The sequence below is a fragment of the Cervus elaphus genome, chromosome 23, assembly GCF_910594005.1.
Source record: "Cervus elaphus chromosome 23, mCerEla1.1, whole genome shotgun sequence".
NCBI lineage: Eukaryota > Metazoa > Chordata > Mammalia > Artiodactyla > Cervidae > Cervus > Cervus elaphus.
This window is the reverse complement of record NC_057837.1, coordinates 29,328,559-29,471,821: the sequence shown is the minus strand read 5'-3', so window position 1 is coordinate 29,471,821 and position 143,263 is coordinate 29,328,559. Positions and strand designations below refer to the sequence as shown.

At 42.8% G+C, this 143,263-nt stretch overlaps 5 protein-coding genes across 22 annotated transcripts; 3 read left to right on the top strand and 2 right to left on the bottom strand.

Moving 5' to 3' along the window:
• The first annotated feature begins 11,558 nt into the window (after positions 1 to 11,558).
• Positions 11,559 to 18,783, top strand: LOC122681606 (acyl-CoA-binding domain-containing protein 7-like). The gene is made up of 4 exons (XM_043883850.1): positions 11,559 to 11,620; positions 18,159 to 18,276; positions 18,381 to 18,443; positions 18,523 to 18,783. Exons 1-4 carry the CDS (start codon positions 11,609 to 11,611, stop codon positions 18,594 to 18,596), a joined length of 267 nt encoding a protein of 88 aa, XP_043739785.1. The 5' UTR covers positions 11,559 to 11,608; the 3' UTR covers positions 18,597 to 18,783.
• A 2,037-nt stretch (positions 18,784 to 20,820) lies between these two features.
• LOC122681698 (S-acyl fatty acid synthase thioesterase, medium chain-like) lies at positions 20,821 to 60,265 on the bottom strand. 11 transcript variants are annotated; one of them, XM_043884089.1, is made up of 10 exons: positions 60,016 to 60,263; positions 59,491 to 59,771; positions 57,977 to 58,566; positions 45,790 to 45,955; positions 41,504 to 41,634; positions 31,662 to 31,800; positions 29,388 to 29,487; positions 28,323 to 28,423; positions 22,580 to 22,662; positions 20,821 to 21,949 (listed from the first exon to the last, which is right to left on the bottom strand). In XM_043884089.1, exons 4-10 carry the CDS (start codon positions 45,819 to 45,821, stop codon positions 21,810 to 21,812), a joined length of 726 nt encoding a protein of 241 aa, XP_043740024.1. In that variant the 5' UTR covers positions 45,822 to 45,955; positions 57,977 to 58,566; positions 59,491 to 59,771; positions 60,016 to 60,263; the 3' UTR covers positions 20,821 to 21,809. The 11 variants fall into 11 exon arrangements, with proteins under 11 accessions (XP_043740024.1, XP_043740017.1, XP_043740026.1 ...); XM_043884082.1 differs by having other exon boundaries at positions 28,323 to 28,483; positions 60,016 to 60,262; XM_043884091.1 differs by having other exon boundaries at positions 20,821 to 21,915; positions 28,323 to 28,483; positions 60,016 to 60,262.
• A 13,651-nt stretch (positions 60,266 to 73,916) lies between these two features.
• LOC122681597 (acyl-CoA-binding domain-containing protein 7-like) lies at positions 73,917 to 81,111 on the top strand. Its single transcript, XM_043883827.1, has 4 exons — positions 73,917 to 73,951; positions 80,487 to 80,604; positions 80,709 to 80,771; positions 80,851 to 81,111. The coding sequence occupies exons 1-4, from the start codon at positions 73,940 to 73,942 to the stop codon at positions 80,922 to 80,924; spliced, it is 267 nt and encodes an 88-aa protein (XP_043739762.1). The 5' UTR covers positions 73,917 to 73,939; the 3' UTR covers positions 80,925 to 81,111.
• A 2,036-nt stretch (positions 81,112 to 83,147) lies between these two features.
• On the bottom strand, positions 83,148 to 122,494 carry LOC122681693 (S-acyl fatty acid synthase thioesterase, medium chain-like). Of its 8 annotated transcripts, XM_043884067.1 has the most exons (9): positions 122,243 to 122,494; positions 120,315 to 120,660; positions 108,051 to 108,216; positions 103,765 to 103,895; positions 93,986 to 94,124; positions 91,716 to 91,815; positions 90,648 to 90,808; positions 84,907 to 84,989; positions 83,148 to 84,276 (listed from the first exon to the last, which is right to left on the bottom strand). In XM_043884067.1, the coding sequence occupies exons 3-9, from the start codon at positions 108,080 to 108,082 to the stop codon at positions 84,137 to 84,139; spliced, it is 786 nt and encodes a 261-aa protein (XP_043740002.1). In that variant the 5' UTR covers positions 108,083 to 108,216; positions 120,315 to 120,660; positions 122,243 to 122,494; the 3' UTR covers positions 83,148 to 84,136. The 8 variants fall into 8 exon arrangements, with proteins under 8 accessions (XP_043740002.1, XP_043740000.1, XP_043740005.1 ...); XM_043884065.1 differs by lacking the exon at positions 120,315 to 120,660; XM_043884070.1 differs by lacking the exon at positions 120,315 to 120,660 and having other exon boundaries at positions 83,148 to 84,242.
• A 13,507-nt stretch (positions 122,495 to 136,001) lies between these two features.
• On the top strand, positions 136,002 to 142,980 carry LOC122681064 (acyl-CoA-binding domain-containing protein 7-like). The gene is made up of 3 exons (XM_043882792.1): positions 136,002 to 136,153; positions 142,685 to 142,802; positions 142,907 to 142,980. The coding sequence occupies exons 1-3, from the start codon at positions 136,142 to 136,144 to the stop codon at positions 142,978 to 142,980; spliced, it is 204 nt and encodes a 67-aa protein (XP_043738727.1). The 5' UTR covers positions 136,002 to 136,141.
• Positions 142,981 to 143,263: the final 283 nt, after the last annotated feature.

The following is a 143,263-nucleotide window of genomic DNA, read 5'->3' as shown; positions in this document are numbered from 1 at the left end:
AAATATGTGTAAGTTTTTGTCCCTCTAAGGTTTCAGATTTATAGCTTGAGTATCATTTCAGTTTATATTTACTCTATGAAGATTTGCAGCCACTATATACATGTCTCTGGATCAAAACCAGCTAAGGTCAAGATCTTAACCTCATCATCACATGACTCTAAAGCAAACTAATTAACCCTGTCTATGAAGTGATAAAAATAGTACCTGTTGTGAGGATTAGAAGAAATAATCTACTTAAAATGCTTAGCACAGTGCCTGATACATGCAGAGTGCTTCATAAATAGAACTGATGGATCCAGTAGCAACCTGAATTCAGAGATAATAGGTTAATAAAAATTAAGCCTCTATGATTTTAGTGCCTTGTTCTGTTTGAAGACTAAGCAATAAAATTTCCACAAGAATGTTGCTAAAATGAATGCATTTCGAAGGTAATTTCTCTCCCATTTGTATCATACAAACACTGTAACAGAAGTGTTTTTAAAAAAATTTTCCCATGACCCAATAACCTCAAAACTCATTTCCTTTCAGTGTTTCCTTCTAATTTGTTTCACATTTAAGTGTGCACTTACATTATTAAAATAATATAAATTTTATATTCTGATTTTCTTTTCATATAACATTTTTCCCTATATTTCCCAAACATAGTTTTCAAGTTGTCACTTTAACATATATTTAGTATCTTATACCAATCAGTTTACTTTTTAAAAATAGCTGTTCCTCTGTTATTTTACCCTGGGAACTCAATTTGGTCTTTGAATAACAAAGTGTTCTTTTTATATTCATTCTAGAATTGGACTACAGTTAGGTTTATATGCTTGCCATGATATAAGAGCCATTTAAGAGACCTGACAATAAGTTTTGTCATTAACCACAATTTTTTGTTGAAAGAAAGTTACCAGCTGGAAAGTTTGTCAATAGAATGTAGGAGAATTGAGCAGCAGACTCTTCTTTCCCTCTGGGCATCCTCATCTTTGCTCTGTGTATGTGTGCATTGGAGTTCTCCAGAGAAGTAGAAGCAGTGAAGATACAGATGTGAGTTATGGAGCCTGAGAAGTTCCACAGTCTGCTGTCTGCAAGCTGGAAACCTGGAAAGCTAGTGATGTCAATTCAGTCTAAACCCAACGGCCTGATAATCATGGGAGCTGAGTTTAAAAATCTGATTCCAAGGACATGAGAAGGTGAGATGGGATGTCCCAGCTCAATCAGGGTAGCAAGAAACAAGGGGGGCAATTCCTCCTTCCTCTGACTTTTGTTTTATTCAGGCCCTTCATGAATAGCGAAGATTGGCAGGCTGCAGTCCATGGGGTCACAAAAGAGCCAGACATGACTGAGCATGCAGACCCAGTTCGTGGATTGGATGGTGCTCACCTACACTGGGGAGGGGGGATCTTTTGGGTTGGCCAAAAAGTTCATTCAAGTTTTTCCCCATAAGTTGTTATGGAAAACCCCAAAGAAACTTTTTGGCCAACCCAATATTTTACTGAGTCCACTGATTCAACTGCTAATCTTTTCCAGAAGCACCTCCACAGTTCTTGTTGTTCAGTTGCTAAGTTGTGTCCAACTCTTTGTGACTCTATGGACTGCAGGTTTCCCTGTCCTTCACTATCTCCTGGAGTTTGCTCAAATTCATGCCCATTAAATCAGTGATGCTATCTAACCACCTTATCCTCTGCCCTCTTCTTCTCCTTTTGTCTTCAATCTTTCCCAGCATTAGGATCTTTTCCAATGAGTCAACTTTAATACTTTGGCTACCTGATTGAAGGAACCCCCACAGATACACCCAGAAACAATGAAATAATGTTTAATCAGGCCAGTCAAGTTGACACATAAAATTAACCATCACAGTATGATGGTCTCTGTATCATACATAATAATTGTTATATAAACGGTAACGTTATTTTAAAATCAGTGACTAGAATAACTTTTGTGATGAGCTACAAAATCAATGACCTTTTTAGTATGCAGTTAACAAAGCCTCCTACTGAAAGTGGTTAGTCAGTGGTTATTATCTGTCTTCAAAGTCTGGATCTTTTCCAAGACGGGCTCATTGGCTTACACAACATCTCCTCAAAATCCCAAGGACTCTCTGTCCTTCCCCTTTGCCATCCTCTGACTCTTGGCATTGGCCCTCAAGCTTGTCCTCTCAAGCTCACAGTCTAGTGGTGACAGCTCTGATCGTCACAATTCACATAACCACGTGGCAGGAAGCAGAAGTTTCCCTCATGCATTTCTTTCTATCAGAAAGAAAAATCTTCTTAAGAAGCCCTAACAGACTTCATTCTGTTGCTCACTGGACAGTATCAGTCACATGCCCCCACTGAAACCAGTCCCTGGCGGGGGTGAGTGAGTCAAACGAGACTTGCTGAGACCAGTTATGAGTCTTCTCTTGGAGATGGAGCATAATATGGCTCCATAACCAAATGAAAGTAGGATCATTGACAAAAATGAAGGGGGAAATGGCTGCTAGGTGGGGAACCAATACATTAATGTCTCCAGTAGGGAGACATTTTGTTTAGTGGAGTTCAGTTGCAGAATACGTTAATTGGACACTAATACATAAAACACATGCAATTTAACAACCAAATGATCAGGGTGGAAACAAAATGATGAGCCATTATAATTTAATTCAGCCCTATGTATTAGCATTGAAACCAAGCCTAAAAATGACACAAGTTTAACACAAGTTTAAAGAGGAATATTAAACTCACGAGAGGTTGTTGGCAGTGGTACCTGGAGAAGATAAAGCCCTGAGCTAGCCATTACATCTTGTTAACTGGGTAAAAGCTGGAAGGTATTTATGAACCTTGACTTCGAAAACTCTTTTAAAGTAACAGTCATGTCCAACTCTTTGGGACCCCATGGACTGTATAGCCTGCCAGGCTCTTCTGCCCATGGAATTTTCCAGGCAAGAATACTGGAGTGGGTAGCCATTCCCTTCTCCAGGAGATCTTCCCAACCAAGGGATCGAACCCATGTCTCCTGCATTGCAGGCAGATTCTTTACCATCCGAGCCACCAGGGAAGCCCAAAATAATAATAAATGTTAAACCAAACAAAAGTAAAAATGCGTCCTGTCAGACAGTCTTTTTCTGAAGCTAGTTACAGTGAAATCATTCTGGTTAGTTTTTTGCAAGGAGTTTTCAAACATGTTAATTTTAAAATAATGTGAAATGTGATTTTCCTGGCTATGTTTACTTAGTTGTTTACTTTGGGAAGTGGTATTAGTTGTCTGTGGTTTCAGGGAAGTTATATTTATTAAGAGTTTGTTGTAGAAAATTATTTATCTAAAGTTGTGACATAGTCAACTGTACCTAACCTGTGACATAGTCACCTGACATAATCACCAATTCAGTGTCAGGACATCACTGACTTTATAACTTTACTAGTTTAGAAGTAACTTGACCTCATTGATTAGTCAGAAGGTACTAAGAATCCTGTTTTGATTTTCTTCCCATGGACCTGTTTATAATGAATTTGGTAGCACTAATAGACATTTCAAATAAATAACACAAGTATGAGTCTTTTCACTTCCTTCCTTGTGAATATTCATAATCAACAGCTGTTTAGGCCAATCAGACCTTGAGCAAATTCAGCCACTCACACAAAACCAGATATCAGAAATGGAGAACCATATCGTAATTGTTAATGTAATATTTAAAACCACTTAGATTTATGGAAAAAGCTTATATTTCTGATTAGTGACTAGTAAAATAATAAGGTGAATCTCACCATAGAAAATGTAATGAAGTAGGAAAAAAATGAAATGGGTAGAAAATTTTAGTCTATGTGTAAAAGAAAATCTTTGGAAAATGCAGTTTGCTTCATATATAACTTTTGTGTGTGTGTAGCCAATATGAGCTCTTCTAAGCCAAACATTACAACTTTTTAAGCTAGAAATGAAAAAGCCACTGAAAATGAAAAGCCTACAGGATTTAGTTTCTACTAAGGTAAATGTTTATAACTATAACCATTAATCAAAAAACTCTCAGGGGATCCTCAATAATTTATTTAAAAGAATAAAGTGATCTAGAGTCCCCAAAATGAGAAAATGGGCCCGTTTCTTGGTACAGTCTCACAAGAGACCATCATAAAATTTCAGTTCTCTAACTCCCTGGCTGGGCTGCTTTTCGGTTCTTCTAGCTCAAGAAACTGGTTTTCAGTGACCAGAACTCTCACCAACGTTTCTTGTAGACACAGGGTTTTTGGCTGTTACTAATTTTTACTTTCATGTCCCCATTTTTCTTCGTTCTTTTTTCCTTCAGTTTTTAAAAACTCTTTTCTTCATTTTCATCTTTACTTTTTTCTTTTTCTCATGTTTTTTCCTTTTTAAAACTTTGTTTTCTCTTATTTAGATTTGTCAGTATTTGGTTTTGTTTATTGGCACGTCTGGCATTATGTTTTGGTTCCATTATAAAGATCAGTTCGTCAGAGGATGTCGGGAAGTGATTTTCTTTTGAGGTGATTTGGGTCAAGTTCCTGACCAGCTTTCCTCAATTTTAAGTTGACCTTGAGACACCCTGACTCCCAGGTCAGCAGTAAGTCCAACACGCTCCTGGCCTCTCAGACATCTCTGTTGAGGATGACCTCCATATTGACAATCATTAACAGTCAAGACCATCACCATGGGCAACATGACCGAGCTAAAGCTGGCTCAGTACATCCTGACTTAGGAAAGAGGCAGTCATGAAGATCATTGACAAGACTTAGACAAACTCCTCCGGACTCCAGAGACGGTCCCTTGAGTGAGAACCATGAAAGACTTGAGTCCTCCCCAAACAGTTATTTGTAGCGATCCATTCTGCCTTCCTTGAGGAATTACTCAATGGAAGAGACATATTTGAGGACCTGGTGGCTCATGGAAATCCATAAGAAAAAGAGGTTCTGGCAAATTCCATCGGTGATACACTGTCACCAGAAGTGCATTGCTCATAGAGTTAAAGGCAGAGCGCCTGCTTTTGGGTGCTGATATGAAGAAAACTTTGAAGACTATGGCTTTGGCGTTACATTCACCTTTGGCAACAAACTAGATATCTTCACTGGCTGTCCCCCTTTAGGCTACCCTGGAACTCTTCCAAGTCCAAATAAGATAGACCCACAGTAGACGTGTGGAATCTGAGAATCATCCTATATACACTGGTCTGCAAACCCCTTACCTGTTGATGGACGCCTGCCTTCAAGGAGCTGCAGGAATCAGTACTTAATGGAATAGACCATATGCCCTTTCACATGTCCAGGAAATGTGAACTGCTCAAGAAATTTCTCATTCTCAATCCCAGCAAGAAAGGCACTTTAGAGCTCATCAGGAAAGATCCGTGGATAAACAGAGGTCGTGAAGATGAACCAAACCTTGCATGGAGCCACTCTCTTGACTCCCAGGAACCCTGATGGTGGCGTCCAGCGTGACAAAAGGCAGGAAGTCCAAGGCTCACTGATGGCTGGAAGCACAACCAAGTGATGGCCATCTCTCTGCTTCTGAGGTACAAGAGAGCCGAGCAGGAGGGCCACATCATCGCCCCGAAACCCCAGACTTTGGTGGATCTAATCAACAGCAGCCCACCCAGGATCCACCCAAAGTTTCTGCTAACACACAGCAGTGAGGTGTCAGCAAGCTGGCAGCCCCTTCCACTAATTCCCATTCTAACAATACTCAGAGGGACAACACAGAACATAAGCCACCTGAGGAGGACCAAGTGTAGGGCAGAAGGGCAGTGGCAAAGCCAAGGAGGGGAAGAGACCACCTAGCCTCCAGCACAAATCAACGCAGGAATTGCCTGCTTTGGGAGTGAGCAAGCCCCGGCCAGGCCTCTATGCAAAGGGGCAAAGCCAGCCTAACCCTGCCAAGGTCAAGGGCTCTAAGGGCTCTGCACCCTTCCAACACCCCAGTCTCCCTGACAAAGCCACGCCTGCATAGAGATCCCCGCATTATGGCTCACCAAGGCCTCAGGGCCATGCCCCATTGGGAAGCTGGGCTGTGTCCCCAGCCCAGACTCCCAAGGGTGTCCTTTTCTTCCACCCACCCATCAGAAGTAGTGGCAGAGCCACAGAAGGAACCTGCGTCCTCCAGGGTGTGTCCAAAGGAAGCTCCATCCATTGAGGCGACCTCTGAAGGATAAGCCACCCCAGCCTTCCTTCCGAAGGACCAGCAAGGGCTTCTTCACCAGGTTCAAGTTCAAGTTCATACTGAAATTTCTGTGTTTCCGCTTTGTCAGAAGACATCTTGAAAGTGTGAGGCGGATGGGAGACAGTTCCCCCTCATGGAGTGGGAGCACAGGCGGTGAGAAAGAAAAACCGTGGGAAGGCCAGGTGGTGCTCACGACGCTTGAAGACCGCGAACCTCATGGAGCCCAGCGAGAAGGTGCAGGGCTTCAGCCAGGTGCTGGAAGCAAAGGGCGTCAGCGCGAACTGCGCCGGAGGCCTGCGCTGCTGTGAATGCCTGGCGCCGGGGCCAAGAGGACGGGGGTCCAAACGGTCACGCCCGCCTCTCAACGTAGCTTCTTTTCCGTGGCAAGCTGCGCTTCTGCGGATTTGGAAAGCATTGTGTCCACTCGCCCCGCTAAAAAAAAAACATTGCATCTTCTACCTTCAAAAAGTGGCCAGTAGCCTCCAGGGAGACAAGAGGTGGGGCAATCCTTGCCCCCGCAGCTGACTGTTTGCGTCCGGGCCGCCGGGCCGCGCATCTCTGCGGCGTTGGCTCTGCGTTCGTGCTTGTGGGGGAGGGGAGCCAGGGTTGGTAACGTATCAGAACTCCTAACGGGTGCTTCCGGGGAAAATCTCTTGGGCGAATTTTACTGAGCAGGCCTGACTAGTATTAAGCGACCACTGTGAAAAGAGTTTGGGGTTGATCATAAGAGAGCTGGGATGAAACTGAAATGTGCGTGCAGCAGGCGCTCAGATGCTGTTTGGGCTATAGGAGCTCATTCTGGCTGCAGGTTAGAGACTCGATGGATAAGCGGCCAGGTTCTCTTTGTGTTTTGAAAGTGGCCTCTTACTGCAAGGACAGTGAGGGAGACAGCAAGAACAAGGTCAGCTCAACTCATTGATGGCTGAGCAACCTCTCGTTTGTAAATTTTTCCCCCATTCTACTTTATTTCTTCCGGAAGACAAAAACAAGAGGATGCTTCCCCAGCTTGTTGTATGTGCTAGAATTCCCATGCAATGACAAGAGAAATTCAAGAATCTTCTATGGAACTCGACTCATGGATGTTAAAATTTATATAGAAGAGCAAGGTGCCAAGGACAGGCCTTCCTGAAGAAGAACAAAATTGGGAGGCTTTAATAATTAAGACAATGTGATGTAGGTGGGGGGATAAACAAATGCAGAGCCCAAGAAACTATCAATATGTTAAGTCTCATGATTTCTCTTAAACCCACCCTAGTCAGGCTTGCCCCCCAACCCCACCCTCACGACTGCATTAAAACTTCCTATCAGGTCATCAGTGATCTGGACAATGACCTAAATCCAATTACTAATTCTCAGTCTTCATCTAACCTAACATACTTTGGACATGAACTTGGGCAAACTCCAGGAGATGGTGAAGGACTGGGAAGCCTGGCATGCTGCAGTCCATGCTGTTGCAAAGGGTTGGACTTGACTTGGCGACTGAACAACAACAACAACAAAACATACTTTCTCACTCATGATGCTTCCTCAACTCTGCATTCTCTTGGTTTTTCTCTCACCTCAGTGATCACTTCTCTGTCTCCTTCGTGCTCTTCCCCCCAAACATTTAGTGTTGAAATTTCCCATGGCTCACTCTTCAGTTCTGTTTCCATCTCTCCTCCATACACACTGAGTTTCTAGGGCCATCCAAGTTTCAGAAATTGAACCCCTGAGTCTCAGATCTATACACCCAGCCCAGTCGAGACTTGAATATCTAACTGCCCATTTCACATTTCCACTTGGATGTCTGATATCTCAAATGCAGCATGTCCATGGTGGAACTTCTGATGTTTGTTGCTGTTTTTCAGCTTCTAAGTCATGTCTGACTGTTTGCAACCCCATGGACTGCAGCATGCCAAGCCTCTCTGTCCCTCACTATCTCCCGGAGTTTGCCCAAGTTCATGTCTGCTGAACCCAGTGATGCTATCCAACCATCTCATCCTCTGCCACCCTCTTTTCCTATTGCCTTCAATCTTTCCCAGCATCAGGGTCTTTTCCAATGAGTCAGCTCTTTGCATCAGGTGGGGAAAGTATTGGAGCTTCAGCTTTAGCAACAGTCCTTTCAATGAATATTCAGAGTTGATTCTCTTTAGGATTTGACTGGTTTGATCTTGCTGTACAAGGGACTCTCTGATCTTTGCCACCCCATCAGGCCAACTCCACCTATAGTTCTTCCAGTTACTCAAGGCAAACATCTCACAACTGTCCTGACTCCTCTCTTTCTTTCATACCGATACAGAATCTATCAGGGTCTCCTATTGACTTCACCTTCAAAATAAATGCAGAATCTGAACATCTCACTGCCTCCACTGCTGCCACCTGAGTTGGAGACACCCATAAGTTCTCTCCTGGATTATTATTACAATAAGACTCTTGCTTCCAATGTTGTTCTTTGTAGTCATAGTAACAGAAGAGAGTCTTAAAAAAAAAAAAAAAAGATAAAGTAAGTCAGATCATGTCAGTCCTCACTGAGAACCCTTCGGTGGTTCTGTTTGACTCCCCCTTGAAGCCAAATGCTTTCAGGCAAGGTGTTATGTGATTGGGTCCCCATCTCCTATCCTCTGACCTCTTCTTTTGCTCCTCTGCGCCAGCCCCATTGGCACATCACACCTGCCAGGAAGCTCATTTCTGAGTGCCTTTGTACTGGATGCTGTTTTTGCAAGGGAATCTCTTCCCCAGGGATCTTCCAGGCCAGCTCCGTCACCTCCTTCAACTTTTACTCAAATGTTATCTTCCCATGAGGCCCATCCTGATGACATGTTTATAACTGCAAGTCACCTCCCCACTCCATATGCACAAGATTCTCCACCTCTTTGCTCTGCTCTTTTTGAAAACTGCACCTATCAGGGGCTTCCCTGGCAGTCCAGTGTTTGGGACTTCACATCCCAATGCAGGCGGCGCAGTTTCGACCCTTGGTCAGGGAGCTAAGATACCACATGCCTCATGGCTAAAAACCCAGAAAAACATAAGACAGAAGCAATATTGTAACAAATTGAATAAAGATTTTATTTTTTAATATTTATTCTTATTTTTGGCTGTGCTGGGTCTTCACTGCTGCATGAGAGCTTTAGTTGTGGTGAGCAGGGGCTACTCTTGGTTGCAGTGCACAGGTTGCTCATTGCAGTGGCGTCTCTTGTTTCAGCGCACCGGCCCGAGGCACTTAGGTTTCAGAAGTCGCAGCTCACGGGTTCTAAAGTGCAGGCTCGGTAGTGGTGGTGCATGGGCTTAATTACTCTGCAGCACGTGGGATCTAGTTCCTGGACTAGGGCATACCTGTGTCCCCTGCATGGGCAGGCGGATTCTTAACCACTGGACCACTAAGGAAGCCCAATGAAGACTTAAAAAATGTTCCAAATCAAAAAAATCTTTACAAAAGAAAATAGCACCTATCACCTAACATCTTTCAATAGATTGTATAATTTGCTTTTTGTATATGTTTATTATCTGTCATCCCCTGCCAAAATGTAACACAAGGATAGGGATTCTTGTTTGTTTTGCTGACTGATGTTTCTCAAAAGCCTAGAAGGGTGCCTGGCTCATTTGGCACTCAATAACTGTTGGATTAGATGAATGAAAGTGTGAGTGAATAAGGAGGATAGGATGGAACGGAACCAGGAGAGTCACAGAGGTAAAGAGGAATGTTCTATTTCTTAAATTGGTGGTATGCTCATAAATGCGCCCTTTATTTTCTAAAAATACTTATGTATGTATGCATACTGGTTTATAATCAATATTTAACAATAGTAAAAATAAAAATCTTTATTATCCAGCTTGACTGACTCCCTAAAGTTTCCACAAAACTGAGTTTTCATTGTACCTAGTATATGATGATCACTGAACAGAGGACATTGATGTTTCTGTTGTTTCTTTTTGCTCCTTGAGACAGGCCAGTCATGGCTCTGGCAACCAGTAGGAGGATGGCAACTCAAGAGAAGAACATGCTTTGGAAAGAGTGCTTAAAATAACATTCTAGACTTAGAGAATAAAATGGAGCACAGTGTATCGTCCCTCTCTTTTCCTCCTGATTTTTTTATAATGACTATAATATCAAAATGTCTCAACTGCAGATACACACCCATACTGGAGCTCACTGCTCCCAGCTGACACACACTGATAAACAGGACTTTCTCCAGTAGACAGAGCACTTGCTCTTCTTCAGCTGCTATTTCCATTGTGCCTTTTAGTGTGCTTCTCATCGCTGGGAAATTTTGAAAAAAATTCTGCCCAGTACAGAAAAAAGAATTTCTTTTTCTTTTTCTTGTTTTGACCATACCACATGGCTTGTGGAATCTTAGTTCCCCCACCAAGTGTCCAACCTGGCCTTCAGCAGTGAAAGCGCAGAGCCCTAACCACCGGACCACCAGGGAATTCCCCTTTCAGTATATTGTTCTAAAATTTGCTTTTTGTCCTTTATTTGGAAACTCATTGACTTCCCTATGAAAATAGTTTTGAGGAGAAAATAAAAAACCAAGGGATTTACATGAAGATGTAGCAAATAATTTTTAAGTGTAATCTTATGCAAAAACAAGGTAAAATGTTTCTTATGCAAAAACACGATAAACCGTTTTAGGGCCTTGAACTCCTGTATGTTGTTACATTGTTAGACATTTCAAATCAATAGCTTTCTTAAAACAGAGTTTGCCCTTTCTTCCAATCACTTTGCTCCACGAAGACTTGTATGAAATGAACTCCTCAGATGACCAGAAAATGCAGTTCCAGTTCTTTGAAAATTTAATCAGACGTGAATTACAACCCCGTTCTGTGTCTGCAGACTTGGAGTGACACTGGGTTTGTTCCCCTGGAGAATGGGGTCATGTTGAAGAGTCCTGTGTGTGTGTGGTTTTTTTTTTTTTTTTTACCCTAATTGAAATCCAGTTGGGATGATTGCAGAGCGTGTTCAGAATGTAAGTGGCTCTCCTTTTATAATGAGGAGAAGAGGCAAACTACCTCTTCATTCCTGGTGGGCTGTGCCTCAAGACGGGTCGGGAGACAGAGATACCAGATAAACGCTGTCTGCCACCCAAGCTCTTAGAATCATGCAGAGGACAGAGGTATATATGAAAAGGAATCCCAAGTGAGGTCAGTGCCCTGGAGAGACCTCTCAGGATTTCCTGCAAACAACCTCTAGAGAATGAATAGAGCGAGTCAGGGGCAGAGAGGAGCTCATTTAAATTCTCTTCCCTGCGCCTTGCCAGTTGCAACCTCTGGCAGCGCACAACTCTCTGCAGGGCTTAGGCTGGGAGAAGAGCGCGGCCCCGCGGGCCCGGACGGTGTCACTCACCGCCCAGCCCCGCCCTCGCGGGCCAGCGACCAATGGGCATAGGCCGGGCCCGGGAGCGCGACCAATGGGAGCCGGCGGGCGGAGGCGCGCTGCCCTTTAAGGAGTCGCTGGACGCCGGGTCCCGGGAACCCGGCGCTTAGAGACAGGCACCGTCCAGGTTTAGCCGCCATGTCCCTGCAGGTGAGCTGGGTGTGCGCGCGCTGCTGCGGGCGGGGAGGAGCGTACGTCCCGGAGAAAAGCGCTCGAGTGGGGCGTGGGGCCGGCGTGACGCCCCGCCGGGGTCGCGGCGCATCTCTGACCCGGCACTTCGGGCCGCTGCTGCCAGTCCTCTTTGTCCCCGGTAGCTGTCCGCGGGGACCCCCGAGACACGCCCACCCCATCGCCAGCGCCCCCTTATTGCGCGTAATCCGCACCGGTGCATTCTGTTGACGGCGTGCCGGGCTCCCTATGGCAACTCTTGTGAACCCCGGGGACTGGTTAGACGCAAACCAGGCACCCGCCGCGGGAGGGCGGGCGCCAGGCTGCTCCCAGCGGACCCGGCGGGTCCTGCCCAGCCATCTCTTCCCATCCTGGAGAGGGAGGTGTGGGCGGCCTCCCCTTGCTCCTTGGCATGCCTAGGGGCTCTTCCAAGCTAGTGCAGAGATCTGGAAAACCACGATCTTAAATATACTGTTCTTGTGGTCTTTGGAGGGAAAAAAAAGTTTATGTTCAGGGTGGAAATTTGGGGGAAAGGGAAGAAATGTAAAGTAAAAAAGAAAAAGGGGAAAGTGTTAGTTTCTCAGTCCTGTCCGGCTCTTTGTGACCCCGTGGACTGTAACCCGCCGGGCTCTTCTGTCCATGGAATTCTCCAGGCAAGAATACTGGAGTGGGTAGCCATTCTTTTCTCAAGGGGACCTTCCCAACCCAGGTATGAAACCAGGCGGATTCTTTACCAGGGAAGCCCATAATATAAAGTAGAACATCAGACATTCCTTCACCCAAGTGATAACCACATTAGCACTAGGTTACTTTCTCAAGTGTTCGAGAAACATCTATGTGATATGTGAATGTATATGTTTATACACACACTTTGCTTTTTATATAATTTTGCTCTCTCGCTCTCTCTCTTTTTTAATTTGTACTATGAGCTTTCTGTCACCACTAAATATTCTTTAAAAATTTTAAATGTTTGCATTGGGTACATGGCAGGATGCACCCCATGTGACCGTGGTACTCCAGGGTCACTGCTACACTAGGGGCGGGGTCGGGGGGCCTTGCGAAAACAGGAACGGGAGAGGGTGTGAGGAGAGATTTTAAGGCAGTTGTTTTGAAGACCCGTTAGGCACAGGCGCGGGGGAAATCCAGCAGGTCAGCTTTCAGCCAGGGTGCTGAGTACGGGCTCCAGCAGAGTGAGCTCAGCAGGCGTTGAAATTCCTCACCCAAAGCCGCGAGCCCAGCTCTGCAGCAGCACAGGAACATTATCCAACTTTCCCTTTGGCCCAGAGTGCTTGGAATTAAGTGTAAATGACTGTACCTTTAAGTCCCTGTTTCTGGGATTTCCCTGGTGGTCCAGTGGTTAAGACTGTGTGCTTCCACTGCAAGGGGTGTAGGTTCCATCCTTGGTCAGGGAACTAAGATCCTGCATGTGGTGAGGTGTGGCCAAAGATTAAAAGAAAAAAAAAAAAAATCTGTTTCTCACCTATTGCTGGGAGCCGTTATGGGAGGTCCCACCTGTGACGAGGTCATGAAGAAAATCAGGCAGGCAAGGCCGTCTGGGACCCCATCCATGACGAGGTCACGAGGAAAATACCTGACAGGCAAAGCCGTCTAGGATAAGGGACCCTCCAGGTTGGCCTCGGCCTCTACCCTACCCTATATCCTCCTCCCTTTTCTGCTGCTGTTCTTCTTTTTTTTTTTTTTTTTTAATTAATTAATTAATTTATTTTTTCAGTGGGTTTTGTCATACATTGACATGAATCAGCAATAGATTTACACGTATTCCCCATCCCGATCCCCCCTCCCACCTCCCTCTCCACCCGATTCCTCTGGGTCTTCCCAGTGCACCAGGCCCGAGCACTTGTCTCATGCATCCCCCCTGGGCTAGTGACCTGTTTCACCATAGATAATATACATGCTGTTCTTTCGCAACATCCCACCCTCACCTTCTCCCACAGAGTTCAAAAGTCTGTTCTGTACTTCTGTGTCTCTTTTTCTGTTTTGCATAAAGGGTTGTCGTTACCATCTTTCTAAATTCCATATATATGTGTTAGTATGCTGTAATGTTCTTTATCTTTCTGGCTTACTTCACTCTGTATAATGGGCTCCAGTTTCATCCATCTCATTAGAACTGGTTCAAATGAATTCTTTTTAACAGCTGAGTAATATTCCATGGTGTATATGTACCACAGCTTCCTTATGCATTCATCTGCTGATGGGCATCTAGGTTGCTTCCATGTCCTGGCTATTATAAACAGTGCTGCGATGAACATTGGGATGCACGTGTTTCACAATTTGTATGGAAATACAAAAAACCTCGAATAGCCAAAGTAATCTTGAGAAAGAAGAATGGAACTGGAGGAATCAACCTGCCTGACTTCAGACTATACTACAAAGCCACAGTCATCAAGACGTATGGTACTGGCACAAAGACAGAAATATAGATCAATGGAACAGAATAGAAAGCCCAGAGATAAATCCACAAACTTATGGACACCTTATCTTTGACAAAGGAGGCAAGGATATACAATGGAAAAAAGACAACCTCTTTAACAAGTGGTGCTGGGAAAGCTGGTCAACCACCTGTAAAAGAATGAAACTAGAACACTTTCTAACACCATACACAAAAATAAACTCAAAATGGATTAAAGATCTAAATGTAAGACCAGAAACTATAAAACTCCTAGAGGAGAACATAGGCAAAACACTTTCTGACATAAACCACAGCAAGATCCTCTATGACCCACCTCCCAGAATATTGGAAATAAAAGCAAAACTAAACAAATGGGACCTAATGAAACTTAAAAGCTTTTGCTGCTGTTCTTGTTTGCCCTGCTGCAGATTCTTGTGTTGCCTGCCGAGAGCTCTCCTGCTCCTCTTTCACTGAATAAAGACCAACTTAAAACCCTAATTAATAAATCTCCTGGACGCTGGTACGCTATGAAGGGGCCAGGGATGAAGGAAATGCTTCACTTCAAACATTTTGCTGGCATTCTGGCTTGTTTGATAAATGTGTGATCTCATTGCACAAAATGCTCTTGATTGTTCTAAACATCCTAAGCACAGTACACTAACAAAAGAAACTATTAAGCATAGGCCCCTTCACAGGGTGAGAAAAGCTCCACAAATATGATAGCCACAAATGTGCCTAATAGAAAATACTTTAGAGAGAGATTAGCTGGCAACTTCTTGCAGGTAGTTAACTTTTAGACTGAGAGCCTGTTTTGTGCCATGTCTGCTGTTTCTGCAGTCCTTCGCATTTCTGTTCTGTAAAAATGTAATCCTATCTAGTTCCCATAGAGATGACACTTATTAGAAAGAAAATAGATTAATTATAAGAAAAACAGGGTCGGCTACTGAAGTTGCTTAAGTCACACCAGGTGCAAGCCATAAAATGTTAGCAGGCCTGAAGGCCAAATGATAAAAAAGACTCTTGTGAACGAAAAAGTATGTGGGTGACATCCAGTTTCTGTTGAAGGTCAAGTTGCTGTAATGTTTTGAGATGACCTGTGTGTAAACAATATGCACTTCCCCCCAAAAGATGTTGTTAAGGGTATAAAGGGGCCCTGCGAAAATAAACTTTAGACTTAGCCCCGAGCTTTGTCTCACTCTCTCTCTCATTCGCCGACGCCGTTCATCCTGAGGGTTCCCCTGGATCTTGCTGGGGCTAGACCCTGGCAACCTATGATAATTTCAGACCCTCCTAATATCTACTCACTTTTCATTCATGTGTTCAACAAGGAGGTACAGGGCTCAGATGGGCTCCTCCCACCTGCCAGCACTCTGTAAGGCAAGGCTGTTGCTACTGAGATGAATGTTTGTGCCTATCCTCTGTTCTGGATACTTGGGGGGAACAAATACCTTCCCACCAGCCTTGTGCTGAGCCCTAATAAATACTGTTAGGTCTGCCTGGAACCCGCTTCCCTGTCACTGTCCATCCGCTAGGTACTGACCCCACCCCAGGCTCAACTAAGCATCATCTTCTCTGAGAAGGTGCCTTCCACCCTCACAACTGTTCCCTTCTCTGTGGTCCCAGGACACCTACTGCTCCTCTGCTTGAGCAAGTATCACATGATCACTGTGACCCACTCATCTCCCACAGGATGCTGAGCTTTGTGAAAGCTGGCTGCCCTGTTCATCCCTGTCTGCTCTCCCAAGGCCTGGCCCCTCAGAGGTGTTCAATACATATTGAATCAATAGTGTGATACAAGTGGTGAGCTCTGGGCTGGCAGAGTCAACAGAATGAAGTCAAGAATATTTACGGTCTTATTCTTGTTTCATCCTCATGCTTCCCGGCTAAGGTTGATGCCTTTTTTTTTTTTTTTTTTAGCTGAAGCCAAATCTCATGGGAGCTCCATTGCTTACACAGAGTCCCAGGGCAGTGTGTCTCCAAGCTAGAATTAAAACCCAGGATCCTGACATGAGCCCAATGTTTTTCCCGCCACGGCTCATCGTAGCTGGGCTGGGAGAAGGCACACTGAAACTGCCACGTAAAACATGAGTGCATGACGTTGGGGTGCCAGGGAAGGGCATGCTGGAGAGAAAGACTGACACTGGGCCCTGCTCTGGAATGGGTTTTTCTCCTCTGCCTGGGGAGAGAGTAGAGAGGGGACCTCTGAAATTGCCTGGGAAATGGTCAAGGGCTCCACTTTTGGATAGAGAGGGTCCAAGACTTTCATGAGCTTGTTAGATGGTTCCATACCCCTCAAAACATGAAGCACAGTCTTCCAAAAACTCCTTCCTGGAAGGCAGGGACTTAGCAGGTTTCTGAGAAGCCTTAGAATTCGTATCAAGGCTTAGCTTGCCAAAAGGACTTGAGTTGCTGTCATTGGAAGATGGCACGAGACTTCACAGCAAATAGAACATCTGAGATGCCTGCCAACCCTGAAGGGAAGGATCCCTATACCTCCTGGACAGTCTTGCCCTGTCCTGCCCTTAGGAAGCTGAGGGAAGTAATGTAGCATTTTAACTTTGCCCTTGTTATAGACACAATATGTGCATGCACATTATGGGAAATTTGGAGAGTATAGATGGTATTTAAAAAAAAAACAAACAGGAAACTTACCAATAGAGGCCATTAGTATTGACACATTTTAGTATATTTGGATGTCTCTTCAAGATACTGATTTCATTTCCTTTGGATAAATACTCCAAAGTGGGATTGTGAGATCACATGGTAGTTCTTTTTTAAATTTTTGAAGAAGCTTCATACTGTTTTCCACAGTGGCTGCACCAATTTACATTCCCACCAACAGTGTATGGGGTGCCCTTTTCGCCAAATCCTCATCAACACTGGTTATTTCTTGCCTTTTTGATCATAGCCATTCTTACAGATATGAGGAGATATGTCATTGTTGTTTTGATTTGCATTTTCCTGATGCTTAATGATGTGGAACATTGTTTCAGATCACTATGTATCTTCTGTGGAAAAATCTCCTGACTCTTTTTAAATCAGATTGTTTTGTTTTGCTTTTTTTTTTTTTTTTTTGCTGTTCAGTCATACGAGTTCTGTATATATTTTGGATATTAGCCCCTTATCAGATAAACAGTTTGCAAATATTTTGTCCCATTCAGTAGGTTGCCTTTTCATTTTGTTGATGGTTTCCTTTGCTGTGCAGAAGTTTTTTGTTTGCTATAGTGTCCTGTGTTTATTTTTGTTTTAACTAGTTTTACTTTTGGTGTCACATCCAAAAATCATTGCTAAGAATGATGTCAAGGAACTTACTTTCTATCTCTTTTTCTAGTAGTTTACAGTTTTAAATCTTATGTTCAAATCTTTCATTCGAGTTGATTTTTGTATGTGGTGTAAGATGGGGTCCAGTCTCATTTTTTTGCTCGTGTATTCAGTTTTCCCAGAATTGTTGACTGAAGACACTGTCCTTTCTGCAGTGTATATTCTTGGCTCCTTTGTCATAAATGAATTGACCATATATGCATGGGTTTATTTCTGGGCTCTTGACTCTGTTCCATGGATCTTTGTGTCCGTTTTTATGTCGGTACCATACTGTTTTGCTTACCATAGCTTGTAATATCATTTGAAATAAGGAATTGTGATGCCGCCAGCTTTGTTCTTCTTTCTCAAGATTGCTTTAGCTTTTATGGTTCTATACACATTTTGGGATTGCTTTTTCTCTTTCGGTGAAAAATGCCATTGGAATTTTGATAATGAAGTGCATTGAATTTGTTGATGACTTTGGGTAAGATGAACATTTTACTATTAATGTTTTCTATTGAAGAACAGGGACTATCTTTCCATTTATTTATGTATTCTTCAGTTTTTAAACATTTAGATAAACATTTTAAATATTAAGAATTTTATTTTGTTCTCTGTATCAAATATGTAGGTGCATTGTCCGTGTAACAGGTAAGGACCAAAGGAAGTATCCACAAATTAAAATAAGGATAATCCTGGTGGAACCAGAGCAGTAATAGTTCATTTCTGATTGAAAGCTTCCTGTCCTCTTTAAGTTCTCCTGAAGCAGATAAACCTGCCTAAAGTTAGCAAATGCACTTTTTGTTTTAGGCTGATTTTGACAAGGCGGCCAAAGACGTGAAGAAGCTGAAAACCAGGCCAGATGATGAGGAACTAAAAGAGATCTATGGACTGTACAAACAGTCTGTAACTGGAGACATAGATATTGGTATTGTGCTGTCATATTAAAAAATAACAGTACACTTCGTTGAACAGTATAGAAGCATAGAATAACAAGTAACTCTGTGAATGTATCTTTCCTTCTTTTGGCAGAGTGTCCAACACTGTTAGATCTAAAAGGAAAGGCTAAGTGGGAAGCCTGGAACCTTCAAAAAGGTAGTTTTTAAGTGTTACACGAACCTTCTTAATTTCCACGTACATCGGTCGGTGAGTCAACCTGTTTGTATCTTTCTAGGATTATCAAAGGAAGATGCCATGAGTGCCTATATTTCTAAAGCAAGAGAGCTAATAGAAAAATACGGAATCTAGAATTCAGCCCATGAGAGAATTTTCCTTTTGAAGCCTTCATAATGGTATCGTGACCTAATACTTAGGGGAGAAATGCACTGTAACTCTTGATGGATCATCAGTATTTTTGCTAGTAACATGACTTGTCATTCTGAATTAGAGGTATGCTGAAACTACATGTTTAATAAAATTTTACTTGCTAAAACCAGGCAATTTTAAAGAGTTATTTTTAAAGTGTTGCTCTTGTAGTCTGTATACAAAAACATTAGTTTTTAGTGTAGTGTGTGTGTGTACACAAAAAGCTTGTTCTTTTGGCTTCTCTGTTTTTTCTGCAGTGAAGTGGTCTTACTGGTATAATCAGCACAGTTTATTAAGAACTAATCACAAGGGTCAATTCATTTCTCTGTGTAGCTTTGGGATTCACACCAATGCAGAGCCTCGGCAATACAGACACATCTGGCTCCAGGCTCCCTTCAGTGACTGATTTATAGGTAACCCGAGGCAAGTTACTGAAGCTTTGGCTAAAGCGCATCTGTAGGGTAAGGGGAAAATGTCGATCTCAGAGGTTAAGAATTGAATGAGGTACCTGTATTTATCCTACCTTCATTTTAAAGTGTATACTGTATAAAAGATGAGAGCAAGCAACAAAATTTTTAAAAATAAACTTATGAGTCTATCTCAAGCTCTTCAAAGAAAGAGGAAAAGCTGTCATGGGCTATCAGCTATTCAAGTTTCTATGCTTAGGACAAATAAAAACATCAGGCTGAAATGTAGTAGCTGGTGATGACAGACTGTACAGTATGCCTCTAAAGTCCAGTTTTATCAGAGTGAAAATGAAGAATCTGGAATGTCTATTGGACCAGTTTGCAGTCTCACTTTGGTGTCCACAGGCTCTCTGAAAGAAGGTGGCCTCATTTTCAGAGTCCTAACATCCATTTGAGATTCTACAGGCTAGAAGTCTTCCCAGAGAGAGTGCCTCTGTCCCCTGCTGAAGGGTGTAGGTTTGGTGTTGTGTGAGCACTGGGAGAGATTGATTTCATGTGACTTAAGAAAAAAATTTTTGGATTGACTAGATGAGTTTTCAGGGAATTATGTTGGGTGAAAAAAAAAAGCCAGTCCCAAAAGGTTATATATTGTATGATCCTGTTTATGTAACATTCTTGAAATGGCAAAATTGCAAACCTTGAGGACTGAATAGTGATTGCCAAGGAGGAGGGGAATGAGGGAGGATGTTAAAAGGCCAGCAGGAGGGATCCAGTGGTGATGGGATGTTCTGTATCAATGTCATCCCCTGGTTGGGCAGTGACACTAGAATTTCGCATGATGTTGCAAAAATTTTGCATGATGTTGGGGAAGCTGGGGAGCTCTGTGTCATTTCTTAGAACCCCATGTGAATCTACAGTTCTCGCAAAATAAAAAGTTTAATGAAAAACAAATCTAGCTTGATTTCTAATCTGGAAAACTTGGGAAAGTTAAAGGTGATTCTCCTCTCTACTAAGTGTTGCCTAAAGACAGAAGTCTTCCACGATGAAGTTGACACCCTCTTCCAGTGGAGGGCTCAGAAACTCTTTGAGCTGTTCCTGCGTGGACCTCACCTCCACCCCAAAAGGCTGGCATCGGCCGCATCATGAGATTCCTATTTGTGGACTGTAGTAACTACAGGTTGTTCAAATGAATAATCACAAATCTAGATTCCTTTAGCACCAATCCTTCTAGAACAGAGCCCTGTATCCTACCCAAGAGTAAAGCACAGTTCAGTGCACACTAAACGGTGAACATAGTTTCTCGAGGTTACCTTTAACTCAAATGTATTACATGAATTTTAACTCAAAACCCTCCCCCCTGACAATGAATTTTATATTATTTTCACTTTGTTAAAAAGAAACAATGGGGACTTCCCTGGTGGTCCAGTAGCTAAAGCTCGGAGGTCCCAATGCAGGGGCCCAGGTTTGATCCCTGGTCAGGGAACTAGATCCCACATGCTGCAACTTAGAGTTCACATTCTGCAACTAAGACCCACTACAGCCAAGTAAATAAATATTAAAAAGAATGATATAGTCTAAAAAGTCCCTCTTGTGTGTATTTCCCTTAATCTTACTCACTAAGACTCTCTATATACTATTTTTAAACCAACAAAAACACGACCCCATATTATGTGATCCCAAACACATCCGTGCTTTAGAAGGTGACATTTTAGCGTGTCAAGCTGTGTTAAGCTTTGGAAGCCGTAAGGAAGAGACACTGGTTGCATGCAGTAGGGGCTTTATTGTGAAGAACCAAGGGAGATAACAAATCAAGGTGCCAGTTAAACAGCCAGGATTCCAAGAGACAAACACGGTTTGGGCCTCGGCAGAGATGGCAGGACCCACGTAGCCCTGGGGATATGGTGCCTCTCCATCCCGGGCAGTAGGCATCTGTGAATCCTACCAGTGGTGGTCTGCCGTTGCTCTGACTCAGATCATTCTCCTACTTAATTTTTTCCCTTTTCTTTCCTGTATGTTTCCAACTGGTGTGCTTGCTTTCTCTGTCTGGTTCAGATGATCACACATGAAGCTGAGGCAGCCTGCTGGGTCTGGCATTTGTGCCTGACCCTCTGTACACCGAGGACTAGACTCCGGACAGTCACCCTGAGTCCCAGTTGGTCATTGCCTGAAGAGCAGCGGGAACACACACAGACAGCAAGCAGTCCAGGTCGGAGGAACCCCTTAGAAGAGAACCTAAGAGGGCTACGGGCATTCCGGGGACTTGCCAGGACAGGCAGCAATGATTATTCAGGGCTGTCTTATTTTAACATTTCCTCATTGATTGGGGCAACCCTATATTTCAAAAGATGAGATCAGGCTTTGGGCCCCAGTGTGTTAATGAAACAGTCATTTCATTTCAAGCACTTCCCCTGTCTGTGATTTTCACTGTCAGAATAACCGAAAGGAAGAAACGAATCATTGACCAAGCAGGAACTTCATTGACAAACCTTCCACAGATGAGACCCAAATGCGATTCTAATACAAAGAAGAAAGACCCTCCCGAAAGTATTCTTGACCCATTCATCTTGCATCCCCCAGATATGTAAATGCTCTGTGGGGAAATACATTTGTAGATAACACATCACCCTGACAGCAGCAAATTGATCATTTTCCAATCTCTGAAACAAACTCCTAAGCTACTCTGAAACACCGAAGAAGAGTATCACATGATCAATGGGACTGTTTTAAGACCAAGAAGGGGAGGTATCTGTCAAGAGGCAAGCGCTGATATTTCTAGAGACTTGGTTATGTATTTCTTGATGAAGCTTGTGTTGGAAGGTTCCAGAAGATAGAAGTGGTGTCCTGGAAGCACAAAACTTTCAAAATTTCCACTGGTTACATCTTTCCAGGCTGAAAAAACAGAATTGTATTTAATAACAAATGATGCCACCACCCGCAGATTTACTTCCAGGTGTTACTTTTCTAAGAGCTGACACTGGTGGTAGAGTTACTCCCATGGTTTCATGTTCTGTGCATCCTGAATTTCTAATTTCTCAGAGACCTCTCAGTATACAGTGGTATTACCTGCCTTCTCTCATTTTACACAGAACTGACATCTCTCCATTTACACTAGATAAAACTGGGACCAGTTTTCTACTCCATGCAACTGCCAGTTGAGAGGTTTTTTGTTGTTGTTTTTAACTAATACTTTTGTATTAGTGAAATACTAATACTAATACTTTTAACTAATACTTTTGTTTGGCGTTTGTGCCCTGTACTGACCAGACCATTTTTATACAAGTGAATTTTTTCAAAAAGACACTTACTTGAAGTATGGCAATAGTTTAAGGATAAAAAAAGAAGCATGGATATTACACATCCCCTTGTAGTGTATGAAAAAAGGTGCATGGCTGGATTTATGTACTAGTACAGGACATTTTTAAAAAAATCAGATCTGTGCTGCAAGGCCTGCCAGCAACTCTGGCATGGAAATCATCAGATATCTCAATAAAACACCTCAAGCCATCAAAATCATTTCACCTTCCATATCCGCTGGTATATCTTCAGATCCAGAAAAGCATGTTATGTCACAAGAAAGACGAGTCTTAGAGTGTGTGTTACAGCTGCAAATATAAAGATGCCGGTTTGTAACATTTCGTAATAGACACCCCCTAGAATCTTTTCCTATTAATAACCTCATTTAAATCAAACAAGTCCTCACTTCCTTCCCTTTTGCTGTTTACAGCAATACAAACATTTTATTTTATTTTATTTTTATCCATGGCACTTTTACGTGTCAGCACCTGAGAGTCACTGTGGTCCAGGTTATTTTCTAAGATCTTCTGGCTTCTGGAACAGCCAGGTGCAGGCAGGTGGCACCTGGGCACCCAGTCCAACTCAAAATGGGGCTGGTTATATAGTATCTTCAACTGTCATTCCCCTGAAATGGCCACCTCTCTATCCCCCAGGCCTCCGTTGTTCGGCAGAGGGTTGCTGTGCGCAGAACAGATGCAGATTTATGGACAGAGGGCCCCTGAGTTGATTCTGCCGATTCTCAGTTTCATCAAAACAGCAGGAAACCATTTGCTGAGAGCTGGTGCTGGGGCTGTGTTAGTCCCTTAGGGACACTTGGGTAAGCACAGCCCCTTTCCTCCTGCCACTTAGAGACTGGCTGGGGAGACAGACATTAATGAAGTCGCCAGACGATTGAACAGATTGAACAGATGGGTCACCAAGTTCAGGGTGATCTGTGAACACGTGACAAGTGGGGGTGGAGTGACATCAAGCAGGGACTCCCTGGAACATGGGGTTAGACTTGAGATCTGAGTAGATAGGAAAAACTCAGCAACAGGCAGAGATGGCAGGGAAAGAGGGGCCAGGCGAGCACAAACCAGGTGGCTTTTGTTCCATGAGTGAATAGAGAATTGGGACAAATTGCGGTAGAAGAAGCAAGCAAGAGGACTTCCCTGTGGTCCAGTGGTTAGGACTCTAAACTTCCAATGCAAGGGGTGCAGGTTCAATCCTGGGTCAGGGAACTAGGATCCCACAGGCAACGTGGTGTGACCAAAAACCAGAATAATAAGCAAGCGAGGGTCACGTGTAGGTCTCCTGAAGGGATCTGGTCATCCTAAGAGAGTCAGGAAGCCACCAAGAGGATTTAGGGCAAGGCATATCATGACCAGACTTGACAGTCATCCCTTTTGGTACAATGTGTAGAACAGACTGAAGGGGACAAAGGGTTGTCTCTTTCAATAGTCCGGGCAAGAATTCCCACTTCTGCCTGGAATGTAGAAAACCAGGAGTGCCCCTCGCAGCCTAACAAGGAAAAATGCCTGACAAACTGCAAAACCATAAATTCTTGAACTCATCAGGAAGCTGAGTTTGCAAGGCAAACCAGATAGCGAACTCCAGGGAAGGCTGGGCCCCTCTAAGGAGAGGTGGGTCACACGGACTGTCTCATGTGGGCAGAGCACAGGATGAAGGGGTGTCTGCTGTCCATGTGGGTGAGAAGGAACCAGCTACAAATGCTCAAGTGCTGGGGACCAAGCGTGGGGTGATGTGTCAGAGGCAGTTCACACTGACTCACAGGCTCCTGTCCATGGCCCCCCACGAGGGGTTCACGAGAAAGAATAGGAACAGGCAGGAGGTCAGAAATAGCCCTCTCTGCTGGGCAGGTGGACAGCAGGAAATTGGATGCGACCATGAGATGGACACTAACCCCGCCCCCAGTCAAGTCCTCCCCTCCTACTAAGCAGAAATCTCAGTTGCTGGAGGAGGAGCATCAAACACCCCCTCCACGCCCCCCGCCCAGGGCACATGGGAAGATCCATGGATGTAGGGAATGGAAGCATTAACCCTCTACCCTGGGGGAAGGAATGGGAAGGGTCTTGGGCCCCCTGTGCTGTGCTTAGTCACTCAGTTGTGTCCAACTGCTTGCAACCCCATGGACTGTAGCCCACCAGGCTCCTCTGTCCATGGGGATTCTCCAGGCAAGAATACTGGAGTATGTTGCCATGTCCTCCTCCAGGGGGTCTTCCCAACCCAGGGGTCAAACCCAGTTCTCCCACAGGAAGACAGATTCTTTACCATCTGAGCCACCAGGGAAGCTCAAGAATACTGGAGAGGGTAGTCTATCCCTTCTTCAAGGGATCTTCGTGACCCAAGAATCAAACCAGGGTCTCCTGCATTGCAGGTGGATCCTTTACCAGCTGAGCTGCCAGGCCCCCAGTTCTATACAAAAGCCAAGGGAAAGTCTTCTACTTCTGGGGAGGGAATGGAAACTTCCACCTAATACCCACCAGACCCACCCACAAGGCCTAGACACAGAGGACCTGGCTAAGACTGAAGCTGAAGATTGGCTCGGATATCCAAGAGCTCCCCGTGTTACCCCAGATGCTAGCATCACACATAGGGGGCCAAACAACAGCTGTCAGTGGGGGAGAGCCTAAAGAGAGACAGAAAAATTGAGAAAAATCCTCCAGTCTAGTCTCCACAGTAAGCACACAGTAACTTGGGAGAACCATTGCCCTGAAATGTAACCATAGTAGCAACAAAACCGAAACTCAGCTCCTCTCCAGTCTGGACTGACCCAACTCCCCACATTCAGGGCCTGCCAGAGGAGATGTGCTCAAATCATAAAGTATATTTATGTCAGTTCCATGCATGATATCCTTCAATAGAATATCTGTTTTATGCATGATACCTAGCTTTCAATAAAAAAAAAATTATCAGACACAAAAAGCAATATATAACCTCCATTGTTAAGAGGCAAAGTAATTAAAAGAATAAGACTTCCCAGGTGGCTCAGTGGTAAATTACCAGCCTGCCAAAGCAGGAGACATAAAAGACTCCGGTTCAATCCGTGGATGGTGAAGATCCCTTGGAGGAGGGCATGGCAACCCACTCCAGTATTCTTGCTTGGAGAACCCCATGGACAGAGGAGCCTGGCGGACTACAGTCCATAGGGTTGCAAAGAGTCGGACACGACTGAAGTGACTTAGCACACATGCACAAGGCTCAAATAAGACCCAGATGTTGGAATTGTCAGAGAAGGGCTTGACAGTCGCTATGATGGAGATGCCAAAGGATTTCATGGAAAAAATGGACATATGTGAACAAATGGGGAAGTTCATTAAAGAGGTGAAGACTGCAAGAAAGAGTCCAAAAGAAATTCTAGAAATAAGCAGTAGCAGCAACAGGGCATTCCTTTGACAAGCTATTCAGTAGATTTGATAACGGCTGAGCGAAGAATCAGTCAACATGAAGATGGTTAATGGAAATTATCGAAACTGAAACGAAAAGAAAAAAAAGTTTTAAAAAACGGAGAACATCTGAGAGCCCTGGGACGATGACAGCCAGCCTGACCTGTGTGTCGTCAGGGTCCCAGAGGGAGAAGACGACTGTGCATTCGTCCGAGTAGGACAGGAGGGCAGCTTGAGTGAAGTGAAGCTGCAAAGCCTTCCCTCCTGCCTCGGATTTTCCTTTTGACCTCCAGGCTTTGAGCCTTGGGGGTGGGTGATGGGCAAGGAGAGGGTGGAGAGACATTTCAGGTCTGATTTCATGTATATTGGGAAAAGCTGAGTGCTGCGGAGAGCTGGAGAGAGGAGAGCAGACCGAGGAAGGGGAAGGAGCGGAAGCAGAAAGGGGAGAATCCAGAACAAGCTTAGGACATTTGAGATTTGGAGAGAGGAAGTGAATCCTTATAAGTAGCTCCTGAGGTTTGATTTGCTGGGGAGAGGGTGAGACTATTAAAAAACTTTTTTTTTTTTTTAATTCTGCAAGTGGAATATCCTTGTGAGTGACTTTTATTTTCAGTCTGGGGGAGGTTTCTTTTGAGAGCTCTTGAGAGTTTAGCTAAACTGCTTTATAATATTGGTGCCTCAGCATCCATGCTGTGTGGCCAGGCAGCTTGTGAGAGTCTGGACCTGACCCTCGGCCTTCCTGGAGCACGTGCAGAGTCACAAACACAGGTGAGTTCCTGTTGTGACCCTCCCCCAGCGGCCTAGGTGACAGCTGCTCCGGGCCCCCCAGAGCCTTCCCTTGTATACCTTTTAGGTAAACCTCCCATGAAGTTGACCAAAACCTGCTCTTTGGGGTTCAAGTTGACCAATCCGGACTTAGCCCGGGAATTCCAAAGCCCTCCACCCACGCCTAAGGGCATGTCCATCAGGTCCGGCCACCTCTCTGCCTGCAGTCGGCCTTGACCTCCCCGTGTGGCCCCACGAGGTGCGCCGTGGACCTCCTCCATGACCCGTGAGTCATGAACTTCTCTATTTCAATTTCTCTCAGGGTCTGTGGTTGAACCTCGGCTCCCTTTCCAACACTCAGGGTTCTTCTTAACAAATGTTAATTCCCCAAAGTCACCAGAGCCTCTGGTAGTGAATTGTTGGGTTGGATTTTTAAAAATTGAGGGTGGTTTGTCAGGTGCCATATCCACGCCGTCTCCTAAACACGCCCTCCTGGCCTCCTCACCTACCACACCTTGAGGGGTTTACTCTCAGCATCCCTTCCTCTGAGAGGCGGGACCCTGGATCCAGATCTCACAGCCGCTAGGCCAGGGGTCTGGATCCTGGTGAACAGCCTCAACAGAAGGATGTTTGTGCGAGGCTTAATTAAAAAGCAGCTTTTGCCTACGCTATTTCACTGAATGTCCACAGTGCTTTGAATCACGTTTCCTTTGGTGGAAGTAGGGGATGTCGGACTTGGACTGGTGTTTCTTGGATTCTGACTCCATGCTAAGCCAGGAACACAGACAGCACAGCCCTGTGGGGACCACATTTGCTCAGACAGTTGGGGTAGAGATGGAGAGAGATGACAGACCAGGGCAGCTAGTGCCCCTAGTGGTGGAGTAGAGGTGGGCGTCGGCGTGAACGCAGAGATGTGAGAAAAATGAACCGGATTGTCTCTGTTCCCAAGGTGCTTCAAGTCTGCGCCCCTTTTTCTTTTTTTAAAGCTATTTGTATAAACTTCTGCTCACAGGCACTGCCTGTGGAGGCTCTAGGTTCAGCTCCAGGCTTTGTGGCAGAAAGAAAGGGAGCACAGACCCGTGTGTCCGGCTCCTCCCCAAAGCAGACAAGAGCCAGACGGAACTGAAGAAACGCACGATGGGATACCATAGTGACTGAGGGCCAAACGCTGGCCCCACAGGACCTGCTGTGGGGACGTTAGAAAAGGAAGAGCCTTACGGTTTCAGTTTATTAGGGCCAGTATCTGGAACATTAGGACTTCAGTCCTATTAGAAGAATCAAACGTCAATGAGACCTCTCAGGAGACAGGAATAGTCAGGTGTCATGGAACCAAATGAGTTCTGGAACAAAATTCCCCCAAGAAGCAAACCACTCCCTTGTCTTGGATCACCTCCACATATTTAATAAGTAGGGATCCCCTTCTGCTGTTCCCCTAAGAAGATGAGCATCCTTTGACATTAGTAATTTATGCAACAAATTTTTTTTTATGTGATAAAGCATACTGGATTGGTCAAAAAGTTCATTTGGGGATTCTGTAAGATCTTATGGAAAAACTCGAACAAACTTTTGGCCAACCCAACACACATTGAACCACATTTTTTAAAAAAGATAAAGATGCCCTGTTCATCCTTGATTAATGTAATTTCCATGCCCAGGCTCCATTTTAAGGCAGCAAAAATATCACAGGTGGGCCTCAAAAGAAAACAAGTCAAACTCTGCCTTCCTGGATAAGCATCCTCAGAGAACGGCCAACCTGCATCTTCCATAGATAATTTAAAAAAAAAAAGAAAGAAAGAAAACATGCCTCAATGACTTACATGACATCTTTCAAAATGTGAAGATCTGCTAACACTTTGGTAAAGGATTCTTGACTCTGTTCCTCATCACCAACAAAATCGTCACGAATGCCTCCCATTTCCTTCAGTAAAAAGGCAATTTGTTCGACACACATATCATCTTTGAGGAAAGGAAGTCGGGCCTTTGACATGAAACAGTAAAAACATTACTCTGACATTTCATTTAAAGCACCTGTTCAGACCCTGAATGCTCTCTACTCTCCCTTTCGGTGATTTTGAGAGTTCTCTGATGAGGGCTTTCCTGGTGGTCCAGGGGTTAAGAATCTGCCTTGTGGGGAGTGCAAGATGGTGGAAACATAGGTGTACATGGAGTACATCTCTCTCCACGGATACATCAGGAATACACCTTCAGACACAGGAGTGCTCACAGAACATCACCTGATGGCAGACAGGAGTACCTGACCACCGGAAAAGAATCTGCCTTGGTGGTGCAGGGCACACTGGTTCAATCCCTGGTCCAGGAAGATCCCACATGCCGTGGACCAACTCAGCCTGTGTGACACGACTCCTGAGCCCATGTGCGACACCTACTGAAGCCTGTGTGCCCTGGAGCTCCGTTCCACAACAAAAGAAGCCACCGCAGTGAGAAGCCTGCACCATAACTAGAGAAGAGCCCTGGCTCTCTGCAACTTAGAGGAAGCTGTGCACAGCAATGAGGACCCAGCACAGCCAAAAATAAACATTTTTTATTAAAAAAAAAAAGAATGATCCAGTTAGTCTGCTGAAAGTTAAATTCTCTGCTGACTCAGAATGGAGGAAAATACACTTAGAATCAATAGTTTTCATCGGAGATGCCTGGGCCAGTGCAGGCACTGACCAGGAAACAGTTAAAGTGCATTTCAGAGCAAAGATGAGAAGACGACAGTGAAAGAGATTTGTGAGTGTTTCATTAACCAATAGTATCTTTTATTCATCACCATGTCTACTGGTGATCAAAACTCATCAGAAAGGAAAACAATGACTTGATTTCCCCACTGCACTTCCATCCTTCCCACCACCCTCCCTAAGGAAAATGAAATTACTTACATGAGGAGGGCTTGCACTTGACACAAATAAATGTTCTGGTTCTAGATTATATTTTTCTTTCAGATGTAGTGCAGTAAAAAAAGCAATATAAGATCCCATACTACATTTGGGGAAGAAAAACATGACAATAACTATTCAATGAAATTCATAATACATCAGAAGTCCACAAGAACTCATAAACACAGCAATGATCATGAAACAGACCGAAGGAGAGCTTACATTAGTTGAATAATAGCTAACTTATTTGTAAATGGTAGGTTTTCAATGATTTGCAGCAACATCAGCAGTGTTTCAAGACATCCTAGATAATTCAGACTAAGATGGAATACTGATTTCCACCATGTCTTGAAATTAATTTAAATTTCCTTTCCTCCCTGAAAGATAGATGTCACTATGTATTTAATATTTATCAGCAGTTTTCAAGGTATAGTCTGGGGACTTCCAGGAGTTCCTGTCACCTTTTCAGGTGGTCTGTGAGGTTAAAGCCATTTTTAGAATATTGTTAAAATGTTTCCCTTTTAAACTCTCATTTTCTTTTTTTAGGAGAGCATAGTTGAGTTTTCCATACACCACGTGTGTCATGGGTTATCAGCACAGTTGGAATGCAAAAGAGAGAATCTTAGCTGCCTTCTAATAAGCCAGACATGTGTGCCAGAGTGTACCAAATGTGTGCCAAAGTGTAAAATAGTGCCACTCTTCTCACAGTGCTTTTTTGGGAAAATACAGTCTTGCATAAAGTATGTATTCTTTATAGCAGCATATAAGGGGATTATTAATGTTAAGTATCTTGAAAGTTTCATAGTTTTATTTTCTAATATGGTAAATATTGATGGATAAACCACACATAAAATCTCGTTGATCCCCTCAGTGCTTCCAGAAGTATTGGGTTGGCCAAAAGGTTTGTCTGGGTTTCTCCATACCATGTTACAGAAACACCTGAACGAACCTTTTGGTCAACCCAGCATTAAAGCAATGCCAGGAGTAAAAAGTTTGTGAACTGCTGTAGACATTACGTAGTTATATTTTGTAGACAGTATTGATCAAGAACATTTTTTGCAACTATCTTCAAGCAATGAACAAAGGAAACTCAGTTCCATGGTCATTGCCGCTGGAGTGTAAGCTGAAGGTGATTTGGAAATTTCTATCAAGTGCTCTATCAATGTGTATGTCATTAACCTAAATTCTGGACATGTGGTCCTTAAGAAATTTATAAGAAATGTATACTAAATTTTCTACAAAAATGTCACCAAAGTGCTTTTATAACAGAAAAAAAGATAGAAATAATTCTTCTCTTAAAAGGAATTGACAAAATCATCTTGCAGCGATTACAGATCTCCATAGCAATAGTTTAAGTGGGGGGAAAAATTAGGAAGAAATATAAAATAGGATCCCAACACGCAAAAATACTATGGAGCCACATCAAAATTCTGAAGGATTATCTGGGATAATGGATACTTTGATTTTTCTTTTTTTTTTTTTTTTTGCTCAATCGTATCTGTAAATATATATAATACAGGAGCCAAAATGTACTGAGTCCTTACCATAATTAATACCAAGTAATTTATGGTTATTATTCATTTAATCCTCAGAAATGGAGCCATTATCATTCCGGCTTCCCAGAGGAAGAAACTTAATTCAGAAACCCAAGGAAGTTGCCAAAGGTCAAACTGAGTAAGAGGCAGACAGAATTCTGATATTTATGATTTAACCTTAAAATCCTACAGATTAGCTTAAGAAATACATACTCTTTATATCCTTTTTAATTTTAAAAATAAATGGGATACACGTTGCTGCTAGAGACTTGATTTTACAAATCTTAATGCTTTCTGCCTAAAAGGGAAAAAAAGTCAGATGATTGTACAGACTGGCCAATTGTAAGAGCCGTGGCTGGTCAGAGTTACCCAACATGCTGGGGCTATTTTCAAAAGAGAAGATACCAAGAGAAGCCTAGGATCTACACACTCCTGAAGGAGAGGTTTCCATTCATTTCAGCACTAGGCCTTTCCATCTTTTCGGTCCCTACTAGGACTTCTTTCAGTCTGACTTTCTCATTTGAGAAGAGCTCTAACCATACTGAATCCATCATTCTTTCAAGCAGTGGTGAAACATCAAAACCAAACTAAAACAAAGGCACACATCCCAGAAGACACAGAGGACAACGTTAACCATGCATCTGTGGTGGAAAAAAGTCCCCCAAATGTTTTTCAAAACAGAGGTTTAAAAACAACAACAATAAAAAAAAAAAAAAAAAAAAACAAAACGGAGGTTAAATACCTGTGGCCAAAAAATGCAAAATTTTCACCCTGGATGATCGGCAGTAGGGCACAGGCAATTTCATCAACCACCTGATGCATGTCACTTGCAAAAGGTTCGTCAAGCCGACTTTCTCTCCCAGCAAGCCGTATGGCATGCACTGGAAGTAAAGGAAGACGGTTAATGTGTGCAGATGGTGGGAGGGTTGCTGTGATACTGTGAAAGGGCTTAAGTTAATATGGTGGGAAGAGTTTCAAAGATGTGAATAATATTAGTCAAATGTAAGGAGAGAAAAATTTTAGAATTTGCTGATTAAATAACACAAGCTATAGCAGACTACATATCTGAAAAATACTCTCCAACATTTAGAATTTTTTAAAAAACGTTTAGAAACACTGGATGAATCACATGCATGCAGAGTTTGGCTCACACTAAGGTAAATGGTATAACTAGAAAAGAGAAAAAATAAGAGGGAATTAAAAATTCCAGTCAGGAGCCCATTACACAGAGTGAAGTAAGCCAGAAAGATAAACACCAATACAGTATACTAATGCATATATATGGAATTTAGAAAGATGGTAACAATAACCCTATATGCAAAACAGAAAAAGAGACACAGGTGTATAGAACAGACTTTTGGACTCTATGGGAGAAGGCGAGGGTGGGATGATCTGAGAGAATAGCATCGAAACATGTATATTATCAAGTGTGAAACAGATCGCCAGTCCAGGTTGGATGCATGAGACAAGTGCTCGGGGCTGGTGCACTGGGATGACCCAGAGGGATGGGATGGGGAGGGGGGGGGGGGGGGGGGGGTCAGGATGGGGAACACATGTAAATCCATGGCTGATTCATGTCAATGTATGGCAAAAACCACTACAATATTGTAAAGTAATTAGCCTCCAACTAATAAAAATAAATGAAAAAAAAAACTGGAAAAAATAAAAATAAAAAAAATAAAAATTCCAGTCATGAGCCTATGCTAACAGAATGATTGTCTATGGCTTCTTGTTGTTCAGTCGCTTAGTTGTGTCTAACTCTTTGCGACCCTACGGACTGCTGCACACCAGGCTTCCCTGTCCTTCATCTCCCGGAGCTTGCTCAAACTCGTGTCCATCGAGTTGGTCATGCCATCCAACCATCTCATCCTCTGTCATCCCCTTCTCTTCCTGCCTTCAATCTTCCCCAGCATCAGGGTCTTTTCCAATGAATCAGTTCTTTGCATCAGGTGGCCAAAGTACTGGAGTTTCAGCTTCAGCATCAGTCCTTCCAATGAATATTCAGAACTGATTTCCTTTAGGATTGATTGGTTGGATCTCCTTGCAGAACAAGGGACTCTCAAGAATCTTCTCCAGTACCACAGTTCAAAAGCATCAATTCTTCAGAGCTCAGCTTTCTTTATGGTCCAACTCTCATATCCATACATGACTACTGGAAAAACCATAGCTTTGAAGAGACCGACCTTTGTCAGCAAAGTAATGTCTCTGCTTTTTAATATGCTGTCTAGGTTGGTCATAGCTTTTCTTCCAAGAAGCAAGCCTCTTTTAATTTCATGACTGCAATCACCATCTGCAGTGATTTTGGAGACCAGGAAAATAAAGTCTGTCACTGTTTCCATTGTTTTCCCATCTATTTGCCATGATGTGATGGGACTGGATGCCATGATCTTTGTTTTTTGAATGTTGAGTTTTACACCAGCTCTTTCACTCTCCTCTTTCACTTTCATCAAGAGGTTCTTGATGAGGTTCCTCTTCACTTTCTGCCATAATGGTGGTGTCATCTGCATATCTGAGTTTACTGATATTTCTCGCAGCAATCTTGATTCCAGATTGTGCTTTGTCCAGCCCGGCATTTCACGTGATGTACTCTGCATATAAGTTAAATAAGCAGGGTGGCAATATACAGCCTTGATGTACTCCTTTCCCAATTTGGAACCAGTCCATTGTTCCATGTCTGTTTCTAACTGTTGTGTCTTGACCTGCATACAGGTTTCTCAGGAGGCAGGTAAGATGGTCTGGTATTCGCATGTCTTAAGAGTTTTCCACAATTTGTTGTTATCCACACAGTCAAAGGCTTTAGCATAGTCAACGAAGCAGATGTTTTCCTGGAATTCTCTTGCTTTTTCTTTGATCCAACGGGTGTTGGCAATTTGGTCTCTGCCTTTTCTAAATCCAGCTTGAACATCTGGAAGTTCTCGGTTCATGTGCTGTTGAAGCCTAGTTTGGAGAATTTCGAGCATTATTTTGCTAGCGTGTGAAATGAGTGCAATTGTGCGTAGTTTGAACATTCTTTGGCATTCCCTTTGTTTTGGATTGGAATGAAAACTGACCTTTTCCAGTCCTGAAGCCACTGCTGAGTTTTCCAAATTTGCTGGCATACTGAGTATAGCACTTTAACATCATCATCTTTTAGGATTTGAAACAGCTCAGTAGGAACTCCATCAGCTACACTAGCTTTGTTTGTAGTGATGCTTCCTAAGGCCCACTTGACTTTGCATTCCAGGATGTCCAGGACTCTAGGTGAGTGATCACACCATTGTGGCTTGTATCAGGAATATAAGACACCAAGTTTCCAGGGTGGCTGAGAAGGACAAGGCATTGAAGTGCCTTAAATTTATGAGAAAGGCAAATAGACCAATGGCACAGAATAGAGAGCTTAGAGATAGACGACATACGTGTGGGAACTTACTTTTTGACTGTGTTGACATTTAAAATCAGTGGGAAGGAAAGTGTAGGTCTCTGAATAACCAAGTCAGCTGATTATTAACCTAGCTCTTACATGATATAGAAAAGTCAATTCTAGCTTGAATATGACAAAATGATTCATATCAATGTATGACAAAACCCACTGGGAAAAAAAAAATTGATAGAAGAAAATATTGGCAAATAACTTGGTGACTGACAGTTAGGGTATACTTTTTACAGTAAGCCGTAAGAAGTGCAAACTTTAAGAGAGATAAACTTGACTATATTAAAATTTAAGACTTCCATGGATCAAAAGACAACATGTGAAGAAAGAAATGGCATAGACTGGGAAAGACATTTTAACCTCCACTACCTAAAAAATTAGGGTCATAAATATGTAAAGAATTTCTAGACATCAATAAAAAGAAGAGAATCAATTGGAAAAGTAAGCATAAGAATCTGATGAGAAACTCACAGGAAATGAAGCATAAATAGAAATATGAGTTTGAGCAAAATCCAGGAGATTGTGAAGGACAGGGAAGGGTGGCCTGCTGCAGGAGTCCATGGGGTGGCAAGGAGTCGGACACAACTGAGAGACTGAGCAACAGCAAGAATATATACATAAGAAAAACGCCCAGGCGCATCTATAGCAAGGATTGCTCCGTTTAAAATCAGAGGAATTTATCTTGTAATTGGAAGTTGTACCTTTTGACCACCTTCACCCCTTTCTTCCAATCACTTCTGTTCTCTGAATTTGTTCTTTTAGATTCCACATATAAGTGATACCATATGGTATTTGTCTTTCTCTGTCTGACTTATTTCACTTAGTACAATGCCCTTAAGATCCATCCATGATGTTGCAAATGGCAGGATTTCCTTCTTTTCAGCTCAGTATTAACTATTATTTCATTATCTGTCTATCTAGATATCACGTTTTCTATATCATTCATCCATCAGTGGACACTTAGGTTGCTTCCATGTCTTGGCTATTGTAAGTAATGCTCTAATGAACATGGGACGTGTAGCTATCTCTTTGAGATAACCAGTTTTGTTTCTTTCAATATATACCCAGAAGTGGAATTGCTGGATCACATGGTAGTTCTATTTTTAATTTTTTGAGGAACTTCCATACTGTTTGCCAGAGTAACTTCACTAATTCATATTCCTACCAACAGTGCTCAAGGGTTCCCTTTTCCCCGTGTCCTCATCAATGCTTTTGTCATTTTGGGAACCAGCATTTTAACAGGTGTGAGGTGATACCTTGTGGTTTTGATTTGCATTTCCCTGATGATGAGTGATGTTGAGCATCTTTTCATGTACCTGTTGGCCATGTAAGTTGTCTTTCAGAAAACATCTATTCAGTTCCTCTGTTTATTCAATTTTAAAATCATTGTTTTTTGGTATTGAGTTGTATGAGTTCCTTGTATGTTTTAGCTATTAACTCCTTCTTAGGGGTTTTATTTGCAAATATTTTCTCCCATTTGGTAGGTTGCTTTTTCATTTTGCTGATTCTTTTGTGGTGCAGAAGCTTTTTAGTTTGGAGTCATCTTGTTTATTTATCTTACTTTTGTGTTTGGGCTGTAGGTGTCATCTCTGAAAAATCGTAACCAAGATTAATGTCAAGGAGCTTTTTCTTTGTTTCCTTCTAGGAGATTTATAATTTCAGGTCTTATGTTTGAGTCTTTAATTCTTTTTGAGTTAATTTTTTGAGTGAGTGATGAGAGTGGTCTAGTTTCATTCTTCTGTGAATATCCAGCTTTCCCTGCACCATTTATTGAAGAGACTGTCTTTTCTGTGGGCTTTCCTGGTGGCTCAGCTGGTAAAGAATCCACCTGCAATGCAGGAGACCTGGGTTCGATCCCTGCGTTGGGAAGACCCCCTGGAGGAGGGCATGGCAGCCCACTCCAGTATTCTGGCTGGGAGAATTCCATGGACTGTACAGTCCTTGGGGTTGCAAAGCATCCAACAAAACTGAGCGACTTTCACATCGCTCTCGTCAAATGTTTGCTGACTATGTATTTGGGAGGTTATCTCTGGACTTTCAATCCTATTGCATTTGCCTGTGTGTCTGTTTTTATGCCAAAGGATACTATTTTGATTACTATGAGTACATTCTAGGGATATAATGTACAACATGGTGACTATAGTTAACAATATTGTACTGCATATTTGAAAATTGCTAAGAGAATAGATCCAAAAAATTATCACAGGAAAGATAACTGAAACTATTTAAGAGGATAGATGTTAACTAAACGTACATGATGATCATTTCACAATACATACATGTCAAGCTATGTGGTTCAGCTTAAACTTATTCACCATGTGCAGGCATGTGTGTGTGTGTGAGTGCGCTCAGTCACTCAGTCATGATGACTCTTTCAACCCCATGGACTGTAGCCCGCCAGGCTCCACTGTCCATGGAATTTTTTAGGCAAGAGTATTGGAGCGAGTTGCCATTTCCTCCTCCAAGGGATCTTCCCAATCCAGGGATTGAACCTGCGTCTCTTGCGTTTCCTGCCTTAGCAGATGGATTCTTTACCACTGTGCCACCTAGGAAGCCCCAAGCTTCTTCAGTCATTTACATCTCAATAACATTGGAAATAATAGAACAAAATCAGAATAATTTCATGCACAGATTGGCAAAAAATTTAAAGTCTTGGCAATAACAGTGTTGTCAAGGGTATAAAGGGATTCGAATTTTCATGTGCTGCTTTGGCAGTATAAATCTTTGCAGTTCCTTTGGAGGACAGTTTGAAGTAGAGACATTCCTATTCCAATACCCAGAAATTCCACCTTTAAGTATAGACTTTTACCCATGCATGCATGAACACATACAGTTGCCCCTTGAACAACAAGAGTTTGAACTGGGAGAGTCCACTTATATGCAGATTTTTTTTCAATAGTAAGTATACAGTACTACAAGAAATGCAGCTGGTTAATTCCACAGATGCTGAACCCTGAAAACAGAGGGCCAACTACTCATTATACATGGATTCTCAACTGTGTAGAGGTTCAGCATCCCTAACCCCTGCACTATTTAAAGGTCAACTGTATATGAGACTGCTCACAGAAGTTATTACACATAGCAGAAAAAGACCTTAATACCTACAAAGAGAAGACTAGACACATATAGTCACACAGTGGAATAATATATACTAGTTAAAAGTCAGTGAAGTAGAGAGTCACATATTCAAGGGATGAATCTCAGAAAAACAGAGGGGAAAAAAGCAAGCTTCAGAGGAACATTTACAGTATGTTACATTTATATAAAGTCAGAAAAATATGTGAAATATCTATCTTAGACTGTCAACTGTTGATTGAAAACCTCATACGAAATTACCTTCAATAATTTGTAAAATATATTTATATATTAGTAACAGGGCTCTCTTCTTCTAGTGCATGGGTTTTGGGGAGACCTCCATGGCAGAGTGTTGGTACCTGGAAATGGAGAGAAAGGGGCTTGGAAAGCATGAGGGAGCAGAGTTGTAGTGGCTGAGAAAGGCACCTTGGAAAGGGAGGAACATCCCTTGGAGGCCTGATGGCAAAAATAAAGAAGGAAGTGACTGAAGATAAGAGCCCCACAGATGCCAGGTAGCATCAAAGAATCAGAAGAATGAACCCCCCCCAACTCCACAGTGTCCTTTATTTATAAACTGCACTTCACTTATAGTGACAGAAGAGGGCACCCTTGAACTAATAAACAGAGTAAGCAACTAATTGCCTCGGGCTACCCCCTGCTGACGGAGAAGGCAATGGCACCCCACTCCAGTACTCTTGCCTGGAGAATCCCATGGACGGAGGAGCCTGGTAGGCTGCAGTCCATGGGGTCGCGAAGAGTCGGACACGACTGAGAGACTTCACTTTCACTTTTCACTTTCGTGCATTGGAGAAGGAAATGGCAACCCACTCCAGTGTTTTTGCCTGGAGAATCCCAGGGACGGGGGAGCCTGGTGGGCTGCCGTCTATGGGGTTGCACAGACAGAAGCGACTTAGCAGCAGCAGCAGCACCCCCTGCTGAATGACCTGGGTGGTTTTTCGTTTTTTCATACAGGATTTTTTTTTTTTTTTTTTTTTTAAATTTCTGGGGTAGTTTAAACTCATACATGGTTCAATATTCAAGAGGTACAAAAAGGCTTGCAATGCAAGAATCTCTCCAAATCTTGCTCTTAGCCACCTAGTTATCCAGCTGCTGCTGCTAAGGGCAATCAAAGGTATCAATTATTAATATAAGCCTTGAAAGGTATTTTATGCATATGTTAAATGTAAGTTCATTTCCTTCCTCATCCCCTCCTTACAAAAATGTAGTGTATGAGTCCCACTGTTTAAGAACATGAGTTTATTCCTCAAAACATCTCAAAGTTCCAGAATGACCTGTTTTTGTGGGTCAGGAAAATCCAACATACTTCATCATGAGTAGAAGCATAACACACAAAACAAAGTAAGAGTCAAACTTTTTCAGCTAATGATTGAAGATGCTTTTTAAAAAGCTCACAAAGCAAAGCAAACAATACAAAACTCTAATATAAATTCAAATGAGAAATTGCAGACATGAAAAAACACTATAACTCAGAAATTGAAAATCCTGAACAGAAATAGTCAGACAGTTGCACAAAGGGGTGACAGAATACTGGAAAGAAATTGATTAAAGGGACAAAAATTATTTTTAAAATGACTGAATGTTGTCTGCGAGGTAATAGATGCAATGTATTTAAATGGATATGGAGGACAGGAATAAAAGAGCTGGGAATAAGAAAACAAAGAAAAAAGGAAAGGAGCCCAAAAGAAGGTGACAATCACAAAAGTCAGAAAGTGTTCCAACACAGGAACAAATGGTGACTCTCAAGAAAGGTAAACAAACTAAAATACTGGTAAAGAACTAATATTTGAAATTATAATCCATGTAAATGTCCCTGAAATATAATGACATGAAACTGTGTGTTGAAGATAATTGAGGAAACTGGGTGAGGCATAGTTGAGAACAACTTTGCAACTTTTCCATAAATCTAAACCATTTTAAAAAATAGTTGTATTTTTAAAAGATTAACAGAGATCTTAATCAAAAGTAAAAATAAAATCTGAAGCAAATATTTCAAAAAGTAGTATTGAAAAGGCAGTAGTAATTGATACTTGATGGTTTCTTAGACTACGCTATTGAACCAACTTTCCAGGATCTAGGACCTAGAGAGTGTCATCTCTAGTGAGGATAACGCTTACTTACTTGAGACACTTCACTCAGAGATTGTCGTCTTCCCTGGTAGGGGAGATGACAATCTCTGAGTGAAGTCAGACACAGGAAGACAAATATATGGTATTGCTTATATGTGAAATCTAAAAAACTATAAATGAACTTATTTACAAAACAGATGTGGAGTCACAGATGGAAAAAATAAACTTACCAAGGGATAAGAGGGCTATAAACTGGGAGACTGGGGTTGACATGTATACACTACTAAATATAAAATAAATAACTAATAAAAAAAAAAATAAGTAACTAATAAGAACCTGCTGTATAGCACGGAGACCTCTACTCAATACTCTGTAATAGCCTATATGTGAAAAGAGTCTATAAAAAAAGAAAAGAGTCCATATAGGTATAACTGAGTCCCTTTGCTACACACCTGAAACTAACACAGCATTGTAAATCAACTATAATCCAATAAAAAAAATTTTTTAATGTCTTACAGCAGAAAAATCCTCTCATTGAACAGGTAGGGAAGCTGAATAACACGCACGCACAGTACCTGTTTGAAGGCATCATTGAACTGCTGGGGCAACCTGGACCTCCCTGAAGAGAGGAAAACTCTGGAGAAGTGAAGTGCAATTTCTCCAGCCTCTTTCCTGCTGTAGAGATATGTCAATTACCTGGTACAGGTTGCAAGTTCTAGACTGCAGGTGGAGGTCTACTTTTTCTTTTTAAGTTTCTGTTAGAATATAATTGCTTTACTTTTAAGAGGCCAAGAAGTCAGCAGCACTGTATATATTCCCACAGGGCTAGAGAGGGAACAGTTGGAAAAGTGCAAGTCGCTCAGTCGTGTCTGACTCTTTGCAAGCCCATGGACTATATGATCCATGGAATTCTCCAGGCCAGAATACTGGAGTGGGTAGCCTTTCCCTTCTCCAGGGGATCTTCCCAACCCAGCGATTGAACCCAGGTCTCCTGCATTGCAGGTGGATTCTCTACCAGCTGAGCCAAAAGCTGGAAAACAGTGCTGTAACGTCAGCCAAGAATTAGATGCTGTGACCTCAGATATAAGGGACTTCCGTGGTGGGTTAGACTATAAACCATCTATTGCAAGGTAGGAGATCTGGGTCTGATCCCTGGGTGAGGAAGATCCCCTGGAGAAGAAAACGGCAACCCACTCCAGTATTCTCACCTAAAGAATCTCATAAACAGAGGAACCTGGCAGACTACAGTCCATGGGGGTCCCAAAGAGTTGGACACAACTGAGCGACTTACAGTTTCAGAGAGGTAAGAGGTACAGTGTTTTGTCCCTCAAGGCTTTTGACTTATCTTAAGCTACCCATGTCCGGGAATAAGAAAATATAATCAGAAAATGACTTAAAAGAAGAGTGGTGTTTAATTCACTTTCATGCTGCTGTGAGAAAAAAAATTCAAGTTCACAGTCCACCAATAAGAAAGTACCTGGGACAGGGGCTTTCCAGGTGGCTCAGTGGTAAAGAATCCACTTGCCAATGCATGAGACGCGGGTTCGATCTCTGGGTCAGGAAGATCTTTTGGAGAAGGAAATAGCAATCTATTTCAGTATTCTTGCCTGGGTAATCCCATGGACAGAGGCTGATGGGCTGCAGTCCATGGAATCGCAAAAGAGTCAGACATGACTTAGAGACTAAACAACAACAACAATAAAAAAGGAAAGAAAGAAAATTCCTAAGACAGACAGGGTAATAGACAGAGAGACAAGGGGCGTAAAAAAGTTGAACAGAGTCTGAACAGAATCTCAGTGACCTATTGGCCTTAACAAATGGTATAACATGTTTAATTCGGTAACAGAAGATAGCAGAATTTCTTACTCTGGAAGTAGAAAAATGACAAAATTGCTCTTATTGAAGAGCAATCTTGAGTGTCTATTAATATTAACTATCCCCCAGTAAGGAAATCTGTATTGTTTGTATGTGCATGTTATCTGACCGTGCAAATTGCTGTAAAAGTTCACATACCTTCCACGGAATTAGGAATATCTTGGCCCCATTTGGCAAAGAAATTGGAGCCACCTCCTCCCCAAGGAAAGCAAACCAGCCTAAAAAGTGCATTACGATTCTGGTATAAGCAGTTCACAACTTTTTCATTCCTAGGGAGAAAATTCAAATATTTAACATGATGTAAAGTAAGTCCACCTGTCCTAACTGATTTAGGTGTGTTTTAACAGAAATTTTTATTCATTATAAGGAGACTGTATTCATATATAAAGGGATCACCTTTTTTTTTTCCCAACAAGAACAGCCAAAAAAATTTTTCGTGGATTCATTTTTAACAGTTAGTATATATAAACTTTGATAGATGTAAGTGAAATAGTCAAGTATCTATATGTAATATTTAGGAAATACATTTCACATGCACATTTAAAAGGGATAGACATGCTAATTTAGAAATCACCTTTTTCCCAATTCAGGGAATACTTGTATCTACACAGTTTTATCTCAATGTCTTCATGATTTCAGGTCATCTGTAAGTTTTCCAAAGCATGTAATTTTCACTCCCTTCTGAGTGTTAATTAAATACACCTTTTTGTATCTGCATATAATCATTGGAAATTTCACCACAGTGTCCAACTATCCTTCCACCTAGTATTCCAGATAATTGCTTTTTAAAAAATTCAATATATATATATTCAATATAAATATATGTACAAAACATTCAATATATATACGTTTGCATCATCCATAATTTAAACACTTCCTGTAAAGTCTTCACGTTGATCATTAAATTATTTACAAAGTTATATAGTCTTGCCAAATGTGAGATAATCAACCCTACTATCATGATTAAATCTCTCTTGCCTCTCTCTTTTTTAAGTTCCCATTTAGTCAGTTGATCTCTGTGCTGTGTTGTGCTTAGTCACTCAGTCATGTCTGACTCTTTGTGACCCCATGGACTGTCACCCTCCAAGCTCCTCTGTCCATGGGGATTTTCCAGGCAAGAATACTGGAGTGGGTTGCCATGCCCTCCTCCAGGGGATCTTCCCAACTCAGGGACTGAACCCAGGTCTCCTGCATTGCAGGTGGGTTCTTTACCAGCTGAGCCACCAGAGAAGCCCAAGAATACTGGAGTGGGCAGCCTATCCCTCCTCCAGGGGATCTTCCCAACCCAGGAATTGAACCAGGGTCTCCTGCATTGCAGGTGGATTCTTTACCAGCTGAACTACCAGGGACGCACCCCCAGTTGATCTCTACAAGCATCCAAAACTAACAATGATTGAGATTTTGTCAGGTTTACATGTATTCCTTAAAGAGGATTTTGGTTTTCATGATAAAAATAATAGAACGCTACTAATTATGAGAAACTTTACACAAACTTAAGCATAAGTTAAAACCTTTCTTGGGGGGAAGAATAACTTATGGAGAAAAACTCCTTGGCTTGTATTAGGGCATTTATGTTAATAATAGCTAATTTAAAGAGAAAAAAGGGCATTTTTTTTTAAAGGTTTTTTAATGTGGGCCATTTTTAAAGTCTTGATTGAACTTGTTACAGTATGTTTTTTATGTTTTGGTTTTTTGGCAGCCATGGGACATGTGGGATCTTAGCTCCCTGACCAGGGATCAGGCCCACTGCACTGGAAGGCAGTGTCTTAACTACTGGATGGTCAGGGAAGTCCCCTCAAAGGGGTAATTTTAATGTTTTCTTTTGAAGAGGGACATTTTGTACTTGAGGCTACATTCCTTCTAACTAAAGGAGATCAATCCTGAGTGTTCACTGGAAGGACTGATGTTGAAGCTGAAACTCCAATACTTTGGCCACCTGATGCGAAGAGCTGGCTCATTTGAAAAGACCCTGATGCTGGGCAAGTTTGAGGGCAGGAGGAGAAGGGGATGACAGAGGATGAGATGGTTGGATGGCATCATCGACTCGATGGACATGGGTTTGGGTGGACTCCGGGAGTTGGTGATGGACAGGGAGGCCTGGTGTGCTGCAGTTCATGGGATCGCAAAGAGTCGGACACGACTGAGCGACTGAACTGAACTGAAATGATTATCAGCAAACTCACTGACCATGGATCAGCCCTAAATAAGAGCTTCATAGCTATCAACCATTTACTGGAAAAACACTAGAGTCATTTTTTAAAGGAGTACAAAACCTTCCATAGTGCCTTCCACAGTTTGGTAAAAACTGCATAGCTAATGGGTGAGTTTTCTGAATCTTATTTCTGGAAGCTATTGAAGAGTCTAGAAAAATGACTTGAATTCAACATTACTTTAAAACAAGTCCATATTTTTTAAAGCCAAGGAGCCCTACTTCAGTCTATTTCAATGACTTGCATTCTCATGAACAAAAATATCAGAATAAGTATAGCCTTGCCATACCTGAAGACTATGTAATCAGCAGAAGTAGTTCTGCTGATTACAGGAGTTCTATAAGGAAAACAATACAAAGCCATAAACACAAAATTAGGTTTAGACACTTTGATCATTGCTGTTTTTTTTAGTTGCTAAGTCATTTCCAACTCTGCAACCCCGTGGGCTATAGCCCTCCAGACTCCTCTGTCCATGGGATTTCTCAGGCAAGAATACTGGGTTACCATTTCCTTCTCCTGGAGATCTTCCCCACCCAGGGATCAAACCTGTGTCTCCTGTGTTGGCAGTCAGATTCTTTACCACTGAGCCACCAGCGAAACCGTTTGATCATTAGTTTCAAGATAAAACCACCTTTCTTTGCCTTGGGAGTGGGGGTAGGAGCTGCTCTTCACTTATTTAGAGCCGGGCCAGTGTCGCAGTGGGTCCTCAGAACCCACATTGATGGGGTGCCTACCCTCCACAGCAAACCCACGGTGAAGATCTCACAAGAAGGTAGTGCCTGGGAGGGTATTGCTCATTGCTGTGAAGCCTGGACAGTTAGCAGAACATTCTCATTCTTGGGCTCTTGCCTGTCCTCTGCCTCCGTCCAATCTCCTGTGTCTCCTGAGAAAAACAGACGCAGACCAAGAAAAGCTAACCTTCCCAAGCCAATCCTCTGGGTGGAAGCCTTCTGCCTGCACTTGCCTTCTCTTTGTCTTCCCCTTCTTCAGTTTTGGTTTCGGTTAAATCATAAAATTCTAAGACTTTAGAGTTGAGAGGTATTAGAGCAATCATTTAACCCACTATCAACAGCCTGATAGCTCAGTTGGTAAAGAATCCACCTGCAATACAGGAGACCCAGGTTTGATTCCTGAGTGGGGAAGACCTGCTGGAGAAGGGATAGGCTCACTCCAGTATTCTTGGGCTTCCCTTGTAGCTCAGCTGGTAAAGAATCCTCTCACAATGTGAGAGACCTGGGTTCGATCGCTGGGTTGGGAAGATCCCCTAGAGATGGGGAAGGCTACCCACTCCAGTATTCTGGCCTAGAGAATTCCATGGACTGTGTAGTCCATGGGGTCACAAAGAGTCAGACACGACTGAGCGACTTTCACTTTCAACAGCCTAGTGACTAAGGCTGTGGAAACAAAGAGATCTGAATTCAAACCCGTTGATATGACATTAGGAAAATGACCTGAGTGACTGAAAATCTCAATGTCCTCATCTATAAAATGAGGACAATCATAGCGTCTTCCTTACACTTTGATTAAATGTCTCAAAAATACTCAGCATGGTTTTAGGAACCCACAAAACAAAAATGAATGTTTTCTATTAATCCTGGTTTGACAGTTGGAGAAATTGAGGTCAAGAGATGTTAGGTTACTCGCCCAGGGTCACCCGGCCAGTGACAAGTCAGGAATTAGAACACAAGTCCTGTTTATCCTAAGAGCTATTTCCCCACTTTATCCTTCTTCTTGTTTTCTCAGCATCAACAAGCAACAAGTGGACCCATAAGTGGCAGGGAGTGGATAGCATACCTGGGAGGCTTCAGATGACAGAGCCAGGGACACAGACGTCTACTCTACTTCTGGATGTAAATGGAATCTTACTTTCACATTTGTAGCCAAGTCATGGATTTACAGTTTCACATTAAGCTCACCACCAAGTCAGTACCATTTTACACAGTGAGTAGTTGGTACCATTTACTATACCTTACAGGACTTCCCTAGCGGTCCAGTGGTTAAGACTCTGCACTTCCAGTGCAGGGTTCGGTCCCTTGTTGGGGAAACTAGGATCCCACATGGTGTGGCAAAAACACAAATACCTTGCACTAGGGAGAATGGCCATCAAATGAGGTCTCTCTGAGAAGCCCCTTCCCATGTAAAAGGGCAACCTCCAGAGGCAGAGTATTAGAGCACCTGGGATTGGAAAAACCCAGACTGCACACAGTGACATACCTGATTGTCTCAGCTTTGTCTCTGCTCTCCATTTGTTGAGGAAATGGTACAAAATTGCTGCTCTCAGGAACTTTCTGGCCAGTGCCAAATTCAATACCTCTTTGGATATAAAACCTCTGATCAGCCTCGAGCACACTTTGAAATCTGTTGATTATTGCTCCAAGCCCTATTTGAAAAAAAGAAAAAAAAGAGGAGAAGAAATGGATTAGAAGCAACATGACAGATGTTATGTTGGAGTCGCCTGCCTCAGCTCACATTCAATCATCAGTAAGTGTTTCCATTAGCTGAACCCCTGGCTAGGACAGAGAAAGACAAAGATGCAACATTTCTAAAACTCCAGCTAGTAAATGCCCTGCAGCCAAATCAAACCAAGAACACTCAATACTGACTAGAAAATTGGGGTCTGAGGAGAGGTTTGAGTTTAAAATATTGGTGTCTTCATTTTCTAGATATTTACAAAATTTTAAAACTTAAGGAAGAATTAGGAGGTCTTAGAAAAACTTTACTGCTAATACCAAACTTCTGGGACGTCCCTGCTAGCTCAGTGGCTAAGAAACCACTTCCAAAGCAGGGGACATGGGTTCAACCCCTGGTCTGGAAAGATTCTATCTGCCATGGAGCATCTAAGCCCATGCCCCACAACTACTGAGCCCGTGTGCTCCCCAACAAGAGAGGCCACTGCAACAAGAAGCCCATGCACCGCAACAAAGAGTAGCCCCCACTCACTGCAACTAAAAAAATCGCACACACAGCAATGAAGACCAGTGCAACCAAAAATAAACAAATAAATAAAAAATGAAATATCAAACTTCCAACTCTGCAAGCTACAAATATTCAGAAAAGAAAGGAAGAATAATTACCCCCCCGAGTGGACTTTATCCTTTTACTTCCTAGAAGCTCCTTGAATCATGTCAAGGCCCTGGATCACTCAGCTGTGAGCCTCAGGAGTGTTCCCCGGAGACCAGGCTGATCTCTCAGTGTGCTGACTTCTTATAGTGCAGTGCAGAGCACCTGGAGGAACTGAAAGACCTGCTTAACTAGGGGAAGAGAGTTCCTGGAGGCGGGGATCAGCTTGTCACTCAGGTTGTTTTCTTAGTAAGAATGGCCTGGAGAAATTACAAATTCTCAAAAAACACCCCACCTGTATGATTCATTAGGATTCCACTGACTCCTTAAGTAAGGACATAAAATGCCAGAAGAGACGGCTTTGTCTACCAAGAAAAATTGGCAATCAGAGGTTGGATGCATATTTTTTGTGTTTATGACTGAAGGCTGTTACTGAGGGCTACAGAACGGCAGTAAAATGAGGCTAAATTCCACCAGCTGTTTTTAATAGAAATAAGTAAAACCTATTCTTCTTTCTGATATCATCTTATTTTTGACTTGGCACATTATAGGCAGGAGAAGTGTTTACTTTTACTTAATAGGTCTTCCCTGGTGGTCCAGTGGTTGAGAATTTGCCTACAAATACAGGGGACATGGGTTCAGTCTCTGGTCCAGGAAGATCCCACATGCCACAGAGCAGCTAAGCCTGTGTGCCGCCGGTGCCAAAGCCTGCACACGCTAGAGTCTGCTCCACAACAACAGAAACCACCACAACAAGAAGCCCATGCACCACAACTAGAGAGTAGCCTGCGCACAGCAACAAAGACCCATCGTAATCAAAAATAAATACAAATTAAAAATTTACTCAATAGACTTTTTTTTGACATGTCAATTGAGTAAATGTCAATTTACTCAGTTGACATTTTACTTCAATAGATATCACTGAAGTCCTGGGTCATTTCTCAACATTTGGAGTTATCCTCAGATAAAAGTGATAGTGACTCTGTCCTCAAGAAAAAAACAATAGAAGTGTCTATTTGATTGAAATCCTGGAGGAGAGAAGAGAGGGATGAGGTAGGGACAATATTCAGGAGACAGTGGCTTAGATTTTCCCACAACTGATACATTATACCAGTCCAAAGAGTAAAGATGCCCAGCACATTCTGAGCAGAATAGACTAAAAAGAAAAAAATGTATGTAATGATGAAACTGGAAAACAAAGACAAAGGGCAAATATTAAAAGCCCAGAGGATGAGGGGATGGACTATAATCTGGAAGGAACAGCAGAGTGGAAAGCTAGCACTAATCTCTTCAAGTGCTAAAAGAAAAATTGCTAAATTGGGATTTTCAGAACAACTCTCAAGGCAGGGAAAATCAGAAGAATCAGACTTGAAAGAGATCAAAACCTGGAGCAGAAGGATGTAAAACTCACCTCCCCCCAAGTCTACACAATGTTGGAAAGATGGTCTCTGCAATAAATGGTGCTGGGAAAACTGGACAGCTACATGTAAAAAAATGACACTAGATCATTCTTTAACTCCATACACAAAACTATGCTCAAAATGGATTCAAGGCCTAAATGTGAGACTGAACACTATAAAACTCCTGGAGGAAAACATAGGAAAAACACTCTGACATAAAGTGTAGCAACATCTTTTTTGACTCGTCTTCCAGAATAATGGAAATAAAAACAAAAATAAACAAATAGGGTCTACTTAAAAGCTTTTGCACAGCAAAGCAAACAATAAACAAAATGGAAAAACAACCAACAGATTGGGAGAAAGTATTTGCAAATGATGCAACCAATAAGGGATTAGTCTCCAAAATTTGCAAACAGCTCATGACACTTAACAGCCTCAAAAGAAATAACCTACTCAAAAAATGAGGAGAAAGCATAAATAGAAGACATTTCTCCAGAGAAGATATACAGATGGCCAATAGCACATGAAAAGACATTCAAGATCACTAAGTATTAGAGAAATGCAAATCAAAACTACAATGAGATATCACCTCACACCAGACAGAATGGCTATCATCAAAAAAGCCACAATCAATCAATGCTAGAGAGGGTATGGAGAAAAGGGCACCTCCTACACTGTTGAAAATTGCTAGTTTTCAGTTTAGCAAGTTGCATAGCATGGCCAAAAAAAAAAAAAAAACCCAAATAAACAACAACATCAAAATCCAGATGCGGGAAAATTCCTATTGAAAGCTAACTGGAAAATAGCAGAAGGACTCCTGTAACAATCAAGGCTGTAAGAAAGATACACACATATTTGGGTAAAACAGGAAGAAAAACATTGGGTCAGGACCTGTGTCCCTTGAAGGGGGCTAAGAGGAGAAAGGGGATTGGACGTGTGGACGCTGCCCCAGGGAGTGAGCAGGTCAAGGCTCAGACTGAGCATCCCTGTCCTGGGGTCCTATGTGGAGAGACAAGCCCCCTTGCCTGGTTGGAGAATCTCTGGCACAGGTAAAAAGGCTGGAGCAGCCCGGACACCACTTAGGAATGCACAGGTGCTGGCTGGCCCCCAGGTAGGATGGGGAGAGGTCTTCCCCGACCACCTTGCTGTGTTCCCCAGCCTGCATGGAGCAAATGTAACAACACTCATATCAGGCAAAATAGACTAAAACAAAATCTATAACAAAAGGCAAAGGCATTATAAGTAAATCAATACAAGAAGAGGATATTACACACATAATACAGGAGCACCTAGCATATAAAGCAAATACTGAGACATAAAGGGAGAAATTAACAATAGTACAGTAATAGTAGTGTATTATTAGTATATTATTATTATAATAATGTAATAGTAGTGTATTATTAGTATATTATTATTATAATAATACAATAGTAGTAGCATATTAGTAGTATAGTATTATTATAATAATGCATTAATACCCTCTGACATCAATGAACAGATCGTCCAGATAGAAAATCAGGCAATAGTGGTCTTAAGTGACGCAGTACAGCAGTTGGACTTAATCTATAGGATATTGCATCCAAAATCAGCAGAAACATATTCTTCTCTTTTCTTCCCTAAAACTTTATTTATTTATTTTTGGCTGTGTGGGCTTTCTTTAGTTGTGGTGAGCAGGGGCAACTTTCTAGTTGCAGAATGTAGGCTTCAGTAGTTGCAGCATCCAGGCTCTAGGACAAAGGTTCAATAGTTGCAGTGCGTGGGCTTAAGTTTCACTACAACAAATGAGATCTTCCTAGATTTTGGATTGTACCCATGTTTCCTGCATTGGCAGGCAGATTCCTTATGACTGAGCCTCCAGGCAAGTCCTCAGCATCACTAATTACTGCTGCTACTGCTGCTAAGTTGCTTCAATTGTGTCCGACTCTTTGCAACCCCATAGACGGCAGTCCACCAGGCTCCTCTGTCCCTGGGATTCTCCAGGCAAGAATACTTGGAGTGGGTTGCCATTTCCTTCTCCAATGCACACATACATGCTAAGTCGCTTCAGTCATGTCCAACTCTCTGCAACCCCATGGACAGCAGCCCACCAGGCTCCTTTGTCTAGAGACATGCAAATCAAAACAACAATGCAATATCACCTCACACCTGTTAGTATGGCTGTCATCAAAAAGTCTACAAATAATAAATGTCAGTGAGGATGTGGAGAAAAGGGATCCCTTGTACACTGTTGGTGGAAATATAAATTGGTGCAACCGCCGTGGAAAACAGTAGAGGTTTGTCCACAGAGCTACCATATGATCCAGTATATATATATCTAGAAAAATGAAAACACTAATTTGAAAAGCTGCATCTAACCCAGTGTTTATAGCAGTACTATTTCCAGTATCCAAGACATGGAGGCAAGCTAAGTGCCCATCAACTGAGGAATGGATAAAGAAGGTATGATATAGAGATAGATGGGCTTCCCTGGTGCCTCAGACGGTAAAGAATCTGCCTGCAATGCAGGAGCCCTGGGTTTGATTCCTGGGTTGGAAAGATCCCCTGAAAAAGGGGATCTCTACTCCAGTATTCTTGCCTGGAGAATTCCATGGACAGAGGATCCTGGCAGGCTACAGTCCACGGGGTTGCAAAGAGTTGGACATGACTGAGCAAATAACACTTTGACTTCATATATATAGATATCACAATGGAATATTACTTAGCCATAAAGAGGAATGAAATTCATGTTGCAATTTGCAGCAACACAAATAGACCTAAAGATTATAAAATAAGTTAGACAGAAAAAGACAAATACTGTATGATACCACTTATATATGGACTCTGAAAAATAATACAAATGAGAGTATATTCAAAACAGAAACAGATACATACGTATAGAAAAAACTTGGGGTTACCAAAGGGGAGAGGAAAGGGGGAGGAACAAATTAAGGATCTAGTGGTAAGAGATACAGACAACTAAGTATAAAGTAGAAAGCAACAAGGATATATTGTAAAGCACAGGGGATTATAGCCATGGTCTTGTACTAAAAATGGAGTATACTCTGCAAAAATACTGAATCACTCAACTATACACATGAAAATAATATAATATTGTAAATCAACTATACTTCAGGAAGCAGAAGCAGGGCAAAATAAAGACATTTTCAAGTGTCTTTTCTAAGTTTGCCACCCAGAAGACATTCTCTAAATTAAATTTTAAAGGAAATATATACTTTGGGCAGAAAGTAAGTGACTGCAGATGGGAGATTTTGAGATGCAAAAAGAAATTTAAAAAGACAATGGTAAATAAGTGAGCCAATGTAAATAAACATTAATTGCATAAAGCAGTACCTGTAATTTCTAGTTGGCCTTAAAATATATATGGAATTAAAATATTGAACAAAATAATGTATATGTCAAGAGCAAGTAAAGGAATTTCTTTTTTTTTCCTTTGAGGTTTTATTAAGTTTAGACTGATAAGTATGCATGTTTTAATTTCTAAGGCAAGTTTCTTGAAAGAACAGAAACATACCATATGCCACCCAAACTGGAAGAGAGGACTGTTTAGTGAATCAAAAAGAGAAAAGTAAGGAAAAACATAGAAAACACAATAAACACAGGTAAACATAGAAAACACAGGTAAAACAAACAGAAAACACAATACAAGATAGCAGATTAAACCCCAAATATCACTGCCTGTGCTTTTTAAAATATTTTCATTTGTTTGTTTGACTATGCCAGCTTTTAGTTGTGGCACACAGGATCTTTAGTTGTGGCATGCGAACTCTTAGTTGAGGCACGTGGGATCTGGTTCCACGATCAAACCCGGGTACCCTGCACCGGGGGCGAGAAGTCTTAGCCATTAAACCACCAGGGAAATCCCAGTTTTATATTACATATTAATGGGCTAAATTCTCTAAGTATGACACAAAATTGTCAGGTTGAATTAAAAAGTAATCCAGCTATAATGCTGGGTATATAAGATGTATCTAGGAAGATATCATTCTTAAGATTTAAAAATAATTTCAAATGTAAAACAGTCAATGCCAGGCTCTGGCACAGAGGAAGCATGTTCTGAAATGTTTTGGCTACCAGCTAGGCAATGGAAAAGAAGGCCTGCGGAATGGCGTGTGAGAGAACAAGGCGGAAAGAGCAACAGGTGCCTGAGCCCCGGAGGTGAGCTGGTGCACGGTAACTGAGAAATCAAAAGGATTTGTGCACGGATGGAAGGCGGAGCCTGGATGTAAGTAGGAGGCAGATTGTGGACAGCTTTGTGAGCAAGCAATCTGAAGAATTTGGGGCTTGGTCTTAAGACAAAGAGAAGATGACCTGCGTCATCTTTCAGGGTGATGGCTCTGATGACAAGGTCACGGCGAAGAGCATGTTAGGAGGCTGTTGTAATAATTCAGGAGAGGAAGGATGATGCCTTGGGCTAACATTCTGACATTAAGAAACACTCACAGAACAATTGTGAAGGGCCAGGCATCACTCACACTTTTAACGCGCTGTCTTTTATTGTGGTTGCTAATTTATTAATGTGGCCGTGCTGGGTCTCGGTTACAGCACATGGGGTTTTTGTTGTTGTTGTTATTTTATTTATTTAACTTAGGCTGTGTTGGGTCTTCACTGCTGCGAGGGCTTTCTCTAGTTGTGGTGAGCAGGGGCTACTCTCTAGTTGTGGTGCACAGGCTTCTCATTGTGCTGGCTTCCCTAGGTGCAGAGCACAGGCACGGACTCTAGGTGTGTGGGCTCAGTAGTCGCAGCTACCTGGGTCTAGAGCACAGGCTCAGTAGTTGTGGCACATGGGATGAGTTGCTCTGTGGCAAGTGGGACTTTCCTGGATCAGGTATCGAACCTGTGTCTCCTGCATTGGCAGGCAGAGTCTTTACCACTGAGCCACCAGGTAAGCCCAGCACACAGGATCTTAACTGCAGTTTGCAGGATCTAGATCCCTGACTGGGGATTGAACCTGGGCCCCCTGCATCGGAAGCTCAAAGTCTTAGCTACCAGACCACCAGGGACATCCTGTGTTAAGTCTTTTAACTTTTACAGTTATGTGAACATTCTTCCCCCACATGATGAAGGTATTATTATTATTTTTCTATTATAAAATTGTATTTGTGTATAAGTTTTTATATATGTCTCTACACACACACACACACACACACACACACACATGCATATTGTGGCTGCACTGAGTGGCTTGTGGAATCTTAGTTCCCCAACCAGGGATTTTACCCACACCCTCGAAGTAGAAGCACAGAGTCCAAACCCACTGGACCACCAGGGAATTCTGAAGGTATTATTATTACCTACATTTTAATTTAAAGAAACTAAGGCACAGAGAGGTGCAGTGACTAAAAGACATATGTTGGCAAGCAGTAGACCCAGCTAGTCTGGCTTGAGAAGCTCTTAAACCCCAGTGCCCACCTCTACTGTGCGTTATGTGCCACGACAGCCTCCTTCCCTGGCATCTGTGGGATCTGGTGCTTTATTAGGCATGGTGAGTGTGGAAGAGCTACAAACAGTGTGACTCCCAGCTTTCTGACTTAACCAATGGATGGGGTATGTGGCGGTGCCGTCAGGTCTTGAGATGGAAAACAGGAGAAATGGTCTGTGGGGAAAGGCGAGGTGTTTAGTATCAGATTATTAAGGTTAAGTGTTAGTTGCTCAGTCGTGTCTGACTCTTTGTGACCCCATGGAGTGTGGCTCACCAGGCTCCTCTGTCCATGGGATTCTCCAGGCAAGAATACTGGAGTGGGTTGCCCTGCCCTCCTCCAGAGATCTTCCTTGCCTAGAGTTCAAACCCAGGTCCTACATTATCATTCCCAAGGTGGACTCCAGTATTCTTGCCTGGGCAGTCCCAGGGCCAGAGGAGCCTGGCAGGCTACAGTCCACGGGGTATCAAAGACTCCGAATGGACTCAACAGCAACATCTGTGAGGCACCCATGGAGGGATTTCCAGAGAGTATTCGACCACAGGGACTTGAATCTCAGGGGTGTGTCTGGGTGTACCTTAAATTCATACTACACTACTAAGTATTTTAAATGACCCAAGTTTGTTCCTTTTTTATGCCTGAGTAATATTCCAATCAGCAGCTTCCTGACAGGCATCACTGAGTACAATTTAATGGCAGAAACCAAACAGGTCTCTGGTTCCCAAGAGAGAAAGTTTGCCCCACGGTGCTCATTCCTACTGGGGATGCTGAACCACAGCTGCACCGTCTGGCCCTCTTGCAGCTTCAGCCTGAAACTGGCAGCTGTGTGTTAGAACAGCTATTCCCCATGGTCCATCGTGGAACAGGATTGGGCTTCTCTTGGCAGGGAGGCAGTTTCTACCACGGACCAAGGCCTATGAGCTGAGTCCCACTACAGAACAGATACCCTACAATGAGTGATTGCGAACACTGCTCTCTAGTACCGTGGCGGCCAGCTGGCACCAGCACTTATGAAGAGTGGCCAAGAAGGAAGTGGCTTTTGCATTTGTTAAGGAAGATTGGCACCATCTGAGCTTACCATAAAGCTTATGGGGAAAGTGCTGATCATGTGGACTCTGTGAACCAAAATTGCATGTCATAGTCCCAAGGGCCATGATTGTGAAATGAGTCTTGCTGCAGAGGTACTGTGGCAATTACTAATTACTAAGCTAATTACTAAGAGTTAATTACTCTAATTACTAAGAGCATTCCAGACAAAAACTGCTTGAGCAACTTCTTTGAAGTTTTTTTAAAAGTTTGGCCTCACTCCAAACTTTTTGAAGTCATGTGGGATCTTAGTTCTCCAACTAGGGATCAAACCCACGACCTCTGCATTGAAAGGCAGAGCCTTAACCCTTGGACAACCAGGGAAGTCCCCCTGGATTGAACCTTAACCTGAAACAAAATGTCAGAAATGGCACACCATGGATGGTTCAAGACTGTGTTTGTTACTGGCTTTATCTATGCTGTGTCAATGTCTGTTTCCTGAAGCTGCTGTAATAAATCACCATAAACTGGTGTGCAGAACAACATGAGCTTATTCTCTTACCGTACTAGAAACCAGAAGTCTAAAAGGGGTCTTATTTGGCAAAACCAAGTGGTTTGCAGAGCTGTGTTTCTTTTGGAGACTCTAGGAGGGGAGAATCAATTTTTGGCCTTTTCTAGCTTCTAGGGGCTTTATGTGGTTTTGGGGAGGCTTTTGGCTTCTGCCTTACCTCTCTCAGACCTCTGCTTCTTTCATCACATCTCCTCTGACTCTGACTTGTCTGCTGCCCTCTTTAAGGACCTGGGTGATTTCATGGGGTCTGCTGAGGTTTTTCAGGTTAATGTCCATATATCAAGTTCTTTATTTAATCACATCTGCAGTGTTTCTTTAGCCAGGTAAAGTGCCATACCCACAGGTTCCAGGGTTAAGGATGTGGCTGTCTTTGGGGTCAATTATTCTACTGTGGTAAATTTTTTAAAAAGCATGATTGGGTTCAGAAGACCTACTATGCTCAGCACCTACTGGTTTGTCAAATCTGGAAAATGATAGACCAGATTTGTGATCCTGACCAGAGAGGTACAGAAAAAGGACTTGAAACAAGTGGTAAATAAGATGACACCAGGCAGCGTGTGAAAGACTTACAAGAGGCTTGCTAGTCTATTTATCCTTTCCATCATGTGTCTGTTCTGAAAAGGCACAACTTTGAGGAAAACTAATGGAGCTTCATAAGGACACATAGTTCTGGAAGAGGAGCCCTGGAGTTGAATGAATTGATAAATATGAGCTTGAGAGAGTCAGTTCCTGGGTAGGTTGATAAGAAGTCTGGGGTCCCTGAGGAGCAGATAGGAGTCTGGAGTTCTCAAGGAGGAGAAAAGGACACTTCTTTCTTTCTACATTGCTTTCTCATAGTTAATATAACATTGTATCCTGCTTGAGGACATGTTTCTCCTTCTTGAGAACCTTCTGACTAATCCTGTCATCTTAAAATGTATATTATGGGAGTGGGTCTGTTAAGACCTTTACAGCCTTGAGACATTCTCTTGATTTATTGTTAATAACCAGTTGAAAGGTATATAACTCTGTTGCGAAGACTAGCAAGGGGGGCACTCTCGGTCTCCCTTCTGATGTCTATGTCAGAAGCTTTCTCTGTCCCTTTTTATACTGTAAGAAAACTCTGCTACATATAAGCTCTTGAGTGACCAAGCCTGGTCCCTGGTCCCAAGCTAAATCTTCTTCTTCAGAGAGCCAACGTATCCAACATCGTTCATCTGTAAGCTATCAAGCTCATGACGTGAAATCTATTCAATGGTCAGAACTTATCATTGGAGACAGGTAAAAAGTCTTGTGCATGCATGCATGCTAAGTTGCTTTATTTGTGTCTGACTCTTTCCCAACCCCATGAACTGTAGCCCACCAGGCTCCTCTGTCCAGGGGATCCCAGGCAAGAATACTGGAGTGGATTGCCATGCCCCACTTCAGTGTATCCTCCCGACCCAGGAATTGAACCCAGGTGTCCTGCATTTCAGGTGGATTCTTTACCATCTGAGCCACTAGGGAAGCCCAGTGACAAAAATTTACAATAAAAGGCTATCTTTCATCTATTTAATTTCAAAGTCCTCAGGACTCACTGATCTGGGGGCACTTAAGTCTCCCAGGCTAATAGCCTTCCTTGTACTTGGGCTATTTCTGCAGTGATTAAAGGAAGCACTGGAACATATTTCCTGTGGTAGTGATTCAAGGGCGACCCAGAAGCTGACCCAGGACAAGGTTTCAAGTCCAAGGAAGTGACTCAGAGGGAGAGGACCAGCAGGGCAGTGCGAGAAGGGGTGAGGAAGAGAGATAACCAGTTGCCTATGTCATCCAGTGAGATACTGTGGCACGTGACTAGAGATTAACCTCAGGACATTAACGTTCCTCTAGAGGAAGCAGGTGGCTGACACCTCTCTGCCCCAGGCACCATCATTTCTTGGCAATTCAGTGAAAAGCAAAGGAATCTAGAGGCAAGAGAAAGCTCCCAGGCCACAAAATACAGATCTGGCAGTTCAAAGTGATGGTCTAGTGAAGTGGTAAAGGGTGGGGGGCTGGGGGTGGGCCTAACCTCTACACAGCCACTTGAGTGGTTTCCTGGGGAGGCTTTCTCTTCCCCTGCACAACTGTTAACTTTACCACAGTTAAAACAGGAAGAACCAGACTGAGGCGGGCATCAGCGGCATGCTACTGCAGTTATATTTTAGAACAAAGGGAGATGATTACCAGAGACCAACTTTTGATGTCTCAAAACATTCCATCAGAGTCTGCACTTGGGACTATTTTGTAAAATGACACTTACATGATGTCAAATGAAACAACGGATTTTTAAAAAAGATCATGGCAAGTAATACTGAGAAGAGAGGCTAGTAAGCATAAATTTTCACTTTGTGGACTTCTTTGTCGTCGCACTCCCTCTGTTTGTTGTAGTAATAGAAAGTATTGTCCCTTCTCTGAAGCTTCTTCACATATCCTGTCTCTGGCCAACGATCTACCTGTACATCCAAAACCAAAACACAAATATTGTAATGGTCCTTTTATATAATTGTTCACTATCAAACATTAAAAATTGCAAGTCACATCAAACAACAAGGCACAAAATTAAAAAATACTTGAGCTCTTAGTGATGTCTTACACTTGTAGACACATAGACACACATACATAAAAAACACACATACAACACACTTGTCTCACATTGTAACCTTATACTGAAGGACTATTAGTTCAATGCTTCTCCCTAGATCCCAATTTCTAGGTTTAAATTTCTACTCTGCAGCCAAGATAAAACTTTCAGAATAATCTAAACTTTATTCTTCTTATATTTACTAACTATTTGATGCATTATTACTTACTAACTTCTGAAAATAATACCTAAGGAGGGAATTAGGGCTAGGCCGAGGCAACAGGAAGAAGCTAGCCTGGATGTCTCTAAAGGTGAATGTGTATCTCATGTCCATATTTCAAGTGCACACCTTGAAACTCAATTTTTCATAGAAATTTGAGGTAATGAACAAAGTCTTCAGCAATCTCTTCTTAGCTTCTCCTCCTTAGTTTTTCTCATTTGCCGTACTGGTTTGCTTACTTGATTGTTTGGCTTGATCCAGTTTGGACCTTTTTTTTTCCCCTTCCTCTGTGAAGTCAATGCATTTCTGCTCTGGTTAGATATGTTGCTTCCGGATGGTGTGACGTCTACTCCATCACTGTCAAAACCCAAGCTGGAGGCTGCTCATCCAAATCCAGTGACGTGACTGGCAGAGGCTGGCACCAGGTTGAAGGTGGTCAGGAAGAGGGAATTCAGTGACCATGGAGCAAATACGGTGATCTACCAGAGCTTTCGCGTCACACAAGCTACAGTTCACGTGCCTCCGAATTCAAACAACAGGGAGGGACATCCCCAGCAGTCCAGTGATTAAGACTTTGTGCTTTCACTGCAAGGGGCAAAGGTTTGATACCTGGCTGGGGAACTAAGATCCCACAAGCTGCATGACCAAAATCCCGCCCCCCCACCCCCGCCAAACTACAGTTAGAAGCTCTGGGCATTAGCTCCTCCTGTCTTCAGAATCTAGAGGGGGAGACCAGAGCCAGATAAGTAGAATCTCTTGGGATATAATCCAGAACCAAAATGGGAACAAGTGACAGCGCTGGAGAAGGAGAAAATTAGGAAGGGCCTGCTGAGGTGCCTCTGGAGGCTTCTACTGCCCCAAAGATCAAGTGGAAACTTATTAAGGTGACATACAAGGGTCCCCATCTCCCCATCAGCCTTTATCCTTATGCCCCACCACTGAACCACTTACTATTTACCAAGGCCACCAGTCCAGCCTTCCATGGCCTTATACCCATTCCCTCTGCCTGGAAAATGAGTCCCACCCTCAGCACCCCCACCACCTGTCTTACTTAAACAAGTATTTGTGGGTTATACACACTGCACCAAGACAGAAAGATTATGAATTAAAAACAGCTACTGAACTCACTGGGCCTAATGTCTATGAGATAGACTCATCAGCAAAGCATGTGATGCACTTCAAGGTCAGGGCCCTGAGGCCTGACAAAGTTGAGGGGGTCAGGAAGGGCCTCGAGCAGGTGACAAATTTATTCATTTGGCTGCACTGGGTCTTAGTTGCAGCATATAGGATCTAGTTCTTTGAGCAGGATTCCAACAGGGGTCTCATGCGTTGGGAGAACAGGAGTGTCGGCCACTGAACCACCCTGGAAGTGACCTTTTAACCCACATCTAAAGAATTCCCACCAAAAGGAGTACCTATTCGGGAAGAGCATCCCAGGGAACTGCATTAAAGGAAATAATGTCAGTGTCGCTGGGGCATGGATGTGAGAGTAGAGAAATACTGAGAAAGGGAAGGACCAGATGGTGAAGACGCCTGCAACCCTTACAGTGGGAGCGGCTGTCACGTTCAAAGCAGAGGAACAGCACAGCTACAAAGACGGCATACAAAGACCTCGGTGGACTCGAGCCAGGAGGAATCTTTACCAAGACTGAAAGCAGCAAAGAGGAGTCGGAATAGTCCTGGGAAGACATGACAGTGACCTTCACCAGAGTTGCCGGTGGACGGAAACACATGCTAGTTGAAACAGGAGGTACAATCCGCCCGACTTAGTGATCAACTGGGAGTAAAGCAGGGAGGACTCAGTTTCCGGATCTGGTAATCGATCCCCGAGGTCATCTCTCTCTGGTCTGCCGTCTATCTAGTGCCAACCTACTATTCAGCACACACGACTGGAGTTATTTTCTTGTCGGCCTCCACTTCCAGGCTGCGGAGAACAGAAGGGCCGGGTGGGGCTTTGTCTGATTGCTTCTCCTATCCAAAAGACGCGCAACTCCAAACAGAGCAGAGCCTGAGCCCAGGCCGGGACGCAGGAAAACACGCCGGGACGGGGAAGCCCTAGGGACTGGGGGCCTAGACAACTTTGCGCGCGCCTGGCCGAGTCGCCGGTTCGATCCCAACCAGAGCGACCCCTCCGGATCTCACATCCCAGCGCAGAGCCCTCCACTCACGTCTGCCCCGGCACCGGCTCCACGTGGCCGCGCTGCGCGTGCGTAGAGCTCACTCCTTGCCCGGCCTTTGCCTTCCAATGCGGTGGGGCAGGGGATGGAACCGCTCCGAAAACGCTTTACATTCTTTTGCATCCGACCACTCCCAAACCGGAGAGTCTGTCTGCCCAGGGCGTCGCGACAGTTTCAGGAGTTTAGGAGCTGGGTGGAGGCGCTGGGAAAGGCCCTCCAGCGGCAGTGCGCAGGCGCAAGGTGTGTCTCGCGAGATCTCCAGTTGCCTGGGAACGGGCGGCCAGCTATCCGCTGTCTGTCCTGGGGACCACTGTACCCGTTAGACTCCAAAGGCTAATTCTCTCTCCAGTCGCCGCTCCTTTCTAACCCAATTTCTGCCTTTCAGCGCCTGGTAGTCTGAGCCCCTCTCGCTTTTCTGTTTTCGGCTTGCCAAAGAGACGCTAAACCAGTGCCCCCTTCACCGCGTCTCTGCCGAATCCCTGGCAATGTGGAAATGAATAAAGATAAAGGGGAGATGGGGAGGTGGTGAGGAAACCATGCACTTACAAGCAACGATGTAGACCATCTTGAGCCTCCGTAAAGAGGCGAATAAAGGCTATCTTGAATTCTGTGACAGCAGTTCAGAGAATTCCAAATACTGTGACTACTTCAGCCAATGGAGGCTTGAATGGTTACGAACGGAGTCGCTGGGAAGTCAGACAATTAATTGTAAGACAGCTGAAGAACATTTTCAAGATCAGGGATCTGAATCTGTTGACTTACTCTTGTCAAGACCGAGACCATAGTTTGCTTCTGACCTAATAAGCCTCCTCCCTCCTCATACCCTTTCTTTTCCTTTTCCAGTCTAACTTAGCACTTTTCTTCCTCTTCTAAATATCTTCCTGTTTTTCTCAATCGCTTCACCGCTCGTTTTGTTTCGCATCTTTGGTCTGTACAGCTTCAATTTTCATCACCTACATAGTACCCGGCTGGCCGTAAAGTAAACAAAACAAGGAGCTGTGCGTGTGGTCAGAGTATTGCAGGTTACGCGGGGTAAAGTATAGTGTGATTTTTTTTTTTTTTTTTTTGTCAATTAGAAAAATTAAAAAAAACCACCTTAGGAGTTTGAGTGTAACAGGCTTTTGTTTCGTAAAATGAATAGTAACAGATCATCACGATGAACAGTAAACATGCAGTTGTAAAGCAATCTCAGATCACAATTTTTAGCAGCAACCTCTCATTGCCCAACAGAATCCCTCTATTCTTGAAATGTCACTGAATGTCCTGATTCAGCTCTAACCTGTTTCCATCATGTCTGTCGCCTTATTCACTAGAAACAAGATGGGCATTTTGGGTACTGGAAGGCAAAAAGTTCATGTCTCGTGATTTTTTAATATAATACTTAAAATCTTCGGTGGCAGCTAGACTTTCTACTACCATTGGTAAAAGCTGTGACACTAGACCCTAAGGCAGGTCACGTGAAACAAGACCTGTTTGTAGACTCAATACTGTGTTAGGTTATAAGCTTCATAAATCATTCAACCCTTGAAAAACATTAATAAACTTTTTTATTCCTCTTTGGCTGAGCCACACAGCACAGCATGAGAGATCTTGGTTCCCTTGCCAGGGACTGAACCTGCACGCCTTGCATTAGAATCTGGAGTCTTAACCACTGGACCACTAGGGAAGTCTCCCAAATTGCTAGTTTTGAATGTAACTTAACCCTGGCTTTTGATTTGGTAAATTGCTGATTATGGCTATCTTTGTTAAATTTAAATTGAATTAGCTTAACTTGTGACGCAGTGATTTTTTTCCTGGCTTCTTATGTGGTCAATGCAATCAGGTATATTTAATGGTGGCAAGCTGAGATTAAAATGTTAAATGTAAGAGCCAATCACAAGGTTATTATTTTTTTTCAAAGTAATGAAAACAGTACTTTATCTACTGTAAAATTGCAGGTTAATGACTTAGTCCTACAGAGTGGCTCTCAAACCTTCAATGAACTCACTGATTTAAAAATTATAAAGTATCATTTCAAAGATTAAATAATAATGAGGATAAATCACATGTTAAGTAGTGCCGCCAAATAGAAGTTTTAAAATTCTCAAAAAAAAATAAAAATAAAAATAAAATAAAATTCTCAGTAGAAATTTTTGGATAAAAAGATGAGAAATTATTCAATCAAAGTGGAAGGTAAATATAATTTTAAAAGAATGAAGTATTATGAGTCTTTTTAAAAAAAAAGTATTCCAATAAATATTTTAAAATCTAAAAAAAATAAGTCTCAGATCTAATTTTTAAGCTGTATGACAGAAACACGTCAGATTGAAGTGCTAAAGCAATGGGAAGGAAATATGTGTAAGTTTTTGTCCCTCTAAGGTTTCAGATTTATAGCTTGAGTATCATTTCAGTTTATATTTACTCTATGAAGATTTGCAGCCACTATATACATGTCTCTGGATCAAAACCAGCTAAGGTCAAGATCTTAACCTCATCATCACATGACTCTAAAGCAAACTAATTAACCCTGTCTATGAAGTGATAAAAATAGTACCTGTTGTGAGGATTAGAAGAAATAATCTACTTAAAATGCTTAGCACAGTGCCTGATACATGCAGAGTGCTTCATAAATAGAACTGATGGATCCAGTAGCAACCTGAATTCAGAGATAATAGGTTAATAAAAATTAAGCCTCTATGATTTTAGTGCCTTGTTCTGTTTGAAGACTAAGCAATAAAATTTCCACAAGAATGTTGCTAAAATGAATGCATTTCGAAGGTAATTTCTCTCCCATTTGTATCATACAAACACTGTAACAGAAGTGTTTTTAAAAAAATTTTCCCATGACCCAATAACCTCAAAACTCATTTCCTTTCAGTGTTTCCTTCTAATTTGTTTCACATTTAAGTGTGCACTTACATTATTAAAATAATATAAATTTTATATTCTGATTTTCTTTTCATATAACATTTTTCCCTATATTTCCCAAACATAGTTTTCAAGTTGTCACTTTAACATATATTTAGTATCTTATACCAATCAGTTTACTTTTTAAAAATAGCTGTTCCTCTGTTATTTTACCCTGGGAACTCAATTTGGTCTTTGAATAACAAAGTGTTCTTTTTATATTCATTCTAGAATTGGACTACAGTTAGGTTTATACGCTTGCCATGATATAAGAGCCACTTAAGAGACCTGACAATAAGTTTTGTCATTAACCACAATTTTTTGTTGAGAGAAAGTTACCAGCTGGAAAGTTTGTCAATAGAATGTAGGAGAATTGAGCAGCAGACTCTTCTTTCCCTCTGGGCATCCTCATCTTTGCTCTGTGTATGTGTGCATTGGAGTTCTCCAGAGAAGTAGAACCAGTGAAGATACAGATGTGAGTTATGGAGCCTGAGAAGTTCCACAGTCTGCTGTCTGCAAGCTGGAAACCTGGAAAGCTAGTGATGTCAATTCAGTCTAAACCCAACGGCCTGATAATCATGGGAGCTGAGTTTAAAAATCTCATTCCAAGGACATGAGAAGGTGAGATGGGATGTCCCAGCTCAATCAGGGTAGCAAGAAACAAGGGGGGCAATTCCTCCTTCCTCTGACTTTTGTTTTATTCAGGCCCTTCATGAATAGCGAAGATTGGCAGGCTGCAGTCCATGGGGTCACAAAAGAGCCAGACATGACTGAGCATGCAGACCCAGTTCGTGGATTGGATGGTGCTCACCTACACTGGGGAGGGGGGATCTTTTGGGTTGGCCAAAAAGTTCATTCAAGTTTTTCCCCATAAGTTGTTATGGAAAACCCCAAAGAAACTTTTTGGCCAACCCAATATTTTACTGAGTCCACTGATTCAACTGCTAATCTTTTCCAGAAGCACCTCCACAGTTCTTGTTGTTCAGTTGCTAAGTTGTGTCCAACTCTTTGTGACTCTATGGACTGCAGGTTTCCCTGTCCTTCACTATCTCCTGGAGTTTGCTCAAATTCATGCCCATTAAATCAGTGATGCTATCTAACCACCTTATCCTCTGCCCTCTTCTTCTCCTTTTGTCTTCAATCTTTCCCAGCATTAGGATCTTTTCCAATGAGTCAACTTTAATACTTTGGCTACCTGATTGAAGGAACCCCCACAGATACACCCAGAAACAATGAAATAATGTTTAATCAGGCCAGTCAAGTTGACACATAAAATTAACCATCAGTATGATGGTCTCTGTATCATACATAATAATTGTTATATAAACGGTAACGTTATTTTAAAATCAGTGACTAGAATAACTTTTGTGATGAGCTACAAAATCAATGACCTTTTTAGTATGCAGTTAACAAAGCCTCCTACTGAAAGTGGTTAGTCAGTGGTTATTATCTGTCTTCAAAGTCTGGATCTTTTCCAAGACGGGCTCATTGGCTTACACAACATCTCCTCAAAATCCCAAGGACTCTCTGTCCTTCCCCTTTGCCATCCTCTGACTCTTGGCATTGGCCCTCAAGCTTGTCCTCTCAAGCTCACAGTCTAGTGGTGACAGCTCTGATCGTCACAATTCACATAACCACGTGGCAGGAAGCAGAAGTTTCCCTCATGCATTTCTTTCTATCAGAAAGAAAAATCTTCTTAAGAAGCCCTAACAGACTTCATTCTGTTGCTCACTGGACAGTATCAGTCACATGCCCCCACTGAAACCAGTCCCTGGCGGGGGTGAGTGAGTCAAACGAGACTTGCTGAGACCAGTTATGAGTCTTCTCTTGGAGATGGAGCATAATATGGCTCCATAACCAAATGAAAGTAGGATCATTGACAAAAATGAAGGGGGAAATGGCTGCTAGGTGGGGAACCAATACATTAATGTCTCCAGTAGGGAGACATTTTGTTTAGTGGAGTTCAGTTGCAGAATACGTTAATTGGACACTAATACATAAAACACATGCAATTTAACAACCAAATGATCAGGGTGGAAACAAAATGATGAGCCATTATAATTTAATTCAGCCCTATGTATTAGCATTGAAACCAAGCCTAAAAATGACACAAGTTTAACACAAGTTTAAAGAGGAATATTAAACTCACGAGAGGTTGTTGGCAGTGGTACCTGGAGAAGATAAAGCCCTGAGCTAGCCATTACATCTTGTTAACTGGGTAAAAGCTGGAAGGTATTTATGAACCTTGACTTCGAAAACTCTTTTAAAGTAACAGTCATGTCCAACTCTTTGGGACCCCATGGACTGTATAGCCTGCCAGGCTCTTCTGCCCATGGAATTTTCCAGGCAAGAATACTGGAGTGGGTAGCCATTCCCTTCTCCAGGAGATCTTCCCAACCAAGGGATCGAACCCATGTCTCCTGCATTGCAGGCAGATTCTTTACCATCCGAGCCACCAGGGAAGCCCAAAATAATAATAAATGTTAAACCAAACAAAAGTAAAAATGCGTCCTGTCAGACAGTCTTTTTCTGAAGCTAGTTACAGTGAAATCATTCTGGTTAGTTTTTTGCAAGGAGTTTTCAAACATGTTAATTTTAAAATAATGTGAAATGTGATTTTCCTGGCTATGTTTACTTAGTTGTTTACTTTGGGAAGTGGTATTAGTTGTCTGTGGTTTCAGGGAAGTTATATTTATTAAGAGTTTGTTGTAGAAAATTATTTATCTAAAGTTGTGACATAGTCAACTGTACCTAACCTGTGACATAGTCACCTGACATAATCACCAATTCAGTGTTAGGACATCACTGACTTTATAACTTTACTAGTTTAGAAGTAACTTGACCTCATTGATTAGTCAGAAGGTACTAAGAATCCTGTTTTGATTTTCTTCCCATGGACCTGTTTATAATGAATTTGGTAGCACTAATAGACATTTCAAATAAATAACACAAGTATGAGTCTTTTCACTTCCTTCCTTGTGAATATTCATAATCAACAGCTGTTTAGGCCAATCAGACCTTGAGCAAATTCAGCCACTCACACAAAACCAGATATCAGAAATGGAGAACCATATCGTAATTGTTAATGTAATATTTAAAACCACTTAGATTTATGGAAAAAGCTTATATTTCTGATTAGTGACTAGTAAAATAATAAGGTGAATCTCACCATAGAAAATGTAATGAAGTAGGAAAAAAATGAAATGGGTAGAAAATTTTAGTCTATGTGTAAAAGAAAATCTTTGGAAAATGCAGTTTGCTTCATATATAACTTTTGTGTGTGTGTAGCCAATATGAGCTCTTCTAAGCCAAACATTACAACTTTTTAAGCTAGAAATGAAAAAGCCACTGAAAATGAAAAGCCTACAGGATTTAGTTTCTACTAAGGTAAATGTTTATAACTATAACCATTAATCAAAAAACTCTCAGGGGATCCTCAATAATTTATTTAAAAGAATAAAGTGATCTAGAGTCCCCAAAATGAGAAAATGGGCCCGTTTCTTGGTACAGTCTCACAAGAGACCATCATAAAATTTCAGTTCTCTAACTCCCTGGCTGGGCTGCTTTTCGGTTCTTCTAGCTCAAGAAACTGGTTTTCAGTGACCAGAACTCTCACCAACGTTTCTTGTAGACACAGGGTTTTTGGCTGTTACTAATTTTTACTTTCATGTCCCCATTTTTCTTCGTTCTTTTTTCCTTCAGTTTTTAAAAACTCTTTTCTTCATTTTCATCTTTACTTTTTTCTTTTTCTCATGTTTTTTCCTTTTTAAAACTTTGTTTTCTCTTATTTAGATTTGTCAGTATTTGGTTTTGTTTATTGGCACGTCTGGCATTATGTTTTGGTTCCATTATAAAGATCAGTTCATCAGAGGATGTCGGGAAGTGATTTTCTTTTGAGGTGATTTGGGTCAAGTTCCTGACCAGCTTTCCTCAATTTTAAGTTGACCTTGAGACACCCTGACTCCCAGGTCAGCAGTAAGTCCAACACGCTCCTGGCCTCTCAGACATCTCTGTTGAGGATGACCTCCATATTGACAATCATTAACAGTCAAGACCATCACCATGGGCAACATGACCGAGCTAAAGCTGGCTCAGTACATCCTGACTTAGGAAAGAGGCAGTCATGAAGATCATTGACAAGACTTAGACAAACTCCTCCGGACTCCAGAGACGGTCCCTTGAGTGAGAACCATGAAAGACTTGAGTCCTCCCCAAACAGTTATTTGTAGCGATCCATTCTGCCTTCCTTGAGGAATTACTCAATGGAAGAGACATATTTGAGGACCTGGTGGCTCATGGAAATCCATAAGAAAAAGAGGTTCTGGCAAATTCCATCGGTGATACACTGTCACCAGAAGTGCATTGCTCATAGAGTTAAAGGCAGAGCGCCTGCTTTTGGGTGCTGATATGAAGAAAACTTTGAAGACTATGGCTTTGGCGTTACATTCACCTTTGGCAACAAACTAGATATCTTCACTGGCTGTCCCCCTTTAGGCCACCCTGGAACTCTTCCAAGTCCAAATAAGATAGACCCACAGTAGACGTGTGGAATCTGAGAATCATCCTATATACACTGGTCTGCAAACCCCTTACCTGTTGATGGACTCCTGCCTTCAAGGAGCTGCAGGAATCAGTACTTAATGGAATAGACCATATGCCCTTTCACATGTCCAGGAAATGTGAACTGCTCAAGAAATTTCTCATTCTCAATCCCAGCAAGAAAGGCACTTTAGAGCTCATCAGGAAAGATCCGTGGATAAACAGAGGTCGTGAAGATGAACCAAACCTTGCATGGAGCCACTCTCTTGACTCCCAGGAACCCTGATGGTGGCGTCCAGCGTGACAAAAGGCAAGAAGTCCAAGGCTCACTGATGGCTGGAAGCACAACCAAGTGATGGCCATCTCTCTGCTTCTGAGGTACAAGAGAGCCGAGCAGGAGGGCCACATCATCGCCCCGAAACCCCAGACTTTGGTGGATCTAATCAACAGCAGCCCACCCAGGATCCACCCAAAGTTTCTGCTAACACACAGCAGTGAGGTGTCAGCAAGCTGGCAGCCCCTTCCACTAATTCCCATTCTAACAATACTCAGAGGGACAACACAGAACATAAGCCGCCTGAGGAGGACCAAGTGTAGGGCAGAAGGGCAGTGGCAAAGCCAAGGAGGGGAAGAGACCACCTAGCCTCCAGCACAAATCAACGCAGGAATTGCCTGCTTTGGGAGTGAGCAAGCCCCGGCCAGGCCTCTATGCAAAGGGGCGAAGCCAGCCTAACCCTGCCAAGGTCAAGGGCTCTAAGGGCTCTGCACCCTTCCAACACCCCAGTCTCCCTGACAAAGCCACGCCTGCATAGAGATCCCCGCATTATGGCTCACCAAGGCCTCAGGGCCATGCCCCATTGGGAAGCTGGGCTGTGTCCCCAGCCCAGACTCCCAAGGGTGTCCTTTTCTTCCACCCACCCATCAGAAGTAGTGGCAGAGCCACAGAAGGAACCTGCGTCCTCCAGGGTGTGTCCAAAGGAAGCTCCATCCATTGAGGCGACCTCTGAAGGATAAGCCACCCCAGCCTTCCTTCCGAAGGACCAGCAAGGGCTTCTTCACCAGGTTCAAGTTCAAGTTCATACTGAAATTTCTGTGTTTCCGCTTTGTCAGAAGACATCTTGAAAGTGTGAGGCGGATGGGAGACAGTTCCCCCTCATGGAGTGGGAGCACAGGCGGTGAGAAAGAAAAACCGTGGGAAGGCCAGGTGGTGCTCACGACGCTTGAAGACCGCGAACCTCATGGAGCCCAGCGAGAAGGTGCAGGGCTTCAGCCAGGTGCTGGAAGCAAAGGGCGTCAGCGCGAACTGCGCCGGAGGCCTGCGCTGCTGTGAGTGCCTGGCGCCGGGGCCAAGAGGACGGGGGTCCAAACGGTCACGCCCGCCTCTCAACGTAGCTTCTTTTCCGTGGCAAGCTGCGCTTCTGCGGATTTGGAAAGCATTGTGTCCACTCGCCCCGCTAAAAAAAAAACATTGCATCTTCTACCTTCAAAAAGTGGCCAGTAGCCTCCAGGGAGACAAGAGGTGGGGCAATCCTTGCCCCCGCAGCTGACTGTTTGCATCCGGGCCGCCTGGCCGCGCATCTCTGCGGCGTTGGCTCTGCGTTCGTGCTTGTGGGGGAGGGGAGCCAGGGTTGGTAACGTATCAGAACTCCTAACGGGTGCTTCCGGGGAAAATCTCTTGGGCGAATTTTACTGAGCAGGCCTGACTAGTATTAAGCGACCACTGTGAAAAGAGTTTGGGGTTGATCATAAGAGAGCTGGGATGAAACTGAAATGTGCGTGCAGCAGGCGCTCAGATGCTGTTTGGGCTATAGGAGCTCATTCTGGCTGCAGGTTAGAGACTCGATGGATAAGCGGCCAGGTTCTCTTTGTGTTTTGAAAGTGGCCTCTTACTGCAAGGACAGTGAGGGAGACAGCAAGAACAAGGTCAGCTCAACTCATTGATGGCTGAGCAACCTCTCGTTTGTAAATTTTTCCCCCATTCTACTTTATTTCTTCCGGAAGACAAAAACAAGAGGATGCTTCCCCAGCTTGTTGTATGTGCTAGAATTCCCATGCAATGACAAGAGAAATTCAAGAATCTTCTATGGAACTCGACTCATGGATGTTAAAATTTATATAGAAGAGCAAGGTGCCAAGGACAGGCCTTCCTGAAGAAGAACAAAATTGGGAGGCTTTAATAATTAAGACAATGTGATGTAGGTGGGGGGATAAACAAATGCAGAGCCCAAGAAACTATCAATATGTTAAGTCTCATGATTTCTCTTAAACCCACCCTAGTCAGGCTTGCCCCCCAACCCCACCCTCACGACTGCATTAAAACTTCCTATCAGGTCATCAGTGATCTGGACAATGACCTAAATCCAATTACTAATTCTCAGTCTTCATCTAACCTAACATACTTTGGACATGAACTTGGGCAAACTCCAGGAGATGGTGAAGGACTGGGAAGCCTGGCATGCTGCAGTCCATGCTGTTGCAAAGGGTTGGACTTGACTTGGCGACTGAGCAACAACAACAACAAAACATACTTTCTCACTCATGATGCTTCCTCAACTCTGCATTCTCTTGGTTTTTCTCTCACCTCAGTGATCACTTCTCTGTCTCCTTCGTGCTCTTCCCCCCAAACATTTAGTGTTGAAATTTCCCATGGCTCACTCTTCAGTTCTGTTTCCATCTCTCCTCCATACACACTGAGTTTCTAGGGCCATCCAAGTTTCAGAAATTGAACCCCTGAGTCTCAGATCTATACACCCAGCCCAGTCGAGACTTGAATATCTAACTGCCCATTTCACATTTCCACTTGGATGTCTGATATCTCAAATGCAGCATGTCCACGGTGGAACTTCTGATGTTTGTTGCTGTTTTTCAGCTTCTAAGTCATGTCTGACTGTTTGCAACCCCATGGACTGCAGCATGCCAAGCCTCTCTGTCCCTCACTATCTCCCGGAGTTTGCCCAAGTTCATGTCTGCTGAACCCAGTGATGCTATCCAACCATCTCATCCTCTGCCACCCTCTTTTCCTATTGCCTTCAATCTTTCCCAGCATCAGGGTCTTTTCCAATGAGTCAGCTCTTTGCATCAGGTGGGGAAAGTATTGGAGCTTCAGCTTTAGCAACAGTCCTTTCAATGAATATTCAGAGTTGATTCTCTTTAGGATTTGACTGGTTTGATCTTGCTGTACAAGGGACTCTCTGATCTTTGCCACCCCATCAGGCCAACTCCACCTATAGTTCTTCCAGTTACTCAAGGCAAACATCTCACAACTGTCCTGACTCCTCTCTTTCTTTCATACCGATACAGAATCTATCAGGGTCTCCTATTGACTTTACCTTCAAAATAAATGCAGAATCTGAACATCTCACTGCCTCCACTGCTGCCACCTGAGTTGGAGACACCCATAAGTTCTCTCCTGGATTATTATTACAATAAGACTCTTGCTTCCAATGTTGTTCTTTGTAGTCATAGTAACAGAAGAGAGTCTTAAAAAAAAAAAAAAAAAGATAAAGTAAGTCAGATCATGTCAGTCCTCACTGAGAACCCTTCGGTGGTTCTGTTTGACTCCCCCTTGAAGCCAAATGCTTTCAGGCAAGGTGTTATGTGATTGGGTCCCCATCTCCTATCCTCTGACCTCTTCTTTTGCTCCTCTGCGCCAGCCCCATTGGCACATCACACCTGCCAGGAAGCTCATTTCTGAGTGCCTTTGTACTGGATGCTGTTTTTGCAAGGGAATCTCTTCCCCAGGGATCTTCCAGGCCAGCTCCCTCACCTCCTTCAACTTTTACTCAAATGTTATCTTCCCATGAGGCCCATCCTGATGACATGTTTATAACTGCAAGTCACCTCCCCACTCCATATGCACAAGATTCTCCACCTCTTTGCTCTGCTCTTTTTGAAAACTGCACCTATCAGGGGCTTCCCTGGCAGTCCAGTGTTTGGGACTTCACATCCCAATGCAGGCGGCGCAGTTTCGACCCTTGGTCAGGGAGCTAAGATACCACATGCCTCATGGCTAAAAACCCAGAAAAACATAAGACAGAAGCAATATTGTAACAAATTGAATAAAGATTTTATTTTTTAATATTTATTCTTATTTTTGGCTGTGCTGGGTCTTCACTGCTGCATGAGAGCTTTAGTTGTGGTGAGCAGGGGCTACTCTTGGTTGCAGTGCACAGGTTGCTCATTGCAGTGGCGTCTCTTGTTTCAGCGCACCGGCCCGAGGCACTTAGGTTTCAGAAGTCGCAGCTCACGGGTTCTAAAGTGCAGGCTCGGTAGTGGTGGTGCATGGGCTTAATTACTCTGCAGCACGTGGGATCTAGTTCCTGGACTAGGGCATACCTGTGTCCCCTGCATGGGCAGGCGGATTCTTAACCACTGGACCACTAAGGAAGCCCAATGAAGACTTAAAAAATGTTCCAAATCAAAAAAATCTTTACAAAAGAAAATAGCACCTATCACCTAACATCTTTCAATAGATTGTATAATTTGCTTTTTGTATATGTTTATTATCTGTCATCCCCTGCCAAAATGTAACACAAGGATAGGGATTCTTGTTTGTTTTGCTGACTGATGTTTCTCAAAAGCCTAGAAGGGTGCCTGGCTCATTTGGCACTCAATAACTGTTGGATTAGATGAATGAAAGTGTGAGTGAATAAGGAGGATAGGATGGAACGGAACCAGGAGAGTCACAGAGGTAAAGAGGAATGTTCTATTTCTTAAATTGGTGGTATGCTCATAAATGCGCCCTTTATTTTCTAAAAATACTTATGTATGTATGCATACTGGTTTATAATCAATATTTAACAATAGTAAAAATAAAAATCTTTATTATCCAGCTTGACTGACTCCCTAAAGTTTCCACAAAACTGAGTTTTCATTGTACCTAGTATATGATGATCACTGAACAGAGGACATTGATGTTTCTGTTGTTTCTTTTTGCTCCTTGAGACAGGCCAGTCATGGCTCTGGCAACCAGTAGGAGGATGGCAACTCAAGAGAAGAACATGCTTTGGAAAGAGTGCTTAAAATAACATTCTAGACTTAGAGAATAAAATGGAGCACAGTGTATCGTCCCTCTCTTTTCCTCCTGATTTTTTTATAATGACTATAATATCAAAATGTCTCAACTGCAGATACACACCCATACTGGAGCTCACTGCTCCCAGCTGACACACACTGATAAACAGGACTTTCTCCAGTAGACAGAGCACTTGCTCTTCTTCAGCTGCTATTTCCATTGTGCCTTTTAGTGTGCTTCTCATCGCTGGGAAATTTTGAAAAAAATTCTGCCCAGTACAGAAAAAAGAATTTCTTTTTCTTTTTCTTTTTTTGACCATACCACATGGCTTGTGGAATCTTAGTTCCCCCACCAAGGGTCCAACCTGGCCTTCAGCAGTGAAAGCGCAGAGCCCTAACCACCGGACCACCAGGGAATTCCCCTTTCAGTATATTGTTCTAAAATTTGCTTTTTGTCCTTTATTTGGAAACTCATTGACTTCCCTATGAAAATAGTTTTGAGGAGAAAATAAAAAGCCAAGGGATTTACATGAAGATGTAGCAAATAATTTTTAAGTGTAATCTTATGCAAAAACAAGGTAAAATGTTTCTTATGCAAAAACACGATAAACCGTTTTAGGGCCTTGAACTCCTGTATGTTGTTACATTGTTAGACATTTCAAATCAATAGCTTTCTTAAAACAGAGTTTGCCCTTTCTTCCAATCACTTTGCTCCACGAAGACTTGTATGAAATGAACTCCTCAGATGACCAGAAAATGCAGTTCCAGTTCTTTGAAAATTTAATCAGACGTGAATTACAACCCCGTTCTGTGTCTGCAGACTTGGAGTGACACTGGGTTTGTTCCCCTGGCGAATGGGGTCATGTTGAAGAGTCCTGTGTGTTTTGTTTTTTTGTTTTTTTTTTTTTACCCTAATTGAAATCCAGTTGGGATGATTGCAGAGCGTGTTCAGAATGTAAGTGGCTCTCCTTTTATAATGAGGAGAAGAGGCAAACTACCTCTTCATTCCTGGTGGGCTGTGCCTCAAGACGGGTCGGGAGACAGAGATACCAGATAAACGCTGTCTGCCACCCAAGCTCTTAGAATCATGCAGAGGACAGAGGTATATATGAAAAGGAATCCCAAGTGAGGTCAGTGCCCTGGAGAGACCTCTCAGGATTTCCTGCAAACAACCTCTAGAGAATGAATAGAGCGAGTCAGGGGCAGAGAGGAGCTCATTTAAATTCTCTTCCCTGCGCCTTGCCAGTTGCAACCTCTGGCAGCGCACAACTCTCTGCAGGGCTTAGGCTGGGAGAAGAGCGCGGCCCCGCGGGCCCGGACGGTGTCACTCACCGCCCAGCCCCGCCCTCGCGGGCCAGCGACCAATGGGCATAGGCCGGGCCCGGGAGCGCGACCAATGGGAGCCGGCGGGCGGAGGCGCGCTGCCCTTTAAGGGAACCCGGCGCTTAGAGACAGGCACCGTCCAGGTTTAGCAGCCATGTCCCTGCAGGTGAGCTGGGTGTGCGCGCGCTGCTGCGGGCGGGGAGGAGCGTACGTCCCGGAGAAAAGCGCTCGAGTGGGGCGTGGGGCCGGCGTGACCCCCCGCCGGGGTCGCGGCGCATCTCTGACCCGGCACTTCAGGCCGCTGCTGCCAGTCCTCTTTGTCCCCGGTAGCTGTCCGCGGGGACGCCCGAGACACGCCCACCCCATCGCCAGCGCCCCCTTATTGCGCGTAATCCGCACCGGTGCATTCTGTTGACGGCGTGCCGGGCTCCCTATGGCAACTCTTGTGAACCCCGGGGACTGGTTAGACGCAAACCAGGCACCCGCCGCGGGAGGGCGGGCGCCAGGCTGCTCCCAGCGGACCCGGCGGGTCCTGCCCAGCCATCTCTTCCCATCCTGGAGAGGGAGGTGTGGGCGGCCTCCCCTTGCTCCTTGGCACGCCTAGGGGCTCTTCCAAGCTAGTGCAGAGATCTGGAAAACCACGATCTTAAATATACTGTTCTTGTGGTCTTTGGAGGGAAAAAAAAGTTTATGTTCAGGGTGGAAATTTGGGGGAAAGGGAACAAATGTAAAGTAAAAAAGAAAAAAGGGAAAGTGTTAGTTTCTCAGTCCTGTCCGGCTCTTTGTGACCCCGTGGACTGTAACCCGCCGGGCTCTTCTGTCCATGGAATTCTCCAGGCAAGAATACTGGAGTGGGTAGCCATTCTTTTCTCAAGGGGACCTTCCCAACCCAGATATGAAACCAGGCGGATTCTTTACCAGGGAAGCCCATAATATAAAGTAGAACATCAGACATTCCTTCACCCAAGTGATAACCACATTAGCACTAGGTTACTTTCTCAAGTGTTTGAGAAACATCTATGTGATATGTGAATGTATATGTTTATACACACACTTTGCTTTTTATATAATTTTGCTCTCTCGCTCTCTCTCTTTTTTAATTTGTACTATGAGCTTTCTGTCACCACTAACTATTCTTTAAAAATTTTAAATGTTTGCATTGGGTACATGGCAGGATGCACCCCATGTGACCGTGGTACTCCAGGGTCACTGCTACACTAGGGGCGGGGTCGGGGGGGCCTTGCGAAAACAGGAACGGGAGAGGGTGTGAGGAGAGGTTTTAAGGCAGTTGTTTTGAAGACCCGTTAGGCACAGGCGCGGGGGAAATCCAGCAGGTCAGCTTTCAGCCAGGGTGCTGAGTACGGGCTCCAGCAGAGTGAGCTCAGCAGGCGTTGAAATTCCTCACCCAAAGCCGCGAGCCCAGCTCTGCAGCAGCACAGGAACATTATCCAACTTTCCCTTTGGCCCAGAGTGCTTGGAATTAAGTGTAAATGACTGTACCTTTAAGTCCCTGTTTCTGGGATTTCCCTGGTGGTCCAGTGGTTAAGACTGTGTGCTTCCACTGCAAGGGGTGTAGGTTCCATCCTTGGTCAGGGAACTAAGATCCTGCATGTGGTGAGGTGTGGCCAAAGATTAAAAGAAAAAAAAAAAAAATCTGTTTCTCACCTATTGCTGGGAGCCGTTATGGGAGGTCCCACCTGTGACGAGGTCATGAAGAAAATCAGGCAGGCAAGGCCGTCTGGGACCCCATCCATGACGAGGTCACGAGGAAAATACCTGACAGGCAAAGCCGTCTAGGATAAGGGACCCTCCAGGTTGGCCTCGGCCTCTACCCTACCCTATATCCTCCTCCCTTTTCTGCTGCTGTTCTTTTTTTTTTTTTTAATTAATTAATTAATTTATTTTTTCAGTGGGTTTTGTCATACATTGACATGAATCAGCAATAGATTTACACGTATTCCCCATCCCGATCCCCCCTCCCCCCTCCCTCTCCACCCGATTCCTCTGGGTCTTCCCAGTGCACCAGGCCCAAGCACTTGTCTCATGCATCCCCCCTGGGCTAGTGACCTGTTTCACCATAGATAATATACATGCTGTTCTTTCGCAACATCCCACCCTCACCTTCTCCCACAGAGTTCAAAAGTCTGTTCTGTACTTCTGTGTCTCTTTTTCTGTTTTGCATAAAGGGTTGTCGTTACCATCTTTCTAAATTCCATATATATGTGTTAGTATGCTGTAATGTTCTTTATCTTTCTGGCTTACTTCACTCTGTATAATGGGCTCCAGTTTCATCCATCTCATTAGAACTGGTTCAAATGAATTCTTTTTAACAGCTGAGTAATATTCCATGGTGTATATGTACCACAGCTTCCTTATGCATTCATCTGCTGATGGGCATCTAGGTTGCTTCCATGTCCTGGCTATTATAAACAGTGCTGCGATGAACATTGGGATGCACGTGTTTCACAATTTGTATGGAAATACAAAAAACCTCGAATAGCCAAAGTAATCTTGAGAAAGAAGAATGGAACTGGAGGAATCAACCTGCCTGACTTCAGACTATACTACAAAGCCACAGTCATCAAGACAGTATGGTACTGGCACAAAGACAGAAATATAGATCAATGGAACAGAATAGAAAGCCCAGAGATAAATCCACAAACTTATGGACACCTTATCTTTGACAAAGGAGGCAAGGATATACAATGGAAAAAAGACAACCTCTTTAACAAGTGGTGCTGGGAAAGCTGGTCAACCACTTGTAAAAGAATGAAACTAGAACACTTTCTAACGCCATACACAAAAATAAACTCAAAATGGATTAAAGATCTAAATGTAAGACCAGAAACTATAAAACTCCTAGAGGAGAACATAGGCAAAACACTCTCCGACATAAATCACAGCAAGATCCTCTATGACCCACCTCCCAGAATATTGGAAATAAAAGCAAAACTAAACAAATGGGACCTAATGAAACTTAAAAGCTTTTGCTGCTGTTCTTGTTTGCCCTGCTGCAGATTCTTGTGTTGCCTGCCGAGAGCTCTCCTGCTCCTCTTTCACTGAATAAAGACCAACTTAAAACCCTAATTAATAAATCTCCTGGACGCTGGTACGCTATGAAGGGGCCAGGGATGAAGGAAATGCTTCACTTCAAACATTTTGCTGGCATTCTGGCTTGTTTGATAGATGTGTGATCTCATTGCACAAAATGCTCTTGATTGTTCTAAACATCCTAAGCACAGTACACTAACAAAAGAAACTATTAAGCATAGGCCCCTTCACAGGGTGAGAAAAGCTCCACAAATATGATAGCCACAAATGTGCCTAATAGAAAATACTTTAGAGAGAGATTAGCTGGCAACTTCTTGCAGGTAGTTAACTTTTAGACTGAGAGCCTGTTTTGTGCCATGTCTGCTGTTTCTGCAGTCCTTCGCATTTCTGTTCTGTAAAAATGTAATCCTATCTAGTTCCCATAGAGATGACACTTATTAGAAAGAAAATAGATTAATTATAAGAAAAACAGGGTCGGCTACTGAAGTTGCTTAAGTCACACCAGGTGCAAGCCATAAAATGTTAGCAGGCCTGAAGGCCAAATGATAAAAAAGACTCTTGTGAACGAAAAAGTATGTGGGTGACATCCAGTTTCTGTTGAAGGTCAAGTTGCTGTAATGTTTTGAGATGACCTGTGTGTAAACAATATGCACTTCCCCCCAAAAGATGTTGTTAAGGGTATAAAGGGGCCCTGCGAAAATAAACTTTAGACTTAGCCCCGAGCTTTGTCTCACTCTCTCTCTCATTCGCCGACGCCGTTCATCCTGAGGGTTCCCCTGGATCTTGCTGGGGCTAGACCCTGGCAACCTATGATAATTTCAGACCCTCCTAATATCTACTCACTTTTCATTCATGTGTTCAGCAAGGAGGTACAGGGCTCAGATGGGCTCCTCCCACCTGCCAGCACTCTGTAAGGCAAGGCTGTTGCTACTGAGATGAATGTTTGTGCCTATCCTCTGTTCTGGATACTTGGGGGGAACAAATACCTTCCCACCAGCCTTGTGCTGAGCCCTAATAAATACTGTTAGGTCTGCCTGGAACCCGCTTCCCTGTCACTGTCCATCCGCTAGGTACTGACCCCACCCCAGGCTCAACTAAGCATCATCTTCTCTGAGAAGGTGCCTTCCACCCTCACAACTGTTCCCTTCTCTGTGGTCCCAGGACACCTACTGCTCCTCTGCTTGAGCAAGTATCACATGATCACTGTGACCCACTCATCTCCCACAGGATGCTGAGCTTTGTGAAAGCTGGCTGCCCTGTTCATCCCTGTCTGCTCTCCCAAGGCCTGGCCCCTCAGAGGTGTTCAATACATATTGAATCAATAGTGTGATACAAGTGGTGAGCTCTGGGCTGGCAGAGTCAACAGAATGAAGTCAAGAATATTTACGGTCTTATTCTTGTTTCATCCTCATGCTTCCCGGCTAAGGTTGATGCCTTTTTTTTTTTTTTTTTTTAGCTGAAGCCAAATCTCATGGGAGCTCCATTGCTTACACAGAGTCCCAGGGCAGTGTGTCTCCAAGCTAGAATTAAAACCCAGGATCCTGACATGAGCCCAATGTTTTTCCCGCCACGGCTCATCGTAGCTGGGCTGGGAGAAGGCACACTGAAACTGCCACGTAAAACACGAGTGCATGACGTTGGGGTGCCAGGGAAGGGCATGCTGGAGAGAAAGACTGACACTGGGCCCTGCTCTGGAATGGGTTTTTCTCCTCTGCCTGGGGAGAGAGTAGAGAGGGGACCTCTGAAATTGCCTGGGAAATGGTCAAGGGCTCCACTTTTGGATAGAGAGGGTCCAAGACTTTCATGAGCTTGTTAGATGGTTCCATACCCCTCAAAACATGAAGCACAGTCTTCCAAAAACTCCTTCCTGGAAGGCAGGGACTTAGCAGGTTTCTGAGAAGCCTTAGAATTCGTATCAAGGCTTAGCTTGCCGAAAGGACTTGAGTTGCTGTCATTGGAAGATGGCACGAGACTTCACAGCAAATAGAACACCTGAGATGCCTGCCAACCCTGAAGGGAAGGATCCCTATACCTCCTGGACAGTCTTGCCCTGTCCTGCCCTTAGGAAGCTGAGGGAAGTAATGTAGCATTTTAACTTTGCCCTTATTATAGACACAATATGTGCATGCACATTATGGGAAATTTGGAGAGTATAGATGGTATTTAAAAAAAAAACAAACAGGAAACTTACCAATAGAGGCCATTAGTATTGACACATTTTAGTATATTTGGATGTCTCTTCAAGATACTGATTTCATTTCCTTTGGATAAATACTCCAAAGTGGGATTGTGAGATCACATGGTAGTTCTTTTTTAAATTTTTGAAGAAGCTTCATACTGTTTTCCACAGTGGCTGCACCAATTTACATTCCCACCAACAGTGTATGGGGTGCCCTTTTCGCCAAATCCTCATCAACACTGGTTATTTCTTGCCTTTTTGATCATAGCCATTCTTACAGATATGAGGAGATATGTCATTGTTGTTTTGATTTGCATTTTCCTGATGCTTAATGATGTGGAACATTGTTTCAGATCACTATGTATCTTCTGTGGAAAAATCTCCTGACTCTTTTTAAATCAGATTGTTTTGTTTTGCTTTTTTTTTTTTTTTTGCTGTTCAGTCATACGAGTTCTGTATATATTTTGGATATTAGCCCCTTATCAGATAAACAGTTTGCAAATATTTTGTCCCATTCAGTAGGTTGCCTTTTCATTTTGTTGATGTTTCCTTTGCTGTGCAGAAGTTTTTTGTTTGCTATAGTGTCCTGTGTTTATTTTTGTTTTAACTAGTTTTACTTTTGGTGTCACATCCAAAAATCATTGCTAAGAATGATGTCAAGGAACTTACTTTCTATCTCTTTTTCTAGTAGTTTACAGTTTTAAATCTTATGTTCAAATCTTTCATTCGAGTTGATTTTTGTATGTGGTGTAAGATGGGGTCCAGTCTCATTTTTTTGCTCGTGTATTCAGTTTTCCCAGAATTGTTGACTGAAGACACTGTCCTTTCTGCAGTGTATATTCTTGGCTCCTTTGTCATAAATGAATTGACCATATATGCATGGGTTTATTTCTGGGCTCTTGACTCTGTTCCATGGATCTTTGTGTCCGTTTTTATGTCGGTACCATACTGTTTTGCTTACCATAGCTTGTAATATCATTTGAAATAAGGAATTGTGATGCCGCCAGCTTTGTTCTTCTTTCTCAAGATTGCTTTAGCTTTTATGGTTCTATACACATTTTGGGATTGCTTTTTCTCTTTCGGTGAAAAATGCCATTGGAATTTTGATAATGAAGTGCATTGAATTTGTTGATGACTTTGGGTAAGATGAACATTTTACTATTAATGTTTTCTATTGAAGAACAGGGACTATCTTTCCATTTATTTATGTATTCTTCAGTTTTTAAACATTTAGATAAACATTTTAAATATTAAGAATTTTATTTTGTTCTCTGTATCAAATATGTAGGTGCATTGTCCGTGTAACAGGTAAGGACCAAAGGAAGTATCCACAAATTAAAATAAGGATAATCCTGGTGGAACCAGAGCAGTAATAGTTCATTTCTGATTGAAAGCTTCCTGTCCTCTTTAAGTTCTCCTGAAGCAGATAAACCTGCCTAAAGTTGGCAAATGCACTGTCTTTTTGTTTTAGGCTGATTTTGACAAGGCGCCCAAAGACGTGAAGAAGCTGAAAACCAGGCCAGATGATGAGGAACTAAAAGAGATCTATGGACTGTACAAACAGTCTGTAACTGGAGACATAGATATTGGTATTGTGCTGTCATATTAAAAAATAACAGTACACTTTGTTGAACAGTATAGAAGCATAGAATAACAAGTAACTCTGTGAATGTATCTTTCCTTCTTTTGGCAGAGTGTCCAGCACTGTTAGATCTAAAAGGAAAGGCTAAGTGGGAAGCCTGGAACCTTCAAAAAGGTAGTTTTTAAGTGTTACACGAACCTTCTTAATTTCCACGTACATCGGTCGGTGAGTCAACCTGTTTGTATCTTTCTAGGATTATCAAAGGAAGATGCCATGAGTGCCTATATTTCTAAAGCAAGAGAGCTAATAGAAAAATACGGAATCTAGAATTCAGCCCGTGAGAGAATTTTCCTTTTGAAGCCTTCATAATGGTATCGTGACCTAATACTTAGGGGAGAAATGCACTGTAACTCTTGATGGATCATCAGTATTTTTGCTAGTAACATGACTTGTCATTCTGAATTAGAGGTATGCTGAAACTACATGTTTAATAAAATTTTACTTGCTAAAACCAGGCAATTTTAAAGAGTTATTTTTAAAGTGTTGCTCTTGTAGTCTGTATACAAAAACATTAGTTTTTAGTGTAGTGTGTGTGTGTACACAAAAAGCTTGTTCTTTTGGCTTCTCTGTTTTTTCTGCAGTGAAGTGGTCTTACTGGTATAATCAGCACAGTTTATTAAGAACTAATCACAAGGGTCAATTCATTCCTCTGTGTAGCTTTGGGATTCACACCAATGCAGAGCCTCGGCAATACAGACACATCTGGCTCCAGGCTCCCTTCAGTGACTGATTTATAGGTAACCCGAGGCAAGTTACTGAAGCTTTGGCTAAAGCGCATCTGTAGGGTAAGGGGAAAATGTCGATCTCAGAGGTTAAGAATTGAATGAGGTACCTGTATTTATCCTACCTTCATTTTAAAGTGTATACTGTATAAAAGATGAGAGCAAGCAACAAAATTTTTAAAAATAAACTTATGAGTCTATCTCAAGCTCTTCAAAGAAAGAGGAAAAGCTGTCATGGGCTATCAGCTATTCAAGTTTCTATGCTTAGGACAAATAAAAACATCAGGCTGAAATGTAGTAGCTGGTGATGACAGACTGTACAGTATGCCTCTAAAGTCCAGTTTTATCAGAGTGAAAATGAAGAATCTGGAATGTCTATTGGACCAGTTTGCAGTCTCACTTTGGTGTCCACAGGCTCTCTGAAAGAAGGTGGCCTCATTTTCAGAGTCCTAACATCCATTTGAGATTCTACAGGCTAGAAGTCTTCCCAGAGAGAGTGCCTCTGTCCCCTGCTGAAGGGTGTAGGTTTGGTGTTGTGTGAGCACTGGGAGAGATTGATTTCATGTGACTTAAGAAAAAAATTTTTGGATTGACTAGATGAATTTTCAGGGAATTATGTTGGGTGAAAAAAAAAGCCAGTCCCAAAAGGTTATATATTGTATGATCCTGTTTATGTAACATTCTTGAAATGGCAAAATTGCAAACCTTGAGGACTGAATAGTGATTGCCAAGGAGGAGGGGAATGAGGGAGGATGTTAAAAGGCCAGCAGGAGGGATCCAGTGGTGATGGGATGTTCTGTATCAATGTCATCCCCTGCTTGGGCAGTGACACTAGAATTTCGCATGATGTTGCAAAAATTTTGCACGATGTTGGGGAAGCTGGGGAGCTCTGTGTCATTTCTTAGAACCCCATGTGAATCTACAGTTCTCACAAAATAAAAAGTTTAATGAAAAACAAATCTAGCTTGATTTCTAATCTGGAAAACTTGGGAAAGTTAAAGGTGATTCTCCTCTCTACTAAGTGTTGCCTAAAGACAGAAGTCTTCCACGATGAAGTTGACACCCTCTTCCAGTGGAGGGCTCAGAAACTCTTTGAGCTGTTCCTGCGTGGACCTCACCTCCACCCCAAAAGGCTGGCATCGGCCGCATCATGAGATTCCTATTTGTGGACTGTAGTAACTACAGGTTGTTCAAATGAATAATCACAAATCTAGATTCCTTTAGCACCAATCCTTCTAGAACAGAGCCCTGTATCCTACCCAAGAGTAAAGCACAGTTCAGTGCACACTAAACGGTGAACATAGTTTCTCGAGGTTACCTTTAACTCAAATGTATTACATGAATTTTAACTCAAAACCCTCCCCCCTGACAATGAATTTTATATTATTTTCACTTTGTTAAAAAGAAACAATGGGGACTTCCCTGGTGGTCCAGTAGCTAAAGCTCGGAGGTCCCAATGCAGGGGCCCAGGTTTGATCCCTGGTCAGGGAACTAGATCCCACATGCTGCAACTTAGAGTTCACATTCTGCAACTAAGACCCACTACAGCCAAGTAAATAAATATTAAAAAGAATGATATATTCTAAAAAGTCCCTCTTGTGTGTATTTCCCTTAATCTTACTCACTAAGACTCTCTATATACTATTTTTAAACCAACAAAAACACGACCCCATATTATGTGATCCCAAACACATCCGTGCTTTAGAAGGTGACATTTTAGCGTGTCAAGCTGTGTTAAGCTTTGGAAGCCGTAAGGAAGAGACACTGGTTGCATGCAGTAGGGGCTTTATTGTGAAGAACCAAGGGAGATAACAAATCAAGGTGCCAGTTAAACAGCCAGGATTCCAAGAGACAAACACGGTTTGGGCCTCGGCAGAGATGGCAGGACCCACGTAGCCCTGGGGATATGGTGCCTCTCCATCCCGGGCAGTAGGCATCTGTGAATCCTACCAGTGGTGGTCTGCCGTTGCTCTGACTCAGATCATTCTCCTACTTAATTTTTTCCCTTTTCTTTCCTGTATGTTTCCAACTGGTGTGCTTGCTTTCTCTGTCTGGTTCAGATGATCACACATGAAGCTGAGGCAGCCTGCTGGGTCTGGCATTTGTGCCTGACCCTCTGTACACCGAGGACTAGACTCCGGACAGTCACCCTGAGTCCCAGTTGGTCATTGCCTGAACAGCAGCGGGAACACACACAGACAGCAAGCAGTCCAGGTCGGAGGAACCCCTTAGAAGAGAACCTAAGAGGGCTACGGGCATTCCGGGGACTTGCCAGGACAGGCAGCAATGATTATTCAGGGCTGTCTTATTTTAACATTTCCTCATTGATTGGGGCAACCCTATATTTCAAAAGATGAGATCAGGCTTTGGGCCCCAGTGTGTTAATGAAACAGTCATTTCATTTCAAGCACTTCCCCTGTCTGTGATTTTCACTGTCAGAATAACCGAAAGGAAGAAACGAATCATTGACCAAGCAGGAACTTCATTGACAAACCTTCCACAGATGAGACCCAAATGCGATTCTAATACAAAGAAGAAAGACCCTCCCGAAAGTATTCTTGACCCATTCATCTTGCATCCCCCAGATATGTAAATGCTCTGTGGGGAAATACATTTGTAGATAACACATCACCCTGACAGCAGCAAATTGATCATTTTCCAATCTCTGAAACAAACTCCTAAGCTACTCTGAAACACCGAAGAAGAATATCACATGATCAATGGGACTGTTTTAAGACCAAGAAGGGGAGGTATCTGTCAAGAGGCAAGCGCTGATATTTCTAGAGACTTGGTTATGTATTTCTTGATGAAGCTTGTGTTGGAAGGTTCCAGAAGATAGAAGTGGTGTCCTGGAAGCACAAAACTGTCAAAATTTCCACTGGTTACATCTTTCCAGGCTGAAAAAACAGAATTGTATTTAATAACAAATGATGCCACCACCCGCAGATTTACTTCCAGGTGTTACTTTTCTAAGAGCTGACACTGGTGGTAGAGTTACTCCCATGGTTTCATGTTCTGTGCATCCTGAATTTCTAATTTCTCAGAGACCTCTCAGTATACAGTGGTATTACCTGCCTTCTCTCATTTTACGCAGAACTGACATCTCTCCATTTACACTAGATAAAACTGGGACCAGTTTTCTACTCCATGCAACTGCCAGTTGAGAGGTTTTTTGTTGTTGTTTTTAACTAATACTTTTGTATTAGTTAAATACTAATACTAATACTTTTAACTAATACTTTTGTTTGGCGTTTGTGCCCTGTACTGACCAGACCATTTTTATACAAGTGAATTTTTTCAAAAAGACACTTCCTTGAAGTATGGCAATAGTTTAAGGATAAAAAAAGAAGCATGGATATTACACATCCCCTTGTAGTGTATGAAAAAAGGTGCATGGCTGGATTTATGTACTAGTACAGGACATTTTAAAAAAAATCAGATCTGTGCTGCAAGGCCTGCCAGCAACTCTGGCATGGAAATCATCAGATATCTCAATAAAACACCTCAAGCCATCAAAATCATTTCACCTTCCATATCCGCTGGTATATCTTCAGATCCAGAAAAGCATGTTATGTCACAAGAAAGACGAGTCTTAGAGTGTGTGTTACAGCTGCAAATATAAAGATGCCGGTTTGTAACATTTCGTAATAGACACCCCCTAGAATCTTTTCCTATTAATAACCTCATTTAAATCAAACAAGTCCTCACTTCCTTCCCTTTTGCTGTTTACAGCAATACAAACATTTTATTTTATTTTATTTTTATCCATGGCACTTTTACGTGTCAGCACCTGAGAGTCACTGTGGTCCAGGTTATTTTCTAAGATCTTCTGGCTTCTGGAACAGCCAGGTGCAGGCAAGGTGGCACCTGGGCACCCAGTCCAACTCAAAATGGGGCTGGTTATATAGTATCTTCAACTGTCATTCCCCTGAAATGGCCACCTCTCTATCCCCCAGGCCTCCGTTGTTCGGCAGAGGGTTGCTGTGCGCAGAACAGATGCAGATTTATGGACAGAGGGCCCCTGAGTTGATTCTGCCGATTCTCAGTTTCATCAAAACAGCAGGAAACCATTTGCTGAGAGCTGGTGCTGGGGCTGTGTTAGTCCCTTAGGGACACTTGGGTAAGCACAGCCCCTTTCCTCCTGCCACTTAGAGACTGGCTGGGGAGACAGACATTAATGAAGTCGCCAGACGATTGAACAGATTGAACAGATGGGTCACCAAGTTCAGGGTGATCTGTGAACACGTGACAAGTGGGGGTGGAGTGACATCAAGCAGGGACTCCCTGGAACATGGGGTTAGACTTGAGATCTGAGTAGATAGGAAAAACTCGGCAACGGGCAGAGATGGCAGGGAAAGAGGGGCCAGGTGAGCACAAACCAGGTGGCTTTTGTTCCATGAGTGAATGGAGAATTGGGACAAATTGCGGTAGAAGAAGCAAGCAAGAGGACTTCCCTGTGGTCCAGTGGTTAGGACTCTAAGCTTCCAATGCAAGGGGTGCAGGTTCAATCCTGGGTCAGGGAACTAGGATCCCACAGGCAACGTGGTGTGACCAAAAAACAATAATAAGCAAGCGAGGGCCACGTGTAGGTCTCCTGAAGGGATCTGGTCATCCTAAGAGTCAGGAAGCCACCAAGAGGATTTAGGGCAAGGCATATCATGACCAGACTTGACAGTCTTCCCTTTTGGTACAATGTGTAGAACAGACTGAAGGGGACAAAGGGTTGTCTCTTTCAATAGTCCAGGCAAGAATTCCCACTTCTGCCTGGAATGTAGAAAACCAGGAGTGCCCCTCGCAGCCTAACAAGGAAAAATGCCTGACAAACTGCAAAACCATAAATTCTTGAACTCATCAGGAAGCTGAGTTTGCAAGGCAAACCAGATAGCGAACTCCAGGGAAGGCTGGGCCCCTCTAAGGAGAGGTGGGTCACACGGACTGTCTCATGTGGGCAGAGCACAGGATGAAGGGGTGTCTGCTGTCCATGTGGGTGAGAAGGAACCAGCTACAAATGCTCAAGTGCTGGGGACCAAGCGTGGGGTGATGTGTCAGAGGCAGTTCACACTGACTCACAGGCTCCTGTCCATGGCCCCCCACGAGGGGTTCACGAGAAAGAATAGGAACAGGCAGGAGGTCAGAAATAGCCCTCTCTGCTGGGCAGGTGGACAGCAGGAAATTGGATGCGACCATGAGATGGACACTAACCCCGCCCCCAGTCAAGTCCTCCCCTCCTACTAAGCAGAAATCTCAGTTGCTGGAGGAGGGGCATCAAACACCCCCTCCACGCCCCCCGCCCAGGGCACATGGGAAGATCCATGGATGTAGGGAATGGAAGCATTAACCCTCTACCCTGGGGGAAGGAATGGGAAGGGTCTTGGGCCCCCTGTGCTGTGCTTAGTCACTCAGTTGTGTCCAACTGCTTGCAACCCCATGGACTGTAGCCCACCAGGCTCCTCTGTCCATGGGGATTCTCCAGGCAAGAATACTGGAGTATGTTGCCATGTCCTCCTCCAGGGGGTCTTCCCAACCCAGGGGTCAAACCCAGTTCTCCCACAGGAAGACAGAGTCTTTACCATCTGAGCCACCAGGGAAGCTCAAGAATACTGGAGAGGGTAGTCTATCCCTTCTTCAAGGGATCTTCGTGACCCAAGAATCAAACCAGGGTCTCCTGCATTGCAGGTGGATCCTTTACCAGCTGAGCTGCCAGGCCCCCAGTTCTATACAAAAGCCAAGGGAAAGTCTTCTACTTCTGGGGAGGGACTGGAAACTTCCACCTAATACCCACCAGACCCACCCACAAGGCCTAGACACAGAGGACCTGGCTAAGACTGAAGCTGAAGATTGGCTCGGATATCCAAGAGCTCCCCGTGTTACCCCAGATGCTAGCATCACACATAGGGGGCCAAACAACAGCTGTCAGTGGGGGAGAGCCTGAAGAGAGACAGAAAAATTGAGAAAAATCCTCCAGTCTAGTCTCCACAGTAAGCACACAGTAACTTGGGAGAACCATTGCCCTGAAATGTAACCATAGTAGCAACAAAACCGAAACTCAGCTCCTCTCCAGTCTGGACTGACCCAACTCCCCACATTCAGGGCCTGCCAGAGGAGATGTGCTCAAATCATAAAGTATATTTATGTCAGTTCCATGCATGATATCCTTCAATAGAATATCTGTTTTATGCATGATACCTAGCTTTCAATAAAAAAAAATTATCAGACACAAAAAGCAATATATAACCTCCATTGTTAAGAGGCAAAGTAATTAAAAGAATAAGACTTCCCAGGTGGCTCAGTGGTAAATTACCAGCCTGCCAAAGCAGGAGACATAAAAGACTCCGGTTCAATCCGTGGATGGTGAAGATCCCTTGGAGGAGGGCATGGCAACCCTCTCCAGTATTCTTGCTTGGAGAACCCCATGGACAGAGGAGCCTGGCGGACTACAGTCCATAGGGTTGCAAAGAGTCGGACACGACTGAAGTGACTTAGCACACATGCACAAGGCTCAAATAAGACCCAGATGTTGGAATTGTCAGAGAAGGGCTTGACAGTCGCTATGATGGAGATGCCAAAGGATTTCATGGAAAAAATGGACATATGTGAACAAATGGGGAAGTTCATTAAAGAGGTGAAGACTGCAAGAAAGAGTCCAAAAGAAATTCTAGAAATAAGCAGTAGCAGCAACAGGGCATTCCTTTGACAAGCTATTCAGTAGATTTGATAACGGCTGAGCGAAGAATCAGTCAACATGAAGATGGTTAATGGAAATCATCGAAACTGAAACGAAAAGAAAAAAAAAGTTTTAAAAAAAGGAGAACATCTGAGAGCCCTGGGACGATGACAGCCAGCCTGACCTGTGTGTCGTCAGGGTCCCAGAGGGAGAAGACGACTGTGCATTCGTCCGAGTAGGACAGGAGGGCAGCTTGAGTGAAGTGAAGCTGCAAAGCCTTCCCTCCTGCCTCGGATTTTCCTTTTGACCTCCAGGCTTTGAGCCTTGGGGGTGGGTGATGGGCAAGGAGAGGGTGGAGAGACATTTCAGGTCTGATTTCATGTATATTGGGAAAAGCTGAGTGCTGCGGAGAGCTGGAGAGAGGAGAGCAGACCGAGGAAGGGGAAGGAGCGGAAGCAGAAAGGGGAGAATCCAGAACAAGCTTAGGACATTTGAGATTTGGAGAGAGGAAGTGAATCCTTATAAGTAGCTCCTGAGGTTTGATTTGCTGGGGAGAGGGTGAGACTATTAAAAAACTTTTTTTTTTTTTTTAATTCTGCAAGTGGAATATCCTTGTGAGTGACTTTTATTTTCAGTCTGGGGGAGGTTTCTTTTGAGAGCTCTTGAGAGTTTAGCTAAACTGCTTTATAATATTGGTGCCTCAGCATCCATGCTGTGTGGCCAGGCAGCTTGTGAGAGTCTGGACCTGACCCTCGGCCTTCCTGGAGCACGTGCAGAGTCACAAACACAGGTGAGTTCCTGTTGTGACCCTCCCCCAGCGGCCTAGGTGACAGCTGCTCCGGGCCCCCCAGAGCCTTCCCTTGTATACCTTTTAGGTAAACCTCCCATGAAGTTGACCAAAACCTGCTCTTTGGGGTTCAAGTTGACCAATCCGGACTTAGCCCGGGAATTCCAAAGCCCTCCACCCACGCCTAAGGGCATGTCCATCAGGTCCGGCCACCTCTCTGCCTGCAGTCGGCCTTGACCTCCCCGTGTGGCCCCACGAGGTGCGCCGTGGACCTCCTCCATGACCCGTGAGTCATGAACTTCTCTATTCCAATTTCTCTCAGGGTCTGTGGTTGAACCTCGGCTCCCTTTCCAACACTCAGGGTTCTTCTTAACAAATGTTAATTCCCCAAAGTCACCAGAGCCTCTGGTAGTGAATTGTTGGGTTGGATTTTTAAAAATTGAGGGTGGTTTGTCAGGTGCCATATCCACGCCGTCTCCTAAACACGCCCTCCTGGCCTCCTCACCTACCACACCTTGAGGGGTTTACTCTCAGCATCCCTTCCTCTGAGAGGCGGGACCCTGGATCCAGATCTCACAGCCGCTAGGCCAGGGGTCTGGATCCTGGTGAACAGCCTCAACAGAAGGATGTTTGTGCGAGGCTTAATTAAAAAGCAGCTTTTGCCTACGCTATTTCACTGAATGTCCACAGTGCTTTGAATCACGTTTCCTTTGGTGGAAGTAGGGGATGTCGGACTTGGACTGGTGTTTCTTGGATTCTGACTCCATGCTAAGCCAGGAACACAGACAGCACAGCCCTGTGGGGACCACATTTGCTCAGACAGTTGGGGTAGAAATGGAGAGAGATGACAGACCAGGGCAGCTAGCGCCCCTAGTGGTGGAGTAGAGGTGGGCGTCGGCGTGAACGCAGAGATGTGATAAAAATGAACCGGATTGTCTCTGTTCCCAAGGTGCTTCAAGTCTGCGCCCCTTTTTCTTTTTTTAAAGCTATTTGTATAAACTTCTGCTCACAGGCACTGCCTGTGGAGGCTCTAGGTTCAGCTCCAGGCTTTGTGGCAGAAAGAAAGGGAGCACAGACCCGTGTGTCCGGCTCCTCCCCAAAGCAGACAAGAGCCAGACGAAACTGAAGAAACGCATGATGGGATACCATAGTGACTGAGGGCCAAACGCTGGCCCCACAGGACCTGCTGTGGGGACGTTAGAAAAGGAAGAACCTTATGGTTTCAGTTTATTAGGGCCAGTATCTGGAACATTAGGACTTCAGTCCTATTAGAAGGATCAAATGTCAATGAGACCTCTCAGGAGACAGGAATAGTCAGGTGTCATGGAACCAAATGAGTTCTGGAACAAAATTCCCCCAAGAAGCAAACCACTCCCTTGTCTTGGATCACCTCCACATATTTAATAAGTAGGGATCCCCTTCTGCTGTTCCCCTAATAAGATGAGCATCCTTTGACATTAGTAATTTATGCAACAAATTTTTTTTTATGTGATAAAGCATACTGGATTGGTCAAAAAGTTCATTTGGGGATTCTGTAAGATCTTATGGAAAAACTCGAACAAACTTTTGGCCAACCCAACACACATTGAACCACATTTTTTAAAAAAGATAAAGATGCCCTGTTCATCCTTGATTAATGTAATTTCCATGCCCAGGCTCCATTTTAAGGCAGCAAAAATATCACAGGTGGGCCTCAAAAGAAAACAAGTCAAACTCTGCCTTCCTGGATAAGCATCCTCAGAGAACGGCCAACCTGCATCTTCCATAGATAATTTTTTAAAAAAAAGAAAGAAAGAAAACATGCCTCAATGACTTACATGACATCTTTCAAAATGTGAAGATCTGCTAACACTTTGGTAAAGGATTCTTGACTCTGTTCCTCATCACCAACAAAATCGTCACGAATGCCTCCCATTTCCTTCAGTAAAAAGGCAATTTGTTCGACACACATATCATCTTTGAGGAAAGGAAGTCGGGCCTTTGACATGAAACAGTAAAAACATTACTCTGACATTTCATTTAAAGCACCTGTTCAGACCCTGAATGCTCTCTACTCTCCCTTTCGGTGATTTTGAGAGTTCTCTGATGAGGGCTTTCCTGGTGGTCCAGGGGTTAAGAATCTGCCTTGTGGGGAGTGCAAGATGGTGGAGACATAGGTGTACATGGAGTACATCTCTCTCCACGGATACATCAGGAATACACCTTCAGACACAGGAGTGCTCACAGAACATCACCTGATGGCAGACAGGAGTACCTGACCACCGGAAAAGAATCTGCCTTGGTGGTGCAGGGCACACTGGTTCAATCCCTGGTCCAGGAAGATCCCACATGCCGTGGACCAACTCAGCCTGTGTGACACGACTCCTGAGCCCATGTGCGACACCTACTGAAGCCTGTGTGCCCTGGAGCTCCGTTCCACAACAAAAGAAGCCACCGCAGTGAGAAGCCTGCACCATAACTAGAGAAGAGCCCTGGCTCTCTGCAACTTAGAGGAAGCTGTGCACAGCAATGAGGACCCAGCACAGCCAAAAATAAACATTTTTTATTAAAAAAAAAAAAAAGAATGATCCAGTTAGTCTGCTGAAAGTTAAATTCTCTGCTGACTCAGAATGGAGGAAAATACACTTAGAATCAATAGTTTTCATCAGAGATGCCTGGGCCAGTGCAGGCACTGACCAGGAAACAGTTAAAGTGCATTTCAGAGCAAAGATGAGAAGATGACAGTGAAAGAGATTTGTGAGTGTTTCATTAACCAATAGTATCTTTTATTCATCACCATGTCTACTGGTGATCAAAACTCATCAGAAAGGAAAACAATGACTTGATTTCCCCACTGCACTTCCATCCTTCCCACCACCCTCCCTAAGGAAAATGAAATTACTTACATGAGGAGGGCTTGCACTTGACACAAATAAATGTTCTGGTTCTAGATTATATTTTTCTTTCAGATGTAGTGCAGTAAAAAAAGCAATATAAGATCCCATACTACATTTGGGGAAGAAAAACATGACAATAACTATTCAATGAAATTCATAATACATCAGAAGTCCACAAGAACTCATAAACACAGCAATGATCATGAAACAGACCGAAGGAGAGCTTACATTAGTTGAATAATAGCTAACTTATTTGTAAATGGTAGGTTTTCAATGATTTGCAGCAACATCAGCAGTGTTTCAAGACATCCTAGATAATTCAGACTAAGATGGAATACTGATTTCCACCATGTCTTGAAATTAATTTAAATTTCCTTTCCTCCCTGAAAGATAGATGTCACTATGTATTTAATATTTATCAGCAGTTTTCAAGGTATAGTCTGGGGACTTCCAGGAGTTCCTGTCACCTTTTCAGGTGGTCTGTGAGGTTAAAGCCATTTTTAGAATATTGTTAAAATGTTTCCCTTTTAAACTCTCATTTTCTTTTTTTAGGAGAGCATAGTTGAGTTTTCCATACACCACGTGTGTCATGGGTTATCAGCACAGTTGGAATGCAAAAGAGAGAATCTTAGCTGCCTTCTAATAAGCCAGACATGTGTGCCAGAGTGTACCAAATGTGTGCCAAAGTGTAAAATAGTGCCACTCTTCTCACAGTGCTTTTTTGGGAAAATACAGTCTTGCATAAAGTATGTATTCTTTATAGCAGCATATAAGGGGATTATTAATGTTAAGTATCTTGAAAGTTTCATAGTTTTATTTTCTAATATGGTAAATATTGATGGATAAACCACACATAAAATCTCGTTGATCCCCTCAATGCTTCCAGAAGTATTGGGTTGGCCAAAAGGTTTGTCTGGGTTTCTCCATACCATGTTACAGAAACACCTGAACGAACCTTTTGGTCAACCCAGTATTAAAGCAATGCCAGGAGTAAAAAGTTTGTGAACTGCTGTAGACATTATGTAGTTATATTTTGTAGACAGTATTGATCAAGAACATTTTTTGCAACTATCTTCAAGCAATGAACAAAGGAAACTCAGTTCCATGGTCATTGCCGCTGGAGTGTAAACTGAAGGTGATTTGGAAATTTCTATCAAGTGCTCTATCAGTGTGTATGTCATTAACCTAAATTCTGGACATGTGGTCCTTAAGAAATTTATAAGAAATGTATACTAAATTTTCTACAAAAATGTCACCAAAGTGCTTTTATAACAGAAAAAAAGATAGAAATAATTCTTCTCTTAAAAGGAATTGACAAAATCATCTTGCAGCGATTACAGATCTCCATAGCAATAGTTTAAGTGGGGGGAAAAATTAGGAAGAAATATAAAATAGGATCCCAACACGCAAAAATACTATGGAGCCACATCAAAATTCTGAAGGATTATCTGGGATAATGGATACTTTGATTTTTCATTTTTTTTTTTTTTTTTGCTCAATCGTATCTGTAAATATATATAATACAGGAGCCAAAATGTACTGAGTCCTTACCATAATTAATACCAAGTAATTTATGGTTATTATTCATTTAATCCTCAGAAATGGAGCCATTATCATTCCGGCTTCCCAGAGGAAGAAACTTAATTCAGAAACCCAAGGAAGTTGCCAAAGGTCAAACTGAGTAAGAGGCAGACAGAATTCTGATATTTATGATTTAACCTTAAAATCCTACAGATTAGCTTAAGAAATACATACTCTTTATATCCTTTTTAATTTTAAAAATAAATGGGATACACGTTGCTGCTAGAGACTTGATTTTACAAATCTTAATGCTTTCTGCCTAAAAGGGAAAAAAAGTCAGATGATTGTACAGACTGGCCAATTGTAAGAGCCATGGCTGGTCAGAGTTACCCAACATGCTGGGGCTATTTTCAAAAGAGAAGATACCAAGAGAAGCCTAGGATCTACACACTCCTGAAGGAGAGGTTTCCATTCATTTCAGCACTAGGCCTTTCCATCTTTTCGGTCCCTACTAGGACTTCTTTCAGTCTGACTTTCTCATTTGAGAAGAGCTCTAACCATACTGAATCCATCATTCTTTCAAGCAGTGGTGAAACATCAAAACCAAACTAAAACAAAGGCACACATCCCAGAAGACACAGAGGACAACGTTAACCATGGATCTGTGGTGGAAAAAAGTCCCCCAAATGTTTTTCAAAACAGAGGTTTAAAAACAACAACAATAAAAAAAAAAAAAAAAAAAAACAGAGGTTAAATACCTGTGGCCAAAAAATGCAAAATTTTCACCCTGGATGATCGGCAGTAGGGCACAGGCAATTTCATCAACCACCTGATGCATGTCACTTGCAAAAGGTTCGTCAAGCCGACTTTCTCTCCCAGCAAGCCGTATGGCATGCACTGGAAGTAAAGGAAGACGGTTAATGTGTGCAGATGGTGGGAGGGTTGCTGTGATACTGTGAAAGGGCTTAAGTTAATATGGTGGGAAGAGTTTCAAAGATGTGAATAATATTAGTCAAATGTAAGGAGAGAAACATTTTAGAATTTGCTGATTAAATAACACAAGCTATAGCAGACTACATATCTGAAAAATACTCTCCAACATTTAGAATTTTTTAAAAAACGTTTAGAAACACTGGATGAATCACATGCATGCAGAGTTTGGCTCACACTAAGGTAAATGGTATAACTAGAAAAGAGAAAAAATAAGAGGGAATTAAAAATTCCAGTCAGGAGCCCATTACACAGAGTGAAGTAAGCCAGAAAGATAAACACCAATACAGTATACTAATGCATATATATGGAATTTAGAAAGATGGTAACAATAACCCTATATGCAAAACAGAAAAAGAGACACAGGTGTATAGAACAGACTTTTGGACTCTATGGGAGAAGGCGAGGGTGGGATGATCTGAGAGAATAGCATCGAAACATGTATATTATCAAGTGTGAAACAGATCGCCAGTCCAGGTTGGATGCATGAGACAAGTGCTCGGGGCTGGTGCACTGGGATGACCCAGAGGGATGGGATGGGGAGGGAGGTGGGAGGGGGGGGTCAGGATGGGGAACACATGTAAATCCATGGCTGATTCATGTCAATGTATGGCAAAAACCACTACAATATTGTAAAGTCATTAGCCTCCAACTAATAAAAATAAATGAAAAAAAAAAACTGGAAAAAATAAAAATAAAAAAAATAAAAATTCCAGTGATGAGCCTATGCTAACAGAATGATTGTCTATGGCTTCTTGTTGTTCAGTCGCTTAGTTGAGTCTAACTCTTTGTGACCCTACGGACTGCTGCACACCAGGCTTCCCTGTCCTTCATCTCCCGGAGCTTGCTCAAACTCGTGTCCATCGAGTTGGTCATGCCATCCAACCATCTCATCCTCTGTCATCCCCTTCTCCTCCTGCCTTCAATCTTCCCCAGCATCAGGGTCTTTTCCAATGAATCAGTTCTTTGCATCAGGTGGCCAAAGTACTGGAGTTTCAGCTTCAGCATCAGTCCTTCCAATGAATGTTCAGAACTGATTTCCTTTAGGATTGATTGGTTGGATCTCCTTGCAGAACAAGGGACTCTCAAGAATCTTCTCCAATACCACAGTTCAAAAGCATCAATTCTTCAGAGCTCAGCTTTCTTTATGGTCCAACTCTCATATCCATACATGACTACTGGAAAAACCATAGCTGTGAAGAGACTGACCTTTGTCAGCAAAGTAATGTCTCTGCTTTTTAATATGTTGTCTAGGTTGGTCATAGCTTTTCTTCCAAGAAGCAAGCCTCTTTTAATTTCATGACTGCAATCACCATCTGCAGTGATTTTGGAGACCAGGAAAATAAAGTCTGTCACTGTTTCCATTGTTTTCCCATCTATTTGCCATGATGTGATGGGACTGGATGCCATGATCTTTGTTTTTTGAATGTTGAGTTTTACGCCAGCTCTTTCACTCTCCTCTTTCACTTTCATCAAGAGGTTCTTGATGAGGTTCCTCTTCACTTTCTGCCATAATGGTGGTGTCATCTGCATATCTGAGTTTACTGATATTTCTCGCAGCAATCTTGATTCCAGATTGTGCTTTGTCCAGCCCGGCATTTCACGTGATGTACTCTGCATATAAGTTAAATAAGCAGGGTGGCAATATACAGCCTTGATGTACTCCTTTCCCAATTTGGAACCAGTCCATTGTTCCATGTCTGTTTCTAACTGTTGTGTCTTGACCTGCATACAGGTTTCTCAGGAGGCAGGTAAGATGGTCTGGTATTCGCATGTCTTAAGAGTTTTCCACAATTTGTTGTTCTCCACACAGTCAAAGGCTTTAGCATAGTCAACGAAGCAGATGTTTTCCTGGAATTCTCTTGCTTTTTCTTTGATCCAACGGGTGTTGGCAATTTGGTCTCTGCCTTTCCTAAATCCAGCTTGAACATCTGGAAGTTCTCGGTTCATGTGCTGTTGAAGCCTAGTTTGGAGAATTTCGAGCATTATTTTGCTAGCGTGTGAAATGAGTGCAATTGTGCGTAGTTTGAACATTCTTTGGCATTCCCTTTGTTTTGGATTGTAATGAAAACTGACCTTTTCCAGTCCTGAAGCCACTGCTGAGTTTTCCAAATTTGCTGGCATACTGAGTATAGCACTTTAACATCATCATCTTTTAGGATTTGAAACAGCTCAGTAGGAACTCCATCACCTACACTAGCTTTGTTTGTAGTGATGCTTCCTAAGGCCCACTTGACTTTGCCTTCCAGGATGTCCAGGACTCTAGGTGAGTGATCACACCATTGTGGCTTGTATCAGGAATATAAGACACCAAGTTTCCAGGGTGGCTGAGAAGGACAAGGCATTGAAGTGCCTTAAATTTATGAGAAAGGCAAATAGACCAATGGCACAGAATAGAGAGCTTAGAGATAGACGACATACGTGTGGGAACTTACTTTTTGACTGTGTTGACATTTAAAATCAGTGGGAAGGAAAGTGTAGGTCTCTGAATAACCAAGTCAGCTGATTATTAACCTAGCTCTTACATGATATAGAAAAGTCAATTCTAGCTTGAATATGACAAAATGCTTAAAAATTGATAGAAGAAAATATTGGCAAATAACTTTGTGACTGACAGTTAGGGTATACTTTTTACAGTAAGCCGTAAGAAGTGCAAACTTTAAGAGAGATAAACTTGACTATATTAAAATTTAAGACTTCCATGGATCAAAAGACAACATGTGAAGAAAGAAATGGCATAGACTGGGAAAGACATTTTAACCTCCACTACCTAAAAAATTAGGGTCATAAATATGTAAAGAATTTCTAGACATCAATAAAAAGAAGAGAATCAATTGGAAAAGTAAGCATAAGAATCTGATGAGAAACTCACAGGAAATGAAGCATAAATAGAAATATGAGTTTGAGCAAAATCCAGGAGATTGTGAAGGACAGGGAAGGGTGGCCTGCTGCAGGAGTCCATGGGGTGGCAAGGAGTCGGACACAACTGAGAGACTGAGCAACAGCAAGAATATATACATAAGAAAAACGCCCAGGCGCATCTATAGCAAGGATTGCTCCGTTTAAAATCAGAGGAATTTATCTTGTAATTGGAAGTTGTACCTTTTGACCACCTTCACCCCTTTCTTCCAATCACTTCTGTTCTCTGAATTTGTTCTTTTAGATTCCACATATAAGTGATACCATATAGTATTTGTCTTTCTCTGTCTGACTTATTTCACTTAGTACGATGCCCTTAAGATCCATCCATGATGTTGCAAATGGCAGGATTTCCTTCTTTTCAGCTCAGTATTAACTATTATTTCATTATCTGTCTATCTAGATATCACGTTTTCTATATCATTCATCCATCAGTGGACACTTAGGTTGCTTCCATGTCTTGGCTATTGTAAGTAATGCTCTAATGAACATGGGACGTGTAGCTATCTCTTTGAGATAACCAGTTTTGTTTCTTTCAATATATACCCAGAAGTGGAATTGCTGGATCACATGGTAGTTCTATTTTTAATTTTTTGAGGAACTTCCATACTGTTTGCCAGAGTAACTTCACTAATTCATATTCCTACCAACAGTGCTCAAGGGTTCCCTTTTCCCCGTGTCCTCATCAATGCTTTTGTCATTTTGGGAACCAGCATTTTAACAGGTGTGAGGTGATACCTTGTGGTTTTGATTTGCATTTCCCTGATGATGAGTGATGTTGAGCATCTTTTCATGTACGTGTTGGCCATGTAAGTTGTCTTTCAGAAAACATCTATTTAGTTCCTCTGTTTATTCAATTTTAAAATCATTGTTTTTTGGTATTGAGTTGTATGAGTTCCTTGTATGTTTTAGCTATTAACTCCTTCTTAGGGGTTTTATTTGCAAATATTTTCTCCCATTTGGTAGGTTGCTTTTTCATTTTGCTGATTCTTTTGTGGTGCAGAAGCTGTTTAGTTTGGAGTCATCTTGTTTATTTATCTTACTTTTGTGTTTGGGCTGTAGGTGTCATCTCTGAAAAATCGTAACCAAGATTAATGTCAAGGAGCTTTTTCTTTGTTTCCTTCTAGGAGATTTATAATTTCAGGTCTTATGTTTGAGTCTTTAATTCTTTTTGAGTTAATTTTTTGAGTGAGTGATGAGAGTGGTCTAGTTTCATTCTTCTGTGAATATCCAGCTTTCCCTGCACCATTTATTGAAGAGACTGTCTTTTCTGTGGACTTTCCTGGTGGCTCAGCTGGTAAAGAATCCACCTGCAATGCAGGAGACCTGGGTTCGATCCCTGCGTTGGGAAGACCCCCTGGAGGAGGGCATGGCAGCCCACTCCAGTATTCTGGCTGGGAGAATTCCATGGACTGTATAGTCCTTGGGGTTGCAAAGCATCCAACAAAACTGAGCGACTTTCACATCGCTCTCGTCAAATGTTTGTTGACTATGTATTTGGGAGGTTATCTCTGGACTTTCAATTCTATTGCATTTGCCTGTGTGTCTGTTTTTATGCCAAAGGATACTATTTTGATTACTATGAGTACATTCTAGGGATATAATGTACAATATGGTGACTATAGTTAACAATATTGTATTGCATATTTGAAAATTGCTAAGAGAATAGATCCAAAAAATTATCACAGGAAAGATAACTGAAACTATTTAAGAGGATAGATGTTAACTAAACGTACATGATGATCATTTCACAATACATACATGTCAAGCTATGTGGTTCAGCTTAAACTTATTCACCATGTGCAGGCATGTGTGTGTGTGTGAGTGCGCTCAGTCACTCAGTCATGATGACTCTTTCAACCCCATGGACTGTAGCCCGCCAGGCTCCACTGTCCATGGAATTTTTTAGGCAAGAGTATTGGAGCGAGTTGCCATTTCCTCCTCCAAGGGATCTTCCCAATCCAGGGATTGAACCTGCGTCTCTTGCGTTTCCTGCCTTAGCAGATGGATTCTTTACCACTGTGCCACCTAGGAAGCCCCAAGCTTCTTCAGTCATTTACATCTCAATAACATTGGAAATAATAGAACAAAATCAGAATAATTTCATGCACAGATTGGCAAAAAATTTAAAGTCTTGGCAATAACAGTGTTGTCAAGGGTATAAAGGGATTCGAATTTTCATGTGCTGCTTTGGCAGTATAAATCTTTGCAGTTCCTTTGGAGGACAGTTTGAAGTAGAGACATTCCTATTCCAATACCCAGAAATTCCACCTTTAAGTATAGACTTTTACCCATGCATGCATGAACACATACAGTTGCCCCTTGAACAACAAGAGTTTGAACTGGGAGAGTCCACTTATATGCAGATTTTTTTTCAATAGTAAGTATACAGTACTACAAGAAATGCAGCTGGTTAATTCCACAGATGCTGAACCCTGAAAACAGAGGGCCAACTACTCATTATACATGGATTCTCAACTGTGTAGAGGTTCAGCATCCCTAACCCCTGCACTATTTAAAGGTCAACTGTATATGAGACTGCTCACAGAAGTTATTACACATAGCAGAAAAAGACCTTAATACCTATAAAGAGAAGACTAGACACATATAGTCACACAGTGGAATAATATATACGAGTTAAAAGTCAGTGAAGTAGAGAGTCACATATTCAAGGGATGAATCTCAGAAAAACAGAGGGGAAAAAAGCAAGCTTCAGAGGAACATTTACAGTATGTTACATTTATATAAAGTCAGAAAAATATGTGAAATATCTATCTTAGACTGTCAACTGTTGATTGAAAACCTCATACGAAATTACCTTCAATAATTTGTAAAATATATTTATATATTAGTAAGAGGGCTCTCTTCTTCTAGTGCATGGGTTTTGGGGAGACCTCCATGGCAGAGTGTTGGTACCTGGAAATGGAGAGAAAGGGGCTTGGAAAGCATGAGGGAGCAGAGTTGTAGTGGCTGAGAAAGGCACCTTGGAAAGGGAGGAACATCCCTTGGAGGCCTGATGGCAAAAATAAAGAAGGAAGTGACTGAAGATAAGAGCCCCACAGATGCCAGGTAGCATCAAAGAATCAGAAGAATGAACCCCCCCCAACTCCACAGTGTCCTTTATTTATAAACTGCACTTCACTTATAGTGACAGAAGAGGGCACCCTTGAACTAATAAACAGAGTAAGCAACTAATTGCCTCGGGCTACCCCCTGCTGACGGAGAAGGCAATGGCACCCCACTCCAGTACTCTTGCCTGGAGAATCCCATGGACGGAGGAGCCTGGTAGGCTGCAGTCCATGGGGTCGCGAAGAGTCGGACACGACTGAGAGACTTCACTTTCACTTTTCACTTTCGTGCATTGGAGAAGGAAATGGCAACCCACTCCAGTGTTTTTGCCTGGAGAATCCCAGGGACGGGGGAGCCTGGTGGGCTGCCGTCTATGGGGTTGCACAGACAGAAGCGACTTAGCAGCAGCAGCAGCACCCCCTGCTGAATGACCTGGGTGGTTTTTCGTTTTTTCATACAGGATTTTTTTTTTTTTTTTTAAATTTCTGGGGTAGTTTAAACTCATACATGGTTCAATATTCAAGAGGTACAAAAAGGCTTGCAGTGCAAGAATCTCTCCAAATCTTGCTCTTAGCCACCTAGTTATCCAGCTGCTGCTGCTAAGGGCAATCAAAGGTATCAATTATTAATATAAGCCTTGAAAGGTATTTTATGCATATGTTAAATGTAAGTTCATTTCCTTCCTCATCCCCTCCTTACAAAAATGTAGTGTATGAGTCCCACTGTTTAAGAACATGAGTTTATTCCTCAAAACATCTCAAAGTTCCAGAATGACCTGTTTTTGTGGGTCAGGAAAATCCAACATACTTCATCATGAGTAGAAGCATAACACACAAAACAAAGTAAGAGTCAAACTTTTTCAGCTAATGATTGAAGATGCTTTTTAAAAAGCTCACAAAGCAAAGCAAACAACACAAAACTCTAATATAAATTCAAATGAGAAATTGCAGACATGAAAAAACACTATAACTCAGAAATTGAAAATCCTGAACAGAAATAGTCAGACAGTTGCACAAAGGGGTGACAGAATACTGGAAAGAAATTGATTAAAGGGACAAAAATTATTTTTAAAATGACTGAATGTTGTCTGCGAGGTAATAGATGCAATGTATTTAAATGGATATGGAGGACAGGAATAAAAGAGCTGGGAATAAGAAAACAAAGAAAAAAGGAAAAGAGCCCAAAAGAAGGTGATAATCACAAAAGTCAGAAAGTGTTCCAACACAGGAACAAATGGTGACTCTCAAGAAAGGTAAACAAACTAAAATACTGGTAAAGAACTAATATTTGAAATTATAATCCATGTAAATGTCCCTGAAATATAATGACATGAAACTGTGTGTTGAAGATAATTGAGGAAACTGGGTGAGGCATAGTTGAGAACAACTTTGCAACTTTTCCATAAATCTAAACCATTTTAAAAAATAGTTGTATTTTTAAAAGATTAACAGAGATCTTAATCAAAAGTAAAAATAAAATCTGAAGCAAATATTTCAAAAAGTAGTATTGAAAAGGCAGTAGTAATTGATACTTGATGGTTTCTTAGACTACGCTATTGAACCAACTTTCCAGGATCTAGGACCTAGAGAGTGTCATCTCTAGTGAGGATAACGCTTACTTACTTGAGACACTTCACTCAGAGATTGTCGTCTTCCCTGGTAGGGGAGATGACAATCTCTGAGTGAAGTCAGACACAGGAAGACAAATATATGGTATTGCTTATATGTGAAATCTAAAAAACTATAAATGAACTTATTTACAAAACAGATGTGGAGTCACAGATGGAAAAAATAAACTTACCAAGGGATAAGAGGGCTATAAACTGGGAGACTGGGGTTGACATGTATACACTACTAAATATAAAATAAGTAACTAATAAGAACCTGCTGTATAGCACGGAGACCTCTACTCAATACTCTGTAATAGCCTATATGTGAAAAGAGTCTATAAAAAAAGAAAAGAGTCCATATAGGTATAACTGAGTCCCTTTGCTACACACCTGAAACTAACACAGCATTGTAAATCAACTATAATCCAATAAAAAAATTTTTTAATGTCTTACAGCAGAAAAATCCTCTCATTGAACAGGTAGGGAAGCTGAATAACACGCACGCACAGTACCTGTTTGAAGGCATCATTGAACTGCTGGGGCAACCTGGACCTCCCTGAAGAGAGGAAAACTCTGGAGAAGTGAAGTGCAATTTCTCCAGCCTCTTTCCTGCTGTAGAGATATGTCAATTACCTGGTACAGGTTGCAAGTTCTAGACTGCAGGTGGAGGTCTACTTTTTCTTTTTAAGTTTCTGTTAGAATATAATTGCTTTACTTTTAAGAGGCCAAGAAGTCAGCAGCACTGTATATATTCCCACAGGGCTAGAGAGGGAAAAGTTGGAAAAGTGCAAGTCGCTCAGTCGTGTCTGACTCTTTGCAACCCCATGGACTATATGATCCATGGAATTCTCCAGGCCAGAATACTGGAGTGGGTAGCCTTTCCCTTCTCCAGGGGATCTTCCCAACCCAGCGATTGAACCCAGGTCTCCTGCATTGCAGGTGGATTCTCTACCAGCTGAGCCAAAAGCTGGAAAACAGTGCTGTAACGTCAGCCAAGAATTAGATGCTGTGACCTCAGATATAAGGGACTTCCGTGGTGGGTTAGACTATAAACCATCTATTGCAAGGTAGGAGATCTGGGTCTGATCCCTGGGTGAGGAAGATCCCCTGGAGAAGAAAACGGCAACCCACTCCAGTATTCTCACCTAAAGAATCTCATAAACAGAGGAACCTGGCAGACTACAGTCCATGGGGGTCCCAAAGAGTTGGACACAACTGAGCGACTTACAGTTTCAGAGAGGTAAGAGGTACAGTGTTTTGTCCCTCAAGGCTTTTGACTTATCTTAAGCTACCCATGTCCGGGAATAAGAAAATATAATCAGAAAATGACTTAAAAGAAGAGTGGTGTTTAATTCACTTTCATGCTGCTGTGAGAAAAAAAATTCAAGTTCACAGTCCACCAATAAGAAAGTACCTGGGACAGGGGCTTTCCAGGTGGCTCAGTGGTAAAGAATCCACTTGCCAATGCATGAGACGCGGGTTCGATCTCTGGGTCAGGAAGATCTTTTGGAGAAGGAAATAGCAATCTAGTTCAGTATTCTTGCCTGGGTAATCCCATGGACAGAGGCTGATGGGCTGCAGTCCATGGAATCGCAAAAGAGTCAGACATGACTTAGAGACTAAACAACAACAACAATAAAAAAGGAAAGAAAGAAAATTCCTAAGACAGACAGGGTAATAGACAGAGAGACAAGGGGCGTAAAAAAGTTGAACAGAGTCTGAACAGAATCTCAGTGACCTATTGGCCTTAACAAATGGTATAACATGTTTAATTCGGTAACAGAAGATAGCAGAATTTCTTACTCTGGAAGTAGAAAAATGACAAAATTGCTCTTATTGAAGAGCAATCTTGAGTGTCTATTAATATTAACTATCCCCCAGTAAGGAAATCTGTATTGTTTGTATGTGCATCTTATCTGACCGTGCAAATTGCTGTAAAAGTTCACATACCTTCCACGGAATTAGGAATATCTTGGCCCCATTTGGCAAAGAAATTGGAGCCACCTCCTCCCCAAGGAAAGCAAACCAGCCTAAAAAGTGCATTACGATTCTGGTATAAGCAGTTCACAACTTTTTCATTCCTAGGGAGAAAATTCAAATATTTAACATGATGTAAAGTAAGTCCACCTGTCCTAACTGATTTAGGTGTGTTTTAACAGAAATTTTTATTCATTATAAGGAGACTGTATTCATATATAAAGGGATCACCTTTTTTTTTTCCCAACAAGAACAGCCAAAAAAATTTTTCGTGGATTCATTTTTAACAGTTAGTATATATAAACTTTGATAGATGTAAGTGAAATAGTCAAGTATCTATATGTAATATTTAGGAAATACATTTCATATGCACATTTAAAAGGGATAGACATGCTCATTTAGAAATCACCTTTTTCCCAATTCAGGGAATACTTGTATCTACACAGTTTTATCTCAATGTCTTCATGATTTCAGGTCATCTGTAAGTTTTCCAAAGCATGTAATTTTCACTCCCTTCTGAGTGTTAATTAAATACACCTTTTTGTATCTGCATATAATCATTGGAAATTTCACCACAGTGTCCAACTATCCTTCCACCTAGTATTCCAGATAATTGCTTTTTAAAAAATTCAATATATATATATTCAATATAAATATATGTACAAAACATTCAATATATATACGTTTGCATCATCCATAATTTAAACACTTCCTGTAAAGTCTTCACGTTGATCATTAAATTATTTACAAAGTTATATAGTCTTGCCAAATGTGAGATAATCAACCCTACTATCATGATTAAATCTCTCTTGCCTCTCTCTTTTTTAAGTTCCCATTTAGTCAGTTGATCTCTGTGCTGTGTTGTGCTTAGTCACTCAGTCATGTCTGACTCTTTGTGACCCCATGGACTGTCACCCTCCAAGCTCCTCTGTCCATGGGGATTTTCCAGGCAAGAATACTGGAGTGGGTTGCCATGCCCTCCTCCAGGGGATCTTCCCAACTCAGGGACTGAACCCAGGTCTCCTGCATTGCAGGTGGGTTCTTTACCAGCTGAGCCACCAGAGAAGCCCAAGAATACTGGAGTGGGCAGCCTATCCCTCCTCCAGGGGATCTTCCCAACCCAGGAATTGAACCAGGGTCTCCTGCATTGCAGGTGGATTCTTTACCAGCTGAACTACCAGGGACGCACCCCCAGTTGATCTCTACAAGCATCCAAAACTAACAATGATTGAGATTTTGTCAGGTTTACATGTATTCCTTAAAGAGGATTTTGGTTTTCATGATAAAAATAATAGAACGCTACTAATTATGAGAAACTTTACACAAACTTAAGCATAAGTTAAAACCTTTCTTGGGGGGAAGAATAACTTATGGAGAAAAACTCCTTGGCTTGTATTAGGGCATTTATGTTAATAATAGCTAATTTAAAGAGAAAAAAGGGCATTTTTTTTTAAAGGTTTTTTAATGTGGGCCATTTTTAAAGTCTTGATTGAACTTGTTACAGTATGCTTTTTATGTTTTGGTTTTTTGGCAGCCATGGGACATGTGGGATCTTAGCTCCCTGACCAGGGATCAGGCCCACTGCACTGGAAGGCAGTGTCTTAACTACTGGATGGTCAGGGAAGTCCCCTCAAAGGGGTAATTTTAATGTTTTCTTTTGAAGAGGGACATTTTGTACTTGAGGCTACATTCCTTCTAACTAAAGGAGATCAATCCTGAGTGTTCATTGGAAGGACTGATGTTGAAGCTGAAACTCCAATACTTTGGCCACCTGATGCGAAGAGCTGGCTCATTTGAAAAGACCCTGATGCTGGGCAAGTTTGAGGGCAGGAGGAGAAGGGGATGACAGAGGATGAGATGGTTGGATGGCATCATCGACTCGATGGACATGGGTTTGGGTGGACTCCGGGAGTTGGTGATGGACAGGGAGGCCTGGTGTGCTGCAGTTCATGGGATCGCAAAGAGTCGGACACGACTGAGCGACTGAACTGAACTGAAATGATTATCAGCAAACTCACTGACCATGGATCAGCCCTAAATAAGAGCTTCATAGCTATCAACCATTTACTGGAAAAACACTAGAGTCATTTTTTAAAGGAGTACAAAACCTTCCATAGTGCCTTCCACAGTTTGGTAAAAACTGCATAGCTAATGGGTGAGTTTTCTGAATCTTATTTCTGGAAGCTATTGAAGAGTCTAGAAAAATGACTTGAATTCAACATTACTTTAAAACAAGTCCATATTTTTTAAAGCCAAGGAGCCCTACTTCAGTCTATTTCAATGACTTGCATTCTCATGAACAAAAATATCAGAATAAGTATAGACTTGCCATACCTGAAGACTATGTAATCAGCAGAAGTAGTTCTGCTGATTACAGGAGTTCTATAAGGAAAACAATACAAAGCCATAAACACAAAATTAGGTTTAGACACTTTGATCATTGCTGTTTTTTTTAGTTGCTAAGTCATTTCCAACTCTGCAACCTCGTGGGCTATAGCCCTCCAGACTCCTCTGTCCATGGGATTTCTCAGGCAAGAATACTGGGTTACCATTTCCTTCTCCTGGAGATCTTCCCCACCCAGGGATCAAACCTGTGTCTCCTGTGTTGGCAGTCAGATTCTTTACCACTGAGCCACCAGCGAAACCGTTTGATCATTAGTTTCAAGATAAAACCACCTTTCTTTGCCTTGGGGGTGGGGGTAGGAGCTGCTCTTCACTTATTTAGAGCCGGGCCAGTGTCGCAGTGGGTCCTCAGAACCCACATTGATGGGGTGCCTACCCTCCACAGCAAACCCACGGTGAAGATCTCACAAGAAGGTAGTGCCTGGGAGGGTATTGCTCATTGCTGTGAAGCCTGGACAGTTAGCAGAACATTCTCATTCTTGGGCTCTTGCCTGTCCTCTGCCTCCGTCCAATCTCCTGTGTCTCCTGAGAAAAACAGACGCAGACCAAGAAAAGCTAACCTTCCCAAGCCAATCCTCTGGGTGGAAGCCTTCTGCCTGCACTTGCCTTCTCTTTGTCTTCCCCTTCTTCAGTTCTGGTTTCGGTTAAATCATAAAATTCTAAGACTTTAGAGTTGAGAGGTATTAGAGCAATCATTTAACCCACTATCAACAGCCTGATAGCTCAGTTGGTAAAGAATCCACCTGCAATACAGGAGACCCAGGTTTGATTCCTGAGTGGGGAAGACCTGCTGGAGAAGGGATAGGCTCACTCCAGTATTCTTGGGCTTCCCTTGTAGCTCAGCTGGTAAAGAATCCTCTCACAATGTGAGAGACCTGGGTTTGATCGCTGGGTTGGGAAGATCCCCTAGAGATGGGGAAGGCTACCCACTCCAGTATTCTGGCCTAGAGAATTCCATGGACTGTGTAGTCCATGGGGTCACAAAGAGTCAGACACGACTGAGCGACTTTCACTTTCAACAGCCTAGTGACTAAGGCTGTGGAAACAAAGAGATCTGAATTCAAACCCGTTGATACGACATTAGGAAAATGACCTGAGTGACTGAAAATCTCAATGTCCTCATCTATAAAATGAGGACAATCATAGCGTCTTCCTTACACTTTGATTAAATGTCTCAAAAATACTCAGCATGGTTTTAGGAACCCACAAAACAAAAATGAATGTTTTCTATTAATCCTGGTTTGACAGTTGGAGAAATTGAGGTCAAGAGATGTTAGGTTACTCGCCCAGGGTCACCCGGCCAGTGACAAGTCAGGAATTAGAACACAAGTCCTGTTTATCCTAAGAGCTATTTCCCCACTTTATCCTTCTTCTTGTTTTCTCAGCATCAACAAGCAACAAGTGGACCCATAAGTGGCAGGGAGTGGATAGCATACCTGGGAGGCTTCAGATGACAGAGCCAGGGACACAGACCTCTACTCTACTTCTGGATGTAAATGGAATCTTACTTTCACATTTGTAGCCAAGTCATGGATTTACAGTTTCACATTAAGCTCACCACCAAGTCAGTACCATTTTACACAGTGAGTAGTTGGTACCATTTACTATACCTTACAGGACTTCCCTAGCGGTCCAGTGGTTAAGACTCTGCACTTCCAGTGCAGGGTTCGGTCCCTTGTGGGGGAAACTAGGATCCCACATGGTGTGGCAAAAACACAAATACCTTGCACTAGGGAGAATGGCCATCAAATGAGGTCTCTCTGAGAAGCCCCTTCCCATGTAAAAGGGCAACCTCCAGAGGCAGAGTATTTGAGCACCTGGGATTGGAAAAACCCAGACTGCACACAGTGACATACCTGATTGTCTCAGCTTTGTCTCTGCTCTCCATTTGTTGAGGAAATGGTACAAAATTGCTGCTCTCAGGAACTTTCTGGCCAGTGCCAAATTCAATACCTCTTTGGATATAAAACCTCTGATCAGCCTCGAGCACACTTTGAAATCTGTTGATTATTGCTCCAAGCCCTATTTGAAAAAAAGAAAAAAAAGAGGAGAAGAAATGGATTAGAAGCAACATGACAGATGTTATGTTGGAGTCGCCTGCCTCAGCTCACATTCAATCATCAGTAAGTGTTTCCATTAGCTGAACCCCTGGCTAGGACAGAGAAAGACAAAGATGCAACATTTCTAAAACTCTAGCTAGTAAATGCCCTGCAGCCAAATCAAACCAAGAACACTCAATACTGACTAGAAAATTGGGGTCTGAGGAGAGGTTTGAGTTTAAAATATTGGTGTCTTCATTTTCTAGATATTTACAAAATTTTAAAACTTAAGGAAGAATTAGGAGGTCTTAGAAAAACTTTACTGCTAATACCAAACTTCTGGGACGTCCCTGCTAGCTCAGTGGCTAAGAAACCACTTCCAAAGCAGGGGACATGGGTTCAACCCCTGGTCTGGAAAGATTCTATCTGCCATGGAGCATCTAAGCCCATGCCCCACAACTGCTGAGCCCGTGTGCCTAGATCCTGTGCTCCCCAACAAGAGAGGCCACTGCAACAAGAAGCCCATGCACCGCAACAAAGAGTAGCCCCCACTCACTGCAACTAAAAAAATCGCACACACAGCAATGAAGACCAGTGCAACCAAAAATAAACAAATAAATAAAAAATGAAATATCAAACTTCCAACTCTGCAAGCTACAAATATTCAGAAAAGAAAGGAAGAATAATTACCCCCCCCAGTGGACTTTATCCTTTTACTTCCTAGAAGCTCCTTGAATCATGTCAAGGCCCTGGATCACTCAGCTGTGAGCCTCAGGAGTGTTCCCCAGAGACCAGGCTGATCTCTCAGTGTGCTGACTTCTTATAGTGCAGTGCAGAGCACCTGGAGGAACTGAAAGACCTGCTTAACTAGGGGAAGAGAGTTCCTGGAGGCGGGGATCAGCTTGTCACTCAGGTTGTTTTCTTAGTAAGAATGGCCTGGAGAAATTACAAATTCTCAAAAAACACCCCACCTGTATGATTCATTAGGATTCCACTGACTCCTTAAGTAAGGACATAAAATGCCAGAAGAGACGGCTTTGTCTACCAAGAAAAATTGGCAATCAGAGGTTGGATGCATATTTTTTGTGTTTATGACTGAAGGCTGTTACTGAGGGCTACAGAACGGCAGTAAAATGAGGCTAAATTCCACCAGCTGTTTTTAATAGAAATAAGTAAAACCTATTCTTCTTTCTGATATCATCTTATTTTTGACTTGGCACATTATAGGCAGGAGAAGTGTTTACTTTTACTTAATAGGTCTTCCCTGGTGGTCCAGTGGTTGAGAATTTGCCTACAAATACAGGGGACATGGGTTCAGTCTCTGGTCCAGGAAGATCCCACATGCCACAGAGCAGCTAAGCCTGTGTGCCGCCGGTGCCAAAGCCTGCACACGCTAGAGTCTGCTCCACAACAACAGAAACCACCACAACAAGAAGCCCATGCACCACAACTAGAGAGTAGCCTGCGCACAGCAACAAAGACCCATCGTAATCAAAAATAAATACAAATTAAAAATTTACTCAATAGACTTTTTTTTTGACATGTCAATTGAGTAAATGTCAATTTACTCAGTTGACATTTTACTTCAATAGATATCACTGAAGTCCTGGGTCATTTCTCAACATTTGGAGTTATCCTCAGATAAAAGTGATAGTGACTCTGTCCTCAAGAAAAAAACAATAGAAGTGTCTATTTGATTGAAATCCTGGAGGAGAGAAGAGAGGGATGAGGTAGGGACAATATTCAGGAGACAGTGGCTTAGATTTTCCCACAACTGATACATTATACCAGTCCAAAGAGTAAAGATGCCCAGCACATTCTGAGCAGAATAGACTAAAAAGAAAAAAATGTATGTAATGATGAAACTGGAAAACAAAGACAAAGGGCAAATATTAAAAGCCCAGAGGATGAGGGGATGGACTATAATCTGGAAGGAACAGCAGAGTGGAAAGCTAGCACTAATCTCTTCAAGTGCTAAAAGAAAAATTGCTAAATTGGGATTTTCAGAACAACTCTCAAGGCAGGGAAAATCAGAAGAATCAGACTTGAAAGAGATCAAAACCTGGAGCAGAAGGATGTAAAACTCACCTCCCCCCAAGTCTACACAATGTTGGAAAGATGGTCTCTGCAATAAATGGTGCTGGGAAAACTGGACAGCTACATGTAAAAAAATGACACTAGATCATTCTTTAACTCCATACACAAAACTATGCTCAAAATGGATTCAAGGCCTAAATGTGAGACTGAACACTATAAAACTCCTGGAGGAAAACATAGGAAAAACACTCTGACATAAAGTGTAGCAACATCTTTTTTGACTCGTCTTCCAGAATAATGGAAATAAAAACAAAAATAAACAAATAGGGTCTACTTAAAAGCTTTTGCACAGCAAAGCAAACAATAAACAAAATGGAAAAACAACCAACAGATTGGGAGAAAGTATTTGCAAATGATGCAACCAATAAGGGATTAGTCTCCAAAATTTGCAAACAGCTCATGACACTTAACAGCCTCAAAAGAAATAACCTACTCAAAAAATGAGGAGAAAGCATAAATAGAAGACATTTCTCCAGAGAAGATATACAGATGGCCAATAGCACATGAAAAGACATTCAAGATCACTAAGTATTAGAGAAATGCAAATCAAAACTACAATGAGATATCACCTCACACCAGACAGAATGGCTATCATCAAAAAAGCCACAATCAATCAATGCTAGAGAGGGTATGGAGAAAAGGGCACCTCCTACACTGTTGAAAATTGCTAGTTTTCAGTTTAGCAAGTTGCATAGCATGGCCAAAAAAAAAAAAACCCAAATAAACAACAACATCAAAATCCAGATGCGGAAAAATTCCTATTGAAAGCTAACTGGAAAATAGCAGAAGGACTCCTGTAACAATCAAGGCTGTAAGAAAGATACACACATATTTGGGTAAAACAGGAAGAAAAACATTGGGTCAGGACCTGTGTCCCTTGAAGGGGGCTAAGAGGAGAAAGGGGATTGGACGTGTGGACGCTGCCCCAGGGAGTGAGCAGGTCAAGGCTCAGACTGAGCATCCCTGTCCTGGGGTCCTATGTGGAGAGACAAGCCCCCTTGCCTGGTTGGAGAATCTCTGGCACAGGTAAAAAGGCTGGAGCAGCCCGGACACCACTTAGGAATGCACAGGTGCTGGCTGGCCCCCAGGTAGGATGGGGAGAGGTCTTCCCCGACCACCTTGCTGTGTTCCCCAGCCTGCATGGAGCAAATGTAACAACACTCATATCAGGCAAAATAGACTAAAACAAAATCTATAACAAAAGGCAAAGGCATTATAAGTAAATCAATACAAGAAGAGGATATTACACACATAATACAGGAGCACCTAGCATATAAAGCAAATACTGAGACATAAAGGGAGAAATTAACAATAGTACAGTAATAGTAGTGTATTATTAGTATATTATTATTATAATAATACAATAGTAGTAGCATATTAGTAGTATAGTATTATTATAATAATGCATTAATACCCTCTGACATCAATGAAGAGATCGTCCAGATAGAAAATCAGGCAATAGTGGTCTTAAGTGACGCAGTACAGCAGTTGGACTTAATCTATAGGATATTGCATCCAAAATCAGCAGAAACATATTCTTCTCTTTTCTTCCCTAAAACTTTATTTATTTATTTTTGGCTGTGTGGGCTTTCTTTAGTTGTGGTGAGCAGGGGCAACTTTCTAGTTGCAGAATGTAGGCTTCAGTAGTTGCAGCATCCAGGCTCTAGGACAAAGGTTCAATAGTTGCAGTGCGTGGGCTTAAGTTTCACTACAACAAATGAGATCTTCCTAGATTTTGGATTGTACCCATGTTTCCTGCATTGGCAGGCAGATTCCTTATGACTGAGCCTCCAGGCAAGTCCTCAGCATCACTAATTACTGCTGCTACTGCTGCTAAGTTGCTTCAATTGTGTCCGACTCTTTGCAACCCCATAGACGGCAGTCCACCAGGCTCCTCTGTCCCTGGGATTCTCCAGGCAAGAATACTTGGAGTGGGTTGCCATTTCCTTCTCCAATGCACACATACATGCTAAGTCGCTTCAGTCATGTCCAACTCTCTGCAACCCCATGGACAGCAGCCCACCAGGCTCCTTTGTCTAGAGACATGCAAATCAAAACAACAATGCAGTATCACCTCACACCTGTTAGTATGGCTGTCATCAAAAAGTCTACAAATAATAAATGTCAGTGAGGATGTGGAGAAAAGGGATCCCTTGTACACTGTTGGTGGAAATATAAATTGGTGCAACCGCTGTGGAAAACAGTAGAGGTTTGTCCACAGAGCTACCATATGATCCAGTATATATATATCTAGAAAAATGAAAACACTAATTTGAAAAGCTGCATCTAACCCAGTGTTTATAGCAGTACTATTTCCAGTATCCAAGACATGGAGGCAAGCTAAGTGCCCATCAACTGAGGAATGGATAAAGAAGGTATGATACAGAGATAGATGGGCTTCCCTGGTGCCTCAGATGGTAAAGAATCTGCCTGCAATGCAGGAGCCCTGGGTTTGATTCCTGGGTTGGAAAGATCCCCTGAAAAAGGGGATCTCTACTCCAGTATTCTTGCCTGGAGAATTCCATGGACAGAGGATCCTGGCAGGCTACAGTCCATGGGGTTGCAAAGAGTTGGACATGACTGAGCAAATAACACTTTGACTTCATATATATAGATATCACAATGGAATATTACTTAGCCATAAAGAGGAATGAAATTCATGTTGCAATTTGCAGCAACACAAATAGACCTAAAGATTATAAAATAAGTTAGACAGAAAAAGACAAATACTGTATGATACCACTTATATATGGACTCTGAAAAATAATACAAATGAGAGTATATTCAAAACAGAAACAGATACATACGTATAGAAAAACCTTGGGGTTACCAAAGGGGAGAGGAAAGGGGGAGGAACAAATTAAGGATCTAGTGGTAAGAGATACAGACAACTAAGTATAAAGTAGAAAGCAACAAGGATATATTGTAAAGCACAGGGGATTATAGCCATGGTCTTGTACTAAAAATGGAGTATACTCTGCAAAAATACTGAATCACTCAACTATACACATGAAAATAATATAATATTGTAAATCAACTATACTTCAGGAAGCAGAAGCAGGGCAAAATAAAGACATTTTCAAGTGTCTTTTCTAAGTTTGCCACCCAGAAGACATTCTCTAAATTAAATTTTAAAGGAAATATATACTTTGGGCAGAAAGTAAGTGACTGCAGATGGGAGATTTTGAGATGCAAAAAGAAATTTAAAAAGACAATGGTAAATAAGTGAGCCAATGTAAATAAACATTAATTGCATAAAGCAGTAACTGTAATTTCTAGTTGGCCTTAAAATATATATGGAATTAAAATATTGAACAAAATAATGTATATGTCAAGAGCAAGTAAAGGAATTTCTTTTTTTTTCCTTTGAGGTTTTATTAAGTTTAGACTGATAAGTATGCATGTTTTAATTTCTAAGGCAAGTTTCTTGAAAGAACAGAAACATACCATATGCCACCCAAACTGGAAGAGAGGACTGTTTAGTGAATCAAAAAGAGAAAAGTAAGGAAAAACATAGAAAACACAATAAACACAGGTAAACATAGAAAACACAGGTAAAACAAACAGAAAACACAATACAAGATAGCAGATTAAACCCCAAATATCACTGCCTGTGCTTTTTAAAATATTTTCATTTGTTTGTTTGACTATGCCAGCTTTTAGTTGTGGCACACAGGATCTTTAGTTGTGGCATGCGAACTCTTAGTTGAGGCACGTGGGATCTGGTTCCACGATCAAACCCGGGTACCCTGCACCGGGGGCGAGAAGTCTTAGCCATTAAACCACCAGGGAAATCCCAGTTTTATATTACATATTAATGGGCTAAATTCTCTAAGTATGATACAAAATTGTCAGGTTGAATTAAAAAGTAATCCAGCTATAATGCTGGGTATATAAGATGTATCTAGGAAGATATCATTCTTAAGATTTAAAAATAATTTCAAATGTAAAACAGTCAATGCCAGGCTCTGGCACAGAGGAAGCATGTTCTGAAATGGTTTGGCTACCAGCTAGGCAATGGAAAAGAAGGCCTGCGGAATGGCGTGTGAGAGAACAAGGCGGAAAGAGCAACAGGTGCCTGAGCCCCGGAGGTGAGCTGGTGCACGGTAACTGAGAAATCAAAAGGATTTGTGCACGGATGGAAGGCGGAGCCTGGATGTAAGTAGGAGGCAGATTGTGGACAGCTTTGTGAGCAAGCAATCTGAAGAATTTGGGGCTTGGTCTTAAGACAAAGAGAAGATGACCTGCGTCATCTTTCAGGGTGATGGCTCTGATGACAAGGTCACGGCGAAGAGCATGTTAGGAGGCTGTTGTAATAATTCAGGAGAGGAAGGATGATGCCTTGGGCTAACATTCTGACATTAAGAAACACTCACAGAACAATTGTGAAGGGCCAGGCATCACTCACACTTTTAACGCGTTGTCTTTTATTGTGGTTGCTAATTTATTAATGTGGCCGTACTGGGTCTCGGTTACAGCACACGGGATTTTTGTTGTTGTTGTTATTTTATTTATTTAACTTAGGCTGTGTTGGGTCTTCATTGCTGCGAGGGCTTTCTCTAGTTGTGGTGAGCAGGGGCTACTCTCTAGTTGTGGTGCACAGGCTTCTCATTGTGCTGGCTTCCCTAGGTGCAGAGCACAGGCACGGACTCTAGGCGTGTGGGCTCAGTAGTCGCAGCTACCTGGGTCTAGAGCACAAGCTCAGTAGTTGTGGCACATGGGATGAGTTGCTCTGTGGCAAGTGGGACTTTCCTGGATCAGGTATCGACCCTGTGTCTCCTGCATTGGCAGGCAGAGTCTTTACCACTGAGCCACCAGGTAAGCCCAGCACACAGGATCTTAACTGCAGTTTGCAGGATCTAGATCCCTGACTGGGGATTGAACCTGGGCCCCCTGCATCGGAAGCTCAAAGTCTTAGCTACCAGACCACCAGGGACATCCTGTGTTAAGTCTTTTAACTTTTACAGTTATGTGAACATTCTTCCCCCACATGATGAAGGTATTATTATTATATTATTTTTCTATTATAAAATTGTATTTGTGTATAAGTTTTTATATATGTCTCTACACACACACACACACACACACATGCATATTGTGGCTGCACTGAGTGGCTTGTGGAATCTTAGTTCCCCAACCAGGGATTTTACCCACACCCTCGAAGTAGAAGCACAGAGTCCAAACCCACTGGACCACCAGGGAATTCGGAAGGTATTATTATTACCTACATTTTAATTTAAAGAAACTAAGGCACAGAGAGGTGCAGTGACTAAAAGACATATGTTGGCAAGCAGTAGACCCAGCTAGTCTGGCTTGAGAAGCTCTTAAACCCCAGTGCCCACCTCTACTGTGCGTTATGTGCCACGACAGCCTCCTTCCCTGGCATCTGTGGGATCTGGTGCTTTATTAGACATGGTGAGTGTGGAAGAGCTACAAACAGTGTGACTCCCAGCTTTCTGACTTAACCAATGGATGGGGTATGTGGCGGTGCCGTCAGGTCTTGAGATGGAAAACAGGAGAAATGGTCTGTGGGGAAAGGCGAGGTGTTTAGTATCAGATTATTAAGGTTAAGTGTTAGTTGCTCAGTCGTGTCTGACTCTTTGTGACCCCATGGAGTGTGGCTCACCAGGCTCCTCTGTCCATGGGATTCTCCAGGCAAGAATACTGGAGTGAGTTGCCCTGCCCTCCTCCAGAGATCTTCCTTGCCTAGAGTTCAAACCCAGGTCCTACATTATCATTCCCAAGGTGGACTCCAGTATTCTTGCCTGGGCAGTCCCAGGGCCAGAGGAGCCTGGCAGGCTACAGTCCATGGGGTATCAAAGACTCCGAATGGACTCAACAGCAACATCTGTGAGGCACCCATGGAGGGATTTCCAGAGAGTATTCGACCACAGGGACTTGAATCTCAGGGGTGTGTCTGGGTGTACCTTAAATTCATACTACACTACTAAGTATTTTAAATGACCCAAGTTTGTTCCTTTTTTATGCCTGAGTAATATTCCAATCAGCAGCTTCCTGACAGGCATCACTGAGTACAATTTAATGGCAGAAACCAAACAGGTCTCTGGTTCCCAAGAGAGAAAGTTTGCCCCACAGTGCTCATTCCTACTGGGGATGCTGAGCCACAGCTGCACCGTCTGGCCCTCTTGCAGCTTCAGCCTGAAACTGGCAGCTGTGTGTTAGAACAGCTATTCCCCATGGTCCATCGTGGAACAGGATTGGGCTTCTCTTGGCAGGGAGGCAGTTTCTACCACGGACCAAGGCCTATGAGCTGAGTCCCACTACAGAACAGATACCCTACAATGAGTGATTGCGAACACTGCTCTCTAGTACCGTGGCGGCCAGCTGGCACCAGCACTTATGAAGAGTGGCCAAGAAGGAAGTGGCTTTTGCATTTGTTAAGGAAGATTGGCACCATCTGAGCTTACCATAAAGCTTATGGGGAAAGTGCTGATCATGTGGACTCTGTGAACCAAAATTGCATGTCATAGTCCCAAGGGCCATGATTGTGAAATGAGTCTTGCTGCAGAGGTACTGTGGCAATTACTAATTACTAAGCTAATTACTAAGAGTTAATTACTCTAATTACTAAGAGCATTCCAGACAAAAACTGCTTGAGCAACTTCTTTGAAGTTTTTTTAAAAGTTTGGCCTCACTCCAAACTTTTTGAAGTCATGTGGGATCTTAGTTCTCCAACTAGGGATCAAACCCACGACCTCTGCATTGAAAGGCAGAGCCTTAACCCTTGGACAACCAGGGAAGTCCCCCTGGATTGAACCTTAACCTGAAACAAAATGTCAGAAATGGCACACCATGGATGGTTCAAGACTGTGTTTGTTACTGGCTTTATCTATGCTGTGTCAATGTCTGTTTCCTGAAGCTGCTGTAATAAATCACCATAAACTGGTGTGCAGAACAACATGAGCTTATTCTCTTACCGTACTAGAAACCAGAAGTCTAAAAGGGGTCTTAATTGGCAAAACCAAGTGGTTTGCAGAGCTGTGTTTCTTTTGGAGACTCTAGGAGGGGAGAATCAATTTTTGGCCTTTTCTAGCTTCTAGGGGCTTTATGTGGTTTTGGGGGGGCTTTTGGCTTCTGCCTTACCTCTCTCAGACCTCTGCTTCTTTCATCACATCTCCTCTGACTCTGACTTGTCTGCTGCCCTCTTTAAGGACCTGGGTGATTTCATGGGGTCTGCTGAGGTTTTTCAGGTTAATGTCCATATATCAAGTTCTTTATTTAATCACATCTGCAGTGTTTCTTTAGCCAGGTAAAGTGCCATACCCACAGGTTCCAGGGTTAAGGATGTGGCTGTCTTTGGGGTCAATTATTCTACTGTGGTAAATTTTTTAAAAAGCACGATTGGGTTCAGAAGACCTACTATGCTCAGCACCTACTGGTTTGTCAAATCTGGAAAATGATAGACCAGCTTTGTGATCCTGACCAGAGAGGTACAGAAAAAGGACTTGAAACAAGTGGTAAATAAGATGACACCAGGCAGCGTGTGAAAGGCTTACAAGAGGCTTGCTAGTCTATTTATCCTTTCCATCATGTGTTTGTTCTGAAAAGGCACAACTTTGAGGAAAACTAATGGAGCTTCATAAGGACACATAGTTCTGGAAGAGGAGCCCTGGAGTTGAATGAATTGATAAATATGAGCTTGAGAGAGTCAGTTCCTGGGTAGGTTGATAAGAAGTCTGGGGTCCCTGAGGAGCAGATAGGAGTCTGGAGTTCTCAAGGAGGAGAAAAGGACACTTCTTTCTTTCTACATTGCTTTCTCATAGTTAATATAACATTGTATCCTGCTTGAGGACATGTTTCTCCTTCTTGAGAACCTTCTGACTAATCCTGTCATCTTAAAATGTATATTATGGGAGTGGGTCTGTTAAGACCTTTACAGCCTTGAGACATTCTCTTGATTTATTGTTAATAACCAGTTGAAAGGTATATAACTCTGTTGCGAAGACTAGCAAGGGGGGCACTCTCGGTCTCCCTTCTGATGTCTATGTCAGAAGCTTTCTCTGTCCCTCTTTATACTGTAAGAAAACTCTGCTACATATAAGCTCTTGAGTGACCAAGCCTGGTCCCTGGTCCCAAGCTAAATCTTCTTCTTCAGAGAGCCAACGTATCCAACATCGTTCATCTGTAAGCTATCAAGCTCATGACGTGAAATCTATTCAATGGTCAGAACTTATCATTGGAGACAGATAAAAAGTCTTGTGCATGCATGCATGCTAAGTTGCTTTATTTGTGTCTGACTCTTTCCCAACCCCATGAACTGTAGCCCACCAGGCTCCTCTGTCCAGGGGATCCCAGGCAAGAATACTGGAGTGGATTGCCATGCCCCACTTCAGTGTATCCTCCCGACCCAGGAATTGAACCCAGGTGTCCTGCATTTCAGGTGGATTCTTTACCATCTGAGCCACTAGGGAAGCCCAGTGACAAAAATTTACAATAAAAGGCTATCTTTCATCTATTTAATTTCAAAGTCCTCAGGACTCACTGATCTGGGGGCACTTAAGTCTCCCAGGCTAATAGCCTTCCTTGTACTTGGGCTATTTCTGCAGTGATTAAAGGAAGCACTGGAACATATTTCCTGTGGTAGTGATTCAAGGGCGACCCAGAAGCTGACCCAGGACAAGGTTTCAAGTCCAAGGAAGTGACTCAGAGGGAGAGGACCAGCAGGGCAGTGCGAGAAGGGGTGAGGAAGAGAGATAACCAGTTGCCTATGTCATCCAGTGAGATACTGTGGCACGTGACTAGAGATTAACCTCAGGACATTAACGTTCCTCTAGAGGAAGCAGGTGGCTGACACCTCTCTGCCCCAGGCACCATCATTTCTTGGCAATTCAGTGAAAAGCAAAGGAATCTAGAGGCAAGAGAAAGCTCCCAGGCCACAAAATACAGATCTGGCAGTTCAAAGTGATGGTCTAGTGAAGTGGTAAAGGGTGGGGGGCTGGGGGTGGGCCTAACCTCTACACAGCCACTTGAGTGGTTTCCTGGGGAGGCTTTCTCTTCCCCTGCACAACTGTTAACTTTACCACAGTTAAAACAGGAAGAACCAGACTGAGGCGGGCATCAGCGGCATGCTACTGCAGTTATATTTTAGAACAAAGGGAGATGATTACCAGAGACCAACTTTTGATGTCTCAAAACATTCCATCAGAGTCTGCACTTGGGACTATTTTGTAAAATGACACTTACATGATGTCAAATGAAACAACGGATTTTTAAAAAAGATCATGGCAAGTAATACTGAGAAGAGAGGCTAGTAAGCATAAATTTTCACTTTGTGGACTTCCTTGTCGTCGCACTCCCTCTGTTTGTTGTAGTAATAGAAAGTATTGTCCCTTCTCTGAAGCTTCTTCACATATCCTGTCTCTGGCCAACGATCTACCTGTACATCCAAAACCAAAACACAAATATTGTAATGGTCCTTTTATATAATTGTTCACTATCAAACATTAAAAATTGCAAGTCACATCAAACAACAAGGCACAAAATTAAAAAATACTTGAGCTCTTAGTGATGTCTTACACTTGTAGACACATAGACACACATACATAAAAAACACACGTACAACACACTTGTCTCACATTGTAACCTTATACTGAAGGACTATTAGTTCAATGCTTCTCCCTAGATCCCAATTTCTAGGTTTAAATTTCTACTCTGCAGCCAAGATAAAACTTTCAGAATAATCTAAACTTTATTCTTCTTATATTTACTAACTATTTTATGCATTATTACTTACTAACTTCTGAAAATAATACCTAAGGAGGGAATTAGGGCTAGGCCGAGGCAACAGGAAGAAGCTAGCCTGGATGTCTCTAAAGGTGAATGTGTATCTCATGTCCATATTTCAAGTGCACACCTTGAAACTCAATTTTTCATAGAAATTTGAGGTAATGAACAAAGTCTTCAGCAATCTCTTCTTAGCTTCTCCTCCTTAGTTTTTCTCATTTGCCGTACTGGTTTGCTTACTTGATTGTTTGGCTTGATCCAGTTTGGACCTTTTTTTTTCCCCTTCCTCTGTGAAGTCAATGCATTTCTGCTCTGGTTAGATATGTTGCTTCCGGATGGTGTGACGTCTACTCCATCACTGTCAAAACCCAAGCTGGAGGCTGCTCATCCAAATCCAGTGACGTGACTGGCAGAGGCTGGCACCAGGTTGAAGGTGGTCAGGAAGAGGGAATTCAGTGACCATGGAGCAAATACGGTGATCTACCAGAGCTTTCGCTTCACACAAGCTACAGTTCACGTGCCTCCGAATTCAAACAACAGGGAGGGACATCCCCAGCAGTCCAGTGATTAAGACTTTGTGCTTTCACTGCAAGGGGCAAAGGTTTGATACCTGGCTGGGGAACTAAGATCCCACAAGCTGCATGACCAAAATCCCCCCCCCGCCACCCCCGCCAAACTACAGTTAGAAGCTCTGGGCATTAGCTCCTCCTGTCTTCAGAATCTAGAGGGGGAGACCAGAGCCAGATAAGTAGAATCTCATGGGATATAATCCAGAACCAAAATGGGAACAAGTAACAGCGCTGGAGAAGGAGAAAATTAGGAAGGGCCTGCTGAGGTCCCTCTGGAGGCTTCTACTGCCCCAAAGATCAAGTGGAAACTTATTAAGGTGACATACAAGGGTTCCCATCTCCCCATCAGCCTTTATCCTTATGCCCCACCACTGAACCACTTACTATTTACCAAGGCCACCAGTCCAGCCTTCCATGGCCTTATACCCATTCCCTCTGCCTGGAAAATGAGTCCCACCCTCAGCACCCCCACCACCTGTCTTACTTAAACAAGTATTTGTGGGTTATACACACTGCACCAAGACAGAAAGATTATGAATTAAAAACAGCTACTGAACTCACTGGGCCTAATGTCTATGAGATAGACTCATCAGCAAAGCATGTGATGCACTTCAAGGTCAGGGCCCTGAGGCCTGACAAAGTTGAGGGGGTCAGAAGGGCCTCGAGCAGGTGACAAATTTATTCATTTGGCTGCACTGGGTCTTAGTTGCAGCATATAGGATCTAGTTCTTTGAGCAGGATTCCAACAGGGGTCTCATGCGTTGGGAGAACAGGAGTGTCAGCCACTGAACCACCCTGGAAGTGACCTTTTAACCCACATCTAAAGAATTCCCACCAAAAGGAGTACCTATTCGGGAAGAGCATCCCAGGGAACTGCATTAAAGGAAATAATGTCAGTGTCGCTGGGGCATGGATGTGAGAGTAGAGAAATACTGAGAAAGGGAAGGACCAGATGGTGAAGACGCCTGCAACCCTTACAGTGGGAGCGGCTGTCACGTTCAAAGCAGAGGAACAGCACAGCTACAAAGACGGCATACAAAGACCTTGGTGGACTCGAGCCAGGAGGAATCTTTACCAAGACTGAAAGCAGCAAAGAGGAGTCGGAATAGTCCTGGGAAGACATGACAGTGACCTTCACCAGAGTTGCCGGTGGACGGAAACACATGCTAGTTGAAACAGGAGGTACAATCCGCCCGACTTAGTGATCAACTGGGAGTAAAGCAGGGAGGACTCAGTTTCCGATCTGGTAATCGATCCCCGAGGTCATCTCTCTCTGGTCTGCCGTCTATCTAGTGCCGACCTACTACTCAGCACACACGACTGGAGTTATTTTCTTGTCGGCCTCCACTTCCAGGCTGCGGAGAACAGAAGGGCCGGGTGGGGCTTTGTCTGATTGCTTCTCGTATCCAAAAGACGCGCAACTCCAAACAGAGCAGAGCCTGAGCCCGGGCCGGGACGCAGGAAAACACGCCGGGACGGGGAAGCCCTAGGGACTGGGGGCCTAGACAACTTTGCGCGCGCCTGGCCGAGTCGCCGGTTCGATCCCAACCAGAGCGACCCCTCCGGATCTCACATCCCAGCGCAGAGCCCCCCACTCACGTCTGCCCCGGCACCGGCTCCACGTGGCCGCGCTGCGCGTGCGTAGAGCTCACTCCTTGCCCGGCCTTTGCCTTCCAATGCGGTGGGGCAGGGGATGGAACCGCTCAGAAAACACTTTACATTCTTTTGCATCCGACCACTCCCAAACCGGAGAGTCTGTCTGCCCAGGGCGTCGCGACAGTTTCAGGAGTTTAGGAGCTGGGTGGAGGCGCTGGGAAAGGCCCTCCAGCGGCAGTGCGCAGGCGCAAGGTGTGTCTCGCGAGATCTCCAGTTGCCTGGGAACGGGCGGCCAGCTATCCGCTGTCTGTCCTGGGGACCACTGTACCCGTTAGACTCCAAAGGCTAATTCTCTCTCCAGTCGCCGCTCCTTTCTAACCCAATTTCTGCCTTTCAGCGCCTGGTAGTCTGAGCCCCTCTCGCTTTTCTGTTTTCGGCTTGCCAAAGAGACGCTAAACCAGTGCCCCCTTCACCGCGTCTCTGCCGAATCCCTGGCAATGTGGAAATAAATAAAGATAAAGGGGAGATGGGGAGGTGGTGAGGAAACCATGCACTTACAAGCAACGATGTAGACCATCTTGAGCCTCCGTAAAGAGGCGAATAAAGGCTATCTTGAATTCTGTGACAGCAGTTCAGAGAATTCCAAATACTGTGACTACTTCAGCCAATGGAGGCTTGAATGGTTACGAATGGAGTCGCTGGGAAGTCAGACAATTAATTGTAAGACAGCTGAAGAACATTTTCAAGATCAGGGATCTGAATCTGTTGACTTACTCTTGTCAAGACCGAGACCATAGTTTGCTTCTGACCTAATAAGCCTCCTCCCTCCTCATACCCTTTCTTTTCCTTTTCCAGTCTAACTTAGCACTTTTATTCCTCTTCTAAATATCTTCCTGTTTTTCTCAATCGCTTCACCGCTCGTTTTGTTTCGCATCTTTGGTCTATACAGCTTCAATTTTCATCACCTACATAGTACCCGGCTGGCCGTAAAGTAAACAAAACAAGGAGCTGTGCGTGTGGTCAGAGTATTGCAGGTTACGCGGGGTAAAGTATAGTGTGATTTTTTTTTTTTTTTGTCAATTAGAAAAATTAAAAAAAACCACCTTAGGAGTTTGAGTGTAACAGGCTTTTGTTTCGTAAAATGAATAGTAACAGATCATCACGATGAACAGTCAACATGCAGTTGTAAAGCAATCTCAGATCACAATTTTTAGCAGCAACCTCTCATTGCCCAACAGAATCCCTCTATTCTTGAAATGTCACTGAATGTCCTGATTCAGCTCTAACCTGTTTCCATCATGTCTGTCGCCTTATTCACTAGAAACAAGATGGGCATTTTGGGTACTGGAAGGCAAAAAGTTCATGTCTCATGATTTTTTAATATAATACTTAAAATCTTCGGTGGCAGCTAGACTTTCTACTACCATTGGTAAAAGCTGTGACACTAGACCCTAAGGCAGGTCACGTGAAACAAGACCTGTTTGTAGACTCAATACTGTGTTAGGTTATAAGCTTCATAAATCATTCAACCCTTGAAAAACATTAATAAACTTTTTTATTCCTCTTTGGCTGAGCCACACAGCACAGCATGAGAGATCTTGGTTCCCTTGCCAGGGACTGAACCTGCACGCCTTGCACTAGAATCTGGAGTCTTAACCACTGGACCACTAGGGAAGTCTCCCAAATTGCTAGTTTTGAATGTAACTTAACCCTGGCTTTTGATTTGGTAAATTGCTGATTATGGCTATCTTTGTTAAATTTAAATTGAATTAGCTTAACTTGTGACGCAGTGATTTTTTTCCTGGCTTCTTATGTGGTCAATGCAATCAGGTATATTTAATGGTGGCAAGCTGAGATTAAAATGTTAAATGTAAGAGCCAATCACAAGGTTATTATTTTTTTTCAAAGTAATGAAAACAGTACTTTATCTACTGTAAAATTGCAGGTTAATGACTTAGTCCTACAGAGTGGCTCTCAAACCTTCAATGAACTCACTGATTTAAAAATTATAAAGTATCATTTCAAAGATTAAATAATAATGAGGATAAATCACATGTTAAGTAGTGCCGCGGAATAGAAGTTTTAAAATTCTCAGTAGAAATTTTTGGATAAAAAGATGAGAAATTATTCAATCAAAGTGGAAGGTAAATATAATTTTAAAAGAATGAAGTATTATGAGTCTTTTTTAAAAAAAAGTATTCCAATAAATATTTTAAAATCTAAAAAAAATAAGTCTCAGATCTAATTTTTAAGCTGTATGACAGAAACACGTCAGATTGAAGTGCTAAAGCAATGGGAAGGAAATATGTGTAAGTTTTTGTCCCTCTAAGGTTTCAGATTTATAGCTTGAGTATCATTTCAGTTTATATTTACTCTATGAAGATTTGCAGCCACTATATACATGTCTCTGGATCAAAACCAGCTAAGGTCAAGATCTTAACCTCATCATCACATGACTCTAAAGCAAACTAATTAACCCTGTCTATGAAGTGATAAAAATAGTACCTGTTGTGAGGATTAGAAGAAATAATCTACTTAAAATGCTTAGCACAGTGCCTGATACATGCAGAGTGCTTCATAAATAGAACTGATGGATCCAGTAGCAACCTGAATTCAGAGATAATAGGTTAATAAAAATTAAGCCTCTATGATTTTAGTGCCTTGTTCTGTTTGAAGACTAAGCAATAAAATTTCCACAAGAATGTTGCTAAAATGAATGCATTTCGAAGGTAATTTCTCTCCCATTTGTATCATACAAACACTGTAACAGAAGTGTTTTTAAACAAATTTTCCCATGACCCAATAACCTCAAAACTCATTTCCTTTCAGTGTTTCCTTCTAATTTGTTTCACATTTAAGTGTGCACTTACATTATTAAAATAATATAGATTTTATATTCTGATTTTCTTTTCATATAACATTTTTCCCTATATTTCCCAAACATAGTTTTCAAGTTGTCACTTTAACATATATTTAGTATCTTATACCAATCAGTTTACTTTTTAAAAATAGCTGTTCCTCTGTTATTTTACCCTGGGAACTCAATTTGGTCTTTGAATAACAAAGTGTTCTTTTTATATTCATTCTAGAATTGGACTACAGTTAGGTTTATACGCTTGCCATGATATAAGAGCCATTTAAGAGACCTGACAATAAGTTTTGTCATTAACCACAATTTTTTGTTGAGAGAAAGTTACCAGCTGGAAAGTTTGTCAATAGAATGTAGGAGAATTGAGCAGCAGACTCTTCTTTCCCTCTGGGCATCCTCATCTTTGCTCTGTGTATGTGTGCATTGGAGTTCTCCAGAGAAGTAGAACCAGTGAAGATACAGATGTGAGTTATGGAGCCTGAGAAGTTCCACAGTCTGCTGTCTGCAAGCTGGAAACCTGGAAAGCTAGTGATGTCAATTCAGTCTAAACCCAACGGCCTGATAATCATGGGAGCTGAGTTTAAAAATCTCATTCCAAGGACATGAGAAGGTGAGATGGGATGTCCCAGCTCAATCAGGGTAGCAAGAAACAAGGGGGGCAATTCCTCCTTCCTCTGACTTTTGTTTTATTCAGGCCCTTCATGAATAGCGAAGATTGGCAGGCTGCAGTCCATGGGGTCACAAAAGAGCCAGACATGACTGAGCATGCAGACCCAGTTCGTGGATTGGATGGTGCTCACCTACACTGGGGAGGGGGGATCTTTTGGGTTGGCCAAAAAGTTCATTCAAGTTTTTCCCCATAAGTTGTTATGGAAAACCCCAAAGAAACTTTTTGGCCAACCCAATATTTTACTGAGTCCACTGATTCAACTGCTAATCTTTTCCAGAAGCACCTCCACAGTTCTTGTTGTTCAGTTGCTAAGTTGTGTCCAACTCTTTGTGACTCTATGGACTGCAGGTTTCCCTGTCCTTCACTATCTCCTGGAGTTTGCTCAAATTCATGCCCATTAAATCAGTGATGCTATCTAACCACCTTATCCTCTGCCCTCTTCTTCTCCTTTTGTCTTCAATCTTTCCCAGCATTAGGATCTTTTCCAATGAGTCAACTTTAATACTTTGGCTACCTGATTGAAGGAACCCCCACAGATACACCCAGAAACAATGAAATAATGTTTAATCAGGCCAGTCAAGTTGACACATAAAATTAACCATCAGTATGATGGTCTCTGTATCATACATAATAATTGTTATATAAACGGTAACGTTATTTTAAAATCAGTGACTAGAATAACTTTTGTGATGAGCTACAAAATCAATGACCTTTTTAGTATGCAGTTAACAAAGCCTCCTACTGAAAGTGGTTAGTCAGTGGTTATTATCTGTCTTCAAAGTCTGGATCTTTTCCAAGACGGGCTCATTGGCTTACACAACATCTCCTCAAAATCCCAAGGACTTTCTGTCCTTCCCCTTTGCCATCCTCTGACTCTTGGCATTGGCCCTCAAGCTTGTCCTCTCAAGCTCACAGTCTAGTGGTGACAGCTCTGATCGTCACAATTCACATAACCACGTGGCAGGAAGCAGAAGTTTCCCTCATGCATTTCTTTCTATCAGAAGGAAAAATCTTCTTAAGAAGCCCTAACAGACTTCATTCTGTTGCTCACTGGACAGTATCAGTCACATGCCCCCACTGAAACCAGTCCCTGGCGGGGGTGAGTGAGTCAAACGAGACTTGCTGAGACCAGTTATGAGTCTTCTCTTGGAGATGGAGCATAATATGGCTCCATAACCAAATGAAAGTAGGATCATTGACAAAAATGAAGGGGGAAATGGCTGCTAGGTGGGGAACCAATACATTAATGTCTCCAGTAGGGAGACATTTTGTTTAGTGGAGTTCAGTTGCAGAATACGTTAATTGGACACTAATACATAAAACACATGCAATTTAACAACCAAATGATCAGGGTGGAAACAAAATGATGAGCCATTATAATTTAATTCAGCCCTATGTATTAGCATTGAAACCAAGCCTAAAAATGACACAAGTTTAACACAAGTTTAAAGAGGAATATTAAACTCACGAGAGGTTGTTGGCAGTGGTACCTGGAGAAGATAAAGCCCTGAGCTAGCCATTACATCTTGTTAACTGGGTAAAAGCTGGAAGGTATTTATGAACCTTGACTTCGAAAACTCTTTTAAAGTAACAGTCATGTCCAACTCTTTGGGACCCCATGGACTGTATAGCCTGCCAGGCTCTTCTGCCCATGGAATTTTCCAGGCAAGAATACTGGAGTGGGTAGCCATTCCCTTCTCCAGGAGATCTTCCCAACCAAGGGATCGAACCCATGTCTCCTGCATTGCAGGCAGATTCTTTACCATCCGAGCCACCAGGGAAGCCCAAAATAATAATAAATGTTAAACCAAACAAAAGTAAAAATGCGTCCTGTCAGACAGTCTTTTTCTGAAGCTAGTTACAGTGAAATCATTCTGGTTAGTTTTTTGCAAGGAGTTTTCAAACATATTAATTTTAAAATAATGTGAAATGTGATTTTCCTGGCTATGTTTACTTAGTTGTTTACTTTGGGAAGTGGTATTAGTTGTCTGTGGTTTCAGGGAAGTTATATTTATTAAGAGTTTGTTGTAGAAAATTATTTATCTAAAGTTGTGACATAGTCAACTGTACCTAACCTGTGACATAGTCACCTGACATAATCACCAATTCAGTGTTAGGACATCACTGACTTTATAACTTTACTAGTTTAGAAGTAACTTGACCTCATTGATTAGTCAGAAGGTACTAAGAATCCTGTTTTGATTTTCTTCCCATGGACCTGTTTATAATGAATTTGGTAGCACTAATAGACATTTCAAATAAATAACACAAGTATGAGTCTTTTCACTTCCTTCCTTGTGAATATTCATAATCAACAGCTGTTTAGGCCAATCAGACCTTGAGCAAATTCAGCCACTCACACAAAACCAGATATCAGAAATGGAGAACCATATCGTAATTGTTAATGTAATATTTAAAACCACTTAGATTTATGGAAAAAGCTTATATTTCTGATTAGTGACTAGTAAAATAATAAGGTGAATCTCACCATAGAAAATGTAATGAAGTAGGAAAAAAATGAAATGGGTAGAAAATTTTAGTCTATGTGTAAAAGAAAATCTTTGGAAAACGCAGTTTGCTTCATATATAACTTTTGTGTGTGTGTAGCCAATATGAGCTCTTATAAGCCAAACATTACAACTTTTTAAGCTAGAAATGAAAAAGCCACTGAAAATGAAAAGCCTACAGGATTTAGTTTCTACTAAGGTAAATGTTTATAACTATAACCATTAATCAAAAAACTCTCAGGGGATCCTCAATAATTTATTTAAAAGAATAAAGTGATCTAGAGTCCCCAAAATGAGAAAATGGGCCCGTTTCTTGGTACAGTCTCACAAGAGACCATCATAAAATTTCAGTTCTCTAACTCCCTGGCTGGGCTGCTTTTCGGTTCTTCTAGCTCAAGAAACTGGTTTTCAGTGACCAGAACTCTCACCAACGTTTCTTGTAGACACAGGGTTTTTGGCTGTTACTAATTTTTACTTTCATGTCCCCATTTTTCTTCGTTCTTTTTTCCTTCAGTTTTTAAAAACTCTTTTCTTCATTTTCATCTTTACTTTTTTCTTTTTCTCATGTTTTTTCCTTTTTAAAACTTTGTTTTCTCTTATTTAGATTTGTCAGTATTTGGTTTTGTTTATTGGCACGTCTGGCATTATGTTTTGGTTCCATTATAAAGATCAGTTCATCAGAGGATGTCGGGAAGTGATTTTCTTTTGAGGTGATTTGGGTCAAGTTCCTGACCAGCTTTCCTCAATTTTAAGTTGACCTTGAGACACCCTGACTCCCAGGTCAGCAGTAAGTCCAACACGCTCCTGGCCTCTCAGACATCTCTGTTGAGGATGACCTCCATATTGACAATCATTAACAGTCAAGACCATCACCATGGGCAACATGACCGAGCTAAAGCTGGCTCAGTACATCCTGACTTAGGAAAGAGGCAGTCATGAAGATCATTGACAAGACTTAGACAAACTCCTCCGGACTCCAGAGACGGTCCCTTGAGTGAGAACCATGAAAGACTTGAGTCCTCCCCAAACAGTTATTTGTAGCGATCCATTCTGCCTTCCTTGAGGAATTACTCAATGGAAGAGACATATTTGAGGACCTGGTGGCTCATGGAAATCCATAAGAAAAAGAGGTTCTGGCAAATTCCATCGGTGATACACTGTCACCAGAAGTGCATTGCTCATAGAGTTAAAGGCAGAGCGCCTGCTTTTGGGTGCTGATATGAAGAAAACTTTGAAGACTATGGCTTTGGCGTTACATTCACCTTTGGCAACAAACTAGATATCTTCACTGGCTGTCCCCCTTTAGGCTACCCTGGAACTCTTCCAAGTCCAAATAAGATAGACCCACAGTAGACGTGTGGAATCTGAGAATCATCCTATATACACTGGCCTGCAAACCCCTTACCTGTTGATGGACTCCTGCCTTCAAGGAGCTGCAGGAATCAGTACTTAATGGAATAGACCATATGCCCTTTCACATGTCCAGGAAATGTGAACTGCTCAAGAAATTTCTCATTCTCAATCCCAGCAAGAAAGGCACTTTAGAGCTCATCAGGAAAGATCCGTGGATAAACAGAGGTCGTGAAGATGAACCAAACCTTGCATGGAGCCACTCTCTTGACTCCCAGGAACCCTGATGGTGGCGTCCAGCGTGACAAAAGGCAGGAAGTCCAAGGCTCACTGATGGCTGGAAGCACAACCAAGTGATGGCCATCTCTCTGCTTCTGAGGTACAAGAGAGCCGAGCAGGAGGGCCACATCATCGCCCCGAAACCCCAGACTTTGGTGGATCTAATCAACAGCAGCCCACCCAGGATCCACCCAAAGTTTCTGCTAACACACAGCAGTGAGGTGTCAGCAAGCTGGCAGCCCCTTCCACTAATTCCCATTCTAACAATACTCAGAGGGACAACACAGAACATAAGCCACCTGAGGAGGACCAAGTGTAGGGCAGAAGGGCAGTGGCAAAGCCAAGGAGGGGAAGAGACCACCTAGCCTCCAGCACAAATCAACGCAGGAATTGCCTGCTTTGGGAGTGAGCAAGCCCCGGCCAGGCCTCTATGCAAAGGGGCAAAGCCAGCCTAACCCTGCCAAGGTCAAGGGCTCTAAGGGCTCTGCACCCTTCCAACACCCCAGTCTCCCTGACAAAGCCACGCCTGCATAGAGATCCCCGCATTATGGCTCACCAAGGCCTCAGGGCCATGCCCCATTGGGAAGCTGGGCTGTGTCCCCAGCCCAGACTCCCAAGGGTGTCCTTTTCTTCCACCCACCCATCAGAAGTAGTGGCAGAGCCACAGAAGGAACCTGCGTCCTCCAGGGTGTGTCCAAAGGAAGCTCCATCCATTGAGGCGACCTCTGAAGGATAAGCCACCCCAGCCTTCCTTCCGAAGGACCAGCAAGGGCTTCTTCACCAGGTTCAAGTTCAAGTTCATACTGAAATTTCTGTGTTTCCGCTTTGTCAGAAGACATCTTGAAAGTGTGAGGCGGATGGGAGACAGTTCCCCCTCATGGAGTGGGAGCACAGGCGGTGAGAAAGAAAAACCGTGGGAAGGCCAGGTGGTGCTCACGACGCTTGAAGACCGCGAACCTCATGGAGCCCAGCGAGAAGGTGCAGGGCTTCAGCCAGGTGCTGGAAGCAAAGGGCGTCAGCGCGAACTGCGCCGGAGGCCTGCGCTGCTGTGAATGCCTGGCGCCGGGGCCAAGAGGACGGGGGTCCAAACGGTCACGCCCGCCTCTCAACGTAGCTTCTTTTCCGTGGCAAGCTGCGCTTCTGCGGATTTGGAAAGCATTGTGTCCACTCGCCCCGCTAAAAAAAAAACATTGCATCTTCTACCTTCAAAAAGTGGCCAGTAGCCTCCAGGGAGACAAGAGGTGGGGCAATCCTTGCCCCCGCAGCTGACTGTTTGCATCCGGGCCGCCTGGCCGCGCATCTCTGCGGCGTTGGCTCTGCGTTCGTGCTTGTGGGGGAGGGGAGCCAGGGTTGGTAACGTATCAGAACTCCTAACGGGTGCTTCCGGGGAAAATCTCTTGGGCGAATTTTACTGAGCAGGCCTGACTAGTATTAAGCGACCACTGTGAAAAGAGTTTGGGGTTGATCATAAGAGAGCTGGGATGAAACTGAAATGTGCGTGCAGCAGGCGCTCAGATGCTGTTTGGACTATAGGAGCTCATTCTGGCTGCAGGTTAGAGACTCGATGGATTAGCGGCCAAGTTCTCTTTGTGTTTTGAAAGTGGCCTCTTACTGCAAGGACAGTGAGGGAGACAGCAAGAACAAGGTCAGCTCAACTCATTGATGGCTGAGCAACCTCTCGTTTGTAAATTTTTCCCCCATTCTACTTTATTTCTTCCGGAAGACAAAAACAAGAGGATGCTTCCCCAGCTTGTTGTATGTGCTAGAATTCCCATGCAATGACAAGAGAAATTCAAGAATCTTCTATGGAACTCGACTCATGGATGTTAAAATTTATATAGAAGAGCAAGGTGCCAAGGACAGGCCTTCCTGAAGAAGAACAAAATTGGGAGGCTTTAATAATTAAGACAATGTGATGTAGGTGGGGGGATAAACAAATGCAGAGCCCAAGAAACTATCAATATGTTAAGTCTCATGATTTCTCTTAAACCCACCCTAGTCAGGCTTGCCCCCCAACCCCACCCTCACGACTGCATTAAAACTTCCTATCAGGTCATCAGTGATCTGGACAATGACCTAAATCCAATTACTAATTCTCAGTCTTCATCTAACCTAACATACTTTGGACATGAACTTGGGCAAACTCCAGGAGATGGTGAAGGACTGGGAAGCCTGGCATGCTGCAGTCCATGCTGTTGCAAAGGGTTGGACTTGACTTGGCGACTGAACAACAACAACAACAAAACATACTTTCTCACTCATGATGCTTCCTCAACTCTGCATTCTCTTGGTTTTTCTCTCACCTCAGTGATCACTTCTCTGTCTCCTTCGTGCTCTTCCCCCCAAACATTTAGTGTTGAAATTTCCCATGGCTCACTCTTCAGTTCTGTTTCCATCTCTCCTCCATACACACTGAGTTTCTAGGGCCATCCAAGTTTCAGAAATGGAACCCCTGAGTCTCAGATCTATACACCCAGCCCAGTCGAGACTTGAATATCTAACTGCCCATTTCACATTTCCACTTGGATGTCTGATATCTCAAATGCAGCATGTCCACGGTGGAACTTCTGATGTTTGTTGCTGTTTTTCAGCTTCTAAGTCATGTCTGACTGTTTGCAACCCCATGGACTGCAGCATGCCAAGCCTCTCTGTCCCTCACTATCTCCCGGAGTTTGCCCAAGTTCATGTCTGCTGAACCCAGTGATGCTATCCAACCATCTCATCCTCTGCCACCCTCTTTTCCTATTGCCTTCAATCTTTCCCAGCATCAGGGTCTTTTCCAATGAGTCAGCTCTTTGCATCAGGTGGGGAAAGTATTGGAGCTTCAGCTTTAGCAACAGTCCTTTCAATGAATATTCAGAGTTGATTCTCTTTAGGATTTGACTGGTTTGATCTTGCTGTACAAGGGACTCTCTGATCTTTGCCACCCCATCAGGCCAACTCCACCTATAGTTCTTCCAGTTACTCAAGGCAAACATCTCACAACTGTCCTGACTCCTCTCTTTCTTTCATACCGATACAGAATCTATCAGGGTCTCCTATTGACTTTACCTTCAAAATAAATGCAGAATCTGAACATCTCACTGCCTCCACTGCTGCCACCTGAGTTGGAGACACCCATAAGTTCTCTCCTGGATTATTATTACAATAAGACTCTTGCTTCCAATGTTGTTCTTTGTAGTCATAGTAACAGAAGAGAGTCTTAAAAAAAAAAAAAAAAAGATAAAGTAAGTCAGATCATGTCAGTCCTCACTGAGAACCCTTCGGTGGTTCTGTTTGACTCCCCCTTGAAGCCAAATGCTTTCAGGCAAGGTGTTATGTGATTGGGTCCCCATCTCCTATCCTCTGACCTCTTCTTTTGCTCCTCTGCGCCAGCCCCATGGGCACATCACACCTGCCAGGAAGCTCATTTCTGAGTGCCTTTGTACTGGATGCTGTTTTTGCAAGGGAATCTCTTCCCCAGGGATCTTCCAGGCCAGCTCCCTCACCTCCTTCAACTTTTACTCAAATGTTATCTTCCCATGAGGCCCATCCTGATGACATGTTTATAACTGCAAGTCACCTCCCCACTCCATATGCACAAGATTCTCCATCTCTTTGCTCTGCTCTTTTTGAAAACTGCACCTATCAGGGGCTTCCCTGGCAGTCCAGTGTTTGGGACTTCTCATCCCAATGCAGGCGGCGCAGTTTCGACCCTTGGTCAGGGAGCTAAGATACCACATGCCTCATGGCTAAAAACCCAGAAAAACATAAGACAGAAGCAATATTGTAACAAATTGAATAAAGATTTTATTTTTTAATATTTATTCTTATTTTTGGCTGTGCTGGGTCTTCACTGCTGCATGAGAGCTTTAGTTGTGGTGAGCAGGGGCTACTCTTGGTTGCAGTGCACAGGTTGCTCATTGCAGTGGCGTCTCTTGTTTCAGCGCACCGGCCCGAGGCACTTAGGTTTCAGAAGTCGCAGCTCACGGGTTCTAAAGTGCAGGCTCGGTAGTGGTGGTGCATGGGCTTAATTACTCTGCAGCACGTGGGATCTAGTTCCTGGACTAGGGCATACCTGTGTCCCCTGCATGGGCAGGCGGATTCTTAACCACTGGACCACTAAGGAAGCCCAATGAAGACTTAAAAAATGTTCCAAATCAAAAAAATCTTTACAAAAGAAAATAGCACCTATCACCTAACATCTTTCAATAGACTGTATAATTTGCTTTTTGTATATGTTTATTATCTGTCATCCCCTGCCAAAATGTAACACAAGGATAGGGATTCTTGTTTGTTTTGCTGACTGATGTTTCTCAAAAGCCTAGAAGGGTGCCTGGCTCATTTGGCACTCAATAACTGTTGGATTAGATGAATGAAAGTGTGAGTGAATAAGGAGGATAGGATGGAATGGAACCAGGAGAGTCACAGAGGTAAAGAGGAATGTTCTATTTCTTAAATTGGTGGTATGCTCATAAATGCGCCCTTTATTTTCTAAAAATACTTATGTATGTATGCATACTGGTTTATAATCAATATTTAATAATAGTAAAAATAAAAATCTTTATTATCCAGCTTGACTGACTCCCTAAAGTTTCCACAAAACTGAGTTTTCATTGTACCTAGTATATGATGATCACTGAACAGAGGACATTGATGTTTCTGTTGTTTCTTTTTGCTCCTTGAGACAGGCCAGTCATGGCTCTGGCAACCAGTAGGAGGATGGCAACTCAAGAGAAGAACATGCTTTGGAAAGAGTGCTTAAAATAACATTCTAGACTTAGAGAATAAAATGGAGCACAGTGTATCGTCCCTCTCTTTTCCTCCTGATTTTTTTATAATGACTATAATATCAAAATGTCTCAACTGCAGATACACACCCATACTGGAGCTCACTGCTCCCAGCTGACACACACTGATAAACAGGACTTTCTCCAGTAGACAGAGCACTTGCTCTTCTTCAGCTGCTATTTCCATTGTGCCTTTTAGTGTGCTTCTCATCGCTGGGAAATTTTGAAAAAAATTCTGCCCAGTACAGAAAAAAGAATTTCTTTTTCTTTTTCTTTTTTTGACCATACCACATGGCTTGTGGAATCTTAGTTCCCCCACCAAGGGTCCAACCTGGCCTTCAGCAGTGAAAGCGCAGAGCCCTAACCAGCGGACCACCAGGGAATTCCCCTTTCAGTATATTGTTCTAAAATTTGCTTTTTGTCCTTTATTTGGAAACTCATTGACTTCCCTATGAAAATAGTTTTGAGGAGAAAATAAAAAACCAAGGGATTTACATGAAGATGTAGCAAATAATTTTTAAGTGTAATCTTATGCAAAAACAAGGTAAAATGTTTCTTATGCAAAAACACGATAAACCGTTTTAGGGCCTTGAACTCCTGTATGTTGTTACATTGTTAGACATTTCAAATCAATAGCTTTCTTAAAACAGAGTTTGCCCTTTCTTCCAATCACTTTGCTCCACGAAGACTTGTATGTAATGAACTCCTCAGATGACCAGAAAATGCAGTTCCAGTTCTTTGAAAATTTAATCAGACGTGAATTACAACCCCGTTCTGTGTCTGCAGACTTGGAGTGACACTGGGTTTGTTCCCCTGGAGAATGGGGTCATGTTGAAGAGTCCTGTGTGTTTTGTTTTTTTTTTTTTACCCTAATTGAAATCCAGTTGGGATGATTGCAGAGCGTGTTCAGAATGTAAGTGGCTCTCCTTTTATAATGAGGAGAAGAGGCAAACTACCTCTTCATTCCTGGTGGGCTGTGCCTCAAGACGGGTCGGGAGACAGAGATACCAGATAAACGCTGTCTGCCACCCAAGCTCTTAGAATCATGCAGAGGACAGAGGTATATATGAAAAGGAATCCCAAGTGAGGTCAGTGCCCTGGAGAGACCTCTCAGGATTTCCTGCAAACAACCTCTAGAGAATGAATAGAGCGAGTCAGGGGCAGAGAGGAGCTCTTTTAAATTCTCTTCCCTGCGCCTTGCCAGTTGCAACCTCTGGCAGCGCACAACTCTCTGCAGGGCTTAGGCTGGGAGAAGAGCGCGGCCCCGCGGGCCCGGACGGTGTCACTCACCGCCCAGCCCCGCCCTCGCGGGCCAGCGACCAATGGGCATAGGCCGGGCCCGGGAGCGCGACCAATGGGAGCCGGCGGGCGGAGGCGCGCTGCCCTTTAAGGAGTCGCTGGGCGCCGGGTCCCGGGAACCCGGCGCTTAGAGACAGGCACCGTCCAGGTTTAGCCGCCATGTCCCTGCAGGTGAGCCGGGTGTGCGCGCGCTGCTGCGGGCGGGGAGGAGCGTACGTCCCGGAGAAAAGCGCTCGAGTGGGGCGTGGGGCCGGCGTGACGCCCCGCCGGGGTCGCGGCGCATCTCTGACCCGGCACTTCAGGCCGCTGCTGCCAGTCCTCTTTGTCCCCGGTAGCTGTCCGCGGGGACCCCCGAGACACGCCCACCCCATCGCCAGCGCCCCCTTATTGCGCGTAATCCGCACCGGTGCATTCTGTTGACGGCGTGCCGGGCTCCCTATGGCAACTCTTGTGAACCCCGGGGACTGGTTAGACGCAAACCAGGCACCCGCCGCGGGAGGGCGGGCGCCAGGCTGCTCCCAGCGGACCCGGCGGGTCCTGCCCAGCCATCTCTTCCCATCCTGGAGAGGGAGGTGTGGGCGGCCTCCCCTTGCTCCTTGGCACGCCTAGGGGCTCTTCCAAGCTAGTGCAGAGATCTGGAAAACCACGATCTTAAATATACTGTTCTTGTGGTCTTTGGAGGGAAAAAAAAGTTTATGTTCAGGGTGGAAATTTGGGGGAAAGGGAAGAAATGTAAAGTAAAAAAGAAAAAGGGGAAAGTGTTAGTTTCTCAGTCCTGTCCGGCTCTTTGTGACCCCGTGGACTGTAACCCGCCGGGCTCTTCTGTCCATGGAATTCTCCAGGCAAGAATACTGGAGTGGGTAGCCATTCTTTTCTCAAGGGGACCTTCCCAACCCAAATATGAAACCAGGCGGATTCTTTACCAGGGAAGCCCATAATATAAAGTAGAACATCAGACATTCCTTCACCCAAGTGATAACCACATTAGCACTAGGTTACTTTCTCAAGTGTTCGAGAAACATCTATGTGATATGTGAATGTATATGTTTATACACACACTTTGCTTTTTATATAATTTTGCTCTCTCGCTCTCTCTCTTTTTTAATTTGTACTATGAGCTTTCTGTCACCACTAAATATTCTTTAAAAATTTTAAATGTTTGCATTGGGTACATGGCAGGATGCACCCCATGTGACCGTGGTACTCCAGGGTCACTGCTACACTAGGGGCGGGGTCGGGGGGCCTTGCGAAAACAGGAACGGGAGAGGGTGTGAGGAGAGGTTTTAAGGCAGTTGTTTTGAAGACCCGTTAGGCACAGGCGCGGGGGAAATCCAGCAGGTCAGCTTTCAGCCAGGGTGCTGAGTACGGGCTCCAGCAGAGTGAGCTCAGCAGGCGTTGAAATTCCTCACCCAAAGCCGCGAGCCCAGCTCTGCAGCAGCACAGGAACATTATCCAACTTTCCCTTTGGCCCAGAGTGCTTGGAATTAAGTGTAAATGACTGTACCTTTAAGTCCCTGTTTCTGGGATTTCCCTGGTGGTCCAGTGGTTAAGACTGTGTGCTTCCACTGCAAGGGGTGTAGGTTCCATCCTTGGTCAGGGAACTAAGATCCTGCATGTGGTGAGGTGTGGCCAAAGATTAAAAGAAAAAAAAAAAAATCTGTTTCTCACCTATTGCTGGGAGCCGTTATGGGAGGTCCCACCTGTGACGAGGTCATGAAGAAAATCAGGCAGGCAAGGCCGTCTGGGACCCCATCCATGACGAGGTCACGAGGAAAATACCTGACAGGCAAAGCCGTCTAGGATAAGGGACCCTCCAGGTTGGCCTCGGCCTCTACCCTACCCTATATCCTCCTCCCTTTTCTGCTGCTGTTCTTTTTTTTTTTTTAATTAATTTATTTATTTTTTCAGTGGGTTTTGTCATACACTGACATGAATCAGCAATAGATTTACACGTATTCCCCATCCCGATCCCCCCTCCCACCTCCCTCTCCACCCGATTCCTCTGGGTCTTCCCAGTGCACCAGGCCCTAGCACTTGTCTCATGCATCCCCCCTGGGCTAGTGACCTGTTTCACCATAGATAATATACATGCTGTTCTTTCGCAACATCCCACCCTCACCTTCTCCCACAGAGTTCAAAAGTCTGTTCTGTACTTCTGTGTCTCTTTTTCTGTTTTGCATAAAGGGTTGTCGTTACCAGCTTTCTAAATTCCATATATATGTGTTAGTATGCTGTAATGTTCTTTATCTTTCTGGCTTACTTCACTCTGTATAATGGGCTCCAGTTTCATCCATCTCATTAGAACTGGTTCAAATGAATTCTTTTTAACAGCTGAGTAATATTCCATGGTGTATATGTACCACAGCTTCCTTATGCATTCATCTGCTGATGGGCATCTAGGTTGCTTCCATGTCCTGGCTATTATAAACAGTGCTGCGATGAACATTGGGATGCACGTGTTTCACAATTTGTATGGAAATACAAAAAACCTTGAATAGCCAAAGTAATCTTGAGAAAGAAGAATGGAACTGGAGGAATCAACCTGCCTGACTTCAGACTATACTACAAAGCCACAGTCATCAAGACAGTATGGTACTGGCACAAAGACAGAAATATAGATCAATGGAACAGAATAGAAAACCCAGAGATAAATCCACAAACTTATGGACACCTTATCTTTGACAAAGGAGGCAAGGATATACAATGGAAAAAAGACAACCTCTTTAACAAGTGGTGCTGGGAAAGCTGGTCAACCACTTGTAAAAGAATGAAACTAGAACACTTTCTAACACCATACACAAAAATAAACTCAAAATGGATTAAAGATCTAAATGTAAGACCAGAAACTATAAAACTCCTAGAGGAGAACATAGGCAAAACACTTTCTGACATAAACCACAGCAAGATCCTCTATGACCCACCTCCCAGAATATTGGAAATAAAAGCAAAACTAAACAAATGGGACCTAATGAAACTTAAAAGCTTTTGCTGCTGTTCTTGTTTGCCCTGCTGCAGATTCTTGTGTTGCCTGCCGAGAGCTCTCCTGCTCCTCTTTCACTGAATAAAGACCAACTTAAAACCCTAATTAATAAATCTCCTGGACGCTGGTACGCTATGAAGGGGCCAGGGATGAAGGAAATGCTTCACTTCAAACATTTTGCTGGCATTCTGGCTTGTTTGAGAAATGTGTGATCTCATTGCACAAAATGCTCTTGATTGTTCTAAACATCCTAAGCACAGTACACTAACAAAAGAAACTATTAAGCATAGGCCCCTTCACAGGGTGAGAAAAGCTCCACAAATATGATAGCCACAAATGTGCCTAATAGAAAATACTTTAGAGAGAGATTAGCTGGCAACTTCTTGCAGGTAGTTAACTTTTAGACTGAGAGCCTGTTTTGTGCCGTGTCTGCTGTTTCTGCAGTCCTTCGCATTTCTGTTCTGTAAAAATGTAATCCTATCTAGTTCCCATAGAGATGACACTTATTAGAAAGAAAATAGATTAATTATAAGAAAAACAGGGTCGGCTACTGAAGTTGCTTAAGTCACACCAGGTGCAAGCCATAAAATGTTAGCAGGCCTGAAGGCCAAATGATAAAAAAGACTCTTGTGAACGAAAAAGTATGTGGGTGACATCCAGTTTCTGTTGAAGGTCAAGTTGCTGTAATGTTTTGAGATGACCTGTGTGTAAACAATATGCACTTCCCCCCAAAAGATGTTGTTAAGGGTATAAAGGGGCCCTGCGAAAATAAACTTTAGACTTAGCCCCGAGCTTTGTCTCACTCTCTCTCTCATTCGCCGACGCCGTTCATCCTGAGGGTTCCCCTGGATCTTGCTGGGGCTAGACCCTGGCAACCTATGATAATTTCAGACCCTCCTAATATCTACTCACTTTTCATTCATGTGTTCAACAAGGAGGTACAGGGCTCAGATGGGCTCCTCCCACCTGCCAGCACTCTGTAAGGCAAGGCTGTTGCTACTGAGATGAATGTTTGTGCCTATCCTCTGTTCTGGATACTTGGGGGGAACAAATACCTTCCCACCAGCCTTGTGCTGAGCCCTAATAAATACTGTTAGGTCTGCCTGGAACCCGCTTCCCTGTCACTGTCCATCCGCTAGGTACTGACCCCACCCCAGGCTCAACTAAGCATCATCTTCTCTGAGAAGGTGCCTTCCACCCTCACAACTGTTCCCTTCTCTGTGGTCCCAGGACACCTACTGCTCCTCTGCTTGAGCAAGTATCACATGATCACTGTGACCCACTCATCTCCCACAGGATGCTGAGCTTTGTGAAAGCTGGCTGCCCTGTTCATCCCTGTCTGCTCTCCCAAGGCCTGGCCCCTCAGAGGTGTTCAATACATATTGAATCAATAGTGTGATACAAGTGGTGAGCTCTGGGCTGGCAGAGTCAACAGAATGAAGTCAAGAATATTTACGGTCTTATTCTTGTTTCATCCTCATGCTTCCCGGCTAAGGTTGATGCCTTTTTTTTTTTTTTTTTAGCTGAAGCCAAATCTCATGGGAGCTCCATTGCTTACACAGAGTCCCAGGGCAGTGTGTCTCCAAGCTAGAATTAAAACCCAGGATCCTGACATGAGCCCAATGTTTTTCCCGCCACGGCTCATCGTAGCTGGGCTGGGAGAAGGCACACTGAAACTGCCACGTAAAACACGAGTGCATGACGTTGGGGTGCCAGGGAAGGGCATGCTGGAGAGAAAGACTGACACTGGGCCCTGCTCTGGAATGGGTTTTTCTCCTCTGCCTGGGGAGAGAGTAGAGAGGGGACCTCTGAAATTGCCTGGGAAATGGTCAAGGGCTCCACTTTTGGATAGAGAGGGTCCAAGACTTTCATGAGCTTGTTAGATGGTTCCATACCCCTCAAAACATGAAGCACAGTCTTCCAAAAACTCCTTCCTGGAAGGCAGGGACTTAGCAGGTTTCTGAGAAGCCTTAGAATTCGTATCAAGGCTTAGCTTGCCAAAAGGACTTGAGTTGCTGTCATTGGAAGATGGCACGAGACTTCACAGCAAATAGAACACCTGAGATGCCTGCCAACCCTGAAGGGAAGGATCCCTATACCTCCTGGACAGTCTTGCCCTGTCCTGCCCTTAGGAAGCTGAGGGAAGTAATGTAGCATTTTAACTTTGCCCTTATTATAGACACAATATGTGCATGCACATTATGGGAAATTTGGAGAGTATAGATGGTATTTAAAAAAAAAACAAACAGGAAACTTACCAATAGAGGCCATTAGTATTGACACATTTTAGTATATTTGGATGTCTCTTCAAGATACTGATTTCATTTCCTTTGGATAAATACTCCAAAGTGGGATTGTGAGATCACATGGTAGTTCTTTTTTAAATTTTTGAAGAAGCTTCATACTGTTTTCCACAGTGGCTGCACCAATTTACATTCCCACCAACAGTGTATGGGGTGCCCTTTTCGCCAAATCCTCATCAACACTGGTTATTTCTTGCCTTTTTGATCATAGCCATTCTTACAGATATGAGGAGATATGTCATTGTTGTTTTGATTTGCATTTTCCTGATGCTTAATGATGTGGAACATTGTTTCAGATCACTATGTATCTTCTGTGGAAAAATCTCCTGACTCTTTTTAAATCAGATTGTTTTGTTTTGCTTTTTTTTTTTTTTTTTTTTTGCTGTTCAGTCATACGAGTTCTGTATATATTTTGGATATTAGCCCCTTATCAGATAAACAGTTTGCAAATATTTTGTCCCATTCAGTAGGTTGCCTTTTCATTTTGTTGATGTTTCCTTTGCTGTGCAGAAGTTTTTTGTTTGCTATAGTGTCCTGTGTTTATTTTTGTTTTAACTAGTTTTACTTTTGGTGTCACATCCAAAAATCACTGCTAAGAATGATGTCAAGGAACTTACTTTCTATCTCTTTTTCTAGTTGTTTACAGTTTTAAATCTTATGTTCAAATCTTTCATTCGAGTTGATTTTTGTATGTGGTGTAAGATGGGGTCCAGTCTCATTTTTTTGCTCGTGTATTCAGTTTTCCCAGAATTGTTGACTGAAGACACTGTCCTTTCTGCAGTGTATATTCTTGGCTCCTTTGTCATAAATGAATTGACCATATATGCATGGGTTTATTTCTGGGCTCTTGACTCTGTTCCATGGATCTTTGTGTCCGTTTTTATGTCGGCACCATACTGTTTTGCTTACCATAGCTTGTAATATCATTTGAAATAAGGAATTGTGATGCCGCCAGCTTTGTTCTTCTTTCTCAAGATTGCTTTAGCTTTTATGGTTCTATACACATTTTGGGATTGCTTTTTCTCTTTCGGTGAAAAATGCCATTGGAATTTTGATAATGAAGTGCATTGAATTTGTTGATGACTTTGGGTAAGATGAACATTTTACTATTAATGTTTTCTATTTAAGAACAGGGACTATCTTTCCATTTATTTATGTATTCTTCAGTTTTTAAACATTTAGATAAACATTTTAAATATTAAGAATTTTATTTTGTTCTCTGTATCAAATATGTAGGTGCATTGTCCGTGTAACAGGTAAGGACCAAAGGAAGTATCCACAAATTAAAATAAGGATAATCCTGGTGGAACCCGAGCAGTAATAGTTCATTTCTGATTGAAAGCTTCCTGTCCTCTTTAAGTTCTCCTGAAGCAGATAAACCTGCCTAAAGTTGGCAAATGCACTGTCTTTTTGTTTTAGGCTGATTTTGACAAGGCGGCCAAAGACGTGAAGAAGCTGAAAACCAGGCCAGATGATGAGGAACTAAAAGAGATCTATGGACTGTACAAACAGTCTGTAACTGGAGACATAGATATTGGTATTGTGCTGTCATATTAAAAAATAACAGTACACTTTGTTGAACAGTATAGAAGCATAGAATAACAAGTAACTCTGTGAATGTATCTTTCCTTCTTTTGGCAGAGTGTCCAGCACTGTTAGATCTAAAAGGAAAGGCTAAGTGGGAAGCCTGGAACCTTCAAAAAGATAGTTTTTAAGTGTTACACGAACCTTCTTAATTTCCACGTACATCGGTCGGTGAGTCAACCTGTTTGTATCTTTCTAGGATTATCAAAGGAAGATGCCATGAGTGCCTATATTTCTAAAGCAAGAGAGCTAATAGAAAAATACGGAATCTAGAATTCAGCCCGTGAGAGAATTTTCCTTTTGAAGCCTTCATAATGGTATCGTGACCTAATACTTAGGGGAGAAATGCACTGTAACTCTTGATGGATCATCAGTATTTTTGCTAGTAACATGACTTGTCATTCTGAATTAGAG

Excerpts from the sequence above, each read along its gene's own strand:
- LOC122681606 (XM_043883850.1), top strand. Across the intron at positions 18,277-18,380 it reads AACTGGAGACATAGATATTG|AGTGTCCAACACTGTTAGAT; the intron begins GTATTGTGCTGT and ends TTCTTTTGGCAG. Across the intron at positions 18,444-18,522 it reads AGCCTGGAACCTTCAAAAAG|GATTATCAAAGGAAGATGCC; the intron begins GTAGTTTTTAAG and ends GTATCTTTCTAG.
- LOC122681698 (XM_043884082.1), bottom strand. The coding sequence starts at position 45,821 with ATGGAGAGCAGAGACAAAGCTGAGACAATCAG. Across the intron at positions 29,488-31,661 it reads TTTGCATTTTTTGGCCACAG|TATGGGATCTTATATTGCTT; the intron begins GTATTTAACCTC and ends CCCCAAATGTAG. Across the intron at positions 28,484-29,387 it reads CAAGTGCAAGCCCTCCTCAT|GCCCGACTTCCTTTCCTCAA; the intron begins GTAAGTAATTTC and ends TTCATGTCAAAG.
- LOC122681597 (XM_043883827.1), top strand. Across the intron at positions 80,605-80,708 it reads AACTGGAGACATAGATATTG|AGTGTCCAGCACTGTTAGAT; the intron begins GTATTGTGCTGT and ends TTCTTTTGGCAG. Across the intron at positions 80,772-80,850 it reads AGCCTGGAACCTTCAAAAAG|GATTATCAAAGGAAGATGCC; the intron begins GTAGTTTTTAAG and ends GTATCTTTCTAG.
- LOC122681693 (XM_043884067.1), bottom strand. The coding sequence starts at position 108,082 with ATGGAGAGCAGAGACAAAGCTGAGACAATCAG. Across the intron at positions 94,125-103,764 it reads TATTCCTAATTCCGTGGAAG|TGCATGCCATACGGCTTGCT; the intron begins GTATGTGAACTT and ends CTTTACTTCCAG. Across the intron at positions 84,277-84,906 it reads TATACCAGCGGATATGGAAG|CCTGGAAAGATGTAACCAGT; the intron begins GTGAAATGATTT and ends CTGTTTTTTCAG.
- LOC122681064 (XM_043882792.1), top strand. Across the intron at positions 142,803-142,906 it reads AACTGGAGACATAGATATTG|AGTGTCCAGCACTGTTAGAT; the intron begins GTATTGTGCTGT and ends TTCTTTTGGCAG.